This window comes from Hemiscyllium ocellatum, chromosome 23, assembly GCF_020745735.1.
Source record: "Hemiscyllium ocellatum isolate sHemOce1 chromosome 23, sHemOce1.pat.X.cur, whole genome shotgun sequence".
In the NCBI taxonomy this organism is placed as follows: Eukaryota; Metazoa; Chordata; class Chondrichthyes; order Orectolobiformes; family Hemiscylliidae; genus Hemiscyllium; species Hemiscyllium ocellatum.
The window spans coordinates 2,593,786-2,737,964 of NC_083423.1; positions in this window are offsets into that span (position 1 = coordinate 2,593,786).

Sequence of the window (144,179 nt, forward strand, 5' to 3'; positions counted from 1 at the left end):
GAGGGTTGTAGAATATTACCACAGCCAGTAATAGGGGAGGGTTGTAGAATATTACCACAGCCAGTAATAGGGGAGGGTTATAGAATATTACCAAAGCCAGTAATAGGGGAGGGTTGTAGAATATCACCTCAGCCAGTAATAGGGGAGGGTATAGGATATCACCACAGCCAGTAATAGGGGAGGGTTGTAGAATATTACCACAGCCAGTAATAGGGGAGGGTTATAGAATATTACCACAGCCAGTAATAGGGGAGGATGTAGAATATTACCAAAGCCAGTAATAGGGGAGGGTTGTAGAATATTACCACAGCCAGTAACAGGGGAGGGTTATAGAATATTACCACAGCCAGTAATAGGGTAGGATGTAGAATATTACCACAGCCAGTAATAGGGGAGGGTTGTAGAATATTACCACAGCCAGTAATAGGGGAGGATGTAGAATATTACCACAGCCAGTAATAGGGGAGGGTTATAGAATATTACCACAGCAAGTAATAGGGGAGGGTTGTAGAATATTACCTCAGCAAGTAATAGGGGAGGGTTATAGAATATTACAACAGCCAGTAATAGGGGAGGGTTGTAGAATATTACCTCAGCACGTAATAGGGGAGGGTTGTAGAATATTACCACAGCCAGTAATAGGGGAGGGTTGTAGAATATTACCTCAGCAAGTAATAGGGGAGGGTTGTAGAATATTACCTCAGCAAGTAATAGGGGAGGGTTATAGAATATTACAACAGCCAGTAATAGGGGAGGGTTGTAGAATATTACCTCAGCAAGTAATAGGGGAGGGTTGTAGAATATTACCACAGCCAGTAATAGGGGAGGGTTGTAGAATATTACCACAGCCAGTAATAGGGGAGGGTTATAGAATATTACCTCAGCAAGTAATAGGGGAGGGTTGTAGAATATTACCTCAGCAAGTAATAGGGGAGGGTTGTAGAATATTACCTCAGCAAGTAATAGGGGAGGGTTATAGAATATTACAACAGCCAGTAATAGGGGAGGGTTGTAGAATATTACCTCAGCAAGTAATAGGGGAGGGTTGTAGAATATTACCTCAGCAAGTAATAGGGGAGGGTTGTAGAATATTACCACAGCCAGTAATAGGGGAGGGTTGTAGAATATTACCTCAGCAAGTAATAGGGGAGGCTTATAGAATATTACAACAGCCAGTAATAGGGAAGGGTTGTAGAATATTACCACAGCCAGTAATAGGGGAGGATGTAGAATATTACCAAAGCCAGGAATAGGGGAGGGTTATAGAATATTACCTCAGCAAGTAATAGGGGAGGGTTGTAGAATATTACCTCAGCAAGTAATAGGGGAGGGTTGTAGAATATTACCTCAGCAAGTAATAGGGGAGGGTTATAGAATATTACAACAGCCAGTAATAGGGGAGGGTTGTAGAATATTACCTCAGCAAGTAATAGGGGAGGGTTGTAGAATATTACCACAGCCAGTAATAGGGGAGGGTTGTAGAATATTACCTCAGCAAGTAATAGGGGAGGCTTATAGAATATTACAACAGCCAGTAATAGGGGAGGGTTGTAGAATATTACCTCAGCAAGTAATAGGGGAGGGTTGTAGAATATTACCACAGCCAGTAATAGGGGAGGGTTGTAGAATATTACCTCAGCAAGTAATAGGGGAGGGTTGTAGAATATTACCTCAGCAAGTAATAGGGGAGGGTTATAGAATATTACAACAGCCAGTAATTGGGGAGGGTTGTAGAATATTACCTCAGCAAGTAATAGGGGAGGGTTGTAGAATATTACCACAGCCAGTAATAGGGGAGGGTTGTAGAATATTACCTCAGCCAGTAATAGGGGAGGGTTGTAGAATATTACCTCAGCCAGTAATAGGGGAGGGTGTAGAATATTACCTCAGCAAGTAATAGGGGAGGGTTATAGAATATTACCTCAGCCAGTAATAGGGGAGGGTTGTAGAATATTACCACAGCCAGTAATAGGGGAGGGTTATAGAATATTACCTCAGCAAGTAATAGGGGAGGGTGTAGAATATTACCACAGCCATTTGGATAGGAGGGTTTGTAGGATATTACCACAGCGAGTAATAGGGGAGGGTGTAGAATATTACCACAGCCAATAGTAGGCCAAGTTTATATAATACTACCACAGTAATACAGGAGGTTTGTAGAATATCACCAAAGCCAGTAATAGGGGATGTTTGTAGAATATTATGACAGCCAGTAATAGGGGAGTTCTGAGCGTTCGACAAGATTCTCCTGGGAGACTGCTTAGCGAGATTAGATCTCATGGAATACAGGGAGAACTAGCCATTTAGATACAGAATTAGCTCAAAGGTAGAAGACAGAGGGTGGTGGTGGAGGGTTGTTTTTCAGGCTGGAGGCCTGTGACCAGTGGAGTGCCACAAGGATCGGTGCTGGGCCCTCTACCTTTTGTCATTTACATAAATGATTTGGATGCAAGCATAAGAGGTACAGTTAGTAAGTTTGCAGATGACACCAAAATTGCAGGTGTAGTGGACAGTGAAGAGGGTTGCGTCAGATTACAATGGGATCTGTACCAGATGGGCCAATGGGCTGAGAAGTGGTAGATGGAGTTTAATTCAGATAAATGTGAGGTGCTGCATTTTGTGGAAGCAAATCTTAGCAGGACGTATACACTTAATGGTAAGGTCTTAGGGAGTGTTGCTGAACAAAGAGACCTTGGTGTGCAGGTTCATAGCTCCTTGAAAGTGGAGTCGCAGGTAGATAGGATAGTGAAGAAGGCGTTTGGTATGCTTTCTTTTATTGGTCAGAGTATTGAGTACATGAGTTGGGAGGTCATGTTGCGGCTGTACAGAACATTAGTTAGGCCACTGTTGGAATATTGCGTGCAATTCTGGTCCCCTTCCTATCGGAAAGATGTTGTGAAACTTGAAAGGGTGCAGAAAGGATTTACACGGATGTTGCCAGGGTTGGAGGATTTGAGCTATAAGGAGAGGCTGAACAGACTGGGGCTGTTTTCCCTGGAGCGCTGGAGACCGAGGGGTGACCTTATAGAGGTTTACAAAATTATGAGGGTAAATAGGCAATGTCTTTTCCCTGAGGTTGTGGAGTCCAGAACGAGAGGGCATCGGTTTAGGGTGAGAGGGGAAAGGTATAAAAGAGCCCTATGGGCAACTTTTTCAGAGGGTGGTATGTGTATGAAATGAGCTGCCGGAGGATGTGGTGGAGGCTGGTACAATTGCAACATTTAAGTGGCATTTGGATGGGTATATGAATAGGAAGGGTTTGGAAGGATATGGGTTGGGTGCAGGCAGGTGGGACTAGATTGGATTGGCATATCTGGTTGGCATGGACAGGTTGGACCGAAGGGTCTGTTTCCATGCTGTACATCTCTATGACTCTACATCTCTAATATTACCACAGACATCAATAGGGGGTGTTTGTAGAATACTACCACAGCCAGTAATAGGGAAGAGTGGAGAATATTACCACTGCCAGTAATGGGGAGGGTGTAGAATATTACCACTGCCAGTAACAGGGGAGGTTTGTAGAATATTACCAAAGCCAGTAACAGGGGAGGTTTGTAGAATATTAACACAGACCGCAATAGGGGAGGGTGTAGAATATTACCACAGCCAGTAATAGGGGAGGGTTTAGAATATTACCACAGCCAGTAATAGGGGAGGGTTTAGAATATTACCACAGCCAGTAATAGGGGAGGGTTTAGAATATTACCACAGCCAGTAATAGGGGAGGTTTATAGAATATTACCACAGTCAGTAATAAGGGAGGTTTGTAGAATATTACCTCAGCAAGTAATAGGGGAGGTTTGTAGAATATTACCAAAGCCAGTAATAGGGGAGGTTTGTAGAATATTACCATAGTCAGTAATAGGGGAGGTTTGTAGAATATTACCTCAGCAAGTAATAGGGGAGGTTTGTAGAATATTACCAAAGCCAGTAATAGGGGAGGTTTGTAGAATATTACCACAGACCGCAATAGGGGAGGGTGTAGAATGTTACCACAGCCAGTAACAGGGAAAGTTTGTAGAATACTACCTCAGTCAATAATAGGAGAGGTTTGCAGAATATTACCACAACCAGTAATAATGGAGGTTTGTAGAATATAACCACAGACAGCAATAAGCGAGGGTGTAGAATATTACCACAGCCAGTAATATTCTACACCCTTCCCAATACTGGCTGTGGTAATATAGAGGTTTGTAGAATATTACCACAGCCAGTCATAGGGGAGGTTTGTTGAAACAATGTAATGATGGAAAATAGTTGCACCACATCAAGACATCTTTTTACCATCTCCACCGAAGCTCACACAATCACCATTAACATACTCAAAAGGATCAAAGGGTATGGGAGATGAAATAACTCCGAGGCTGGTATCCCATCACCAAGTCCCTCTTATTTATACATGGAGAGTCTCTGACTATGGTCTGGCTTCCTAACAGCCAGTAGAAAGATGTGGTGATGGAAAAGCACAGCAGGTTAGACAGCATCTGAGGAGCAGGAGAGCTGATATTTCGTGCATAGGCCCTTCATGCAGCACCATACTTTTCAAATCCAACTTTCCAGGATCTGCAATCCTCACTTTCTCTTTCCTCAAAGTCAGCTCTCAAATGAACAGAACCTCGGACATTCCTGTTTGTATCTGACAACCAGGGCCCCCTGACTGGACCAGATTAACAACCCCAATCAGGGAGCTCATATTCTATGAGGTCCACCTGACCGGCCTCATTATAATCACCACAAGGAGAAAGCAGGAACAGAACACCGAGCTGGATGATCAGACATGGTCACCTTGAATGGTGAGGCAGGTTCAAAGGGCCAAAGGGCCTACTCCTGCTCCTCTGTCCTATTGTTCTAGGCTCCAAAGAGTTGGTTATACCCATGGTTCCCTGCAGCTGAGCCAGGCTCTGTGAAAAGATGACTAAATCTCTTTATTCAACTGCTAACAGCAACATCTGGATTTCCCTTGGGATAAACAGGAGAGGAGCAGCTTGGATAAAAACTGGGCTGAATGAGAGTTTGGGTGAGTAGTTGTTTAACTGTGTGTAGGAAGATGTACAGAGTGAGAACTCAGAGACTGCTGTTCGGGGCTTGCAGCTTTCCATAATAAATATTGATTTTCTCAACTTGGCAGCATCAGTTGCAATTTGAGTATTTGTGGATAACTGGAAGTGTTGTGAAATGTGCATAAACTCCAGGAGAACAAAGACAGATCGGTGGAATTGGCAAATGTGCAGCAATGAATGAATGATTTACATATTGTCACATGCGTTTTGCAGTGAATAGCATCGTCAAACACAATGAGAATCTCCAACAGTGATCACAAACCAGCACCATCCCAAACAATCCAAGAGCACAAAGTACAAAAGGTATGATCCAAAGTGAGTCCTGTGCTATATGCCAGCTCAGCAACAGCCTGCACCACCATCCCTGCACTACCACCTCACCACTGCCTGTACTGGCCCCACCATTGTTAAACTCACCCTACTGTAGGTGCCTTTCTTATGGTTGGGCCCACCCAGGACCCACACAGAATCCACACCCACCACCTCCACACACCACTACACCCCTTCCCACAACCAGGAGTCCCAGATCCACTGCCGCCTCAATGATGCCAGGAGCTCTGACATTGGGCATACCACGCTGCCGCTGCTGCAGCTCCCACCTTGCCACTGCCTGGGGTTCCTGGCTCTGGACCCACAGCAACCAGGAGTCCCTGGCTCTGCTGCCAGACCACACCACTGCCATCTCACCAAGGGAACCCAGAATAATAACCTGGAATTCAGAGTATAATTATGACCATACCACTACTGTCAAGAACCAAAACCATCAAGTGCATTGATGCTCTTTAAGAAAGGAAATCTGCCAACCAAACCTGGTCTGCCCAACATGTGACTCCACACTGAGCAATGCGGTTAACTCTTACAGCCATCTGGGCAATTGGAGATAGATGATAAATGCTGACCCAGCCAGTGATATCCACATCCCATGAACAAATTGTTAAAAGTCCCAGAAAATGTGTTTTTTTATTCATTCACAGAGTGAGGGTTTTACTTTATTACCCAGAGGGTCACATGTAGACCACACCAGGTAAGGATGGCAGTTTCCTTCCCTGAACAACATGGTATATACCCAACCAACGATCTGCAATGGATTCATAGAACATAACAGTGTAATACAGGCCCTTCGGCCCTCAATGTTGGGCCGACCTGTGAAACCAATCTGCAGCCATCTAACCGACACTATTCCATTATCATCCATATGTTTATCCAATGACCATTTAAATGCTCTTAAATTTGATGAGTCTATCACTGTTGCAGGCAGGGCATTCCACACCCTTACTACTTTCTGAGTAAAGAAACTACTTCTGACATCTGTCCTGTAATGTAACACCCTTCAATTTAAAGCTATGTCCCCTCATGCTAGCTGTCACCATCAGAGGAAAAAGGCCACCATATCTAATCCTCTGATCATCTTGTATGTCTCTATTAAGTCACCTCTCCACCTTCTTCTCTCTTGCGAAAACAGCCTCAAATCCCTCAGTCTTTCCTCATAAGACCTTCCCTCCATACCAGGCAACATCCTAGTAAATCTCCTCTGCACTTTTTCCAAAGCTTCCACATCCTTCCTGTAATGTGGTGACCAATACTGTATGCAATACCCCAGTTGCAGCAGCACCAGATTTTGTACAGCTGCAACATGACCTTGTGGCTCCGAAACTTAATCCCTCTCCCAATAAAAGCTAACACACCATATTCTTTCTTAACAACCCTATCAACCTGGGTCCAACTTTTAGGGATCTATGGACATCGACATATAGATCTCTCTGCTCATCTACATTACCACGAATCTTACCATTAGTCCAGTACACTGTATTCCTGTTGCTCCTTCCAAAATGAATCACCTCACACATTTCCACATTAAACTCTATTTGTCACCTCTCAGCCCAGCTCTGTAACTTATCTATGGCCCTCTGTAACCTGCAACTATCCTTTCGCACTGTTCAGACCTCCACCGACCTTAGTGTCATCCACAAATTTACTAACCCCTCCTTCTATGCTCTTATCCAAACCATTTACAAAAATTACAAACAGAAGTGGCTCCAAAAACAGATCCTTGTGGTACCCCACTAGCAACTGAACTCCAGGATGAACATTTCTCATCAACCACCATCCTCTGTCTTCTCTCAGCTAGCCAATTTCTGATCCAAACCGTTAAGTAACCCTCAATCCCATGCCTCCATATTTTCTGCAGTAGCCTACCTTGGGGAACTTTATCAAACTCTTTAAAGAAATCCATATACACCACATCAACCACTTTACCCTCATCAATCTGTTTGGTCACCATCTTAAAGAATTCAATAAGATTTGTGAGGCACAACTTACCCTTCACAAAACTGTGTTGACTGTCCCTAATCAGATTATTCCTCTCTAGATGATTATAAATCCTATCCCTTATAACCTTTTCCAACACATTACCCATAACCGAAGTAAGGCTCACTGGTCTGTAATTACCAGGGTTGTCTCTACGCCCCTCTTGATCAAGAGAACAGCATTTGCTATCCTCCAGTCTTCTGGCACAATTCCTATAAACAATGATGACATAAAGATCAAAGCTAAAGGTTTTCAATCACCTCCCTAGCTTCCCAGAGAATCCTAGGATAAATCCCATTCAGCCCAGGGGACCTTTCTATTTTCACACTTTCCACAATTGGTAACACTTCCTCCTTATGAACATTATTCCTGTCTCGCCTAGTAACCTGCATTCTCCTCAACAACATGGTCTTTTTCCAGTGTGAATACTGATGAAAAGTACTCATTTGGCACTCTTCTTATCTCCTCTGAATCCACATACAACTTCCCACCACTGTCTTTGACTGGCCCTAATTTTACTCTGAGGAGAAAGTGAGGACTGCAGATACTGGAGATCAGAGCTGAAAATGTGTTGCTGGAAAAGCACAGCAGGCCTGGCAACATCCAAGGATGAAGAAGGGCTTATGCCTGAAACGTCGATTCTCCTGTTCCTTGGATGCTGCTTTCCCAGCAACACATTTTCAGCCCTAATTTTACTCTAGCCATTCTTTTATTCCTGATATACCTATAGCAAGTTTTAGGGTTTTCCTTGATCCTATCTGCCAATGAATTCTCATGTCCCCTCCTAGCTCTTCTTAGCTCTCTCTTTAGGCCATTCCTGGCTAACTTGCAATTCTCAAGCGCCCGAACTGAGCCTTCACATCTTATCTTTTCATAAGCATTCTTCTTCCTCTTGACAAGAGATACAACTTCCTCAGCAAACCATGACTCTCTTGCACGACCACTCTCCTCCCAGTCTAACAAGGAGATACTTATTATTGCCATGCAGTAGCTGTTCCTTGAATAAGCTCCACATTTCAATTGCGCCCATCTCCTGCGGTTTCCTTCCCCATCCTATGCATCCTAAATCTTGCCTAATTGCGTCATAATTGCCTTTTTCCCATCTATAATTCTTGCCTTGCCAAGTATGCCCTTTCCATCACTAAAGTAAATGTAACCAAATAATGGTCACTCTCACTAAAGTGCTCACCTACCTCTAAATCTAATACCTGGCCGGGTTCATTACCCAGTACCAAATCTCATGTGCCTCGCCCCTTGTTGGCCTATCTACTTCTCGGCCTTTCTGAGGACCAGAGGAAGAGATTCTGCTCAAGAGCTGCAGGTTCGACGCTGCGGACGTGCGCTGGTGGGGGAGAATCCACGAGGATCGTGTTGCGAGTCGTCGGAGCTGCTGGAGACCATTGCTAGATCGTGATTAGATGTTGGAGGATCATTTGGTTGTGCTGTCCTGCTCTTGGTGGATCTTTATGCTGGCTTTGGCCTAACGCCAATTCAGGTACCAGCCAACCTCAGAGCTATGGCCTCAGCAGCCGCTCGCAGCCCTGGCCAGGGCATTCGCAACACAGTCAGGGTGACTGTGAAGAAGGTGGAAGAGCACACACCAATCGATCGGACAATGTCTATCAAGAAGGTTTTGCTGGAGTGCTGTGGGTTTGCAGCAGTAGGCGAGAGAGAGGCGGGGGGGTACAGTAAACTAGACACCACATCCCGAACCCTGATGGACACGGTAAAAGATGCCAAGCTGCACAACGTCTTCAGCACCCCTGCAGACAGAGCGCAGCGTAGATACACCTGGTCATGGGCAGACGGGTCTATCCGCTCAAGGATAGATTACCTGTTTGTGTCCTGAACGCTCTCGGTCAGATCCACTGACGTCAAGCCGGTGTTCTTCTCTGACCACTGCCTCCTGCTGGCCGACTGTCACCTACAGGACGAGCAGCGGGTGGGTAAGGGAACGTGGAAGCTGAACACAAAGCTGTTGACCCCGGGAAACATTGAGGAGCTCAAGAGGGACTACGCAGGTTGGAGAACCATGAAGCCCCTCTTTGAGTCTCCAGCAGACTGGTGGGAAACAGTTAAAGGGAACATCAAGAGGTTCTTCATCCTCAAAGGTGTTCAGGAGGCGAGAGAGAGGCGGGGAAAACTGTCCCAGCTCCAGGAAAGTATGCAGAACCTGCTCCTGCTGCAGACGATGGGGGTCGATGTCACGGAGGACCTCAAGGAGGTGAAGGGCCAGCAAGCCTCGTTCTTTTCCTCGGAGGCTTCCAAGATAATTTTCCAGTCCAGGGTCCGCTCGGTGGAGCAGGACGAGACGTGCTCACGTTTCTTCTTCCAGAAGGTGCACAAAGAGAGCTCTGTGCTCAGCAGCCTGAAGGAAGAAGACGGCTCGATAACGTCATCTCAGGCTGACGTCATGAGGATCAGTAAATCCTTCTATGCCAGTCTGTATGACGCGAAGCCGACCGACAGCGCGGCCTCCCAGTCGTTCCTGTCGTCTATCACGGAGGTCTTAGATGACAGAACACGCGAGAGGCTGGACCAGCCGCTATCTCTGGACGAGCTGACCAAGGCCCTCGAGTCCTTTGAAAAGAATAAAACTCCCGGAAGCGACAGCTTACCGGTCGAGCTCTATTCTGCTCTGTGGGACTTGATTGGCCAGGACCTGCTGGAGGTGTATGTCAGTATGCTTCAGGCGGGTACCATGAGCGAATCCATGAGGAAAGGCATCATCACCCTCATCGACAAGGGGAAGGGGGAGAGGGAGGAACTCAAAAATTGGAGACCGATCACACTGTTGAATGCGGATTACAAAATCCTGTCAAAGGTAATCGCCAACCGGGTCAGATCTGCTCTAGGGTCGGTGTTTCACCCGACCAAACCTGTGCTGTGCCGGGCAGGAAGATTGCTGAGAGTCTCGCACTCCTCAGGGATACGATCGCCTACGTGCAGGACAGAGGGTTGGACGCCTGCCTGATCAGCCTAGACCAGGAGAAAGCCTTTGACAGGATATCACACAGGTATATGAGAGATGTTCTCTCCAAAATGGGCTTTGGGGAGGGAATCTGCAATTGGATCAGACTGCTCTACACCAACATTGTCAGTGCAGTCTCAATCAATGGGTGGGAATCAGATAGCTTCCCAGTCAGATCTGGAGTCAGGCAGGGCTGCCCTCTCTCTCCTGCCTTGTTTGTGTGCTGCATAGAGCCATTTGCCGAGTCCATCAGGAAGGATGCGAGCCTGAGAGGGGTGACTATTCCGGGCAGCGGGGGCCTGCAGGTTAAGGCGTCCCTGTACATGGATGACGTTGCCGTTTTCTGCTCGGATCCGCTGTCCATGCGCAGAATCATGTGCATTTGTGACCAGTTCGAACGGGCCTCGGGGGCCAAGGGAAACCGAGCCAAGAGCGAGGCCATGCTCTTCGGGAACCGGGCCGACCAATCCTCGATCCCCTTCACTGTCAGGACCGACCACCTGAAGGTGCTGGGTATTTGGTTTGGGGGGGCTGGGGCGTGCGCCAAGTCTTGGGAGGAGCGTATCAGTAAAGTGAGGCAGAAACTGGGCAGATGGAGGCTACGGTCGCTCTCCATCACGGGAAAAAACCTGGTCATCAGGTGTGAGGCACTGTCATTGCTGTTGTACGTGGCACAGGTCTGGCCTATTCCCAGAACCTGCGCCGCTGCAGTCGCCCGGGCCATCTTCCAGTTCATATGGAGTTCAAAGATGGACCGGATCCGAAGGGACTCGCTATACAAAGATCTGAGCAACGGGGGAAAAATACACCCAATGCCACCCTCACCCTGATGGCCACCTTTGTGTGTGGCTGCATCAAGCTGTGCATGGATCCCCGGTACGCAAACACCAAGTGTCACTACGTACTAAGGTTCTACCTGTCCCCGGTGTTGCGAAGGATGGGCCTGGCCTCGCTGCCGCGGAACCCTCCGAGTAGTTGGATCGTTCCGTACCACCTGTCCTTCGTGGAGAAATTTTTGAAGAAAAACACCTTTGACCACAAGTCCATCAGGAAGTGGTCAGCACGTAGCATCCTTGAGACCCTTCGGGAAAAGGAGAGGGTGGATCCTGTCGAGTGGTTCCCTGAGCAGACTGTCAAAGCAATTTGGCAGAATGCCTCATCTCATCGCCAGAACTTTCCAACAAGCACCAAGACATGGCTTGGCTGGTGGTGAGAAGGGGTCTACCTGTTAGATCATTTATGCACGCCCGGACTCTCAGCCGCACCGCACGCTGCCCTCGAAGCGGCTGCGGGGGGGAAGAGACTGTCACACACCTCCTTCTGGAATGTGCCTATGCAGAGGAAGTCTGGAGAGGAATGCAGTGGTGTTTGTCGAGGTTCATCCCGAGCAGCGCCGTGACGCGGGACTCCGTGCTCTACGGCCTGTTCCCCGGGACGCACACCGAGACGAACATCAACTGCGCCTGGAGGATCATCAACTCGGTGAAGGATGCTCTCTGGGTGGTCCGAAACCTGTTGATCTTCCAGCTGAAGGAGTTGACCCCGACTGAGTGTTGCAGACTGGCACATTCCAAGGTCCAGGACTATGTGTTGAGGGACGCGCTGAAACTTGGGACAGCTGCCGCCAAGGCGCAGTGGGGATAGACCACCGTGTAACATCTGCCTGTCTAAAGAAGATCAGGGGGCCCTGCAGTCATTTGGGCTCTGCTGATGCCTCAGCTCAATATGTGAGTGAGAAATGCACAGATCTGTATGTGATAATGAAAATTCTGAGCTGTGTATGTAAATGTTGACATATGTATGGCATTACCAAATGTACAGTGTATCAAATATTTTATGAATATTTTATGAATAAAGTATATTTTTGAAATAAAAAAAAAGCGGATGTGTACTGCCTACGATCGCCTACGTGCAGGACAGAGGGTTTGCGGCAGTGGATGTGTACTGCCTGCAGGATTTCCCTGGGGCAGGCTACTTCGACGTGACCTTCAGGAGTGTGAAGCATTGTGAGCAGCTCCTGATGGTCTTCAAGGAGAAGGAAGGGGAACCTCTGTTCTCCATCTTGTCGGCGGTCCCGTTCTGTGTGCTTCCTGTGCAGAGGAGTCGGGTTGTTACAACCCAAATGTACAACCCTTACGTCCCAGCGGCAGATGTTCTCACCTTCTTGAAGAGGTATGTCCAGGTGGAAGGAGAAAGCACTGATGTGGTCGATCCTTTCGGGATCTGGACCAGCAAAAGACAGGTCAAGGTAACCCTGAGGGTCGATGGCAGTGGGAACATCCTCCACCCACCCTCCAGCTTCGCCATCGGAGGAAGCAGAGGTTACCTGACATACGCTGGGCAGCCGAAGGTGTGCCGAACCTGCGGGAGGTCAGGCCACATGGCGACGGATTGTAAGGTGACCGTATGCCAAAACTGCAAACAGGAAGGCCACCCGACCAAGGATTGTAAGGAGGCCAAGAACTGTAACCTGTGCGGAGAGGCGGGCCACATGTACAAGGCCTGCCCAAGACGAGGAGCCGCCACCTACGCACAGATGGCCGGAGGTGGCAACACGAGCCGGGGACCGCCAAAGACCAGCAAGGCACCACAAACCAGCACGGGAACGGTGTCTGGAGGCACCCAGAAGGAAGGGCAGGCTGTAGTGGAGCAGACGGCAGACAGCAGGGAGATGCAGCAGCCGATCCAAGCTCCTTCAAGGCAGATGGGGGAAATGGAAGAGGAGGAATCAAAGGAGGCAGAGGATTGGATTACTGTCAAAACAGGAAGAGGAAACCTCTCCAGGCCCCCAAAGCCACGCAGAGAAGGGGGAAGCGACACCTACACGACGAGGATACAGGCAGCTCTTCCGATGGTGAGGACGGGCGCAAGGAGGGTTGCCACCAGAGGAAGAGACAGAGCGCCGTGGGGAGAAAGGAGGGCAACACTGCCCAGGAAGGAAAGGACGATCTCTCTGAGGGGACGGGTAAAGGCCACCCCCTACCCGGTGAGAACCAAGAGGTACCCACCGGCCCACAGCTCCAGGTATCTGGGAGAAGTGGTCCTGTGACAGCCCCACTGTCAGATGGAGAACTGGACGGTGCGGACTCTGGGCCCAACCCGAAGACACCAGAGCGGGGAAGTGGCCCCAGCGTGGAGCCGGACAGCTACCTCAGCCCTGGGAGGGTCCAGCAGTTTGCCGTCACCACAGGGATGCACACAGCTACCCCAGAGAGACAAGACCAGCAGCAAATGGACACTGTTAACCTCGTAAACTGTTAATGTGGGGTTTAAAATTGTCATCATCAATGTGCATAGCATCAAATTGGCTACGTGATGTGTTTCTACGATGGCCTTCCTGGCCAGCGTTAAAGCCGACGTCCTGTTTCTGCAGGAGTGTGGGATACCGCACCTCAGCAGCTACAGGAGATGGTCGAGCTTGTGGGCCCATGGGCCGTCAGTTTGGTCGGGGGGCAACGATAGCCGTGACTCCGGCCTGGGTATCCTGTTGCGAGGAGACAACTTCACCATCTCCGAGGTTAAGGAGGTGGTGGCCGGGCGCCTACTCGTCGCCGACGTTATGTACAAGAATGCTCTCCTGAGACTGATAAAATGTTTATGCCCCAGTGGGTAAGAGTGAACGGTTGGCCGTCCTGCAGCAGCTTCCACTGTTGCTGGCCAGGTCCAGGCCGGTCATTCTGGCCGGAGACTTCAACTGTATCATTGATGCAGATGGACGATCCGGCGGGGGGGACAGTAAACTAGACACCACATCCCGAGCCCTGATGGACACGGTAAAAGATGCCAAGCTGCACAACGTCTTCAGCACCCCTGCAGACAGAGCGCAGCGTAGATACACCTGGTCACGGGCAGACGGGTCTATCCGCTCAAGGATAGATTACCTGTTTGTGTCCTGAACACTCTCGGTCAGATCCACCAACGTCAAGCCGGTGTTCTTCTCTGACCACTGCCTCCTGCTGGCCGACTGTCACCTACAGGACGAGCAGCGGGCAGGTAAGGGTACGTGGAAGCTGAAAACTAAGCTGTTGACCCCGGGAAACATTGAGGAGCTCAAGAGGGACTACGCAGGTTGGAGAACGGTGAAGCCCCTGTTTGAGTCCCCAGCAGACTGGTGGGAAACAGTAAAAAGGGAACATCAAGAGGTTCTTCATCCTCAAAGGTGTTCAGGAGGCGAGAGAGAGGCGGGGAAAACTGTCCCAGCTCCAGGAAAGTATGCAGAACCTGCTCCTGCTGCAGACGATGGGGGTCGATGTCACGGAGGACCTCAAGGAGGTGAAGGGCCAGCAAGCCTCGCTCTTTGCCTTGGAGGCCTCCAAGATAATCTTCCGGTCCAGGGTCCGCTCGGTGGAGCAGGACGAGACGTGCTCACGTTTCTTCTTCCAGAAGGTGCACAAAGAGAGCTCCGTGCTCAGCATCCTGAAGGAAGAAGACGGCTCGGTAACGTCATCTCAGGCTGATGTCATGAGGATCAGTAAATCCTTCTATGCCAGTCTGTATGACACGAAGCCAACCGACAGCACGGCCTCCCAGTTGTTCCTGTCCTCTATCACGGAGGTCTTAGATGACAGAACATGCAAGAGGCTGGACCAGCCGCTATCTCTGGATGAGCTGACCAAGGCCCTCGAATCCTTCGAAAAGAATAAAACTCCCAGAATCGATGGCTTACCGGTCGAGCTCTATTCCGCTCTGTGGGACTTGATTGGCCAGGACCTGCTGGAGGTGTATGTCAGTATGCTTCAGGCGGGTACCATGAGCGAATCCATGAGGAAAGGCATCATCACCCTCATCTATAAGCGGAAGGGGGAGAGGGAAATTGAAGACCAATCACACTGTTGAATGCGGATTACAAAATTCTGTCAAAGGTTATCGCCAACCGGGTCAGGTCTGCTCTGGGGTCGGCGATTCACCCTGACCAAACCTGTGTTGTACCTGGTAGGAAGATCACTGAGAGTCTTGCACTCCTCAGGGATACGATCGCCTACGTGCAGGACAGAGGGTTGGACGCCTGCCTGATCAGCCTAGACCAGGAGAAAGCCTTTGACAGGATATCACACAGGTATATGAGAGATGTTCTCTCCAAAATGGGCTTTGGGGAGGGAATCTGCAATTGGATCAGACTGCTCTACACCAACATTGTCAGTGCAGAATCAATCAATGGGTGGGAATCAGATAGCTTCCCAGTCAGATCTGGAGTCAGGCAGGGCTGCCCTCTCTCTCCTGCCTTGTTTGTGTGCTGCATAGAGCCATTTGCCGAGTCCATCAGGAAGGAGGTGAGCCTGAGAGGGGTGACTATTCCTGGCAGCGGGGGCCTGCAGGTTAAGGTCTCCCTTTACATGGATGACGTCGCCGTTTTCTGCTCAGATCCGCTGTCCGTGCGCAGACTCATGTGCATTTGTGACCAGTTCGAATGAGCCTCGGGGTCCAAGGTAAACCGAGGCAAGAGAGAGGCCATACTCTTCGGGAACTGGGCCGACCAAATTTCGATCCCCTTCACTGTCAGGACCGACCACCTGAAGGTGCTGGGTATTTGGTTTGGGGGGGCTGGGGCGTGCGCCAAGTCTTGGGAGGAGCGTATCAGCAAAGTGAGACAGAAACTGGGCAGATGGAAGCTACGGTCGCTCTCCTATGCAGAGGAAGTCTGGAGAGGAATGCAGTGGTGTTTGTCGAGGTTCGTCCCAAGCAGCACCGTGATGCGGGACTCCGTGCTCTACGGTCTGTTCCCAGGGACACACACTGAGACGAACATCAACTGTGCCTGGAGGATCATCAACTCGGTGAAGGACGCTCTCTGGGTGGTCCGAAACCTGTTGATCTTCCAGCTGAAGGAGTTGACCCCGACTGAGTGTTGCAGACTGGTACATTCCAAGGTCGAGGATGACGTGTTGAGGGACGCGCTGAAGTTTGGGGCAGCTGCTGCCAAAGCGCGGTGGGGAAAGACCACCGTGTAACATCTGCCTGCATAAAGAAGAACAGGGGGCCCACGCAGTCATTTGGGCTCTGCTGACGCCTCAGCTCAATATATGGGCATAGATTTGACAAAAATACAGACCTGTATATAAAAATGATAAATTCTGATCTCTGTATGTAAATGTTTACATATGTATGGCATGACCAACTGTACAGACCATCAAATTATTTTATGAATAAAATATATTTTTGAAATAAAAAATATCTACATACTGTGTCAGGAAATCCTCCCGCACACATTAGACAAAATAAAACTGACCCATCTAAATTACTCAAACCATAGCATTTCCAGTCAACATTTGAAAAGTTAAAGTCCCCCATAACAACTACCTGGTTACTCTCGCTGCTATCCAGAATCATCTTTGCTATCCTTTCCTCTACATCGCTGGAACTTTTCAGAGGCCTATAGAAAACTCCCAACAGGGTGACCTCTCCTTTCCTGTTTCTAACCTCAGCCCACACTGCTTCAGTAGATGAGTCCTCATCAAACGTCCTTTCTGCCACCGTAATGCTGACCTTGACTAACAGTGCCACACCTCCCCAATGCCCTTTTACCATCTTCACTGTTCTGACTGAAACATCTAAATCCCAGAACCTGCAACAACCATTCCTGTCCCTGCTCTATCCATGTCTTCAAAATGGCCACAACATCGAAGTCCCAGGTACAACCCATCCTGCAAGTTCACCCATCTTATTCTGGATGCTCCTGGCGTTGAAGTAGACACATTTCAAACCACCTTCCTGCCTGCCAGTGAACTCTTGCAACCTTGAAACCTTATTTATGACCTCACTGTCCTCAACCTCCTGTACACTCGAGCAACAATTCAGGTTCCCATCCCCCTGCTGAATTAGTTTAAACCCTCCCAAAGAGCATTAGCAAATTTACCCTCCTCCCCCAGGAAATTGGTACTCCTCCGGTTCAGGTGTAGATTATTCTGTTTGTAGAGGTTCCGCCAAAATAAGCCCCAATTATCCAGGTATCTGAATCCATCCCTCCTGCACCATCCCTGTAGCCACCTGCTCTCTCTCTCTGTTCCTCGCCTCGCTAGTACGTGGCACGAGTAAGTAACCAGAGATAACAACTCTGTTTGTTCTAGCATTAAGCTTCCACCCTAGCTCCCTAACTTTCTGCCTTAAATCTCCATCCTTTCACCTACCTATGTTGTTGGTGCCAATGTGGACCACGACTTGGGGCTGCTTCCTCTCCCCTTTAAGGATCCTGAAAATATGATCTGAGACATCACGGACTCTGGCACCTGGGAGGCAACACACCGATCGTGAGCCTCTCTTGTGCCCACAGAGCGGCCTATCTGTCCCCCTAACTATCTCTCCCCCCACTTCCCTACTGAGCAACAGAGACAAACTCTGTGCCAGAGACCTGTGCCCCATTGCTTACCACTGGTGTGTCGGCCCCCAACAGTATCCATTACAGTACACTTGTTGTTGGGGGAAATGGCCCACAGGAGCCCTGCACTGCCTGCTGGTTCCCTTTCCATCTCTGACAGTAACCCATCTGCCTTTTTCTTGTACCTGTGGTGTGACTACCTCCCTGTGACTCCTCTCAATAACCCCTCCACTTCCCGAATGATCCAAAGGTCACCCAGCTCCAGCTCTAGTTCCTTAACGTGGCTTGAGGAGCTGGAGTTGGGTGCACTTCCCACAGAGGAAGTCAGCAGGGACATGACGGGTGACCCTTACCTCCCACATTCTGCAGGAGGAACATTCAACTGCCCTCACCCCCATCTCCACTGTTCTGAATTCCCAAAGAGACAATTGGAAAAAAAATCTAGTAATCTCCTACTAAATTAGTGCACAGAACCGGATTTTAGTTAGAGGAGGAGGAGGATGGGTGGGAGACACTACTTAAGTAGTGTTACGGGTAAAGCAACCACCCAAATATATTACCTCACTTACTCAGCCATCATGTGTCCACTCCTGCTCAGCGTGCACTCTGCCTATTCACGAGGTAAGTTTTTAAAGGATTAATTTACCCTCCCAGCTCTACCCTGGTCCTCACTCTCACTGCACCCACCGCCGCTGCTGAAAGTGGAGGCTGCTGACCCTCAAGGTAAGACCATTAAGAGTCCAATGGTTATCAAAGTCCACCATCTGCTGGGACAGGATTTGAGCCCACATCCCCGGAATATTAAAGGGTCACAGGATTAACAACTCAGTTATAATAAAACTAGGCCATCACTCCCCCAACCCCCACCTTCAGATATCTGGATGAAAACAAAATCCCAAAATCTAGTTCTTTCAAACACTGTCAGGTATAGAAGCTTAGAAATCAGAGGCAGGAGGAGACCATTCTGCCCTTCAAGCCCGCCCCACCAGTCAATATGATCATAGCTGATCATTCAATCTCAGTATCCCATTCCCACCCTCTCCCCATGCCCCTTGACCCCTTCAAATTAAAGGCAAGTCCAGCTCCCTGTTGAATATATCTAATGAACTGGCCCCAACAGCTTCCTGTGGGAGAGAATTGCAGGTGAAGACATTCTTCCTCATCTACGTCCTGAAAGGCTTCCCCCTTACTCTTAGGCTGTGACATTGGGCACTTCCTCACTTTATTTCTGAATTTTCCCTTCTCTCCTTTTTAATCAGTAGATATTGCAATGGATTATTATCTGCCGTGAGATTTAAATCACAATGGAAGTGTTACTCTAAAAGTGGCCACACACTGGTTATCTTGGGACGCTGGTTTTTCCACCAGAATAATAGAATTACAAATAGTCACACAATGCAATTTAACTTCTGTGATGCTTATCGGCAAATAGTAAAACTTACCTTATCTAATTTAGCCTTGAATGCACTTCACAGGATTTTATTGGCTACAGAACCATTGCTTGGGCACAACGGCACAATTAATTTTTATGCCAAAATTTTTGCAATCTTAATAAGAAAATTAAGGATTGAAACTGATAAAACAAATGAAATTTTAGTTGTGGTTTGATAATCTTAATATGTTGCTATTAAGAGCTATTATTTGTAGACTGTTGGAATTATTTCAATTTTAAAGGGAATTTTGTGTTTTAACACAGGATGAATATATTAGATTATGCTATTGGAAACATCTTTTAACATTGGTGGTATTATTTCAAGTTTAGCTTCAATACTTCAATTTTCTTTCCTGGCTAGTTCCCAATTAATAAAACATAACTTTTATAATGTCTTTCAAGATTTATTTATTGTTGATGTTCAAAGAACATTACAGTGCTTCAGAAGAAAACCTTTGATTAGCACCACTGCCTCACAGCGCCAGAGACCCGGGTTCAATTCCCGCCTCAGGCGACAGACTGTGTGGAGTTTGCACATTCTCCCCGTGTCTGCGTGGGTTTCCTCCGGGTGCTCCGGTTTCCTCCCACAATCCAAAGATGTGCAGATCAGGTGAATTGGCCATGCTAAATTGCCCGTAGTGTTAGGTGTAGGGTTGCACTTCGGCGGGTCGGTGTGGACTTTTTGGGCTGAAGGGCCTGTTTCCACACTGTAAGTAATCTAAGGTTCTGATGGATAAATCTTAAGAACTTCCAACCCAGATCTTGGTTGGATTAATTAAATCATGCAATAATTGGCGGTCCCTGATAGAGAAGGATGACTCTCTCCCACTCTCAGGGTGGTAATTGGGTACACTGACCTCTACACCGCTGACGCCAACTCGAGGACACTGCCTCCATCACCAAACCATCATCTCCCAGACCATACAGAACCTCAGGAGATGTCCCACCCACAGCTTCCAACCTCATATTCCGGGAACCCCACACTGCCCGGTTCTACCTCCTTCCCAAGATCCACAAGCCTGACCACTCTGGCTGACCCATTGTCTCAGCCTGCTCCTGCCCCACCGAACTCATCTCTACCTACCTCGACACTGTCCTATCCCCCCTAGTCCAGGAACTCCCCACATACGTTCGAGACACCACCCATGCCCTCCACCTCCTACAAGACTTCCGTTTCCCCGGCCCCCTATACCTCATCTTCACCATGGACATCCAAACCCTCTACACCTCCATCCGCCATGACCAGGGCTCTGAGCCCTCCATTTCTTCCTCTCCCAACATCCCCAAAGTACTCTTCCACTGACACACTCATTCTTTTGGCTGAACTGGTCCTCACCCTTAACAATTTCTCCTTTGATTCCTTCCACTTCCTCCAGACCAAAGGGGTAGCCATGGGCACACGTATGGGCCCCAGCTATGCCTGTCTCTTTGTTGGCTACGTAGAACAGTCCATCTTCCGTAATTACACCGGCACCACTCCCCACCTCTTCCTCCGCTACATTGATGACTGCATTGGCGCCACCTCGTGCTCCTGCGAGGAGGTTGAGCAATTCATCAACTTCACCAACACATTCCACCCTGACCTTAAATTCACCTGGACCATCTCTGACACCTCCCTCCCCTTCCTGGGCCTCTCCATCTCCATTAATGACGACCGACTTGACACTGACATTTTTTACAAACCCACCAACTCCCACAGCTACCTGGATTACACCTCATCCCACCCTACCTCCTGCAAAAATGCCATCCCGTATTCCCAATTCCTGCACCTCCACCGTATCTGCTCCCAGAAGGACAAGTTCCACCACAGAACACACCAGGTGGCCTCCTTCTTTAGAGACCGCAATTTCCCTTCCCATGTGGTTAAAGATGCCCTCCAATGCATCTCATCCACATCCCGCCCCTCCGCCCTCAGGCCACACCCCTCCAACTGTAACAAGGACAGAACCCCCCTGGTACTCACCTTCCTCCCTACCAACCTTTGCATAAACCATATCATCTGCCGACATTTCCGCCATCTCCAAGCAGACCCCACCACCAGGGATATATTTCCCTTCCCACCCATTTCCGCTTTCCACAAAGACCGTTCCCTCTGTGACTACCTGGTCAGGTCCACGCCCCCCAACAACCCACCCTCCATTCCTGGCACCCTCCCTTGCCACTACAGGAATTGCAAAACCCACACCTCCTCCCTCACCTCCATCCAAGGCCCCAAAGGAGCCTTCCACATCCATCAAAGTTTTACCTGCACATCCACCAAATATCATTTATTGTATCCGTTGCTCCCGTTGCGGTCTCCTCTACATTCGGGAAACCGGCCTCCTCACAGAGTGCTTTAGGGAACATCTCCGGGACACCCGCACCAATCAACTCCACCGCTCCATGGCCCAACATTTCAACTCCCCCTCCCACTCTGCCGAGGCCATGGAGGTCCTGGGCCTCCTTCACCGCCGCTCCCTCACCACCAGACGCCTGGAAGAAGAACGCCTCATCTTCCGCCTCGGAACACTTCAACCCTAGGGCATCAATGTGGATTTCACCACTTTCCTCATTTCCCCTTCCCCCACCTCACCCCAGTTCCAACCTTCCAGCTCAGCACTGTCCCCATGACCTGTCCTACCTGCCTATCCACCTATCCACTCCATCCTCCTCTCTGACCTATCGCCTTCATCCCAACATCCATTCACCTATTGTACTCTATACTACTTTCTCCCCAACCCCACCCCCCTCTCATTTATCTGTCCACTCTGCAGGCACTCTGCCTCTATTCCTGATGAAGGGCTTTTATCCAAAATGTCGTTTTCCCTGCTCCTCGGACGCTGCCTGACCTCCTGTGCTTTTCCAGCACCACTCTAATCTAGAATCTGGTTTCCAACATCTGCAGCCTTTGTTTTTACCCACTCTCAGGGTGAGTCCACGATGGCTGCACAGACCAATGTGGCAAATTCAGGTTCCATTACACTTGGGGCAGAAGGTGGCTGTGGGAAGGGCTAGGGAGCAGTGGTGTTACAGCACACTCCTTTCTCTGTTTTTGTCTGCCTTCCATTTACTCCTGACAACAAGTCTTGAGATGCCCAACTCCTTCTTCACATTGTACGGTCTTGATTCAATGATTCCCAGGTCATAGAGATGTACAGCATTGAAACATACCCTTCGGTTCAACTTGTCCATGTCAACCAGAGATCCAAAATTAATCGAGTCTCATTTGCAAGCACCTAGCCCATAACCTTCTCAACCCTCCCTATTCATAAACCCATCCAGATGCCTTTTAAATGTTGTAATTGTGCCAGTGTCCACCACTTCCTCTGGCAGTTTCAATTAATTTTAATTCCACCATTAGCAGCAGTAGGGTTTGAACTGCTAATCCTTTCCATTGTGAGTCCACAGGTATGATCACTTCACCATCCTCCCGCATGTTGGTGGGAATGCTGCACTCCACCAGTGAGACCTTGAGGAGAGATTGTATTGTTGTTGCAGAAGACCTTTACCAAACTCCTACCTCAACATGGGAACTCGAGTAGGCCATTCTCTGAAATCATAACAGATGTGCCACGTAACTCCACATACCTATCTTTGCCCCATATCCCAAAATACCTTTGCTTAACAAAACATTATCTATCTTAGTAAAAATGATCCGGCATCAACTGACAATTATGGAAGAGTGTTCCAAACTTCTCCCACCATTTGTGTGTCGAAGTGCTTCCTAACATCTGTCCTTAACGGTCTGGCCCGAATTCTCAGACTATGCCCCTAGTTCTAGAATGTCTAAACTGTAGAATAACGTATCTTTATCTACCCTGTCTTTTCCTGTTAATGTCGTGTAGGTTTTGATCAGGTGTGTGATGTGATCTGATATACGGATCATAAGTAGAATAAAGTTGACTGACAGAAGCTGATGGCTTCAACAATTGAGATCAATCAAGGTATCAGGAAATTAAGTTCTCAGAAAATGACAAAGAAGTTGATCTTTTTGGAAAAGAGAGCAGCTCAAGATAATCCAGTAATAAATTTTAACTTCAGGAAGGGAATTAATGAAGCTGATCTAGGCAATTTCTTCACAGTAGTAAAGATTAAACACAATGTGTTCAGTTCAAACATTAGGACAGTGATCCCCAAAAGCAAAAATTGAACTTTTTAGAGGTTAAAGATGAAAGTGCTTTATTTTCAGAAACACATTAAAATCAACGATAGTCTTGTGGTTCTTCATGTATTCAAACCAATAACTGCTGTGTTGTATTCAATGAAAATTATCAGAGGATAATGTATCTGTTGCATTCTGTTTGCTGGCTACAGAACAATGGCTTTAGCATTCTGGGTATTCATTCCTGGTATTTGCAATTAGACAATGTCTTCTGATTACCTAAAGGAGTAAATTATTGTGGAGAAGCCTCTGGCATAAATATCAGAAATGTTAACATGATAAGAGTAAGCTCAATCTCATTGTATTCATTACAGAAAGTTTAGATACAAGAGGAATAGATGCAGCATTCTGCCTGGAGCTTTCTTAGTGCTACAGCATCCTATTTGTTACAAAATATTGTTTCCATAAAGGTTGAGGAGTCCATTTTCTTCCACCTCCTCCATAGCAACCCAACATTCATGTGCATTAAATCTCAGCTATCAGATAAAGCCAATTATTTTTAGATCTAATTTACATCAACCTGTCACTTCAAGATGATTGCATCTGATGTTCTTAACCCAATTCAAACCTTTAAACTATTATAATGAAGAGTCATTGGACTCAAAACATTAACTCAGCTTTCTCTCTCTATAGATGCTGCCAGACTTGCTGAATTTCTCCAGCAATTTGTTTTTGTCTCAGATCTCCAGCATCCACAGTTCTTTGTTTTATTTAAACCATTTTCTTTTTTCACAATCAGGGTAGAATACACCAGTTGTCAGAGTTTAACTCTTCTCCTCATTGGTCCTTACTAAGAAAAATAATTACAGAATAAACAGTCTAGCGCAATAATACATCCACCTTTGCTGAAACTAAATCACCCTTAAGTTTCACCAACTCTTGAAGGTCACGTCTTTCGAATCTCACTGGTAGTGACCATGGTGAAATGTCCATATTACAGAGGAGGAAGTGCTGGATGTCTTGAAATGCATAAAGGAGGATAAATCCCCAGGATCTGATAGGTGTACCCTCGAACTCTGGGGGAAGCTAAAGAAGTGATTGCTGGGCCACTTGCTGTGATATTTCTATCATCAATAGTTGCAGGTGAGGTGCCAGAAGATTGGAGGTTGGCTAACGTGGTGCCACTGTTTAAGAAAGGTAGCAAGGACAAGCCAGGGAACTATAGACAGATGAGCCTGACCTCGGTGGTGGTCAAGTTGTTGGAGGGAATCCTGAAGGACAGGATGTACATGTATTTGGAAAGGTAAGGACTAATCAAGAAGAGTCAACATGGCTTTGTGCGTGGGAAATCATGTCTTGCAAACATGATTGAGTTTTTTGAAAAAGTAACAAAGAGAATTGATGAGTGCAGAGTGGTAGATGTATTCTATATGGACTTCAGTAAGGTGTTCAACATGGGAGACTGGTTATCAAGGTTGGATCTGATGGAACACAGGGAGAACTAGCCATTTGGATATAGAACTGGCTCAAAGGCTGAAGACAGAGGGTGTTGGTGGAGGGTTGTTTTTCAGACTGGAGGCCTGTGACCAGTGGAGTGCCACAAGGATCGGTGCTGGGTCCACTACTTTTCACCATTTATATAAATGATTTGGATGTGAACATACAGTTAGTAAGTTTGCAGAAGACACCAAAATTAGAGGTGTAATGGACTGTGAAGAGGGTTACCTCGGATTACAATGGGATCTGATCAGATAGGCCAATGGGCAGATGGAGTTTAATTTAGATAAATGTGAGGTGTTGCATTTTGTGAAAGTAAATCTTAGCACAACTTATACACTTAATGATAAGTGTTGCTGAACAAAAAGATCTTGGAGTGCAGGTTCTTAACTCCTTGAAAGTAGAGTCACAGATAGATAGGATAGTGAAGAAGGTGTTTGGTATGCTTTCCTTTATTGGTCAGAGTATTGAGCACAGGAGTTGGGAGGTCATGTTGCAGCTGTACATGACATTGGTTAGACCACTGTTGGAATATTGTGTGCAATTCTGGTTTCCTTCCTATCAGAAGGATGTTATGAGACTTGAAAGGGTTCAGAAATGATTTATAAGAATGTTGCCAGGGTTGGAGGATTTGAGCTATAGGGAGAGGCTGAACAGGCTGGGGCTGTTTTCCCTGGAGCGTCGGAGACTGAGAGGTGACCTTATAGAGGTTTACAAAATTATGAGGGACATGGATAGGGTAAACAAGCAAAGACTTTCCCTGGGGTGGGGGAGTCCAGAACTAGAGGGCATAGGTTTAGGGTGAGAAGGGAAAGATATAAAAGGAACCTAAGGGGCAACTTTTTCACACAGTGGGTGGTGCGTGTGTGGAATGAGCTGCCAAAGGAAGTGGTGGAGGCTGGTACAATTGCAACATTTAAAAGGCATCTGGATGGGTATATGAATAGGAAGGGTTTTGAGGGCTATGGGCCGGGTGCTGGCAAATGGGACTAGATTAGTTTGGGATATCTGGTTGGCATGGACGGGTTGGTCCGAAGGGTCTGTTTCCGTGCTGTACATCTCGATGACTCTGTGAGTGGTTTTGTGGAGGGAAGAATGTGTGAATTCTTTCTGAAAACAAAAGCTCCAACTCAGTCTTACAAAATCAAAATAACACAAATGTTGGAAAAGTGAAATCAAAACAGAAGATGTGGAAATGCTCAGTAGGTCATGCAGTATCTGTGAAGAGAGAAACAGAGTGAAGATTTGACGATGAAGAGGTTTGTCTCTACAGTGATGCCTCTCATCCTGCTGAGCATTTCCAACATTTTCTGTTTTTATTGAAATCAAAACCAAGTGCTATTCCCTGTTGCGTTTATGACTAATATCATTTTTCAGAAATTCTTCTTATTGTGAATATTCCAACTTGGCTAAGGCTGCAAACTTGTTTCACCTTGACAATGTCTGAAGTTTGAACAGACCAAACCCTATCTATGCAGACCCTCAACCTCTGGCAACACAAGCACATTCTTTCTTATTGACATCTGGTTTCACTTATAGCTGTCACCGGTCACCTCTCCCAAAAACTCCCATACCTCTAAGATGTTGATTCCTTGCTAACTTCCCAAACTTCGATTGCCCCTGCTATCTTGACAAATTAGTCACTATTCAGTAAAACCTGACAGTGAGCATTGGTGAACAATTTGGTTGGAGGGCAACAATTCTCTCAGCACATCTTTTGAAACAGATTCTTTGACTTGGCTGCTGTGCTGGGTTGTTTACAAAACCTTTCTATTTATAGCCCTTTCTTTGCTATGATTGTGCAGGTAAGCTAATACATGCTCTTGGCCCATATCTTTGGTTTAATTACAGTATTCTGCTGTTCATAGCCACCACTAGACATACTCCCTCTGGGCCTGTTCCTCCTAAATAAACATTGGTAGTTGTCAGGGTGTTTGTGTTGGCTGCTATTTCCAACTCCTGTATCTCCATCAATGCGAGACTGAAGACTGCACATTGATGAGCACAGGAGCAAAGAGTGTACAGTACTCTCTCAGTTCCAGCTCAGCTTTTCAAGTTACTTTGCACTTGGAGAAAATCCACATCTTGAGCAAAATCTTCAGGGACTGCCTTGATCATCATGCCAAGAATACAGCTCTTTGGTCACGGTCCCAATTTCTTCTTCAATGTCCAGCCAATCACCACGAGATGAAGCCAACACAGAAGACTTCACCACAATCATCTCACATTAGCACGAATGAAATAAAACCGTGGACACATGATTAAAACTGATAACTACACTGGAAAAATAAAATATTATATTGCCTGTGCATGAGCGTGTGCATGAGAGAGAGAAAGAGAGAATCTAGCTTATACGATTAAATAGTCTGTATTAGAAGCAGCATCATACATGCAAATTTCTCTCCCATTTTTGTGAAATAAACTACTGAGACATGTTAACATCAGCGTGGTCTCATAGCATTAAGAAAATCTACTCAAACCTATTTCCATTTCAATAAATCAATAAATATTCAATGAATAACAGGCTGCATACTGGCTCTATAACAAGCTAATTTAATTATTTAATTAACCCCCTGTTTCACATAAGTGGCTATCTTATCCAGTAACTCACAGGAAACAGTGCATTCCCGCAGTGTACTATTAGATTAACTATTGACAAACATTCTGGCCAATGCACCAAAGTACGGAAGCTGAAAATAGCTGTCAGTTTCTCTGGGAGTTTTCTTGTCTTTAGTGAATAATGACTGGAACTGTAAAATGTTCCTTGTTTTCTGTATAATGCACTGAGTGACTGCAAGATTTTGAAATTACTAAGATATGAGATTTAAATGTAAAAAGTCATTGTTAGAATTATGATAAATAAAAATGTTGTAATGCATGTACTTGGATTGTGAAGTAGTTGCAATGCAAAACTTCTACTCCATGTCAGGAAAAGTACAACTTAGTGCCCCACACTTCAAAATGAAATTCTTGTAGTTAACTTACATTGATCTTGATCCTTATATATTGTGTCAAATAATCTATTTGCAAGACTTTCTGGGGTTTGAATTAAATCCACAAGAGAAAGTGAGGACTGTATATCCTTACTGCAGTTGTCACCAGTAAAAAGTGAGGTCTGCAGATGCTGGAGATCAGAGCTGAAAATGTATTGCTGGTTAAAGCACAGCAGGTCAGGCAGCATCCAAGGAACAGGAAATTCGACGTTTCGGGCCAGAGCCCTTCATCAGGAAACTGTTGTCACCATCCTGTAACTGGAGAAAGGGAGGACTGCAGATGCTGGAGATCAGAGCCAAGAGTGTGGTGCTGGAAAAGCACAGCAGGTCAGGCAGCATCTGAGGGGCAGGAAAATCAAAGTTTTGGGCATTAGCCCTTCATTACAAATTGATGAAGGGCTCATTCCTGAAATGTCAATTCTCCTGCTCCTCAGATGCTGCCTGACCTGCTGGGCTTTTCCAGCACCACACTCATGACTTTGAATTAAATCAATTCATTAGACTCTGCCTTGAGATAGTAAATTGTGAGTCCGATGCCACTCCAGGGTATAGAGTTTAATCAGACCCTTTGATGCTATACTGAGGAAGAGCTGTTGTATTTTAGCTGAAAGATTCAGTTTGAGGGTTTATACTGTGCAGATGGGAAAATTACATGCTCTAAACTTTCTTAATCTTGAGTTAATATTCCTCTCGCAACCAGTACCACAAAAAGACATTAGCTGTTCACTTTTTAAATAAAAATAAAATACTGTGGATGCTGGAGATATGGACTAAAAGCAGAAAGTAATAGTGAAAGTCAGCAGGTCTGGTAGCATCTGTTAAAAAAGAAACAATTAACAAGTCAGGTCTGATATGACATTTCATTAGACTGTCCAGTTCTAGTGAAAAATCAGTCTGAGCCTGAAATATAACGCTGCATCTCCCTTTACAGATGATGCCAGACCTGCTGAATTTTTCAGTATTCTCTGTTTCCATTATGCTCTTGATTTAGTTTCTGTTAGTGAGATCTCAATATGTGCAAAACATTATTCATGTTTGTCCAGAAACAATTGAACTTGCACTCCAGATGTGATGCCTATTTCAAGCTCTGAGAAATTTGAATTGTGTTTCTAACAATTAATAGCTTTCTGCCACCAGTTACAATAGTTAATTATCTCAAATCCCTCTGCTGAATGAGCAATGGCACATGCATACAATAGGAATCAATAACTGGAATAATTGTTAAAAATACACTAGCACATTTCAAACTACTCAGAGCTTGATATAGGAAACACATCTGGAGTGCAAGTAAAATAGTTTCTTACACACTTCCCAGTAGCTAGTATATTGTAAAATTAGAAATTGCTGGAAAAACTCAGCAGATCTGGCAATATTTGTGAACAAAAAGCGGAGTTGACATTTTGGGTCCAGTGAATCTTCTTCAGACTTGGATCCGATCAGAATAGAACCTGTTCTGACCTGCCTGACCTGCTGAACTTTTCCAGTTCCTGTATTTGTTTCTGATTTCCAGTATCCACACTCCTTGGGTTTTTAACTAGAACTGTTTACTACTTTCCAAATACAATCAGAGGGTATTGCAAATGCTCAACAAGTCAGGTACAAGGTTGTGACAAAAGAAACAGATTTCAGGTTCCCCTTTCATCAGAAATGTAAGATAGTAGAGGTCTAATAGACATTACAGAAATAGACCATGAAGTGACAAAGGAGAAATGATGGTGAGAAGACCCAATGGGATGGAGGTGAGATTAAATGATAAACAATGATAGATCAAGTTGAAAGGAAGGAACAGTAAAATACACAACAGACCCAAAAGATGAAGTGAGGGGCAGTGTAATTGGTTGCAGCAGAATGCAGTGATGGCAAGAAAGTACAGACCATCCAACAACTTCGAGTGGACTCCAATGACCGAGGGATGTGGTGGAAGAAAGTCAGTTAGAATCCAATTTTCAACTTTATAGTTGAAGAAACACAAAGAGCAGATTGCTTCAGTGATGAACCACAAAGCATGCTTAACTGAGAAGGTGAACAATGGTTAATGGTTTAAGGCCAATCAACTTCTTCAGAGATGTTACAGAACACTTTTGGAACAGGTGGGACTTACAGTCATAGAGTCATAGAGATGTACACCATGGAAACAGACATTTTGGTCCAACCCATCCACGCCGACCAGATATCCCAACCCTCCTTCCAGCACCCGGCCCATATCACGCCAAACCTTTCCTATTCATATACCCATCCAAATGTCTTAAATGTTGCAATTGCACCAGCCTCCACCACTTCCTCTGGAAGCTCATTCCATACACGTACCACCCTCTGCTTGAAAAAATTGCCCCTTAGGTCTCTTTTATATCTTTCCCCTCTCACCCTAAACTAATGCCCTCTAGTTCTGGACTTCCTGACCCCAGGGAAAAGACTTTGCCTATTTATCCTATCCATGCCCCTCATAATTTTGCAAACTTCTATAACTTCACCCTCAGCCTCTGACTCTCCAGGGAAAACAGCCCCGCCTCTCCCTATAGCTCAAATCCTCTAATCCTGGCAACATCCTTGTAAACATTTTCTTAACCCTTTCAAGTTTCACAACATCTTTCCATTAGGAACGAGACCAGAATTGCATGCAATATTCCAACAGTGGCCTAACCAATGTCCTGTACAGCCGTAACATGACCTCCCAACTCCTGTACTCAATACTGTGACCAATAAAGGAAAGCATACCAAATGCCTTCTTCGTTATCCTATCTACCTGCACTCCACTTTCAGGGAGCTATGAACCTGCACTCCAAGGTCTCTTTGTTCAACAACATGCCCGAGGACCTTACCATTAAGTGTATAAGTCCTGCTAAGATTTGCTTTCCCAAAATGCAGCACCTCGAATTTATCTGAATTAAACTCCATCTGCCACTTCTCAGCCCAATGGCCCATCTGGTCCAGATCCTGTTGTAATCTGAGGTAACCCTCTTCACTGTCCACTACACCTCCAATTTTGGTGTCATCTGCAAACTTACTAACTGTACCTCTTATGTTCGCATCCAAATCATTTATGTAAATGACAAAAAGTAGAGGACCCAGCACCGATCCTTATGGTACTCCACTGGTCACAGGCCAGTGGAACTGGGGCCTCTCAGCTCAAAGGTAGGGAAACAGCCACTGCACCACATGATCATTATTGGTGACAGTCCACCTCACTGGAATAGTGTGCTGCAACTCAAGCCCCACAACTTCCAGAGTTACAACAAACATGAAGATTTAGTGAAATAGCCATGAATCCAAATTTGCCTCTGACTGACTGCTAGACAGGATAGAGCAAACCAGAGTTACATTCGTAAGAATAAAAATAGCTCTATTTATTATAATAGTCTTGTTTATCTTAGGACTACTTATTATAATAGTATAAAGGTAAACAAGATCAGGAAAGGGACAGGATGTCTCATTTCTGTATCTTCAACTTTAACCCTTTTAAAACTTACACACACAAACATACACACAAAATAAACAGAGTGAACACAAATATTCTGAATCAAAGGGAAAAATTCAGAGGAAGACACAATCATTTCCATCTAGAAGGACAAGGGAAGCAGATACTCGGGGTAAAAAGTGAGGTCTGCAGATGCTGGAGATCAGAGCTGAAAATGTGTTGCTGGTCAAAGCACAGCAGGTCAGGTAGCATCCAAGGAACAGGAAATTCGACGTTTCGGGCCAGAGCCCTTCATCAGGAAATGAAGGCCTGATGAAGGGCTCTGGCCCAAAACGTCGAATTTCCTGTTCCTTGGATGCTGCCTGACCTGCTGTTCTTTGACCAGCAACACATTTTCAGCTCAAGCAGATACTTGGGAATACCACCCCTTGCAAGTTCCCATCCGAGCCGCTCACCATCCTGATTTGGAATTATATCCCCGTTTCTTCACTGTCACTGAGTCAAAATCCTTGAATTCCCTCCCTAAGGGCATTGTGGGTCAACCCACAGCACACGGACTGCAGCGGTTCAAGAAAGCAGCTCACCCCCAGCTTCTCAAGGGACAACTAGGGTCAAGCAATGAATATTGGCCCAGCATTAAAAATTAATTTTTAAAATCATCTATATGCAATTACTAGATTTGAAGCTTAATTTGCTTCTGAAAAACATTTATTTTCTATGGATGCTTTTTTCGAAATGCTGTCGAACTCTTACACAGTCAGCACCACACAATCTGACAAAACAGAAGAAATACCAACACACACAAGCCAGCAGTAGGTGTAATAAATTTATTTTGTCAACCTCTGTGAGTACCTGGTTAAGTTAGTTAGCTGCAGAGCAGGTCTATGATGCAAAGTAACATCAACTACATGAGTTCAATTCCAGCCCTGGCTGAAGTTACCATGAAGAATTCTCCTTCTCATCTTCTTCTCCCTGCCTGAGGTGTTGTGACCCTCAGGTTAACCCACCAACAGCCATGTCTCTCTCCAATGAGACAGCAGCCCTATGGTCTGGTAAGGCTGTGGCAATTTTCTGAGCACCATTCCGTCATGGGCATTATTCATTGAATTGATGCTGTCCAAACAGGGACTTGTGTTCAGGTGTCAAAGAAACTGTAATTCCATGATGATTATGTTGGTTTGTACCAATCAAAAGCAACTAGAGTCATAGAGTTTACAGCACAAAAACAAACTGTTTGGTCCAACTCATCCTTCTTCACTATCCTATCCACCTGCGACTCCACTTTCAAGAAACTATGAACCTGCACTCCAAGGTCTCTTTGTTTAGAAACACTCCCCAGGACCTTACCATTAAGTAATAATGCTATAAGTCCTGCTGCTCTGATTTGCTTTTCCAAAATGCAGCACCTCACATTTATCTAAATTAAACTCCATCTGCCACTCCTCTGCCCATTGGCCCATCTGATCAAGATCCTATTGTACTCTGAGATAACCTTCTTAGCTGTTCATTCCACCTACAATTTTGGTGTCATCTGCAAACTTAGTAATCATACCTCCTATATTCACAATTTTACAATTGTACAAATTAAAAACATCTTAATAATCATGTCTGACCAGCATACAGACCGCTCGTCAGATTTCGAGTGTGTAGTGCTGGAAAAGCACAGCAGGTCAGGCAGCATCTGAGGAGCAGGAGAATCGATGTTTTGGGCAAGAACCCTTGACTTATCAAACTGGTTCTGGAGCTTGTGACATCCTGGCTGGCAGAATCCATTTCTGCCCTTCAGGAATGTTTTGAGTGCACTAACTGACACATGTTCAGGGAAGCAGCAACTGATGGCGATTCCATCAATTTCGAGGAGTACACAGCATCGGTGATTGCTAGATTAGCAAGTATATTGATGACATCATTGTGTTCAAAACCATCACTTCTCACCCCAACCAGAAGCTATGGATGACTGCAAAGGTGGGTGTGCTGCTGAGGAGCCATGACTCCCCCTTCAGAGCAGATGACAATGCAGTCCTAACAACAGCAAGGGCCAACCTGACCTGGGGCCATCAAAGAGGTAAAGTGTGCACATGCACAGAGAGAATACACAGCCACTTTCAGGATAGCGGCGATATGCGGAGCATGTGGAAGGACATCCAGGCCATCACCAACCTCCAGAACTATGCTGATGATGCCTCCCTCCTGGTTGAGTTGAGCAACTTTTATGCACAATTTCAGGCATAAATTACCTGGCAACGAGAAAGTCCAGCCCCCACCCAGAGATTGTGAAGAGCACCAAGTTTCTTGGTGTCCACCTTGCAGAGAATCTCACCTGGTCTTTCTACACTAGCTCAGTAGCCAAGAAAGCTCAGCAGTGTCTCTACTTTCTGCGCAGACTGAGGAAAGCCCACCTCCCACCTCCCAACCCCATCCTCACCACATTCTACAGAGGGTTCAGTGAGAGGACCCTGAGCTGCTGCATCACTGTCTGGTTCAGGAAGTGCACTGTTGTGGATTGGAAGGCCTTCCAACAGATGATGAGGACAGCTGAGAGGATTATCGGGGTCTCTCTTCCCTCCATTACAGACACTTACACCACACGCTGCATCTGAAAGACTAAGAGCAATGTGGAAGACCCCACACACCCCTCACTCAAACTCTTCTCCCTCCTGCCATCTGGCAGAAGATACCGGAGCATTCAGTCTCTCATGGCCAAACTATGCAACAGTTTCTTCCCCCAAACCATAAGGCTCCATAACACTGTACGATCGGACTCTTCCCCATCTAAAATTCTTTGCATGACTTTGAATTGCTGCTAGAACAATTTCTATTATTTATCATTCTTCTATTACACAGCATGTTTTGTACTTCTTATGCACTTTGTGCTTCCCTGTGTGTGATGGTGGACTTTGTGCTGTCTGTGTATCACCTTGGTCCTGGAGGAACGCTGTCTCATTTTCACTCTATCAGTTGTATATGGCAGAAATGACAAATAAAAGATTCTGTTCTCCCTACTGAAGGAAATATAAAAAATTTGTTTCAAATTTTGATGCAATCCATTAACTTTCTTTAGAAAGTTACAATTCTATATTTTGCCCTGCCTAAATGAACTCACTGCTCCCCAGAAAGCTCCGAATGTCCGGCATTCCTGACACCTGCATCATGATCAAGTGGCCAGTATGCACCCTGTCTCTTACCCAGGACATTACAGACAAGAGGAAGTTGTTGCCAGTTTTGTGAGCAGGGTGCCTTTCTCACATTCCAATCTGCACCATCAGCACCCTTTTTCCCCCAGCACAGAACCCCCACAACTATAGCATAAATGCTACCCCCCCACCTCATTTCAGCTCTGATGAAGAGTCATCTAGACTCCAAACGTTAGCTTGCTCTCTTTCTCTCTGTCTCTTTCTCTCTCTCTCCCTCTCTCACTCCCCCCATGGATGCTGACCCTCCTGCTGTGATTTCCAGCACCTTTTGTTTTCAATGTAGGAGGTTCTGTCTGATGGGGTGGTACAGAGGGGGACATCCTCTATCCCAGGAGGTCCTGTCTGATGGGGTGGTACAAAGAGGGACATCCTCTATCCCAGGAGGTCCTGTCTGAGGGGGTGGTACAGAGGGGGATATCCTGTATCTCAGGAGGTTCTGTCTGATGGGGTGGTATAGAGGGTAATATCCTCTATCCCAGGAGGTCCTGTCTGATGGGGTGGTACAAAGGGGGACATCCTCTATCCCTGGAGGTCCTGTCTGATGGGTGGTACAAAGGCAGACATCCTCTACCCCAGGGGGTCCTGTCTGAGGGGGTGGCATAGAGGGGGACATCCTCTATCGCAGGACCAGCTGATAAGGCCATGTTATCTGACCATACCCAGTTTGGTTTGAGGTTACACCTCAGGTTAGTGCAGTTGCAGTGTCTGGAGGAATGCCCCAACACTGTAGGGAAAAGGTTAATGACCTTCTCCTCTCTGCCAGGGTAAGTGCCACCACCTTATCCCTGGTATCTCATTCTCTCTCTCTCTGACACTGTGCCCCTAGGCTCATACTGTCCTTCTCACTGCTGTCAGCAACATCTTCGCCATTCACTGTCCCCCTGTTCACATCCTCAGTAATGGGCATCTCACTGCTGACATCTGGAATCTCATCCTGACCCCTGGAACTCTGCTTGAAAATATAATAAATTGCTACCGATGTCAATTCAAATCTCTCTGGTTTCCCATCATGGCCAATATCATTGAGGTCCCCATAAGAATCTGCCCATGGTCATTGATATTGTGAATAAACTAGAATCCCATGTTGTCTGCTGTCCATTTGAATTTGATAAATAACAAATAGAAGGAAAATATCAATGTTGAAATAAACACTGCCCACTCTGTCTCCTCAGTACATTAGGCTGCAGCTATTGTTGTTACTGTTTAGATTATATGAGATATATGCAGAAAATATTTTAAAAAATATTCTTCCTGTCTGCTGGGTAGATTGTAAGTTTGATTAATCAGCTTTAAAATCAGTATTAGTTGGTGATCTCCAGACTCAGTAAGTGCACCTCTGTGGATTAATCAGCACAGCAGCCTGTAAATGCTGCAGAAATATGTGGGGTTTTGGACATTGTAATAAGTAAAACGTGTCCTAATGTACTATTAAGATCAATAGAGATATTTTCCAATCTGATTTGGGTCATGGGAATATTGTTTTCATGAAGTTTTTTTTTGTTCTTCCACATCATTGACTTGAGTGAAACGAACCCAATTGCTAAAACAAACCTATTGTTCTTAGTTTTTTTGAATCAAGTTTTTTTTAAATTGAGTAGGCACAAACTCTTAAACAAAGTTGGCACAAAGTTCTTGAAGAGAAGCTGTTTTATCATTCATAGAGTGAGATGTTAAAAAATGTTCAAAACATCTGAAAATGCGAATTGATAATATCTCTCCAATTAACGGTAATTGTACCGTGTGGTTCAAATGTGGCCAAGGGCAGATTCTGACCTCTTATCCCTTACATTAAAAATTATCCATTCAAATGTCTCTACAGCAGCTTGGAATTTCCTCATTCAGATTGAAAAATCATTTTACATTTCTCTTTGTGTGCTCACACAAGAAATGAACTAATGTACAATTTTAATCAGCAGAATTAAAGGCATCTAATTATGTCTTTTACAAAAATATCGAAGTCAGAGAAGGTTAGGTACAAATTTTGCTTTAAATTTCCCCAAAGGCCTTTTACACTTATCAGATGAAATGATTTGAGAAAATTACTCAAAAATATGCGAACATGGGTCAAATAAAAGTAACTGGTTGCGCTCTGAGCATGTGGGTGTCCTATTTGATTTAGTTGAAAGGGTGTTTTGCTGAAGACAGTCAGATTCATTTTCAGGAGGTATTTAACCTGTGGTACTAAATTGTCAGTACTTAGAGAAAATAGTAAGGACATTGTCAAAACCTACTGGTACAGTGCTTCATTTTAAATTTGTGCTTTCAGAGTTATAGGTCAAGGAATGGGATCACTCCATTAAGCAGTGAACTCAGAAACATGGCCCAGAGACATCTTTGGAGTGGAACTGTAACAGCAGTTAATGATTACGCTATCAGAAACAGATTATACCCGTTTAATTCTGTTCCTTGATTTGTGCTTTAAGATAGCTTAATTTACGTAAAAGGTAGCAGGCGGGTGAAAAATGCTACTGTAGCAATACATTTCACTTATAGTTAATAATGTATGATATGGACTGAAGGGGAGAAACAAGACATGAAAATCCCCCTAAAAGAAGAACAATATAGCTGCAAAATCATTTCAAGAATGAACCCGAATAGTAATGTTATCAAACACCGAACTTGACTTGATGGCGTAACTGCAAATGTACCCATGGAAAATTGATCTGAGATGAGGGGTTGGGACTATACCAAAGACATGTGACGAACCTCCATCACTCTTGTGTATCCAGCAGCATTTCGGGTTCAACTCTTAATCATTCATTCTGCATTTGAACTTCTAGAAATAATTTAGGCTGGTCCCATCATATGAGAACAGGTCATGCAGATAAAGGCAACGGCAGTACTTGTATGTTGAGATTTATTTGATCTTACTGATACTTACTGGTGAGATGCAGTTGCTGAAATTCCTTCATTCGTGAATCAATAAAGGGTCTACAATTTTTTTAATATCTCATAACATTTTTGGATGTCCCAATGGACCTGATACCCAATGAAATAATCATGTTCCCATAAAGACAAAGAGGGAGTTCAAGAGCAACAAACTCTGGGAGTCACAGGATCTGATCCATCTTCTCGGCTTTAGCTCAATAAGGATGACCCAGGAAAATCCGCCAACAATTTGTTGGAGTCAGGACACACAATGATTCTGTTCCACTCCCATCTCATTGAAAAGAAGAGAATACAGCCCATACTTTCAGCAAAGATAGAATCTATTTCAAACCTTTAAAATATAATTATTTGCAAATGCAAGCAACTGCTGAGTTAATGAGATGGTTTAATTTAATTAAGTCTGTTACAACTGTGATGGGAGGAGTCCCCTGAAGTCCCACTATTTCACTGGTTACATCATCACTAAATTTGATGATTTTATACGAACTGGACAGTTTTTTTTGTGTGTTTATATCCAACACAGTCCAAAAATGTGCAGGTGAGGTAGATTGGCCATGCTAAATTGCCCATAGTGTCTGCAGATGTGTAGGTTAGATGGATTAGGCATGGGAAATGTGGGGGTGTTAGAGATAGAGTAGGGGCTGAGTCTGGGTTGGATGTTCTTCAGAGTCAGTGTGGACTTGTTGGGCCGAATGGCCTGTTTCCACATTGTAGGCGTTCTATGATTCTATGAAAAGCATCACCAATCAAACTCAAAATAATTAATTCATCAAAGTAATTTATTCTTTAATCAAATAGCAAGCATTTGTTAGCCTTTAAGCTATATTACTGGAATTAGAATTACATTTCTTTAATTTCAGTCACAGACACACTCACACAGCATTGATGAAGACAGCTCTCTGTGCATTCAAGTGATATGGGGTCCACCAGAAGCCCAGGAGAAGCAGCAAGATCCCATGGAGGATAAGGAGCACCCAGCTCAGGCAGTGGTTGTAGCTGCAGGGTCCCCTGTCCCCATGGGGGGGGAGGGGGGTGGCAATGTATGGGGGCCCCAGGATTTCACCATTAATCCCCTTCCCCGGGAAACATTGAGGAAACTGTTCCAGCTGCTGGAGCGGGTCTTGAGGACTGTGGGAGTGGGAGGCCATCTTTACCCTGGGGGTCTGAAGGTGAGAGCCACTCTGATCTTGGTTCTGACTGGCTCTCTCCAGTTGGGTGGGTTCTCTCAGTCACCCTCCCACAGACATGCACCAGGACAGTGGCCGATGCCGTCTGAGTAAGATCACAGCAAATCACATTGTTCTCCCAGCACAAGGTCATGGCTGCAGCCAAGCCGGTCAGATTCAGAAACACTATCACTGTTGGCAATGGACTGTTCCACCATAAAACACTCCAAAAAATAGAAAGAAATTCATGGCAGAAATTTTAAAAACTTGGAAGGCACATTTTGAACCCCAAGTGAAAGTTATTGTGAATATGTTCAATATCAGGGACAAGGTGAAAAAGAATCAATTATCAATTTGCAATCTCATTAACTCAGTTTGTAGTTAGTTTTCTTCATTCGTTGACTGGCTAAACAGTTCAGACCTCTGTTCTCTGCTGCTGAGGAACCCAGGCTGTTCAAGTGAAGCAACAATACAGATACATAAAAACACAGGAAATAGGAGGAGGAGGAAGCCATTCAGCTCTTTGAACCTGCTCTGCTATTTATTATAATCATGGCTGATCATCCAACTCAATAGCCCGTTCCTGCTTTCTCCCCAATATCCTTGATTCCTTTAGCTCAAAGTACAAAATTCAACTCTTTCCAGAAATCATACAATGTTTAGGCATTGACTGCTTTACTTAGTAACAAATTCCACAGGGTCACCACTCTCTGGGTGAGGACGTTATTCCTCCTCTCAATCCTAAATGCTTTATCTCATATCCTTAGAATGTGACCCCTGGTTCTGGCCTCCCCACCATTGGAAAAATCCTTCCTGCATCCATCCTGTCTCGTCCTGTCAGAATCTTATAGGTTTTTATGAGATCCCCTCTCATTCTTGTCTACTCCAGTGAATATAGTCCCAACCGATTCAAGCTATCCTTACACTTTAGTCCTGCCATCCCAGGAACTGATCTGGTAAACCTTTGCAGCACTCCCCCTCTGGCAAGAACACCCTTCTTCAGATAAGGTGACCAAATCTACACACAATATTCCAGGTGTAGTCTCACCAAGCTCTGTATAATTGCAGTGGACATCCCTGCTCCTGTACTCGGATCCTCTCGCTATGAAAGCCGAGCATATGGTTTACCTTCTTTACTGCCTGCTGCACCTGCATATTTATCCTCAGTGACTGGAGAACAAGGATACCCAGGTCTCATTGCACATTCCCTTCTCTCAGTTTATTGCTGTTGAGATAATAACCTGCCTTCCTATTTTTGCTGCTAAAGTTGATAACCTTATTTTTATCCACATTATATTACAACTGCCATGCATTTACCCCCTCAGTCAGATTGTTCTAATTAGACTACAACATCTCTGTATCTTCCTCACACCCAGTTGTGTGTCATCTGCCGGTATTATGTTTAGCTTCCTTGTCCCAATCCTGAATAATGTGAATAGCTGGGGTCCTAGCCCTGATCCCTTCAGTGCCCCATTCGTTCACCACCTGCCACTTGGACAAAGACCTGTTCATTCCTATCCTATAATTCCTGTCTGTCAACCAGTTTTCTACCTATCTGAATGCACAATACTAAATTTCTCACCGAAGACTTTGGAGAAAACCTTTTGGAAGTCGAAATAAACCATATCCTCATCAACTTGACCACTTACATCAAAAAATTCCAACAAATTTATCAACCATATTTTCATTTCAGAAATCCATGCCCACTCTCCAATCCTCAAACTGTTTTCCAAATATTCCACTATTAATTCTTTTATCGTGGACTTTAGCAACAAGTCTCAACAGAAGGGCACACAGAAAGGTAAAGGTTGAAGGACTAGTTGCAAATGTTGTGGAGGACATCATATAAGAACATATGCTCATTGAGGGGAAAACAAAGTTTTAACAGCAAAACACTAAACTATTTCACCAGCCAATAAAGATGGTAGGGATTATTACTGGTGGGGTGGGGGGTGGGGTTGGTGGGATAGAATCATAGAGATGTACAGCATGGAAATAGAACCTTCAATCCAATCAGTCCATGCTGACCAGATATCCCAACCCAATCTAGTCCCACCTGCCAGCAGCCGGCCCTTATCCCTCCAAACCCTTCCTATTCATATACCCATCCAATTGTACCAGCCTCCACCACATCCTCTGGCAACTTATTCCATACATGTACCATCCTCTGCGTGAAAAAGTTGCCCGTATGTCTCTTTTATATCTTTCCCCTTTCACCCTAAACCTATGCCTCTAGTTCTGGACTTCCTTACCCCAGGGAAAACACCTTGTCTATTTATCCTATCCATGCCCCTCATGATTTTGTAAACCTCTATAAGGTCACCCCTCAGCCTTTGATGCTCCAGGGAAAACAGGCCCAGCATTTTCAACCTCTCCCTATAGCTCAAATCCTCCAACCCTGGCAACATCCTTGTAAATCTTTTCTGAACCCTTTCAAGTTTCACATCTTTCCGATAGGAAGGAGACCAGAATTACACAATATTCCAACAGTGGCCTAACCAATGTCCTGTACAGCCGTAACATGACCTCCCAACTCCTGTACTCAATACTCTGACCAATAAAGGAAAGCATACCAAATGCCTCCTTCACTATCCTATCTACCTGCAACTTCACTTTCAAGGAGCTATGAACCTACATTCCAAGGTCTCTTTGTTCAGCAACACTCCCTAGGACCTTACCATTAAATGTAAAAGTCCTGCTAAGATTTGCTTTCCCAAAATGCAGCACCTCGCATTTATCTGAATTAAACTCCATCTGCCACTTCTCAGCCCATTGGCCCATCTGGTCCAGATCCTGTTGTAATCTGATTGTTTAATTTACACTGTGGAGTAAGCTGGCATACATAGAGTTGTACAGGATGGAAACAAACCTCTCAGACCAACTTTCATGCACCAATCAGCCATCCTAATCTGATCTAGTCCCATTTGCTAGCATTTGGTCCATATCCCTCCAAACTCTTCGTATTCATTTATCTATCCAGATACTTTTTAAATGTTGTAATTTTACCAGCCTCCACCACTGCCTCTGTGTGAAAAAGTTGCCCTTCAGTTCCTTTTAAAAACTTTCCCTTCTCACCTTAAATCTATGCTCTCTAGTTCTGAACTCCCCCATCCTGGGGAAAATACCCTATCCATGCCCTTCATGACTTTATAAACCTCTGTAAGGTCACCCCTCAGCCTCCAACTCTCCAGGGTAAAAATAACAAGTCTATTCAGCCACTCCCTATAACTCAAGCCCTCCAACCCCAGCAACATCCTTGTCAGTCTTTTCTGCTCCCTCCAATGTGTAACAACATGCTCTCTATAGAAGAGCAACCAGCAACCAGAATTGTGTGCAATAGTCTAAAAGTGGCCTTACCAATGTCATGAAGAACTACATTATAACGTCCCAAGTGAGATACTCAAGTGTTCTGACCAATGACAGCAAGCATGCCAAATCTAATGGAAAAAAATGGATTGTAACAATGACAGCAGAACGAGAGCATCAATGGAACAGCAAAGAGAGAATAATGGGATAGATTGGAGAGAGTGCATGGCCTCCTCCTGTTCCCATTTTTTAGGTTCTTACACTTTTATTAATTGGCCTGGTTAGAGCTGTAATTACACACCTCTGGAATAGGTGGGACTTGAACCCAGGTCTGCCTGGTCTAAGGACTCTAGCCCTGTGCCACAGGAAATCAATATTTCTTAGATATTTGTATTGCTAGTCTACGTGGCTTAAAGCTGATGTCAATGTCTTTTAGCTGCTTTTTCAGCTCTCTAATTGTCTCTGTTTTTTGAAATGTGTTAATGAGCACACAGAGTAATGGGTACACATCAAGTGAGCTGTGTGACCAGAAGGAGTTCAACAGACACTTAAAGGACCACACTTATTCATTTGGTATTTATGGAAGAAATGTTTTTCTTCCCTTGTGAAAGTCAGAAGTCCTAACATGTCTGTATCATGATTTGAATATTTTCTATTTTAATTCATATTTTAACAAAAGTATTTTAACTCTACTTCAGCAATTCTTATTCATAATGTTAGTTCATCAATCATTTAGTTTTTGTTATCAATTGATGTCTGATTAAGAGAGAGAAATCATTCTTGTGCTTATCCTTTCAATGTTTAAACAGTTATCCGCTCCCACTGACCAGATTTCTAATTGAGTCATGTAACCATGACTGATCCAAATTAGAATTTAAATAAGTAACAAATAATGTTGAGAGTAATGTCTAAATAGAAATTAATTAAAATGAATTGGTTAAGTGGCGAACATATTTTGTTCAATTTTTCTGCAAGTACAGCTTTCATTAAAGGGGCCTTTGGGTATATTGGTGGTGTCTACCTCTGAGCCAGGAAGCCCAGGTTCAAACCCAACCTGCTCCAGGGGTGTGTCATAACATCTCCAAACTGGTTGATAGGAAAACATCTACAACTTCCATCTAAATTCGTTATCCCAGACGTTGTTAAAAATATTGCACAGTTTAATATTTGAGGAAGCTCAATGGGGCAGTTTGTCGTACTGTGTTTTTATCGAGAAAGTCTTTGGTTTGAAACGGGACAGAAATATTGCTTCCAAGCACTCTTTTGATGCAATGGTAGTATCCTGACCTCTGAGACAGGAAGCTTGGTTCAAGTTTCACTCCAAAGGTGTCACCTAACAGGAACAGCACTGTGGCTCAGTGGTTAGCACTGTTGCCTCACAGCACCAAGGGACTTGTGTTTAATCCTAGCCTTGGGTGATTTGTGGAGTTTGTATGTTCTCCCAGGGTCTGTGTGGGTCTCCTCCCACAGTCCAAAGATGTGCAGATTGAATGGATTGGCCATGCTAAATTGCCCATAGTGTCCTGGGATATACAGGCTAGGTGGCTTAGCATGGGAAATGTGGGATGATAAGGATGGGATGGAATACTTTTCAGAGGGTTGATGTGGACTTGATAGACTGAATGACCTGCTTCCACACTGTTGGGATTCCATGGTCTCTGAACAATCTGTTTAGAAATTATCTAGAAAATTTAAGAAAGTTTAATTAATACATTTGCCTAATTAAATAAGGCATGAAATAATCTATTTAAATAGGTCATTACATATGGTTATTACATAGAAGTGGAGAAAATAAGTTTGTCCCTAAAGTGGCAAAGGGAATTCACTGAAACTCCGCACAACAGTCCAGACTTTAAAAAGACATTGAAGGGCATCATAGTCTACATCCAGACTAACACTACATCTGGGGAAAAAAAGCAAACTGTTTCCAGGTATTCTTTTGCCTCATTTACTCAAACACCAGCTGGCAGAAATTCCCAATCTGACTTTAAGAACTGGCCTCTGTGTTGATGTAACGTGGTGTCCTGCTCATTGTGGTTTTTCTGAGAGCTCCTCCCACTAAGCACAGCCTGAGCTGTGTCGCTCATAACTTTGTCATGTGACAATGGCTGCCCATCATGTGAGTATCTCTGATACTCTTCTGAAGCCAACTGAATAATTCAAACAAAGAACAGTACAGCACAAGACTAGGCCCTTCAGCCCACCAAGACTGCATTGACACACATTGCCTTTCTAAACGAAAAACCTTTTGCCTCTATGCTGTCCGTATCCCTCTATTCCATGCACATTCACGTATCTGTTAAGCTATCTCTTAAATGTTGCTATTGTACCTGTCTCCAACACCTCTTCTGGCATGCATTCCAGCCATTTACCACCCTCTGTGTAAAAGAACTTGCTTCTCACATCTCCTTTAAACTTTATCCATTTTAACTTAGACTGTGGGTGGGCGGCACGGTGGCACAGTGGTTAGCACTGCTGCCTCACAGCACCTGAGACCCGGGTTCAATTCCCGACTCAGGTGACTGACTGTGTGGAGTTTGCACGTTCTCCCCGTGTCTGCGTGGGTTTCCTCCGGGTGCTCTGGTTTCCTCCCACAGTCCAAAGATGTGCGGGTCAGGTGAATTGGCCATGCTAAATTGCCCGTAGTATTAGGTAAGGGGTAAATGTAGGGGTATGGGTGGGTTTCGCTTCGGCGGGTCGGTGTGGACTTGTTGGGCCGAAGGGCCTGTTTCCACACTGTAAGTCTAATCTAATCTATGTTCCCCAGCTATTGACATTTCTACCCTAGGAAAAAAGGCTTTGATTATCTAATCTATCCACGCCTCTCATAACTTTGTAAACTTCTATCAGGTCAGCCCTCATTCTCTGAAGTTCAAGTGAAAACAAACCAAATTTGTCCAATCCCTTCTCATAACTAATACTTCCTAAACCAGGCAACATCCCAGTAAACCGTTTCTGTCCCTCTCCATAACCTCCACATCCTTCTGGTAGTGTAGCATTCAGGTCTTACCCTTGTTCTGCTGCCATGTTTGCAATTTACAAGCAACCCTCTTGGTACCAGAGAAATGCATTTGTACAAATTGTGCTCACTTTCTCACCCTCGTCCTGTGATGTCTACTTCTGCTGTAATTTGTTTTCATGTTGCTTTGTGTTAGCTGTAAAACATGATGTCAGAAGGAGAAGACTGAGGTTGAGTGAATTTTCAGAGCTGTAAAGAGTCAGCTAATACAAAATAAAAATAAGGAAGGATTAAATTTGCAGTCTACGGCATAAAAGTGCCAGGTGAGTCAGAGTGGCTGTGAATTTTCCATTCACTGCAGCTGTGGAATGGAAGCCATTATGGCACATAGTTGAAAATTGTTTGAACCCCGGTGACAAGTCTGTAAAATGGCTGCAGAATTTAACAAGAAGCCAGAACAAATACGACGAACAATTCTGTTATCAATAGATTGCTACAAGCTGTATTTACACTCTAAATCTCACGGAGGAGCAGATAACTCACACAAGAGAGATTTTAAATGTTTTGAACTTTTAACATCAAAATCCAAAGAACAACAGATGCTGCAAACCAGAAATAAAATAGAAACAGACCTAGAGAAACTCAGCAGGTCTGGCAGCATCTGTGGAGAGAGAAACAGAGTTAGTGTTTCAGGTCCAGTCATCTTTCTGCAGAAGCCACACACAGTCAGAAATTGCAAAACCAATAGCTTGGATGTGCTGGTCCACACAATGTCTACACATTACCTCTGACAACTTCACGGACATTCCCTGACCTTCTCTGCGTCTGCAGCCAGCTTCTTGTCGTCAAGACATCTTGATCATCCTCCCCCTGAGACTCCGCATAGACCAGCTCTCCAACATTCCCCTGAGCATCAGGGACATCAGCTGTTACATTGTCCCTCAACTGCTGAAAAATGTCTCTAAAGTGCTTGTCAAAACGTGCCAGATCTGAAGAAGGGTCACCGGACCTGAAACATTAACTGATTCCTCTTCATAGATTCTGCCAGACCTGCTGAGCTTTCCCAATAATTTCTGTTTTTGTTGCCAGAAGCTTCCCCTGACTTTACACACAGTCCCTCTGAGACTGACCCATGTGAGTATCACTGTGATAGAGGAGGTTATGAGAGAGGCAGTCACGAATACATCCTTCTTCAGGTCTTGAGGCTCATTATCCTCTGATAAAAGTTCCTGATTTATGGGATGGCATGGTGGCTCAGTGGTTAGCACTGCTGCCTCACAGAACCAGGGTCCCAGGTTCAATTCCAACCTTAGGCAACTATCTGTGTGGAGGTTGCACATTCTCCCCATATCTGCCTGGATTTCCTCCCACAGTCCAGAGATGTGCATGGATTGGCCATGCTAATTTGCCCATAGTATTAGGGGAATGGGTCTGGGTGGGTAGCTCTTCAGAGGGTTAGTGTGGACTTGTTGGGCCAAATGGCCTGTTTCTATACTGTAGGGAATCTAATCTATTATTTGCAAGCTTGGAATCAAATGTGAGCAGAATGATGAATGGGGTTAGATTTCTATTTCAATATTGTATGCATTAAAAAGGGAAGTATTTTGTTCCATTTTTGAGTTCTGTGATTGGTGTGGAGTGTCTAGGAATGTTTTTACATGCATTCAAATTTGTTTTTTTTCAAAAAAAACACCCTTGATAAGAATACTTCAGCACTTTAGAAAAACAAGGGTAGAAGAAATTTTATTATTCTATCGCCTAGCAACAAGTTAATCTATGGCATTGGAATATAGAAACCGAAACACATTAGTTTGGAAGGAAAGAACTATCCAGAAGGTTAGTGAGTGCGCCAGTTTCTATCAGAGAGAACCGATCAAGAGCAGCAAAGGGGCTAATTAGTGTAGCCATCTCACAGCAGTTTACTGAAAAGATGTCAGAAAGGGAAAGCTCCAGAAACAAAAGGCTGTCAAAGAGAAGCTTAAGGAACATTTGTTAAGAGATAACATGGAAGCGCAGTATATAGAAGCAGGAGTAAGCTGTTCAGCCTTTTGAGCCAGCTTCATCATCAATATGAAAATGGCTGATTATCCAACTCAGTCCTCTGTTCCTGCTTTCTCTGCACACTCGTTCATCCCTTCAGCCCTAAGAATTATGTCTACATATTGCTCAATATATCATTTCAATTGCATGACTCTGGAATCATTTGCAATAAATTTTGTGTCTTATGATCCTGCTCCACAGCTACCTGATGAATGAGCAGCGCTTTGAAAGCTAGTGCTTCCAAATAAACTGATTAGACAATAACCTTGTGTTGTGTGATTTTTACTACATCTTTCTTGAAAGTCTTCAATGTTTAGACTTCACCCACTTTCTGTGGCAGAGAATTCCATTGGCTCACAACTCTCTGGATGAATGAATTCCTTCCTTCTCAATGATAAAACACCTACTCCTTAGCTTTAAATGGTGACTCCTGGTTCTAGACTTCCCATTTAATCAAGAACATGTCTCCTGCATTTACCCCGTGTAATCCTGTTAGATTTTTATGGATCCACCTGTCATTTTTCTCACCTTCTGTGAACATTGTTCTAACCAATCCAGTCTCTCCGCAGGTGTCAGTCCTGCCAAGCCAGAAGTCAGTCGGTAAACCATTTTAGCATTCCTTCAACAATCAGAAAATCCTTCCTCAGGTAAGGAGACCAAAACTGTGCATCATGCTCCAGAACTGATATTGTCCTTGCCTTGGAAAGTTGTAGCCCTGTTAACCCTGTTCCTGAACGTGAATAAGTGAACTATGTTAGCCACTGTTTTAAGGTACTTATGAATAGACCTTAATTAAAGAAGATACTGTGGAGAGAATGAAAATATTTGTTGGAAAGAGTGTAGCCATGTGGAATGGAATGACTCTTCACTGAGATTTGAGAACCTGAATGTTCTAGCTGAGAGTCAAAGGGTTGAACCTTTATTTCGGATATTTGTGATAAGACCATTTCAAATAGTTCTCACAGAAAGCAGATTGTGTTTTTTTTCTTTTATATATCATCAGGCTTTTTTTGAAAGTTGGAGAAAGTGAGGACTGCAGATGCTGGAGACCAGAGCTGAAAAATGCGTTGCTGGAAAAGCGCAGCAGGTCAGGCTGTAGAGTTGTGACTGTGGTAGCAAGTTTGCTTCAAGATGTGGCTGAAGAGTTGTCTATTTCTGGTGTTGCCTGTTGTGTCAGTTCAGGTTGGGAGCAGGAAGAAACATGCCAAAATGCAGCACATTTTGTGAACAGAGTGCAGTTTTCCATACGTCTCATGTGTGCCCATATGCTTTGGAGGAATTTGCTTTCTTACACCTGGCTCCTTCAGCTTGCTGCTAGTGATCCTGTTCGTCAGTGTACCCTTCTCCTTAGCAATGGTCAGAATTATGGGAATCCAGCGAATGGTGCAGGAAAAGCACAGCAGGTCAGGCAGTATCTGTGCAGCAGGAGAATCAACATATTGGGCAAAACTGTTTTTACCCAAAACGTCAGTTCTTCTGCTCCTCAGATGCTGCCTGACCTGCTGTGCTTTTCCTGCACCACACACTCTCGACTCTAATCTCCAGCATCTGCAGATCTCACTTTCACCTAGAATCATGGAATTGGCTCTCTCCACCAACTTCGGTCCCTTCCTTCTCTCTCAGTTCTCCTGACTGACAAAGTGAAAATGTCAGTCCAACCAGCGTGCCAAATGACACTTTGTCAGCTTCCCAATGTATACACTGATCAATCCAGGTCCATTCTCTATCTTGAACAAATCTATCCCACAGTTTGGCATCAAGTGCCCTATGGTTCTAAGGTTGACCACATATTCACTCAGCTGACCTTTCTCTTTACTCACTCTAATCCATTGATTGATGGTCTCAGGAAATCCTCATCTGCAGTAGCACCATGTAGCCTGGGGGAGGCTGACAGAAGAATGTCATTGACCCACTTTGTTACAGGAACCAGGATCTTGGATGGATCCCACAATTATTCACTTCCTCCACAATCTCCGTTCAGGTTGCTTCTGTCATGCAAGAGAGGCTTGTGTTGTTTTTATAGAATCCCTATGGTGCAGATAGAGGCATTTCAGTCCATTATGTCTGCACTGATCTTCCAAAGAGCATCCCATCTAAACTCACACTATCGCTGCATTACCATGGTCAATCCACCTGATGCACATCTTTGGATTGTGGGAGGAAACCGGAGCACCTGGAGTAAACCCACGCGGACACGGGGAGAATGTGCAAACTCCACACAGGCAGTCGCCTGAGGGTGGAATCAAACCCAGGCCCTTGGCACCGTGAAGCAGCAGTGCTAACTACTGAGCCACTGTGCAGGCCTCTTTCATTGAAGAGAATTCCAGCAAGCGAGCGGGGGAAACATGCAACAAGACAATGCTAAATCTTGGGACTTCTCAATGCCTCACCTTAGACCTTTAACAGAGAGAATAGCCATGGGACTAACTCAGCATGTGACTGAACCATGGGAGTGAGGATGAGGGATAGGAAATGATAGACACTTTGGAAGAGCTGCCTGATGGAGCTGGAAGATTCAGAGCTGTAAAGGAGGATGTAAACTTGGTTTTTAGATAATCTCCTTCCAGGTGTTCAACTTCTGTTTCCTCGCTGATCTACTCTCTGACCAGAGCCGGATCCTGGGCACTGTCTGATAATGCCACTCTCTTCTTTCAAATCCATGTTGCAATGACCTGACAGTGGTTTAGCTACAGTTAACTGTTCCACCATGTGATCGCAGCTACCCTGTCATATAACCATTCCAGTAAAAAGTGAGGTCTGCAGATGCTGGAGATCAGAGCTGAAAATGTGTTGCTGGTTAAAGCGCAGCAGGTCAGGCAGCATCCAAGGAACAGGAAATTCGACATTTCGGGCCAGAGCCCTTCATCAGGAATGAGGAGAGGGTGCCAGGCAGGTTAAGATAAAAGGTAGGGAGGAGGGACTTGGGGGAGGGGCGATGGAGATGTGATAGGTGGAAGGAGGTCAAGGTGAGGTGATAGGCCGGAGTGGAGTGGGGGTAGAGAGGTCTGGAAGAAGATTGCAGGTTAGGAGGGCGGTGCTGAGTTCGAGGAATTCGACTGAGACAAGGTGGGGGGAGGGGAAATGAGGAAACTGGAGAAATCTGAGTTCATCCCTTGTGGCTGGAGGGTTCCCAGGCGGAAGATGAGGCGCTCTTCCTCCAGCCGTCATGTTGTTATGTTCTGACGTTGGAGGAGTCCAAGGACCTGCATGTCTTCGGTGGAGTGGGAGGGAGAGTTAAAGTGTTGAGCCACGGGGTGGTTGGGTTGGTTGGTCCGGGCGTCCCAGAGGTGTTCCCTGAAGCATTCTGCAAGCAGGCGGCCTGTCTCTCCAATATAGAGGAGGCCTCATCGGGTGCAGCGGATGCAATAGATGATGTGTGTGGAGGTGCAGGTGAATTTGTGCTGGATATGGAAGGATCCCTTGGGGCCTTGGAGAGAATGTGGCGGATATGGAAGGATCCCTTGGGGCCTTGGCCAATACCGTACAGCCCAGATGGCCTCCTTCTTCAAGGACCGCAGATTCCCCCCAGACATGATCGACGATGCCCTCCACCGCATCTCCTCCACTTCCCGCTCCTCCGCCCTTGAGCCCCGCCCCTCCAACCGCCACCAAGACAGAACCCCACTGGTTCTCACCTACCACCCCACCAACCTCCGTATACAGCGTAACCCCATATTCCCAATTCCTTCGTCTCCGCCGCATCTGCTCCCAGGAGGACCAGTTCCAATACCGTACAGCCCAGATGGCCTCCTTCTTCAAGGACCACAGATTCCCCCCAGACGTGATCGACGATGCCCTCCACCGCATCTCCTCCACTTCCCGCTCCTCCACCCTTGAGCCCCGCCCCTCCAACCGCCACCAAGACAGAACGCCACTGGTTCTCACCTACCACCCCACCAACCTCCATATACAGCGTATCATCCGCCGTCATTTCCGCCAACTCCAAACGGACTCCACAACCAGGGATACATTTCCCTCCCCTCCCCTATCAGCATTCTGCAAAGACCACTCCCTTCGTGACTCCCTCGTCAGGTCCACACCCCCCACCAAGCCAACCTCCACTCCTGGCACCTTCCCCTGCAACCGCAGGAAATGCAAAACTTGCGCCCACACCTCCTCCCTTACTTCTCTCCAAGGCCCCAAGGGATCCTTCCATATCCGCCACAAGTTCACCTGCACCTCCACACACATCATCTATTGCATCCACTGCACCCGATGTGGCCTCCTCTATATTGGGGAGACAGGCCGCCTGCTTGCAGAACGCTTCAGGGAACACCTCTGGGACGCCCGGACCAACCAACCCAACCACCCCGTGGCTCAACACTTTAACTCTCCCTCCCACTCCACCGAAGACATGCAGGTCCTTGGACTCCTCCATCGCCAGAACATAACAACACGACGGTTGGAGGAAGAGCGCCTCATCTTCCGCCTGGGAACCCTCCAACCACAAGGGATGAACTCAGATTTCTCCAGTTTCCTCATTTCCTCTCCCCCCACCTTGTCTCAGTCGATTCCCTTGAACTCAGCACCGCCCTCCTAACCTGCAATCCTCTTCCTGACCTCTCCGCTCCCACCCCACTCTGGCCTATCACCTTCATCTTGACCTCCTTCCACCTATCACATCTCCATCGCCCCTCCCCCAAGTCCCTCCTCCCTACCTTTTATCTTAACCTGCCTGGCACCCTCTCCTCATTCCTGATGAAGGGCTCTGGCCCGAAATGTCGAATTTCCTGTTCCTTGGATGCTGCCTAACCTGCTGTGCTTTAACCAGCAACACATTTTCAGATATAACCATTCCAGTCTGGACACAGCAGCTCTCCACATGCATCACATCCACATATTGTGTTGATTAAACACAATGAATCTGAGCATCACTATTCTTTTAAAAATTTGTTTTGACAAAATATTTTCTCCATCCAACATTAAACTTAACAAATCACAAATGCGAAAGGTCTTAATCATTCCTATCAAAAAGTGAAACCATTGGCTTCTCCTTGGAGATGATTGAGAGCATTGAAGTCAAAGGTGAACTTTGCAACTCAAGATCAGCTTGAATTGAATGGAATTGAATTTGTTTTATTGTCACATGTACATTCCTGGTTTTGTTAATGGGGCACAGAGTGCAGGACCAAGGAGGTGATGCTGAACCTGTAGAAGGCACTAGTTAAACTTAGCTGGAGTAATGTATTCATTTGTGGGAGCTAAGGGTGTGAATGCGTTGCAGACAGTGCAGAGTGATTTACTTTAATGGTTCCAGTGATGAGGAAACATTCAGGAAGATGTCATCTGAGCATCGCTATTCTTTTAAAAATATTTTTTGACAAAATATTTTCTCCATCCAGCATTAAACTTCACACAAACACCTGTCCTGCCACTTTCAATGATCTGTGCACGTACACACCCAGTTCCCTCTGCTCCTGCACTCCTTTAACGTTGAAGGAATCACTTCGAAGGTGTCCGAATATGAGTGGCATGGTGGCTCACCGCGCCAGGGACCTTGGGTTCAATTTCAGCCTCGGGCGACTGTCTGTGTGGAGTTTGTTCATTCTCCCCGTGCTGTGTGGGTTTCCTCCGGGTGCTCCGGTTTCCTCCCACAGTCCAAAGATATGCAGGTTAGGTAAATGGGCCATGCTAAATTGCCCATAGTTTCAGGGATGTGTAAGTTAGGTGTATTAGTCAGGAGTAAATACAGGGTAGGGGGAATGAGTATGGGTGGGTTACTCTTTGGAGAGTTGGTGTGGCCTTGTAGGGCTGAAGGGCCTGTTTCCACACTGTGGGGATTCTATGATCTTAACTGATCCATACAGGACTTGATAACAAATCTTAAAATGATTACCACCTTTGTCAGAAAGAAATGAGAAGACATTTGTAAGAGACAAAAAAATGATAACATACGACTATTTGAAACAGTGAATCTACATTGTTCCTCAAGCAGCATTAGCAAGAGGCACCACAGAACTGCTAGCCTTTGAGACAGACAATTGTTTTCCACACAAAATACAAATCGTGTGTGTCCCAGTTGGAACAATGAATCTGAGATCATTTGTCTCACACGAGAGAGCAGGCTGCAGCCAACAATCCTAGGACTGAAGCTCAGGAGTGAGCAAATGGCGCGACTGTGGTAATAGGAACAATGATAAGGTCATTTATTGTGGCTGCTGGAGTGTGATGGATAGCTGCTTTGTTGCCTCGCACACACAGAACGTAGCTCCTTTCTGAGTTATGAGTTTAGGGATAGGGCCAAAAAAGTTTGGAAATTGACCAGCAAACACCGTCCTTAAATAATGTGCTCCATCTTTATCATCTATTATACTGAAAGCTATCTAATATCTGCTGCAGCTATTAGGAAACTTTAGTTGGAATGCTCCACATATTGTTTATGCTGTTTGATATGGAACTGTATGTAAGTACATAACCTGAGGACAAATTAGCTGCAGTTCTGTCTCTGTTTTTCTTGAATCACACTTTCCAGCCCCTTTTTAGTTATATTTGGCAGAGCTTTACAAGAGTCATTTGTGGATAACAGCGATACATTACATCTTTCTGAATGTTTCCATTTATTATCTGTATTTCCTTTGCAAAAACTAAATCAAGATATGGTTAAAACAAAGTTCTTCACCAGGTCAGTTGTCAGTTGAAATGTCGTTAGTTACAAAACTAGCTCAGGTGGTAATGGCTGTCTGGTTTGTTCGAAAATAAATCTGTGGTGATAGTTATAGGGAACAAGGAAATGGCAGTGGAGTTAATCAGATACTTTGCAGTAATCCTTACGGTGAAAAATACTTTGAACATACCATTAATACTAAAGAATAGGGGGAGGTGTTAAATGCCATCACCATCGCTAAAGAAGTACTATCAGACAAATTAATGAAACTAAAGGCAGATAAGTCCTCTGGTCCTGATGGCTTGCATCCTAGAATCCTAAAAGAAGGAGCTACAGAGATAGTGATGCATTGGCAGTAGCTTGGATTCTGGAGATGTATTCGAGATTGAATTGAATTGAATTTATTGTCATGTGTACCAAGGTACAGTGAAAAGCAACGTCTTGTGAGGTATTGACCATCCTACTCAAAAAGGAAGGCAGGCACAAAGCAGGTAATTATAGGCCATAAACTTACTATCTACTGCTGGAAAAATAGTGGAATCCATTATTAATGATCATATTAAGCATCACATTTGAAAAATCATAAACAAACCAAGCAGAGTCTGCATGATTTCATGAAAACCAAAACATGTCTGACAAAATTCTTAGAGATTGGATAGAGGGGAATCAGTATGTGTGTTAGATTTGACTAGAAAAGGGTGTTTGTGGGGATAAGGGGTTTTTTTCAGGTTAGCGACCTATAGCCATTGTGGTTCCACAGGGTCAGTACTGGGAACACGACTGTTCACAATGACTTGCAGGAAGGAAGTGAATGTGCTGTCACCAAATTTGCACATGACACTAAAACAGGTGAGAAGGCGGGTTGTGAGATGGACTCAAGAAGCTCAGTAATGCCCGTCAGGGAAGGAAATCTGCCATTCTCACCTGCTCTGGCCTACATGTGACTCCCGAGCCACAATCAAAAAGTGTGGTGCTGGAAAAGCACAGTGGGTCAGGCAGCATCTGGGGAACAGGGCGTGAGCCAGAAACATCGAATCACCTGTTCCTCGGATGCTGTGCTTTTCCAGCACCACACTTTTTAACTCTAACTCTCCAGCATCTACAGTCCTCACTTTCTCCAATTCCAGAGCAACAACAATATGGTTAAGATTAGATTAGATTAGATTACTTACAGTGTGGAAACAGGCACTTCGGCCCAACAAGTCCACACCGACCCGCCAAAGCGCAACCCACCCATACCCCTACATTTACCCCTTTTACCTAACACCACGGGTAATTTAGCATGGCCAATTCACCTGACACGCACATCTTTGGACTGTGGGAGGAAACTGGAGCACCTGGAGGAAACCCATGCAGACACGGGGAGAATGTGCAAACTCCACACAGTCAGTCGCTTGAATTGGGAAATGAACCCGGGTCTCTGGCGCTGTGAGGCAGCAGTGCCACTGTGCCGCCCACTAACTCTGAACTGCCCTCTGAAATGGGCCTAGCAAGCCATTCAGCTGTATCAATCACTACAAAGTCTCAGCTAAGAAATGAAACCACCTCTCTGGATTAATTGTTTAATGGACAGATCACCAGGCATTGACCTAGGCACCAGAAAAGACAACAGCAGAAACAGCACTGGCGCTCCTGCAAAGTCCTCCTTACTAACAGATGGGGGTGACCATCTGGGTTTTGGCTTCCAGAAGTGCATCATTATAAAAGACCACAGGATCATTCAAAATAGGAACAGGACCAGGCCATTCAGCCCTTTGAGCCTGCTCTGCCATTCAATAAGATCATGGCTGATCCAACATTTCTCACATCCACTTTTCTGCCTTCCCCGTAATCCTTGATTCCTGAATGATCAAGAATCTATCTCAGCTTTAGATGTACATAAGGACTCTACCCCCAGCTATCTGGGACAGGGAATTCCAAAGACTCACAACTCTCCAAGCACAGAAATTCCTCCTCATCTCAGTTTTAATATTGACACCTCATTGTTCTGAGACTCTGCCCTCTAGACTCCGAGGTTGAAAAAAACACAGACAGTGGCCTCTTCCCATCGTGACTCTGCTGTGGTTGGTCCAAGTGTCAGTGTGTCCGTCATCCTGTAGTCCTGGCCTTTGGAATGTGTCAGCCTTCAACATGGAGCTGAAGAAAATACTCCATAGCTAACCTTTAACATTACACAGAAATGTTCATAGCAGCATAAAAGTTACAGTACAGAAGGAGGTCATTCAATGCATTGTTTCTCAACTGGGTTCTGAACAATCTTTTCCACCTTTGCTCAAACACTTTTGTTGTTTATAGACCCACAATTTTCTAATCGAGCCATAAGTATGTTATCAGCCTGCAATTGCATTCGCTGTAAAATAATAACTTGAGGAATTCCATTTGTCATTGGAGTGTCTTCACACTATAGCGCTCATGAATTATCAGGTTAGCACTTCCAATTAGTGAGGGCCATGGATGTGTACCATGCTTTCACAAGTATTGAATATTTAAAATAAAGAAAAACATGACAGGATTGTACTGAGAGTGTTGAGTATTAACATGTGCTGTTGCCAGTTAGAATGCTTTCTCTTGTATGTAGTCTTTGACATGTAAAATTAGGGTCACATTGTACTGTCAATCCTAGATGGAGGTTATTAGAGATAATCTTGCTAAAATACATATTTGCAATGACGTGATTAGGGGATTGTAGCATTAATGTTTTTCACTCAGCCTTAGATGAGCACAAACATTAGTATTCGTTCGGATTTGTGTAAGACTTGATTAAAACCAGCCTTATGAACCAAATTGTTATAACAGGCACCTTAACAGCTTCCCATTCTAACATGAAACAGCTACCATTTTAAGAGAGATGCCAATGATTAATTCTTTGGTTTGACATCTCCTTCAAGTGGAATGTTTTTCATTAGCAGACTCACTGATGAAGTATTCATCTTTTTTCACACCTCATGTTCAGTGCAGAAGTGAAACCTGCCATTTTGCAGACATTCCCCATTGCTGGCTATTCCACAGAGTTCAGAGCTCGTTTACTTTATCATAAGGGATTCACACACCACTGATGTAGTGAAGTTACACAGAGAATATTCGCAAGATTCAACTTGATTTCCTGCCCTTATTTATTTATAAAAATCCTCATTTTTGATTGGATTTCATACTTTCAATAAAAGTTTTAAAAGGCATTAATTAATATTTACATATTTCTTTCTTACGGTATATTTCCAGAATTTTCATTAATTAATGTTCCATTTTAAGTTTATGTTAATGTACAACACTTATCTCCATGACCATAATAACAGAATGTGCCTTTGCAGATTCCTGGGCTTGAGAAGTGGAACAGACCAAGCAATTGGCAAAGCCTCAACATACCAGTGTAATGGGGATCGAGGGCAGAGTGATGGGGCGGTGGTGCTTGTTGGCATCAGGAGTTTTGGTGACTTTGCCAAGGTGTTGTGATTGAGGGGTGCTGGTTGCAGTTACAATAACAGGGAGTAGGGAACATGAGAGCAAGAGTAAAGCCTTTCTGCTGCCATGCCAGCGCTGGTAACTTTGTTAAAAAAAGTGTTTGCTTCTCCTAAATAAAACCGAAAGAACCGCAGATGCTGTAAATCAGAAACAAAAACAGAAGTTGATGGAAAAGCTCAGTAAGTTCTGAGGAAGAGTCACCGGACCCGAAACTTTAACTCTGATTTCTCTTCACAGATGCTGTCAGACCTGCTGAGCTTTTCCAGCAACATTTGTTCATGTATTTGCTTCCACTCTTAATATGGAACAAAAACTGAGAGGAGAGTGTCTTTCCCCAAGAGTCCAGACACAGTGACTTTCCTCTGTCAGGTTATCAGCTTGTAAACCACTCCAGATTTCTGCTGCATCCGTAGCTGATCAATCAATTTTGCATTGTCAAGATGAGATGCTAAATCGAGATCCCTTTTCACTCCTGCAGTATATTTATAAACTCTCCACCAGTGTTTGTATCCTTCTTGTGCATTAGTCAAAAATGTATCCCTTCCATCACTGGTCATTTGTGAGATGTTGGTGTGTATAAGTCATCCATGATATTAATTTACATAATAGGACCAGGACTCCAAAACCAACTATTGTTTGGGAAGTTTCTTCAGGTGTCCTGGGAATGTGAAAGTTTATATAAAATCAAGATCTTTTTATCTCTCTGAATTATAATACATCGAGAATTATAGGACGGCGGGGGTCAAAAAGTGTGGCGCCTTTCTTGATGAAAGGCTTATGCCTGAAACGTTGACTCTCCTGATCTTTGGATGCTGCCTGACCTGCTGCGCTTTTCCAGTGCCACACTTTTTGACTCTGATCTCCAGCATCTGTGGTCCTCACTTTCTCCAATTACAGGATGGTGACAACTACAGCAAGGATAAAGTTAAAAATCACACAACACCAGATAATAGTCCAACAGGTTTAATTGGAAGCACACTAGCTTTCCACAACCACCTGATGAAGGAGCAGCGCTCTGAAAGCTAGTGTTTCCAATTAAACCTATTGGACTATAACCTGGTGTTGTGTGATTTTTAACTTTGTACACCCCAGTCCAACACCAGCATCTGCAAATCATGACAGCAAGGATAGACAGTGCTTTCACAGATTCATTTCTGGCGACTATTCAAGTGTATTGATCAATTTAACAGAAATTAGGTTGAGGATTATCAGCTACAAACCCATTGAATGACGGAGCAGACTCAATGGGCTGAATGGCCTACTTTTGCTCCTATATCTTATGATTTTTATGGCTTTTATCAATTTGGCAAAGTTTGAAAATAATTAACAAAATTCTTTGGTGAATTTACTTTTCTAACTTAATTGGTAATGTAGAGGACAGTGAACAGCATATTCAGTCGGGAATTTCAGACTTATAAACTGAGGCCAATGACTGAACAGTTCACAGATATCACCAAATCCCTCAAGGCTGCTGCTCCGAACTCACTTCAGCATTTATCATTTCCAATGGTATAATGAAAGTTATTAAATTAGACAGGAACAATGTGTTGAAGTGTCTGTTTGTGAGGTTGACCTTTATATTAATGCCAAAGTAATGTACCAAGAATACACTGCATCTGACATTAAAATTTAAATTATTATTGTTTCCTTATGATTGATGAAATTGCATGAAAAGGTTATTATCCACGCAAGATGAAAACAATGTTATATATCTTCAGTATTTTCAAATGTATAATTTTGGGAGCATTTTGACAAGTCACACAAGCACTTGCTGTCTAATACTGGAATTAAGTTCAAGTTCTGAGGAGAAAAGAATAAACCTTAAGCACATGTCAAGTATCATGTTAAAAAATCCCAAATTATTTCTACCTTTCTGTAACTAATGCAATTTTAAGTAATTAATAATTACCAAACTAGTATGAGCCAGTACATAGAGTTTGCAGCAATGAATCTTTACTACATCAAGCTCAGAGGACTTCCAGTCCTGAAGTAACTATCCCACTGGAAGCAAGGAAAGCAGAATTTCTGTAGACTGATGTGGATGGCTTAAATATTGTGTATAATTTCCTTAAAATTAAAAAAGAATCAATATAATATTAAAAGTGAAAAGTATGTACAAGTGCGTACATTTTATACAAAGCAAGATAATCTCAAGAAACTGTACAAAACAACCTTTTCTTTACCACTTGTGGATTGTTGACGTTTTACTTCGGTAGCTGAATTGCTGTTTTCATCATGTTTTTATGATGATTAAACAACACCAATTTATATGTTAATGAGGTTTACCAACTTTCTTTCAACAGGTTCAAAGTTATTAGATTAGATTAGACTTACAGTGTGGAAACAGGCCCTTCGGCCCAACAAGTCCACACCGACCCGCCGAAGCGAAACCCACCCATACCCCTACATTACCCCTTACCTAACACTACAGGCAATTTAGCACGGCCAATTCACCTGACCCGCACATCTTTGGACTGTGGGAGGAAACCGGAGCACCCGGAGGAAACCCACGCAGACACGGGGAGAACGTGCAAACTCCACACAGTCAGTCGCCTGAGTCGGGAATTGAACCCGGGTCTTCAGGCGCTGTGAGGCAGCAGTGCTAACCACTGTGCCACCGTGCCGCCCACTTATGTTGACTATTTCTCAAACCAGTCATGGTAAAAGCAGCAATTTTCCCTCAAACTCCAATCATCAAATGTTTGGGTGAATAGAGTCTTTGTCATACATGTTTCTCTTTTGCGTTCCTGTCTCCTGTTCCACAAGTCACTTGTTAAAAGCTTGAGGTGGTAAAAATGAAATAAGTGGCGTAAATTTAAAGTTAGCAGAGTTCAAGTCTTACCCACGGACATCCGATAAAGGTTAACTCTTACTGACACCTGCTAGAGCCTTCAATATGCTCATAATTTCAGACCAGTCTCCCTGGGACTGAGGGCACAGTTCACAGCTGCTACAAATCCAGCAAATGTCAGCAATCAGAGGCAGATGGAGATCCACCTGTGACATGAGCAATAGCCCATGGAGACCACATTTTATAGTTGCCTTCTCTTCCTCCTCTCAGTTTAACACCAGTGTTTATGCTGAATCAGCTCCAATGTTGGACACAATGACTTTAGCCTTTTTATTCTGCTTGGTATAATAAGTCATGTATTATGCTTTCAAATGACTTTCTATGGTGTAAAATTTGTGCTGATTTGAACACGTTCAAAATGATCGAGTGTATATGCGCACCCTAATTATAACATTTAAATGTCGTTAGGACTAATGGAGTAACTCAGGATTAAACATTTATTAGTTAATTAACAGATGCAAATTTCTAGAGCAAAAGAATTCCCTCCTCATTTTCTGAGGTTCATGCGACCAGTGCTCAGACACTGATTGGTAATGTGAAGCATAATGGGTATGTAATGAGGGCCAATGGAACTTGGCAGTACAGGGGTCTTGGCTTCTCCTGTAGTTGTTTAGTATGGACTACTCTTGCTGTGAGAGCTCATAGCTGGTCAGTCAACAGGTGGGTTTTATCACAGGGAACTTGCTGATTACTTTCTCTGTTTCTGACACTTGTCGGATCCCATTCAGAATGTTTCCTTCATATGGGGTGTGGAAATGGACAGTGGGCAAGAGGTGGATGGAGCAGGTTAACAATGAGATCAAGATTGTTTACTGACTGACTGAATATGGACTGAATCTAATCTCAGAGAAACGTACGTTTGCAAATTAATGAATCAGTATTGTGTTAAGGATAAAAACACACAACACCAGCTAATAGTTCAACAGGTTTATTTGAAAGTACGAACTTTTGGAGCACTGTTCTATGTGAAGCTGTTGAACTGTAACCTGATGTTGTAAGCTTTTTAACTTTGTCCACCCCAGTCCAACACAGGCACCTCTAAATCAGTGTTGTGTTGGCATGGTATCTCTCTGAATAAAAACAAGCTATTTTCTCACAATTCAGTTTCCCTCAGAACAGACAACCCTACATCAGCTTGTTAATGTGACAATGACAATCTGTTTCCAGCCTCTGTCAATTTCACCTCAGCCCTAGCAATAGGAACTCCAGCGAAAAGGCTGGTGAGAGTGATTTTTTTTAATGTCAGTCTCGCTGTGTATACCTCCACTTTAGTATCAAAGAATGCTTGCTTTAAACCTTGCTTTAAATTGTTATCCAATGTGGCAGAGGAGCAATTCTCAATGAACATAAATCGGTCTTACCTGCTGAGAGAAATGCTCACTTAAGCTTTTTCATGCGTCCCAGTATCTAGCTGTACCTGATGGGTTTTCCTTTGACTGTGCTCTATCGTGAGAGTCTCTGTCAGCCAAGCATCTTAAATTGTTCTTTGATTGGAATCCTTCAGCAGGTTGTCCAAACAGAGCGGCAAATCCTAGTCCACCACTTGTGGCAATATACTTCAGATCCTATTATTAATGCATTCCCCTCCAGAAAACCCTGGTCTTTTCACATTTGCTTTAAATGCTACAGCAAAAAAGCTATAAATACATATATTGTAACCTTGACACACATTGTGTTGAATTTTTAAACATGTTATGGGTCTATCTGTCACCTGGAAGTGCTGATTTACCTCCCTAGTGAGCTTCCATGAGTAATGTGATGCCTTCACAGAAACATCTCTCATAAAGAAAGAAATTTCCTCCCTGGCACATGTTCTTTCCATTTTGTGCTACTGTACACTTAGAAAAATGGCTACTTGCTAAAAAAATATTATGTCTAAGGAATATTTGACAGGTTTGAAGACAAATAGGTTTCTTCGTGAATGCCTGCTGACCTCTACTAAGGGTTCAATTTCTCTATTTTACCTCAAATCTTTATGTGTGACACTTAACCGAAGCAGTCATTTGTTTATTTGTCAATCTCTCAGTGCAAACGCTTTCATTTATTGTCTATTGAGGGCTGTTTATGTGTTTCAGTTCTAACAAGGGCAAGACTTAATTTTGTTAAAATTTACTCATGAGATGTGGACATCTCTGGTCGAGGCCAGCATTTATTGCCCATCCCTAATTGCCTGGAGGACAGTTAAGGGTCAACCCTATTGCTGTGGGTGTGGAGTCACATGTAGGCCAGACCAGGTAAGGATGGCAGATTTCCTTCCCAAAAGGATATTAGTGTTTTTCCAACAATTGACAATGGTCATCATTAGACTCTTAATTCCAGATTCTTTATTGAATTCAAATTTAACTATCTACCATGACAGGATTTGAATGCAAGTCCCCAGAACATTATCTGAGTTTCTGGATTAATAGTCTAGTGATAATATCACTATGCCATTGCCTCCCTGAATGAAAAGTATTGTTAATTCTTTTTACAAAGATCAACCTTTTGCTAATTCCAAGATCGAAACAATACATATTTGCTAGCACTTTATTGCACTATGATCAGCAGTAGAAACTTGATGAGGAGGAAGGGGGAAAATGGGGCATGACATGTATCGGGACCACAGCAATGATCGAAAGAAGATGGCTACTCTGAGATAAGTGGCCCTATATTCATCCAAAAGTTGTTTCAGTTTCTTTTAACTAATACATTTGAAATCTGTCATTTTTCTAAAGATTGTTTCTCAGGATATATATGTCAGGGTAATGGGAGAAGCCACCAAATCTTACAGAGAATAATTGGTTAAGTTCAGAATGTCAGAGTCACATGATTAAATAATGAAGGCTGGAAGAGGGTGGTAGCTCAGATCTCATGTGATGGGGAACTGTGTAGATCTGCTGTAAGTAAAGAGTTCTTGCAGATAACAGACTACTTTTGGGAAACTCAGCATATGTTGAGTTGCATAAGGTAATGGTTCTGAAGAAGCTAATGTCGAGGATGATTAGTTCCATCCAACCTAATGATCTCACACAATCTTTGGATGCAGAAGTAGCCAATCAGTGACAAAGTCCTGATGGAGACCAATGTGACATTCCCACCTCATGATTATGTTTAACTAGTTCATGTTAGAGACAGAGAATTCTTGAGTATTATGAGGCCCATCATACATCTATCTAAACTAATCCAATTTTCCAGCATTTGACCCATAGCTTTTATGTTATGATGTGGCCAGTGCTCATCTAAAAAATTCAAAAATGTCTCGAGGATTTCCACCTCCAACATCCTTTTCTGCAGTGATTTCCACTTCCCACACTCTGGGCAAAAATTGTTTTTCTTCCAAATCCACTTTAAACCTCCTGCTCCTCTGATAATTGTATCTCTTAATATAGATTCTGGGTAGAATGCAGCATTGGAAGCAGTGAACTGCTTCAACCATAAATCATGAGTGGTTGATAACTGGAAGATATCGATGCAATCACTTACTCTCTGTCTGAGATAACTCATAACTTCCTATATATTAACTCATTTAACACAGGAGTCAGATATCTGCAAATTTATTAGCAACTAACTCTGTACTCCAATATGACATCTCAGGGTTATCTACCAGTGTGGATAATATGTTTAGTTTGATTACCATTCCATTACATACATGTTTGACTGGCTGGTTAACTGACTGGCTAACAGGCAAGCTGTTTGACAACAAACTAACCAATCACTGTACAGAGTAAGACGGAAACCTTGTCATACTAGGGCATCACATACATGTCTTCTAATTCTCTTACTGTCTAGTGCCTTTCTGAATTCTGTGCAACAGTACAATAGGTCAGACCTGCAGGCTGTGCTGATACCTGAAAATACAACATGGACCAGATCACAAACACACAACAAATAATTCAGACGCAGAAAATTTGGTTTGTGGATGACTGAAGTATATGAACAGTTGATAGTTTGACGGTGCTACATTAAATGGGTGTGAAGAGGATTACTACTCCAGGGCACAGTCCACAGGAAACAGCAGGGCCACAAGTGGTGGGGTAAGATGCCAACATTACCAGAGAACAGATGCAAAACAAAAGGAAGCTGGCAGCATGGTAATAGCCAACAGAACCTGTGTATGTAATCACTCCTCATCTGCATTTAACACGCGGCATTGCCAATTCACCATAGAACTTCATCGAAAGCCCCATCACAGGCCTGCCCTGTACTTTAGAGAGTGTGTCCAATGTGTCTCTGAAATACAAATACAAACGAAGAAGGGCATTAGGTCTGCTCTTGAGTTCCTGAGTATATTTGAGTTAAAGTGGCAGTGAGGTGATCTGATGGTCAGACTGTGGAAAGGACACTGGAATAACACACAAGGCAGATGCACTGGCAGCTTGGCAGGATGATGTGGAGCTGCCAGTGCTGAACTGGGCTGGGCACAGACAGAGGTCATACAGCACCAGGTTCAGAGCAGGGCTCCCAGAGCTTGTGATTTAAAATAAACCTGTTGGACTATAACCTGGTGTTGCTTGTCTTCTGACATTATAAAATATGTTTGAAAGACACATCATTTATTATCATCAATTGATCAGATTTTAACAATTTCTATTCCAGCTCTTTCTTCTGTTGATTTTCAATAATGGTCTCTTTCCTGAAATAGGTTACTGTTAAACATGATCCCAACTCTGTTTTCTTCCCTTTTCCTCTTCTCTCACAAGGTGAGGCAGATCAGACAGATGTTGGTATCTGTTTCCATCACTAACTTTTTCCTGAAACTGCCAGGGAGCCTGTTGCTAAAGGCTGGAGCTTTGAGGAGTAGCACTCTTTGAGAGCTATGACTGTCCAGGAGAGTCTGTACTCCTAGTGCCATACACAGCTGTATTGGTCACGTTCACAGGTCAGTAATCAGACCATTTGCCCACACCGTGAATGCACCTTCAATGGCCAGGATATCTCAGAGCGGGAATTAAACACTGAGCATCTGCTTTTGAGAGGTTTCAATGGGTGTTTCATCAAATCCTATGTTGCTAAAGGAGGAAGTTGATCTTCAGCAGAGGAGGGCAATGGGAGGTCAAGGTCAAGGTTGAAGGTTCAGGGCCAAAGACATCCATTACTTACCCCAGGCAGAGTGTCTCCTGTGAGTCATTGACTGACTTTAATCACAAGCTGTGAATGCAACTGCATCACAAAAACAATTTTAATCAGACATCACTAGAGGCAGCAAGAACTGCACAAACTCAAGCACTTTCTTGCTGTTTAGCATAGCTATTCATTATCATTAAGTAGTCCCTACATCGAGGGTAACATTTATAAGAGTCACATGTCTCTAGGGTGTGTATTCCTCTGACTGCATTTGATTCTCGACCCTCAGATGTCCCATGATGCTGTAGGATCCAGACAGTGGATTTATTTCCCAGTTCTTTCCTGCTTCCCCATCACTCCCCCACCTCCCACCCCCCCTCCCCCATCACTGAGGGGTTTGTACTCAAAATGTGATGTAGCTCAATGGACAGGTTGTGCCCATCCTGACTGGTTGGTAGCAGGTTCCTCCCAGTCATTAGCGACAATACTACTAGGAGTTGGCAATCCAGGAGAGATCCAGAATGTCCTTGAAATGTTTGTCCTGTCTGGAAGCTGACCATTTGAGATTTGGGAAAACAGGATCTGGTGTGGGCGATGTTTCCTGGCTGTTCATGCTACATCCAAATCTTTGAAAAAAGGCAAAATGCTGCAGATGCACATTTGGTGCATTACAGTAACATGGAAGTATTTCAAAGTAATTAAAATTTGTAGCACCATGACATGGATGTTAAAATTACTCAACATTGAAATCTTGATATGCACCAAATATGTTTGACTGCCTTGTATGTTGTGGTATGAAATTAATGAAAAAAATAGTAAAATTTTATCTCCGACTTGAGGACCGAGTTGATTCAATGTACATCAACAATCAGGCCAGCAAGAAAATTCCCACACTGCATCCACAATCAATAAGCCTCAAGTACTAAAAGATAGGATAGACAGATGCCCAGTGTGGAGAAACACAGGAAACAGTGAGGGTCAATCGACACACAACAGGCATTTCATTAAATCTTATGTTGCTGAAGGAGGACATTGACCCGCAGCAGAGGAGGGCAATGGGAGGTCAAGGTCAAGTTTCAGGGCCAATGGGATCCATTACTAACCCCAGACAGTGTCTCCTATCACTCAGAGATTGTCTTTGCTCACAGGAAAAAGCAAGTTGTGAATGTGTCATCAAGGAAACTTTAATTGTGTCTTACGACCTGAACATTGAGCTGAGCATCATCAGAGTCCGTTGGTCACTGCAGGAAAAAAGGCCCTTTGCTGTCCATTCTCTCACTATGGAGTCCTTGCAGGAAATCACAGGTAAATTGAAAGGGTCCATTGAATTTCTATTCATCATTAGTTGCTGACATCCTGCCAATGAATATATTAAAGTTAGTGCCAACTTACAGCAGTGAGAGAGAGTCTTTGAAAAAATGCAGCAACCACATGATCTTTGAAATACCTGGCCAATATTTCACGGTGTTTACGTACAGCAAATGTTACAGTTCACTAAACATCCTAAGTAATGGTGTGTGAAACACGAGGATTCCAAGGTGTTTCAAAGAGTGCACTGCAAGACAATGGAGAAGGATTTGCTACAAACTGTACCCACTGAACATTGTCAAAGCACAATGTCACACAACATCAGGTTACAATCCAACAGGTTGATGCAAAATCACAAGCTTTTGGAGCGCTGCTCCTTCCCACGTTGGACTATAATCTGGTGTGGTGTTACTTTTTAACCTTGTCGACCCCAGTCCAGTACCACTATCTCCACATCATGACTACTGAACATTGATAGAGATACAGGAACAGTAACAGGATCAATATGATAAGAGCTGAGATGAATGATTATGATGAGGAACAGCCAACGTACTCAACAAACACCACAAGAAGCCAAATGACTTTGTCCGGCTTTGATTGAATAATTTGCTTTCAATTTTGTGCAGCAAGTTAGTTTTTAAATCAATCGTCTTTTCTTTGGGTAGGGAGGTGGAGCTGAGAGTGAATCCTGTTGACATTAAGGTTATATTCAGCCAGGTGTGACATTAAGGAGCTCATGTAAAACCAGAGTCAGTGAACATCAGGAGTCAGACCTGACACAGAGGAAGATGGTTGTGGTTGTTGGAGATCAGTCATCTCAGCTCCAGGATATCTCTGCAGGAGTTCCTCAGGGGAGTGTCCTGGGCCCAACCATCTTCAGCTGCTTCATCAATGACCTTCCCTCCATCATAAGGTCAGAAGTGGGGATGTTCATCAATGATTGCACTGTGTTCAGCACCATTCACGGCTCCTTAGATGCTGAGTGACCAAATGTTGAAAGACCTGGAAATATTATATTTTGGGCTGACAAATGGCAATTAACATTTATGCCATATAAGTCCTAGGCAATGACCATTTTCAATAATAGAGAATCCTATCATTGCCCCATTACGTTGGTTATCATTACAATCACTGAATCTGAACATAGATACTGTGGTCCTTTGGAAGGAGCAACAGGAATAAAGAGTACTGGACTAATGGTAAAATTCTTGGTTGTGTAGATGAGCAGAGAGATTTTGGTGTCCATGTACATAGATCCCTGAAAGTTGCCACCCAGGTTGATCAGGTTGTTAAGAAGGCATATGATGTGTTAGCTTTTATTGGTGGAGGGATTGTGTTTTGGAGCCTTGAGGTCATGTTGTAGCTGTACAAAACTCTGGTACAGCCATACCTGGAGTATTGTGTACAGTTCTGGTCACTGCATTATAGGAAGGATGTGGAAGCTTTGAAAAGGGTTCAGAGGAGATTTAACAGGATGTTGCCTGGTATGGAAGGAAGGTCTTATGAGGAAAGGCTAAGGGACTTGAGGCTATTTTCGTTAGACAGAGGAAGGTTGAGAGGCAACTTAATTGAGACGTGTAAGATAATCAAAGGGTTAGATAGGGTGGACAGTGAGAGCTGTTTTCCTTGGATGGTGACGGGCGAGCACGAGGGGCATAGCTTTAAATTGAGGGGTGATTGATATTGGACGGAAGTCAGAGGTAGTTTCTTTACTCAGAGTAGTAAGGGTATGGAACGCATTGTCTGCAACAGTAGTAGACTCACCAACTTTAAGGGCATTTAAATGGTCATTGGATAAACATACGGATGAAAACAGAATAGCGTAGTATAGATAAGCTTCAGGTTGGTTCACAGGTCAGCGTGACATCGAGGGCCAAAGGGCCTGTACTGTGCTGAAATGTTCTATGCGCTACGTTCTATGTTCTAAGAGTGGGTCAGAGGCTAGGAATACAGCAGTCAGTAACTCCCCTCCTGACTCCCCAAAGCCTGTCTACCATCTACAAAGCACAAGTCAGGAGTGTGATGGAATAGTCCCTACTTGCCTGGATGAGTGCAGCTCCAACAAAGCACAAGAAGCTTGATACCATACAGGACAAAGCAATCAGCTTGATTAGCACCATATCCACATCATCCACTCCCTCCACCGATACGCTCAACAGTAGCAACATGTATTATGTACAAGAGACACTGCAGTTCTTCACAAAGATTGTTAGGTGGCAGCTCACCGCCATCTTCTCAAAGGCAACCAGGGATGAGCAGTAAATGTTGGTTTTGCCAGCAATGCCCACTTCCAATGAATGATTAAAAAAAAGTCCTCAAAGATGATCTCATCTAAAGACCAGGAACCAGCTATTCGTTTCAATTTGAAGTCTTAGTTGGCCTTTGAAGAACACAATGTTCAGCAATTGATTGTAGGGAAGGGCCTCTCTGCTTATACATTTGCCATCTCCTGCCCTCCAAATAGTCACTGCTCTATTCAAGGGCTGGTCTTTAAAAGTAATCATGAAAGTTCTGAATTGCTCATTTATTATTTGATATAGTCCTTGTTCAGGGATATTCAAGCTGCAAATGTGTTATCAGGGAACATGGGGTTGATATCACAACATCAGCAATGGGTATGGTGCCTGTGAAATGCAATTCCCAGTCTTGCTGTCTCCCTCATTAGTATGCAGTATTCAACGGTAGAAATCCTTTGCTGCATAACACTGGCCAGTTCTTCTTCAAGCCCTGACTGTGCTGCAACTCTTTGTCCTGCTGAAGGATCACCATTTCAGAGATCGCTTCATAAACTCCCAAATACAAAACCATGCCTCCTCCTTCACTCATTAGCTTTGACCTCACTCAAACCTCCTGATGTCGTCTTCAACTCAACCGTGAAGGAGAGTACTTCAGACTACAATGAGATCTTGATCGGATGGGCCAATAGGCCAAGGACTGGCAGATGGAGTTTAATTTAAATAAATGTGAGGAGCTGTATTTTGAAAAGGCTAAGCAGAGCAAGATTTATACAGTCAATGGTAAGACCCAGGGGAGTGTTGCCAAACTAACAGACCTCTGGGTGCAGGTGCATAGTTCATTGAAAGTCAAGTTGCAGTTAGACTGAGTGGTGAAGAAGGCATTAGGATGTTGAGTTGAGTCTGTAGAGGACATTAGTGAGGCCACTTTTAGATTCCTGCATAGAATTCTGGTTGGCCTTCTATAGGAAGGGTGTTGTTAAACTTGAGAGGGTGCAGAAAAGATTTACAAGGATGTAGGAGGGACTGGAGGGTTTGAGTTGAGGGAGAGACTGGATAGGCTGGGTTTTTTTTCCCTGGAACATAAGAGGCTGAGATGACCTTATACAGCTTTATAAAATCATGGTGGGCATGGACAAAGTGAATTGCCAAGGTCTTTTTCCTAGGGTAAGGGAGTCCAAAACTAGAGGGCATAGGTTTAAGGTTGTACCAAAGAGTCTGTTTCTGTGCTGTATGACTCTATGACTCTGACTCTATAACTCACAAAATCCACCCGAACCCTGACCTTTGGTGGCTGAAATGGTGATAATGATGTCCGTTCAATGCTGATGCATGCTGCAGGAGTTGTTGTTCCTGAATTTTGTTCTAACAACAGGAATAATCAGGTGCATAATCGAATTAATCTGAACAGTCAACTCAGGACATTATATCCATTCAGACATTTTGTGGGACAGCCTGTGGTTTGACAGTCTTTGATTTACACTCAGCCCAACGCAGAGACAACTATACAATTAGAATTCCACAACCCCAGGGAAATATTATTCTCCATTTCACAAACATTGCCAGCTTTGTTTCAATTGAAGGCCTCCAAAGTACCATTTTGAAAGAGGAAGAAGTGTTCGGATGTGTTGAACACTCTGTACCATCGACATTCTGTCAACCCCAGGAAATGCCAGCTATGTGAAGAGAACGGGACTGTGTTTGCAGTTAATGTGCATACATTAAAAACATTAAGTGTTGGAAATACTCAGAATGTAGCATCTGAAGAGAGAAGGAAATAGAACGAATAAAAGCCAGAGTTGGAGGATTGGAGCTAGAAGGAGAGGCTGAACAGGTTGGGGCTGTTTTCCCTGGAGCGTCAGAGGCTGAGGGGTGACCTTATAGAGGTTTACAAAATTATGAGGGGCAAGGATAGGGTAAATAAGCAAAGTCTTTTCCCTGGGGTCGGGGAGTCCAGAACTAGAGGGCATAGGTTTAGGATGAGAAGGGAAAGATATAAAAGAGACCTAAGGGGCAACTTTTTCACACAGAGGGTGGTACATGTATGGAATGAGCTGTCGGAGGAAGTGGTGGAGGCTGGTACAATTGCAACATTTAAGAGGCACCTGGATGGGTAGATGAATAGGAAGAGTTTGGAGGGATATGGGCCGGGTGCTGGCAGGTGGGACTAGATTGGGTTGGGATATCTGGTCAGCATGGAAGGGTTGGACCGAAGCGTCTGTTTATATGCTGTACATCTCTATGACTCTAAGTCATGTTAAAATTGTACATTGGTTCGACTGCATTTCGAATACTGTGTACAGTTCTGGTCGCCACATTACCAAAAGGATGTGGACGCTTTGGAGAGGGTGTAGAGAAGGTTTACGAGGATGTTGCCTGGTATGGAAGGTGCTAGCTATGAAGAGAGGTTGAGTAGGTTAGGTTTATTTTCATTAGAGAAAAGGAGATTGAGGGGGAACCTTATTGAGGTTTACAAAATCATGAAGGGTATAGACAGGGTGGATAGAGACAAGCTTTTTCCCAGGGTGAAGGATTCAATAACGAGAGGTCCTGCTTTCAAGATGAGAGGTGGAAAGTTTAAGGGGGTTACATGTGGCAAGTACTTCACACAGAGGGTGGTGGGTGTCTGGAACGCGTTGCCAGCAGAGGAGGTAGAGGCAGGCACAGTAGATTCATTTAAGATGCATCTGGACAGATGCATGAGTAGGAGGGGAGCAGAGGGTTACAAATGCTTAGGAATTGACCAACAGGTTTAGACAGTGGATTTGGATCAGCTCAGGCTTGGAGGGCCGAAGGGCCTGTTCCTGGGCTGTAATTTTTCTTTGTTCTTTGAATGGTTCAGGCCCTTTCCTCAGTTTTATTGAGTGCAAAATAACTTGATGCGAATATTTGAGAGTAAGTTGAAAGTGTTATAACTGTTAGCTGGGTGATGGGATAATTAGAGTCAGTGTTTAATTATTCTCAGTTGTACCATTGAAGGATTATATTACCATAAATTGATGGTGCTAATTTCCAAACACTTCCATTAGTTCCCTTAATGTTACATTCTCAAAATGTTGCCACATCAATTTTGATGATATAAACCATGACATAGGTGGACTCTTTCCTTCAGATCTCAAACCTTCTTCATGCTGCCATTCCACTCTGTCTGATGCAGTGATCCCCTCACATTATCCTCCTAAGTGATGTTCTCCCAGCACCTCCTTCACCATCTATACACTAGTGGCTTGCTCTCTGGGTCTCTGTGCTCCAGCCTCTTATAGAACTAACCATCATCTATGTTGGAGTTACATTTCTTCCTGAGTGCATCACTTTACCCATTAACTAATGATGTAACCTATTGAGAAATGGTCTTCATTGCAACTGACCACCCAATTTCATGTTGCTCTCATTACATCTGAGCTTCCAATGACTACCTGAAGTATAATTGTCTATTTCTGATGGTGTGCCAACCAGGAGAATTTGGTTGAGTTATCCTTCACACAGCAGAGCTATGGAATTAGTTTGGCTGAGTTAGCTTGGGATTTGCATATTCTCTGTCTTATGGCCCCTAAGGATCATGGCACAGACATGACGGGACAAATGGCATCTTTGTGTCTCATAAATATTCAGCACTGTTTTCTGCTTTCTAACTTGTGACAATGCTATGGCTTTAAGAAGTTATTTTGTCCAGGTTTCCTGTTGGAGAGAGATTGACTGGGAAGTGATGAGCAGTCTGTGGTAACGTAAACAACTTGGGTGGTTTGGGTTTTGCTTTGAAAGTTGGAACATTAGAAGCAGCCTGGATGGGTGTGGCCAGTTCTCACAGACCAGGATTGCTAGCGTCTAGTTTTTTAGCTTTAGCAGTTGCTGTTGGAGTCTGCAGTAAGGGTCTCCTGGCTACTAATCTTTCTGAGTTTTCATGTGTTTTTTTTTCTCTCTCTCAGCTGTCGAGTTGCACGTGAGAAAATCTGATTTCTAAATTTGCCTTTTTTGCTAAGGGATGTGTTTATGGGATGTTACTATATCAAAATAGTTAATCAGTTATATTAAACTTTTTGTATTATTTTGTATTAAGTTTTCCAATAGAGTTAAGTTATTCAAAGTTATTTTTGTTGTATTTTAGATAGTGTTTGGACGAGTTGTTTGATAAATTGAATTGCATGTGGAGCACAGCACTTTACCTTTGTCTTCAAAATCAGAGAAAGTTCAGGTCAAGGTTACTTTCCGTAAACATTTGGAAGGGGTCTGGGCTGGTCCACAACAATCTTCATCCAGTATTATGAGGTATTCTAGCTGTACTTCACAATTTGAACTGATGAACTTCATTTCACAGTGTAGCAGTAAACACTGAGTGCCAGGATTGTTGGGATAAAATCAATGTTTTTAACATGCTGCGTGTGGTTTCTTGTTGCAGTTATTTTGTGCTGCTATTTTTTTCATGTAACTCATCAGTTTATGAGTGAAAATGAGCAACTTGATTTGAGTATTCAAGCACTTCTCATTAATCATATCTGTCTACTTAGTTCCTGTTTATTGCCAAAATGTTACAATTTCAAGTACACTGTTTAGTTCAAGGTTTGTGCGAAGATTTGTAGCTCGGGTACTCGTTGTTGTGGTTCTGTTCGCCGAGCTGGAAGTTTTTGTTGCAAACATTTCATCCCCTGGCTAGGCAACATCATCAGTGCTCTGGAGCCTCCTGCGAAGCGCTTCTTTGATGTTTCTTCCGGTATTTATAGTGGTCTGTCCTTGCCGCTTGTCCTTGCACACAAACCAACAGCCACGCTCAGACAACAACTCACTAGAACAAAGGAGCCAATACCCAACATGAGCAAAACTAATGTAGTTTACAAAATACCATGCAAGGACTTGGCAAAACACTATATAGGACAAACAGGAAGACAGCTAACAATCCGCATACATGAACATCAACTAGCCACGAAACGACACAACCAGCTATCCCTAGTAGCCACACACTCAGACAACAAGCAACATGAATTCGACTGGGACAACACTACTATCATAGGGCAAGCCAGACAGAGAACAGCCAGGGAATTCCTAGAGGCATGGCATTCATCCACAAACTCCATCAACAAACACATTGACCTGGACCCAATATACCAACCACTACAGCGGACAGCTGAAACTGACACCCGGAAGCGGCAAGGACAGACCACTATAAATACCGGAAGAAACATCAAAGAAGCGCTTCGCAGGAGGCTCCAGAGCACTGATGATGTCTCCTAGCCAGGGGACGAAACGTTTGCAACAAAAACTTCCAGCTCGGCAAACAGAACCACAACACTGTTTAGTTCACAATTACTCTTGCTGGAGCAGGAGCCAGAGTTGTACTTTGTCCTAGTGTTTCAAGAGCATTCTGATGTGTTCACTCCGTCTGTTACCAGATGGAATTTTAAGCACAAGGGCTTAAGGATGCTGCAACAACTAAACACTGCATGGAAAATGAAACCAAGAGACTTCAAGTCGGATCATTTCCATCATCTTTATTAACTCACTTCCTCCTCTTGGGAGGAGAAAAGGTGTTAATCTCACATTTTCACACATAGAAGACAAGCAGCTGCAGCACCCAGGGAGATCTGAATTCCAACCTGCTGAAATTTAAATGCTTGGCAGAATTGACAATGGAGAGCTTAATGTTTAGCTCAACATTCTGAATGAAAATTTGGAGCAGAATCAAACTTTTAATTAGTTATTTAGCCGGAAATGGTGATAATTTTTTTGTGTGTGTGAAAAATTGAATTGTCAGCTGCAGAGTTTATACAACTGAATAAATTATGTTTCATACCAAATCGCCACAGCACACTGCTCATCAAGCCGAGTCATTCGGCATAAAAGTTCACAAAGTGCTGCACAGACTGGTACCCCTCCAAGGTTGTGTACATATAAAACACTATATTTAAATAAGGCCCAAGATTATATCACAGTTCCTGGCAGCAGTATATCACAGCATTTATGCAGTGTCGGAGAACAAGCATTGAAAGCAACAGCTATAGTACAAGCTTGTAAGTCTCAAGGATATTTATATCAGGAGTCTGCCTCTCAAATGTTTACATTAATCCTTGCTGCCATTAACAGCTGAAGCATTAAGCATGAGTTTTCGGATGGAGTTAGTTCATGCGATACTGTCGGGTTTCAGATTAGTCACATTGGCAAAGGTATTTGTTCTGAAGAAGACTCAAATTGGACTCAAAACATTAATACTGTTTCTCTCTTCACAGCTGCTGACAGACCTGCTGAGTTTCTCTAGTCCTTTTTGTGCTTGTCTCTGATTTCCAGCATCCACAGTATTTTTTTTTATTTCTGTGCTTCATAACGAAAAGAAATGTATTACTTTACAAAGTGTGTAGGAGTGTGGGAAGTTCAGGGCTGAGGTAAGAAAGGAAATTAGAAAAGCAAATCAAAGATAGGTAGATGTTGGTTCACAAAATTAAGGAAAATCCAAAGATGTTTTGTCAGTACATGAACAGCTAGAGGTTAATTAAGGAAGTAATTGGATCTATCAGTGACGTGCAAAGCGACTTGCTTATGAATGTAGAAGATGTGACTTGGGTTCGTAATTAATACTTTGTCTTCATTGTTTTCTCTGAGTGAAGGAGTGTGAAATATTGGATACAATGAACATAAAGCAGGAGGACAAGGCCTAAAGACCTCCTTGAAGGTGGATAAATCTTTAGGGCAAGGCGAATAAATTGAATCTAATAAAGGAGAACTGGGAGAAAATAGTAGATTCGCTGAGGATCATTTTCTATTCCTCACTCAATCGGTGTGAAGTAGCAGAGGACAGGAGGCTTGTTAATATTATCCCTTTGTTTAAAAAGGATGAATAGTAAGAGACCATTTGATCTGACACCAGTGATGGTAGATTAGTAGAATCAATTCTGAGAGATAAGATAAACTATTCTTTGGAAAGACATGGATTAATTAGGTCTAATCAGCATGTCAGTCTCTAATTTTCAACGATTCCACTGAATTCTTACAAGCGACATAATAGATGCTAACTCAACCTGGAGTCTCACAAAATCAGGAATAACTTTCACAGGATCACAGTTTCATTATCATTATCCCCACTGTGTTGTGAACTTTGAGCTAATACATTTGAAATGGACACAAACAATTCAATGGCTGTTGCAAATCATGTGACCTTTGGCACTTGGCTGCAGAATCCTATGTCTCTTAATTAAATCTGGACAGTCTCAGGCACCCAGAGAATTCACACATACCTTTCTTTAAGGATGGTCCAGCATAAAAGGGTTACAATCTGAAGATTTATTGGATAACAGCAATAAGTCCTACCACATGTGATTAAGCATAACTAATTGGACAATGTTCCCTTTTCTGCTCTCTCAAAGCTGATGTAGGACTCCCTGACTCTAGGGCACAGACTGTGTGTAACTTCAGGAGAATAAATGGAGCCAACATTAATTTTTTAATAACATGATACAACATCTCTCTTCATGTTATTCTCTCCCATTGTACAATCATGTATACAACAGTATTACACGATGTTATCACTAGCTGATTTTCCCGCAGTCTCTGACTGCCCTACGATATGCAATCAGGACATTATACAGTTCTCTCAGGATGTATTCTGTTTGGAAATGGAGGGATGAGGACTGTTGAGCCTGGTTCTCATCTGTGGATCGTTTCTCTGTTGGAGGATTTTTTTTTGTCTGTTAGATTTCCTTTGCAGAAGCTGATGGTCTTTCTTGATGTTTTCAGCCCATACCACATCTCTCGGACCTTCAATCTCCTGATCTTCCATCCTGGAAGACAGCTGCTCAGTGGCTTTTCATTTGCTCGTGGACTGGGTCAGCATTTATTATCCTCGTTGCCCCTTGAGAATGTGGTGGTGAGCTGCCCTCTTGAACCACTGCAGTCCATGTGCTGTGGGTTGACCCACAATGCCCCTAGGGAGGGACTGCCAGGATTTTGACCCAGCAACACTGAATGAACAGTGATATATTTCCATGTCAGGATGAGGAGTGGCTTGATGAGGAATGTGCCGGTAGTTGTGTTCCCATGTACCTGCTATCTTTATCCTTCCAATTCAAAGTGTTTGTGGGTTTGGAAAACACTGTCCAATGATCTTTGCTGATTTTCTGCATTACATCTTACAGAGAGTACACATTGCTGCTGCTACTGAGCATTGCTAATGGAGGGAATGGATGCTTGTGGATGTGGTGCCAATCAAGTGGGCTGCTTTGACCTGGCTTCTTGCCAGGTCAAGCTTCTTTTGTTAGAGCTGCAGTCATCCAGGCAAGTGGGGAGTATTCCAACACACTCCTGACTTGTGCCTTGTAGATGGCGGGACAGGCTTTTAGGAGTCAGGAGGTGTGTTCGGTGCTGGGGTATTCCTAACCTCTAACTTGCTTTCATAGCCATGATAGTTAAATGGAAAAGTCAGTCCAATGGTAACTCTCAGGGTATTAATGTCAGGAAATCTAGTGATGTACCATCATTGAATGCCAAGCGCCATTGGTTAGATTGTGTCTTAATGGAGGTGGTCATTTCCTAGCATTTGTGTGGTCTGAATGTTACATATCACCTGTCAGTCCAAGCATGTATTTTTTTCCAGATATTGTTGCATATGAAATGGACTGCTCCAATTTCTTGAATCTTCTTGACCTTGTTATGAACATATGGATTTTGGTCTAGCTCCCATAGAGTTATATGCAGCTTACCTCCTCAGAGCTGTTGATCAGTCTGGACTGATTGTGGTCATTTAATGGTGAAGGAGATTTTCTCACAATCCCAAACACCACTGAACAATTGATGCTCACTCAGCGCTATCTCAATCATTAGCCATTATCTTACACAACATACCTTGTTACCTTTCAAGTTAACGATCTCCAATGATATTTGGACCAGTCTCCCACTTTGTACATCCCATGAACTGAAGTCATGCAAAACTCTGCTGCGTGGGTCTGAACTCACACTGAGACCATAGACCATAAGACATAGAAGCAGAAATTAGACCATGCAGCCCATCGAGTCCGCTCCATCATTCAATCATGACTGATATGTTTCTCGACTGCAAATGTGTTGCTGGTCAAAGCACAGCAGGCCAGGCAGCATCTCAGGAATAGAGAATTCGACGTTTCGAGCATAAGCCCTTCATCAGGAATAAGAGAGAGAGAGCCAAGCAGGCTAAGATAAAAGGTAGGGAGCAGGGACTAGGGGGAGGGGCGATGGAGGTGGGATAGGTGGAAGGAGGTCAAGGTGAGGGTGATAGGCTGGGGTGGGGTGGGGGCGGAGAGGTAACGAGTCTGTTTGAGAACGTGGCTGAAGAGTTTCTGTGCAGAGGAGATGACCTGGGGGGTGCAGTGAGAGAGGGACTCACTGAAATCCTTGTAGAGGGAGGAAGAGAGCTTCTTCAAGGAAGGCATCATTGTAAGAGGATTCGCAGTAGGTTAAAATCTTGGAGTAAAAAATGAGGTCTGCAGATGCTGGAGATCACAGCTGCAAATTCTGCAGATGCTGATATGTTTCTCGACCCCATCCTCCCACTTTCTCCCCGTAACCATTGATCCCATTGATACTCAAGAGCCTGTCTGTCTCAGTTTTAAATATACTCCATGGCCTGGCCTCTACAGCCTTCTGTGGCAATGAATTCCATAGATTCCCCACTCTCTGATTAAATATGTTTCTCCTCCTTATCTCTGTTCTAAAAGGCTTTCCCTTTACTCTTCTATTTACTGGCTTCCATTCGGCCCATTATCTCTGCCATTCACAACCTGTATTGGTCCCAAAACCTCGATATTAACATTCTCATCTCAATATTCTCAGTAGACCCTCTCCAGCCCATCTCAATAATTTCCTTCTCAATATTAAAATTCTTACCTCAAAACTCTCCAGCAGCAAGAGGTGTGGGAGCATTGAGCAGAAGGCTGTCGGAGAGGTCACAAGGTACATATTTGGACAGTTGCTTTACTCAAAGTTAAAAATCACACGACACCAAATTATAGTCCACCAGGTTTATTTGGAAGCACTAGCTTTCGGAGTGTTGCTCCTTCACCAGGTGGTGGTGGAGAACACAATTATAAGGCACAGAATTTACAGCAAAAATTTACAGTGTGACGTAACTGAAATTATACTCGAAACATTACTCAAGTATTGTCTCCCACCCATCCTCCTCCTCTAAACAAAAAAACGTTCCGTGCATCGATTGGTAAGGTCACAAGTGTTTGCTTTCATGGTTCAATTTTCTCAGCTGTCAATTTGGGAATTTAGAATAAAGGGGATGGAGGTTAGGGCAGTTGAATGTTCCTCCTGCAGAATGTGGGAGGTAAGGGTCACCGCTGGTGACCTGCTGACTGTATCGGGGGGAAGTGCACCCAACTCCAGCTCCTCAAGAGCCACATTAGGGAACTGGAGCTGAACTTCAGATCACTCTGGAGGCAGAGGGGGTTATTGAGTAGAGTTACAGGGAGGTAGTTACACTGCAACCACATGAAGGAGGTAGATGGGATGGGATACCGTCGGGGTGGGAAAGGGAACTGGCAGGTCGTGCAGGGATCTCCTGTGGCTGTTCCCCTCAACAACAAGTGTACCATTTTGTATATTGTTGGTGGGAGGGACTTACCAGGGATAAGCCATGGGGTACAGATCTCTGGCGCAGAGTCTGTCCCTGGTGTTCAGAAGAGGAGAGGGAAGAGGAGCAGAGCTTTAGTCATTGGGGACTCCATAGTTAGGGGGACAGTTAGAAGGTTTTGTGGGAATGAGAAACTCATAATTTGTTTTTTGACTCCCAGATGCCAGGGTTCGTGATGCTTCTGATCGTGTTTTAAGGATCCTTGAGGGGGAGGGGGAGCAGCCTCAAATCGTAATCCACGTCGGCACCAATGACATAGGTAAGAGGAAAGGTGGGGATCTAAGGCAGAAATTCAGGGAGCTAGGATGGAAGCTTAGAGCGGGAACAAACAGAGTTGTTATCTCTGGTTTGTTGCCCGTGCCATGTGCTAGTGAAGTGAGGAACAGGGAGAGTGTGGAGCTGAACATGTGGCTGCAGGGATGGTGCAGGAGGGAGGGTTTTGGATTCTCAGATAATTGGGGCTCTTTCTGGGTAAGGTGGGACCTCTACAAACAGGATGGTCTTCACCTGAACCAGAGGGGTAACAATACCCTGGGCTTGGGGTTTGGGCAGGGGCGGGGGGTTAACTTGTTCATGCTCTTTGGGGGGGATTTAAAATAATGCAGGAGGGGGATGGGAACCTTAATTGTAGTTCCAGTGTACAGGAAGTTGAGGGTAGTGAAGTCAGGGATAGGTTTACAAGGTCACAAGAGGTCTTCAGAAACCAGGATGCTGGTTTGAAATGTGCATACTTCAACGCCAGGAGCACTTTGGTGCTAGTGACCATAATTCAATTATGTTTACAATAGCAATGGGCAGGGATAGGTTTATACCGCAGGGAAAGATGTATAACTAGGGGAAAGGCAATTATGATGTGATTAGGCAAGATTTAGGATGCATAGGATGGGGAAGGAAACTGCAGGGAATGGACGCAGTTGAAATCAAGGAACAGCTATTACAGGTCCTTGATCAGTATGTACCCATCAGGCAGGGAGGTAGTTGTCAAGAAAGGGAGCCATGGTTTACTAAAGAATTGAAACTCTTGTCAAGAGGAAGAAGAAGGCTTATGTGAGGATGAGGCATGAAGGCTCAGTTACGGGGCTTGAGAGCTATAAGTTCGCCAGAAAAGATCTAAAGAGAGGACTAAGAAGAGCCAGGAGGGGACATGAGAAGTTGTTGGTGGATAGGATCAAGGAAAACCGTAAGGCCTTCTATAGGCATATCAGGAGGAAAAGAATGACCAGAGTAAGATTAGGCCAATCAAAGATAGTGGTGGAAAGTTGAGTGCAGAATCTAAGGACATAGGGGAAGCACTTAATGAATACTTTTCGTCAGTATTCACATTGGAAAAGGGCAATGTTAGGGGGAATACGGAGATACAGGCTACAAGATTAGATGGGATTGAGGTTGACAAAGAGAAGGTTTTAGCAACTCTGGTAATTCTGAAAATGGATAAGACCCCTGGGTCGGATGAGATTTATCCTCAGATTCTCTGGGAAGCCAGGGAGAAGATTGCAGAGCTTTTGGCTTTGATCTTTATGTCGTCATCGTCAACATGAGTAGTGCCAGAAGACTGGAGGATAGCAAATATTGTCCCCTTGTTTATGAAGGGGAGTCGGGACAACTCTGAGAGTAGTCGGGGTGGGGAACAGCCTGCCTGCAACAGTAGTTGACTGCGCTGTAACATTCTATGTTTTATGTTCTATCTACTGTTTATAGCCCCTCTCTAGCCCATCTTGATAATCTTCTCCTCAATATTAAAATTCTCACCTCAATAATCTCCATTGCCCCCCTCCATCAACCCCTCCTTCAACCCCTCTCCATCGCCCCTCTCCATCGTCCCTCTCCATCGTCCCTCTCCATCACCCCTCCCCATCGCCCCTCCCCATCGCCCCTCCCCATTGCCCCTCCCCATCGCCCCTCCCCATCGCCCTCCATCTCCCCTCCCCATCTCCCCTCCCCATCGCCCGTCCCCAGCCCATCTCGATAAGTTCCTCCTGGTGGATGATCTTGCTCTCTTGTAACAGAAGCCTCTTGGAAGTCGCCATATTTAATTGATTATTGGCTGCTCTGACAGTTGCAAAAGGCCCATTGGTGAGAATTCCTCACTTAAACCTTACCTTTTAAGATGGTCTTTTTAATTTACCTCTTTCAGTAAGTTTTGATCATTCCCTTGTGGATCCCAGATGTGGTTTGTTGCTATATTTTGTTGATTATGTTTCCTGTGATTCATTCCACGTAGGCACTAGAATCAGTAGCTGTGATTGTTACACTGCATTCAGTTTCATTATGGAATTTCATTATGTCCATTGGTTCTAATTTTCACTTACTGAAAACATACTGGCACTGCAATTACTGGAATTCCTGAAACAGCAACATTACTGATTTATAATTTTTTCTCTTAATTCTTTTGTGACATGTGGGTGCCATTGGAAAGCCCAGCATGTTTTGGCTGTCGATAATGAACTTAGGCAACTGACTGGCTCCCAGGGCCATTCATGGGCAGTTTGGAAACAACCATGGAGTCACATGTTGACCAGACCAGGTGATAACACCAGATTTCCTTCCCTGGGTGTTTACATGGTCACCATCACGGAGAATGAGATTTTGAGATTTGAACTTAAATTCCTCCAGGGATCCTGATGGGATTTAATCTCATGTGTCCAAGGCTTCACTCTGGATTATTAACCCATTGACACAATTACTTCATGAGCATTTCCCTCCCAAATCTGACAAAAACACAAATAATCCTGAGTTGATAATGTCAATGTGAGAAAAGGTGGTGTCACATCAGTAGCAAGCTCTAAAACACTGACTGTGTTTTAACAGTATCATGAATCTTTATCCCACTTCAGAAATTGGTATTCTCAAAAGATGAGAACAAAGCTGATATTTTCACTCATTAAGAACGTGTTCAGGTCTTTTTAATAATGAATTCATTCAGCATTTTGCAGCTGCACATTCCCAGCAGGAAGTGATTACTCAACCTCCAGGTCAAAGCTGCCATTAATCGGATTAATGATGGGGAAGATTTTCATTTGTCAATAAAGTGAGACAAGTAAATAGAAAGAGGAGCCTCTTGCCCAGAGTATGCTGTGGGGGATCAAGAGGGCAGCACGGCTGAGAGAATGGAGAGTGTTTGAATTGAAATACAATCAGGTCCAAATGTCTATCCATGTAGATACGGTCAGATACACACACTGGCAGGAGGATGTTAACTTCACTTTATTACGAACCTCATGTTAAGTATGCAGCCACATTACAAACATGAAAAATGGTGTAGGAAGTGACTTATAAAAACCAATACCATATTCCTATCTCCCACCAATCACCTTTTATTTCACAGCCTACAAGAATCTATCCACCTCTGCCTGAAAATACTCAGTGTCCCTGCTCCCTCTGCACCTGAGACAGAGAGCTCTGAAGTCTCATAACTCTCAGAAAAATGTCACCTCAATGATATTAAGAAAGTGGATGTGTTGGAAATCCTGGGAAGCATCAAGATGGTTAAGGGCCGGACCATATATGGCCAAGGTTACTACGGGATGTGAGGAATGAGATTGCTGCACCTCTGGTGATGATCTTTGCACCTCATTCTCCCTGGGAATTATACCGGATGATTGGAGGGAGGCAAATGTTGTTCCTCTGTTCAAGAAAGGGAATAGGGAAATCCCTGGGAATTACAGACCAATCAGTCTTATGTCTGTGGTAAGAAAGGATTCTGAGAGATCAGACTTATGATTATTTAAAAAAACATAGTTTGATTAGAGATAGTCAGCATGGCTTTGTGAGGGACGGGTCATGCCTCACAGGCTTATTGAGTTCTTTGAGGATTAGATTAGATTCCCTACAAGTCCACATTGTCCCTCCAACAAGTAACCCACCCAGACCCATTCCCTTACCCTATATTTACCCCTGACTAACACCATGTGCAATTTAACACAGCCAATTAACTTAACCTGCACATCTTTGGACTGTGAGAGGAAACCGGAGCACCCAGACACGGGGAGAATGTGCAAACTCCACACAGTCAGTTGTCCCGAGGCTGGAATTGAACCTGGGTTCCTAGTGCTGTGAGTCAGCAGTGCTGACTGCTGAGCCACTCTGAATAAGCCTTTCAGAAGGCTCATTCAGAAAGTTAGGAGGAATGGGACACAGGGAACTTTGGCTGTCTGGATACAGAATTGGCCGGTCGAAAGAAGACAGCGAGTGGTAGTGGATGGAAAGTATTCCGCCTGGAGGTCAGTGACCATGGTGTCCCACAGGGATCTGCTCTTGGGACCTCTGCTGTTTGTTGTTTTTATAAATGACTTGGATGAGGAAGTGAAAGGGTGGGTTAGTAAGTTTGCCGATGACACAAAGGTCAGTGGTGTTGTAGATAGTGTTGAGGGCTGTTGCAGGTTACGACAAGACATTGACAGGATGCAGAGCTGGGTTGAGAAGTGGCAATTGGAATTCAACCTGGATAAATATGAAGTGATTCATCTTGGAAGGTCGAATTTGAATGCTGAATACAGGGTTAAAGACAGGATTCTTGGCAGAGTGGAGGAACAGTGGGATCTTGCATAGAGCCCTCAAAGTTGCCACCCAGGTTGATAAGGTTGTTAAGAAGGTGTATGGTGTTTTTGCTTTCATTAGCAGGGAGTTTAAGAGCCGCAAGGTTTTGCTGCAGCTTTCTACAAGCCTGGTGAGACCACACTTGGAATAGTGTGTCCAGTTCTGGTTCCCTCATTATAGGAAGGATGTAGCTGCATTAGAGAGGGTGCAGAGGAGATTTACCAGGATGCTGCCTGGATTGGAAGGGCTTGTCTTATGAAGAGAGGTTGAGGGAGCTAATGCTTTTTGCACTGGAGAGAAGAAAGAAGAGAGGTGACTTGATAGAAGTGGACAAGGTAATGAGAGGCATCGATAGAGTAGGTACCAGAGACCTTTCCACAGGGCAGAAATGGCTGTCATAAGGAAGGTATAGGGGAGATGTCAGAGGTAGGTTCTTTATGCAGAGTGGTGGCTGTGTGGAATGCATTGCCAGCGGTGGAAGTAGAGTCAGAGACATGAGGGACTTTTAAGCGACTCTCGAATCAGCACATGGACAGCAGTAAATTGAGGGGTGCGGGGCTTAGGTTGATCTTAGATTAAGATAAATGCTCAGCACAACATCATGGGCCGAAGGGTCTGGACTGTGCTGTACTGTTCTATGTTAAATGTTTTATGTTCAATGTTCTATTTTGAGTGGGGTGAGTGTTGCAGAGCTGTTAGAGCACATCTACAGGCAGAGAGACACAGCTATGTACAGAGCTGTGAGCTGCCACTAAACAAACGGAAGACCAGTGAAATAAGGCACAGTGAAAAGACTGGCTCAGAGAAAGTAGCTGCATCATTTCCCCTCACCCCTCTGCTTCAGATGATGGCGGATATGAAGTGAAATTGGAATTATTCTCTATGGAAATGACAGAAAGCTGAAGTAGTAACTGATTTGTTAAACAAGCAATGACATTTACAAATCACTACACTTTTACCACCATTAAGAAAAATGCTTCAGAACGTATTCTATCATAAACCTCGCTGAAGAGAAAAAAAGACAGCAATTTTAAAAGCTTTGCAGGCAGTGATTGGAAATCTCAAGTGAACATTACTGTAAATGGAATGTACTTAACATCAAGGACCAAAGTGATCAATATGTAATTTCATTAACACACCTTGCAGAATCCTGTACATTTGCACACTTAAAGAATGATTGTATTAAACTCAGGATTGAGATTCTGCACTGAGAGCATATCTACTGAGGGAAGATACATTTACAATTGACAAAGGAGAGTGATTGCCATGTGCAGATGTGTAAACCTTATAACTCAAGAGCAGGAGCACGTTCATGATGGAACAAACCAGGTCTTGCATTAAACTGGTGAATCCACTGGGCACAAAGGGCAGAACAGACACAGGTAAAAGGAAAGATGCAAAAACAGGAAGATGTTATGGAAAGGAGCAGTAAGTATGTACAACCTGGGGAAAACCATGTGTTCCCTTTAAGAAGCAGAGTCATTATACACAGAGGTGTATGGTGAAAAGGAAGCATAAAACACAGGTACAATGGCCATTAGAGCGATAACAGCTGAAGATTCTCACAAATCCCTTGACACTGTGCTGTTTGAGTCAGGTCACAGGATAAGACATGGAGCTGATGACTGTTGGAGTGAGTACAGCAGAGGGAGAGGGTAAACTGTCAGATTGACACCAGTGTGTTGGAACATCATGTCCTTCACTGAACTATGTGAAGTGCCTCAACATTGCAGTCCAAACATGAACCCCTCCAAAGGTCACGCTAAGGTTTGGTGATGTCCCTATACTCATGCAATAACATGAGCAAGGATCTAGTGTTCCAACAGTCCAACAGCAGAAATCAAACGACAACAAGAAGTGACATGGGAATGATGTTCTCTGGGAAAAAACATTAACCAGAGTGACTGACCCAGCAGGGTTTGGGGATGATGTGTGTACTGCACACACTGAGTCTGACTGGAATAACAAACTGTCAATACAGTATTGTCAATATTTAATAAATCATGTAACTCAAATTGTACATTTTCTTCATGTTCTTGTTTAATAAAAATGGGGCATGTGTGGGTTGAAATGCAAAGTTATCATGTCCATCCACGTGTGTCATAGTCAGGTGACATCTATCAGGAGGTGAACTGCAGGCAAGCTTCTTAAATTCACTTCAGTAAAGGTCTCAGGTTGAACATGGCTGTGTATTATACACTCGAGAGTGAGTGAGATTGGGGGGAATGCAGGGAGTTACATAATGCCCAGATATAGATTTAACACGAGAGAGCTAGCTGCCTGAGCATCGCAGACAAGTCAGCACAGGACTCACCAGGAGGTTCCTCACTGTCATGGAATACCTGTGCCACCAGACCTACAGGAGACAACACACTGAGCAACACTCATCCCCAGTGGCCTCCTGGCAATTTTCAAAGCAATTACTATCTGGGCAAAATCTCTCTCCAGCCTAGCATCTTCTAGTGTTCACTTCAAACTACTGATTTCAACGCTAAAACTTCTTATCATAATGAACTCCTAACTCACAAGTGATTAGATTACTTACAGTGTGGAAACAGGCCCTTCGGCCCAACAAGTCCACACCGACCCACCGAAGCGCAACCCACCCATACCCCTTACCTAACACTACGGGCAATTTAGCATGGCCAATTCACCTAACCTGCACATGTTTGGACTGTGGGAGGAAACCGGAGCACCCGGAGGAAACCCACGCAGACACGGGGAGAACGTGCAAACTCCACACAGTCAGTCGCCTGAGTCGGGAATTGAACCCGGGTCTCTGGCGCTGTGAGGCAGCAGTACTAACCACTGTGCCACAGTGCTGCCCACTCATAGAACATCACTCATTAATTTTTCAGACTTTAAACTTGCTTGAAAATCTCCTGTTGTAGTGAAGATGTCACACAGCATTCTACATATTCACCACTAGATGGTGATATTCTCCTAAATGTTAACCAACAATCCTGTTATGTTCAAAATATACATTGCGACCTTTCTCCACAAAGTTATTATGGGTTTGTGACGCCAAACATCATTCTTCAAAGTCTTTGGTGGGAAAGTAAAAGCCAGCCTTTATCTATAAAACCGTGTAAACCCAAGAGTGCTACACTGTCAGAAATCATAGAATCCCCACTGTGTGGAAACAGGACTTTCAAAGGGCATAAAGAGCAGAAGGGAATGTGAAGGTGAGGCCTCCATTAAATCAGTCATGATCTGTGTGAAGAGTGAAGCAGGTTTGAGGGGCCGAATGCCCTACTTCTGCTCTCCATTCTCCTCTTCTTCTGTCTTTCTCCACACCTGCAAACTTTGCCCATCTTGTTAATATTCCCACAGTACTTGCTTCCTTCCTTGCCATTATGGCAAGGGAACCTCAATTAACCGGCATTATCTGAATTTCGGATTATCTGGACAAGATCACAAGGTCCTGATGCTTGCTTAAACTGCGTTATCTGGCATTCGATTATCCAAACATTCGATTATCCAAACATTCGATTATCCAAACATTCGATTATCCAAACATTTGATTATCCGAACAAAATACTTCCTGCCCATGTCGTTCCGATAATCGAGGTTCCTCTACATTCCAGATGGTATTCTTGAGGTTGCTAATAGTCAGGGTACCTTTATAGGAGATGATAAGAAGGGTGTCATCAGCTTTCGTGTTCCTGTGCTGTGAAGTTTGGTAAATGACGGATGCTGGGTTTTCTGTCCCTCATTCCACTCTAAGGTGTGCTCAGAATGGAGCTAGACAACTTAACTAGCAACACGTAAAAGTTTCCAACGTAGACCAATGGCAGGTGGGTGAGAGTGGACCAGCTTCCTGGCCAACACTGTGATGCAAAGCAAGTAATTTCACAGTAACAACGTTTCAACAACATTGGGATAGGTACATGAATAGGAATGGTTTGGGGGGATGTGGGCCAGGAGCAGGCAGGTGCGATTAGTTTAGGTTGGGATTATGGTCAGTGGGATGGTTGGACCAAAGGTCTGTTTCCTGCTGTATGACTCTATGATTCTAAGTCACCATTCACAGCTTCTGACTGTAGTGTGTATAAAAGTCTATGTTGCCACATTAATGTAGGCTCCTGGTTTGCCTCAGTTACCCAAAATTAAAAGATTCTAAAAGTCTGTGCACCAACTTATCCATGCTGTAAAGACTTTTAGGGTAAAAAATGAGGTCTGCAGATGCTGGAGAAGAAGGGCTTATGCCCGAAACGTCGAAGTGGATGCTGCCTAACCTGCTGTGCTTTAACCAGCAACACATTTTCAGCTGTAAAGACTTTTAGGATTTTTTCGTGGTCTGGGTCAGATTGGTCAGGGGGGTGAATTTATGATCTCTCTCTCTCTCTTTGGCCTAACTGTGATGGACAGGCGTGGATCATCCATCAAGCTGAGAAATGATTCTGTCCCACTGGCAGAAGCAGGTCAAAGAGTCACTGACGTGGCTTAAATGATTTTGTTTCTGATTAAATTAAATGCCGGCATTTGCAAATTTTAAGGAACTAATTTGTTGGCTAAAGGACACCAAGAGGCACCTCAGCAAAGGGGACAGTTTGTTTAATCAAACCATCCCATCAAATTCTGCACTCAGTGACTGACGTTGCAGATTTGTTCAGTTATAATGGACAGTGAACATAATTTGGTACCTCCAGGTACTGTACATTTCAAGATATATTACCTGGAGCTGATTGCCAGTGATATTAAAATATAAATGCTTCATTTGCTTGCACGGCTTTTCTCTGTTACATTAACAAAGTTGACAATGTATTTAACAGTTACTACCTTAGTGAAAATGATGGAGGGGAAGGGGCTATGAATACTTTAAACATTGTCACACTGATATCACCGCAGCCATTTGCAAGGAGCTGTGCATTTTTATATCTCTCAGAATTTACCTCAACAGATAAAATATCTATTTATGAAAAATTCCTGTGCAGTTAGTATGAACCAAACCAATTTTCTTGTTTTAGGGTAGCACTAGTGAGACAAATAATCAAGATTGTGCACTTTTGTTTTAGTGATTATGAGGTACTATATTTGTAATGGTCTCCTTGGTGCAAAATAAATAAAATATTAAGATTCAGCAATAATTGTATAAGTAAGCAATAAATGCCAGAACCTGGAATGAATGGAGGTTTGAATGTCTCCCGGGTGCTGAATAAACAAGCCTGTCACAGGCATTTAATCAGCAACAAATGTCTTTTACTGAACGCACGTTTGGGGCAAATTCAGACAAATCATGGGCCCCACCAGGAGAAAGACAAGCCAAAGCCTTTTTACATATAATCAGTGACCTGGCAAACTGAGCAAAAGCTGGCAAACAAATTGATGCATAGCGCTCTGAGTTTGCAGTAAGTGTTTAACTATTGGTTAATTCACTTTGCTCAAAATAAGTGACAGAGTGTGAGGGTGCATTTTCTGCTTATTCATTCCATCAAGGGCTATTGGAGTCCTTTGTCCATTTTCGGACCCCAATCACAGTGAGGTTCCTGAATGAACTGGATGAGTGGTCAGTGCCTCGGTTTCAGGGACACGCTAAAACTGGCAGTGTGTGTATCAAACAAGAATAAAACTGTGTGCAGAATGGTAACTCTGTGGTTGGTACTGCTGCCTCACAGCACCAGGGACCGGGCAGCAGGTACATGAGAACCTTCAATGCCACCTTTAGGTTCGTCTCCAAGCCACTCACCATCCTGCCTTGGAAATATATCCCCGTTCCTTCACTGTCACTGGTTCAAAACCCGGGAATTTCCTCTCTCACGGAGACAATAAAAAAAAGGTGGGCATTTCTTTTCAAATGAAGAATGTATTTACAATAAATTGTCACCAGGGCCACTAATGTACCTTTTTTGCTGATGTTTCAAGGAACCTGTGCTCCGTGCAGCACAATGTGTCTCAACACCCCAATGGAAACTGCACATTGTGTCCATTAACTCGCTGACATTGAACTTATGACCACAAGGGGGTGCACTTTAGCTGTAGCTGAATAACTTAAATTATACATCAATTCTTTTTGCTGTGTGTGGCACCGAGATGAAAGGACATTTATCAAATATATTGCAGAGTAAATTTTCTCACATTCCAGAAAAAGGCTTTTGTTGCTGAAACCTGCAGTCTAAACAAGAATGGGTATTGTGCTTTGGAGCAACAATAAAATGTTTATTCTGAGGATGGGAGAGGAGGGAAGCGATGTTTTGTTCAGAACAGATGAAATACTATTCTCAGTTCTATGTGCAGCTGGTTTGATGGTACAGCAGAAATGCTGATTTTGAGTAATCAAGCATATGAACAAGAGAAAAAGGGTCTTTAGGTCCATCAAATCCATTCTGTTATTCAGTAAGATCCTGGGCAAACTTCAGAATCAACTCATTTTTTTTTCTGCAAATTTTCCCTGTCTCTTGATTCTTAAGTCTATCAATCTCAGTCCTGGAGTTACCCTGTAAAGGTTAAGGGCTGATTTGATCAAAGTCTTCAAGATGTTAACAGGATTAGACGGGGTGGGTATACAGAAATGGTTTTTGCTGGCTGTGGAGCAAGGGGGGTTGTGTGAGAATCAGGGCAGGGCAGTAGAGGAGAGGTGTTTGTTCCATCGGGCCTGCTCTGTCACTCAATAGGATCACGGCTGACTGAACACTCCTCACATCCACTATCTTACCCTTTACCCAAAACACTTGATTCCCTGACTGATCAACAATCTCTCCCTCTCAACCTTAAACATACACAAGGACTTTTCCCCCACAGTTCTCTGGGGCAAGGGGTTTCAAAGACTCCCAGCCCTATTTGGATTGGTCTGTGGGAGTAGTCAGGTGTTTGGATAGTTGGGGGATATTTTGGGGCCAGGGATGTGGACAAGAGGCGAAGGTTAGTTGAGTGGTCGGGGTGTGGAGTTTTAGTTGTGGAGTTTGATCAGGTTTTAAGCCGTCTAACATTGATAACTATCAAGGGAATTTTCATGCATCTGTTCTGAGCCTTTGACTCTGGCTTGGCTTTGGAGGCTTCTGTGCTGTAGCAGAATGTCTGACCGGAAATTTAAACTTCCTGGGAAATTCCCAGCCCAATCCACACATTGGGATCAAGGTGGGAGAGGTTTGGAACTCTCTAATACAAATGGCAGTGGAGGCTGGGTCAGTTGTTAATTTTAAATCTAAGAGATTTTGATGTCATCGAATAGTGGAACAGGCTTGAGGGGCTGAATGGCTTCCTCCTATGTTTGTAAGATCCCACAGAAAACAATGGAAATGACACAATAATCTGTTCTAGATATCAGACTGAGAAGAGAAATACTAGACAGAGCATCAGGAAATGCCCTGTGTTTCTTCAGATGATACCATAAGATCCTTTACAACTACCAAGGACACAGATGAAGCCCTGGTCTGAAACCTCACTGGCCTTCTGGCAGTGCAGCCTGTCTCAGTACTGCACCAGACTGACAGCTTGAATTAGGTGGTCATTTAGAGATAACCTGAACTCAGGGCCATCTGTGTTAGAGACAAGGGTACCTTCACTGAGTGAAGATTGAAACCATCATAATGTGCGTTTCTGAATCCTAAAACTGAACTCTGATTTATTCATGGGATTGTTTTCTGAATTAATTGAACACTTTTGCAATTCTTTTGCAATAAAGGGGTTGTGTGTGGAGTATCTCACTCCAGTCTATAAAAGGGTATTACTGGATACAATGAAAGATGCTTATTGATTGCGAGAAAGTAAAAAGTCTCCACTTTCAAGATGATTAAACATATTGTCTACTCATTCCTGCAGGTTACAACTTACTTTGAGGAAATGTGTGTGAAATGAAACCCGTTTGTGCTCTAGCTCCCTAAAATAATGAGGTCCGAATTATTGATGTGGATAAGGGGATGTACAGAGGGGTGGACAACGAATAGGAAAAGGGTCAGGAATCCTTATTAGCAGAATACAAACTTTCTACAACAGTGGAAAATGTTGCAGAATTTTATTCCAAAGAACTAAACTGTGTCTAACAGCAGCTACAGATGAGCAGAGAATGTTACATAACAATGTGTGGAACGATTGAAGTTAATCCAGCTCCTGAACCTCCCACGGTTAACAGACAATGTACAACTTGTCGTATCACCAACTTTTCTCCAATATTTCATTTCTCAACAGAGTTGAATGAACACAGGTCAAACTTCTGAGAAGCAATGTGGGTGAAATTGTGTTGGGTTCTATCTGACTTGAAATGAAATGAAATATGAATCTGTCCCTCATCCATAAAGGTTGTCGGGTGAGGATTCCTCATATCAGTCAAACACTGCAGTCTCTGGCACAACACTTTAATTTAACAGATTGTAGATAATGGTTCGCCCCAGGCTACCATTCTGATTGCTGTTACCATGTAGTGAGCTGAACGTTTGCAATTCTATACAGTTAGCTCATTTCAATAATTATCCAAATGCAAACTTGAGGACTCTTAGGATAACATAATGGGAAATTCACAAAACTAGGTCATGAGCCACAATATAGAGAGGGCCTGACTGTTTCACCATTTGTCAAGATTGGAGTGGTGCTGGAAAAGCACAGCAGGTCAGGCAGCATCTCAGGAGCAGGAAAATCAACGTTTCAGGCAAAAGCCCTTCATCAGGACTCTTTTGCCTGAAACATCGATTTTCCTGCTCCTCAGATGCTGCCTGACCTGCCGAGCTTTTCCAGCATCACTAGACTCTGATCTCCAGCATCTGCAGTACCCACTTTCACCTGCTTCACCATTTGAACATTTCTGCGGTGTGCGATTAGCCGTGTGTGCTGGGTATCTTTATAACACATTAGGTTTCTGGTTCACTGTGGCATGAGGTATATTGTCTTGGGAAACCTAAATATGTACAAAAAGCCATACGTGTTGTGGTGGTGCCTGTATCAAATCTGCGAGTATACAATCCAGCTTAATATTATTGAGTAAGGAACTCTGCTAACAGCAGGAAGAAGAACAAGGAAGAGTATTGCCCAGCTCTCTCTAATCCATTTTCACCAAGGTTCCAACTTTCATTATCTCCAATGTTGCTGTCATTATAAACCAGTCCTTACAAATAACAAAACTGACCCTTAGAGATGTTTTTTGCTGACTGGTGTGAAGCTACACGAAACATGACAATATGTAGAGAAGCAGGGAGTGGCACCATATCACCCAGATGTCTGAATCCATTCCCTGGTTACAGAGACGTCATTGAAAACATTATAGCCGATGCTGGAAATCCAAACTACAATAATGGAGAAATTCAACCGCCCAGGAAGCATCTGTGGAGAGAGAAACAAAGTTAGCATTTTAAAAACTCTTCTATCAAACAGACTAGAATTGCTTCGTGTGTTAGTTTAATGACACATGTCAAACATGTCAAACTATCACGTGAGACATTAAAAGCATTTCAAGTGAGTCGCAAAATTAAATCTGCAACAATGTAAATGGACAAGTTGAGACAGGAAAAGGTCTGGAAGGTTATAATAATGTCTTTCTGATGCTACATTATATTTCATTAATTAAGTATTTTATCTCAAATTAAACCAGAATCTGCTGGAGAACTTCAGCAGACCTGGCAGCATGTGGAGAGAGAGAAACAAGATTTAAAGTTTTAAGTCTGGAGTTACTTAATAAAAATCAGATCAAAATATTAACTCTGTTTCTCACCCCACAGATACTGCCAGGCCTGTTCAGTTTCTCCAGCATTTTCTGTTTTAGTTTCTGATCTCCAGCATCTGCAAGTCTTTGTTTTATTTTTATATTTTGTCCAATGCATTACAGTGACAATGGATAAACACTCCTTCTTCAGCTGTGTATAGAAGTTGCCATTATCCACTGGGATAGCACTGCTTGTATTCTTCTGCCTATCTTCTGTTGCTGACTTTGGTTTCCATGCAGCCAAAAATATGCCTTAAGATCTCCAACTCACACCGTGTTGAAACCCTCCTCTTCTTGTCGAGATCTCTGCCCAGAGGCACCTCCGCTGTGAGTAGGGCAAGGAAACAGCTCCCAAAACCAATGTAGAGAGGATCAAATCCTGTGATATTCACATCAATCTGTTCTGCTCTGGCTACCCAGGCTACCAATCTACCCAAAGAGTCCAGGTTGCTTGGCAATATGCATTTGAAGATGCATGTTATAGCCCTGAGCAATGAAGAGTGATTGTCAAAGCTGCACTTTCTTTCCATTACACCTCTGAGCAGAAATCCGCCCCACTCTTACTGCCTCCCATTGGTGTGTGTTACAGGGATCCTCAGCCTGTTTGATCACATTATAGACACACTCTCCTTGGCCAACAAGTTCTGGAGTGGGACTTGATTTTGATTTTCTAGCTCAGAGACAGGGCCGCTACCCATTGAAGCACAGAATAGTCATATTTGCCTCCACTTATGTAAAATGTACAGGATGAGTATTCTAATTATGAAAGGTAGAGAAAAAAACTCAAAAGGACTGTGGATGCTGTAAATCCAAAACACAAACAGAAATTGCTGAAAACGCTCAGCAGGTCTGGCAGCATCTGTGGAGAGAAATTAAAACTAACATTTCAGGTTGAGTGACCAATCCTCAGAATATTTTGCTTCTGATGAAAGGTAGGAAGATGGAATCTCCTGTACCATTTCAAACAGGATTGCTGAATTAGTGTCAAGGCCATCATGTTTTAATAAATATCCTTTGGGCCAGAGTGAAATTTTCCTGCTACAAATTAGAATTTTGCTTCAGGCTGTAGTTTTCACTTGCCAATGTAGTTTTGTGCAAGCAAAACAAATTAAAATGAATGCAAGACCAAAGTCCAGAGTGATAGAACAAACTGAATTTTGAGATGGCGAGAAACTGAGCTGGGAATTTCACAGAAAGGTTTTCATTATTTGAATTATTAACTCAGAGATTGGAAGAATCTACTTGACTGACTACTGTTGTTAAATTTAAATCATATATTTTTCTCAAAACAACCCTTGTTACTTTTAAATATCCTGAAATTGGAGATTTTCCTTCCAATAAATTAACATCATGCATTGGTAGATTGGGTTTGAACCATTATTTCTTTTTAAATTTAGAACTATCAGTAAAAAGGATAACTTCCAAAATGTTGAAACACTGAGATTGAGGGAGAAAAGATAGTGAACAGGAGGTTACGGTATAAACTGAGTTGGCAGAATAAGAGAGAACTTACACATCCAGAGTTGCTTCTTGAAGACTCTAAAGGCAGTTCACGGTGAGGAATACAAAATATGTTCAGTGATTCTATTATGAAAAACTATGTTGAGGAGGCGCCAGTGTTCGGATAGGGATGGACAAAGTCTGAAGTTACACCACACCAACTTGTAGTCCGACAGATCTATTTGAAATCACAAGCTTTGGAGTGGGGACCCTTCATGTGGACGCACAGGTTACAAAGGCCCAACAATGTCTCTTCTTCCTCAGGCAGCTGAGGAAATTTGACATGACAGCGAATATCCTTGCCAACTTTTATAGGTGCGCCATCGAGAGCATTCTGTCTGGATGTATCACTACCTGGTATGGCAACTGTACCATTCAAGATCGGAGACGGTTACAGAGAGTGGGGAACTCAGCCCGGTCAATCGCAAAGGCCGACCTCCCATCTGTAGAATCCATCTACCAGGAAAGGCCGCCAGCATTCTCAAAGATCCATCCCACCCTGGCAATGTTTTTCTACAACCTCGACCATCGGGGAGAAGGTACAGAAACCTGAACACACCCACCAGCCGGTTTCAAAACAGTTTCTACCCTCCTGTTGTTAGAATACTGAATGGACTCACAAACTCTTAACATTCCCCTGTACCTGTGTTTCTGTTTTTGCTGTTGTTTACCTATTATTTACTTATCTCTGCTACTTAACTCTGTGATCTGTCTGTATTGCTCACAAGACAAAGCTTTTCACTGTACCTCGGTACACATGACAATCAATTCAATTCAATTCAAATTCAAATTCAGATTCAAAGTGCTTCACCTGACGAAAGAGCAGTGCTCCAAAAGCTTGTGATTTCAAATAAACTATAGCCTGCTGTCATGTGACTTCTGACTATAATGAAAGAATGATTAGTACCTGCTGAAGTTATCACTGACAGTTTGAATTACTGTATTGCTTCTTCAGACATGATCGAGTAGGTGGAAATGATTATGAAATTGGAAGAGAAATCACAAGAGCCTGTGGTTTATGCATCAAACAGTAATGCGGAAGAATGGGTACTCTTCAAGGGAAATTTCAGGAGCTAAAATAATTTGGAAAGGAATTTCCAGAAATTTCCAGCACTATAAACTGAATCCATGAGAGCTTTTTCAGTTAATGTGTTACTCAGTGCATGGTGTGTCCATATTGCCAGCAATTGTGTTTATCTACACTGAAAAGGCACATTTGACTGAGCCTGTAGATAAATAAAAGATTTGGGAAAGCTTCAACCCAGAAGGTAACAGTATGGAATGTTTACAAAGAAATCATCTGAGTGCAGCAAAGAAGACATTAAATGCCATTTATTTACATGAAGCGCAGCGTCACTAGGATTAACATAGATCAGTTAAAATTGATTGTAAAAGGGGAGTTCACTCATTCTAAAAGGATTTATAAAATCTGACTGAATAAAATTTGAAGTCAGAGAGCAGAGGTTTCTGGGAAAGGAGGGACTTGTTATTTTTATTTCCGTCCTGTTATATAAGTCAATGTTTTCCCACCCACCCACCTCCTCTAACCTTAAAGACCAGGGACACATCAGGTAAGCATCTCTTTTTCACTTTGTGACTAGGGGACTAGCAGGGATGGCAGTGCAGGGAGAGCAATGTTCCTCCTGCATGATGTCAGAGGTCAGGGACGCCATTAGTGTCCCAATCAGGTACATCTGCAGGAAGTGCACCCAACTCTCGCTCCTCCAAGACGGTGTTAGGGAACTGGAGCGGGAGCTGAATGAACTTCGGATCATTTGGGAGGCAGAGGCTGTGATAGATAGGAGTTACAGGGAAGTAGTTACTCCTAGGCATGAAGAAAGCTGGGTGACTGTTCGAAATGGGGAGAAAGCAGTCAGTGGAGGGATCCCTGCGGTTGTTCCCTTGAAAAACGTGTATACCGTTGTGGATACTGTTGAGGGGGACGACTTACCAGGGGCAAGCAGTGGGGCCCAGGTCTCTGGCACAGAGCCTGTCCCTGTTGCACGGAAGGGAAGGAGGGAAAGGAGGAGAGTGTTAGTCATTGAGGACTCAATAGTTAGAGGCTCAGATAGAAGGTTTGTTGGGAGCGAACGAGACTCATGGTTGGTGTGTTGCCTCCGAGGTGCCAGGGTCCGTGATGTCTCGGATCGTGTCTTTGGGGTCCTGAAGGAAAAGGGTGACCAGCCTCAAGTCGTTGTCCATGTAGGTACCAACGACATAGGTAGAAAGAGGGATAGGGATGTAAGGCAGGATTTCAGGGAGCTAGGGTGGAAGCTGAGAGCTAGAACAAACAGAGTTGTTATCTCGGGTTTGTTGCCCGTGCCACGTGATAGCGAGGCAAGGAATAGGGAGAGATACCAGATGAACACGTGGCTGCAGGGATGGTGCAGGAGGGAGGGTTTCAGGTTCTTGGATAATTGGGACTCTCTCTAACGAGGGTGGGACTTGTACAAACAGGATGGTCTTCACTTGAACCAGAGGGGTACTAATATCCTGGGTGGGGAATTTGCTGGTGCTATTCGGGTGGGTTTAAACTAGCTCAGCAGGGGGATGGGAACTGCAGTGCACAGGAGGATGAGAGTAGGAAGGACAGGGACAAGATTTCAGGGTCACAGGAATGCGCTGGCAGACAGCAAAGTGGTTTGAAGTGTGTCTACTTCAACGCCAGAAATATCCGAAATAAAGTAGGTGAGCTTGCAGCATGGATAGGTACCTGGGACTTCGATGTTGTGGCCATTTTGGAGACATAGATAGAGTAGGGTGAGGAATGGATGTTGCAGGTTCCAGGGTTTAGATCTTTTATTAAGAACAGGCAAGGTGGTAAAAGAGGGGGAGGTGTGGCCTTGTTAGTCAAGGACAGTATAACGGTGGCTGAGAGAACTTTTGATGAGGACTTGTCTATTGAGGTAGTGTGGGCTGAGGTTAAAAGCAGGAGAGGAGAGGTCACACTGGTTGGAGTTTTTATCAGCCTCCTCAGAGTTCCAGGGAGGTGGAAGAGAGAATTAGCAAAATTATTCTGAGTAGGAGTGAAAGGAACAGGGTGATCATTATGGGGGACTTTAACTTCCCCAACATTGACTGGAAATGCTATAACTCTAGTATGTCGGATGAATCAGTTTTTGTCCAATGTGTACAGGAGGATTTCCTGACACAGTTTGTCAAAGGGCCGACAAGAGGGGAGGCCACGCTGGATCTGGTGCTTGGTAATGAACCAGGCCAGGTGTTTGATTTAGTTGTAGGTGAGCACTTTGGGGAGAGTGACCATAATTCAGTTACGTTTAGTTTAGCGATGGAAAGGGATAGATACATGCCACAGGTCAAGAGTTATTGATGGGGCAAGGGCAATTATAATGCGATTAAGCAAGAATTAGGATGCATAGAATGGGGTAGCAAAATGCAAGAGATGCAGACAATGGAAATGTGGAGCTGGTTTAAGGAACAGATATTGCACGTCCTTGATAGGTATGTTCCTGTCAGGCAGGGAGGAAGTGATAAGGTAAGGGAACCGCGGTTTCCTACAGAAATTGCATCTCTTGTTAAGCAGAAGAAGGAGGCTTATGTGTTGATGAGGCAAGATGGTTCAGATGAGGCAATGGAGAGTTACAGATCAGCGAGAAAGGACTTAGAGAGTTAAGAAGAGCAAAGAGAGGACACGAGTAGTCTTTAGCAAATAGAATAAAGCAGAACCCGAAAACTTTCTATAGGTATGGGAGGAATAAAAGGATGATTAGGGTAGGAATAGGGCCAGTCAAAGACAGAAGTGGGAAGTTGAATGTGGACCCTGTGGAGATCGGAGAGGTGCTAAATGAACATTTCTCATCAGTTTTCACTCAGGAAAAGGAGAATATTGTTGAGGAGAAGAATGAGGTACGAGATATTAGACTAGAAAGGATCGAGGTTAGTTACAAACAGGTGTTATCAATTCAAAGTTTGAGAGAAGATTTGTAGCTCGGGTGCTCGTTGTTGTAGTTCTGTTCGCCGAGCTGGGAATTTGTGTTCAGACATTTCGTCCCCTGTCTAGGTGACATCCTCAGTGCTTGGGAGCCTCCTGTGAAGCGCTTCTGTGATCTTTCCTCTGGCATTTATAGTGATTTGTATTTGCCGCTTCCGGTTGTCAGTTTCCAGCTGTCTGCTGCAGTAGCCGGTATATTGGGTCCAGGTCAATGTGTTTATTGATTGAGTCTGTGGATGAGTGCCATGCCTCTAGGAATTCCCTGGCTGTTCTCTGTTTGGCTTGTCCTATAATAGTAGTGTTATACTATTATAGAACACTACCCAGGTAATAGACCAGTGAGCCTTACTTCTGTTGTAGGAAAGGTTTCGGAAAATATTATAAGAGATAATATTTATAATCATCTAGCAAGCAAAAATTTAATTTTGGATAGTCAACATGATTCTGTCAAGGGCAGGTTGTGTCTCACAAACCTCATTGAGTTTTTTGAGAAGGTAACCAAGCATGTAGATGAGGGTAGGGCATTTGATGTGATATACAAGGACTTCAGTAAAGCTTTTGATAAGGTTCCACATGGTAGGCTGATGGAGAAAATGCAGAGGCATGTGATTGAGGGTGATTTAGCAGTTTGGATTAAAAACTGGCTTTCTGGAAGAAGGCAGCGAGTGGTTGTTGATGCAAAATATTCAGCCAGGAGTCTGGTTACTAGTGGTGTGACACAAGGATCTGTTTTGGGATCACTGCTGTTTGTCATTTTTATAAATGACTTAGACCCAGGCATAGGTGATGGATTAGTAAATTTGCAGACGACACTAAAGTCGGTGGAGTAGTAGACAGTTTTGGAAGAATATTACAAGTTGCAGGGGGACTTGGATAAACTGCAGAATTGGTCTGTGAGGTGGCAAATGGAGTTCAATGCTGCTAAATGTGAGGTGATGCACTTTGGAAGGAACTACAGGAAGGCAGAATATTGGGTCAATGGAAAGATTCTTGGTAGTGTGGATATGCAGAGGGATCTTGGAGTCCACGTACATTGATCCCTAAAAGTTGCCATCCAGGTGGATAGTGCTGTTAAGAAGGCATACAGTGTGTTAGGTTTCATTGGTAGAGGGATTGAGTCCCGGAGCCGTGATGTCATGTTGCAACTATACAAAACACTGGTGCAGCCACACTTGGAATACTGTGTACAGTTCTGGACCCCATATTTCGGGAAGGATGTGGAAGCATTGGAAAAGGTGCAGAGGAGATTTACCAGGATGTTGCCTGGTCTGGAGAGAAGGTCTTATGAGGAAAGGCTGAGAGACTTGGGTCTGTTCTCATTGGAGAGAAGAAGGCTAAGAGGGGATTTGATAGAGACATACAAGATGATCAGAGGATTAGATAGGTAGACAGGGAGAGTCTTTTTCCCAGGATGATGATGTCAGCTTGTATGAGGGGGCATAGCTACAAATTGATAGATTTAAGACAGATGTTAGAGGTAGGCTCATTAAGCAGAGAGTGGTAAGGGCTCTACCTGCCAATATAGTCAACTCAGTCACATTAGCGAGATTTAAACAATCCTTAGATAAGCACATAATGATGATGGGATAGTGTAGGGGGATGAGTGAGAATAGTTCACAGGTCGACGCAACATCGAGGGCCGAAGGGCCTTTTCTGTGCTGTATTGTTCTATATTCTATAAGAATGATTGTTGAGAAACGAGTCTGTAGCTATAGCTCCTCAGAAGGACAAAGGAGGAAAGATCAGAGATCAGATAAAACTATTTATCAAACTGAGGATGGGGATTAAATGTTGTTGGGAGAAGGAAAAGAACGTGAACAGAATCTCTTCAAGTTGGCAGAGTGATCGCAAAAGGAAAACTGAGGTAGTAAGGTTATGATACAAGCCCAAAACAAAAGTAGGAGAGATTAACATAATTGGGGAGATATTAAAATGATGAATGTGCAAAGATTGTGTTGTAACCTTGGAGGATTTTAATCTTCCTAAAATAAACTGGAAGACAGGGTAAGGTTAATCCATATTTACGAAGGAATTTATTTCACAAATATTTCTTAAACAGCTGAAAAGGAATACACAAAACCTAAAGTAACTTGCTTCTAAGTCGTGGAGAATGTGAAAAATTAACTTTTAACAGATCTCATTTCCGTTCTTAACTTTAAGGTTGAAATAAGGATAGCACAGATAATAAAACCCATTAATTGTTAGATACCAGGAAAATAGGCTTTGAAGACACAATAAACAAAGGTATTAAAAAATCAATAACATGGGATGAACTATCTAAGAAAAGTGAGGAAGTGGTGGATATGGGTACAGTTACAATGTTTAAAAGACATTTGTATAGATACATGAATAGGAAGGGTTTGGAGGAGTATGGGCCAGGAGCAGGCAGGTGGGACTAGTTTAGTTTGGAGTGATGTTTGGCATGGACTGGTTAGATCGAGGGATCTGTTTCCATGCAGTATGACTCTAAATGAATGGAAGGAATACATAAAGTTTTAAAAAAGATTTGCATAAATCTGTCTCATTTCCTTAAACTCTTTGATTGCAGCTTCTCTCACAAATGAATACATTTTCTGAAGTTTGTAAGTTCTTAATATGAAGATTCTCATTCCTTTCTTATTTGTTCTTGCATACATTTATGGGCTTCTACTTTAACAAAAGTATTCTTTCGTTTTGGAACTTTACTATCACTGTTTTAAGATTTAAACAACAGTAAAATACAGTGGATGTTGGAAGTGGTCAGCAGAACTGGTCACACATTTGGAGAGAGGAACAGGGTCAGGTCAGGACACTGAAAATAACTTCCCTTCAGTTTACAGTATCACTGTCTGAATAAACCTATCAGCTGGGTGAAAGTGGGTACTGCAGATGCTGGAGATTAGAGCCAACGTTAGAGCAGTGCTGGAAAAGCACAGCAGGTCAGGCAGTATCCGAGGAGAAGGAAAGTCGATGGAGGTCTTGATGAAGGGCTTTTGCCCGAAAATTCGATTTTCCTGCTCCCCGGATGCTGCTTGACGTGCTGTGCTTTTTTAAACCCATCAGTTGGCCAAGGTTTTCAGGACACTTAGAGATTTTCAAATATTAACATGAAAGAAGTATCAGACAAAAGCACAAAAACAAATGAGAGAATGCCTTTAATTAGTTTGGAATGAAATATGCATTTCAATAATAAGAGAAATCTGTTATTTGGAAATTATGAATAAGTCATTGTTGACATTTTATTCAATACAATGTATTAATATTTGGGTTAGTACCAAATGGATTTACAGCATGGTCAATTCACTGGGGCAGACCTTCTGACAGAAAACACATCAAGGAAACGAATGGCGAATCCAGCACATTTATCAAAATTGTAAAGGCAGCGTGGAAGAACTTGTGATTAGATCTGTCTGTATATGTAAATAAAGCTGCCTGACATAATTTAGAATACAAAGTGCTGGAAACAGAGGGTCAATTTGTCATTATCTGAAAAGGTCAGTTAAGATTCGAGTGGATTGTATTTCTCACAGAACTGGAAATGGAAAGCAGCCTTTAATATCTGTTCAGAACATCGCAAGAGTGAGAGATGAAGGGACAGGAGAGGATTTGAGAACAATAGCTAAATGTCACAATCGATTATACAAGGTAGCATTCACTATGCGTTCTAAGATACACGAAATCTGGCAGTAACCACAATAAAGGCCATTCTCTAAGACCTCTGAGCCAGAGCAAACCCTGGGTCTGGAAACTGGGTAAAAATAGCAAATGTGAATAATAGACAGTACTGGAAGAAAATAATTTGATTATCATCTTCTGTAATGTCAACTTTGAAATGTTATGTAACGCATTTTTATCTTAGAACACAGGAACAGGACCTTTAGCCCAGCAATGCTACACCAATCATGATGCCATTCTAAACGAATAACCCATTGGTTTGCACGTGGTCCTTAGCCCCCGATTCTGTTATGCACCAGATCGGACTCTGTCAAAATATTTTAAGGCAGGAGCCTCTAACTATTTCTTATTTGAAAGGCAAATGGAAAGTGGCTCTTCTGGATGCGATGTGATTGGCCAAACTACTTAACATTAAGCAAAACACAATTTATTTGAACTCTATGGTTAAAATACAACCTGCATTAAAAATAAACCCAAAGCCACCCAAGCTCTTCAAATGTCTTCAGTACCCAGCTCAGTGCCTTTCATTCAGTCTCTCTCTTAAAACCAGTTCAATATAACCTCTTAAAGCTATAGCATCGTCACAATTCTCTGTCTGTTCATGTGTCTATATAAATACCTCTTAAACACTGTAATCTGATCTGCTTCTATAACCTCCCCTGGCAGCATGTTTCAGGGAGCCCCTACTCACTCGCACATCTCCTTTAAACTTTCCCCTCTCACCCTAAACCTATGCCTCCTAGTATTTGACATTTCCACCCTGGGAAAAAGACTTTAACTATCCACCCTATCCATCCCTTTCATAATTTTAGATACTTCTGTCAGGTAGCCCCTCAGCCTTTGGCACTGAAACAAAAACTATCCAATTTTTATCAAACATCTCCTTATAGTTAATCCCCTCCAATCCAGGCAACATCCTCGCAACCAAATAAAAACCAAAAGAACTGTGGATGCTGTAAATCAGAAACAAAAACAGAAATTGCTGGAAAAGCTCAGCAGGTCTGTCAGCATCTGTGGAGAGAAATCAGAGTTAATATTTCAGGATCAGTGACTCTTCTTCAGAAACAAGGAAATGTGAAAGGAATTATGAAGAAATATTAACTCTGATTTCTCTCTTCAGATACGCCAGACCTGCTAAGCTTTCCCAGCAATTTCTGCTTGTGTTTTACAATATTACATCAGCTATACAGTACAATGTGTTTCTCTCTTCGACCTGGTTTCAGATAATGACCCTTGTGCTGTTTGTTTCCTCGCTTTGCTGTTTGTACTTCAGACGTTCAGCATTTTCTTTTATCTTGTATTACTGTACTGTGCTTTCGATCTCTATGCTTGTCTTCTGTAGGCGCTAGTAATGGAATGGTTATACCACTACACTAGGAATCCAGCGACCTAGACTAGGGACTTGGGAATATGAATACAAATTCCATCGCTACAGCTGATAAATTAAAACATAGTTCAGAAATTAATCAGCAATAAAAAGATTGCAATGTCAGTTGTGGTATGAGTGGAATTGAATGGGGTGGTTGGAGAACCAATCAGACGCCGGACTGGCTGTGACAACTCTTACCTGGGACCACAGACCTGGGAGTGGGTGGAGTCTGGCCCATAGAAAGTTGCCAGCCAATCAGGCGCTGATCAGTGCTGATCAGAAGTGAATCAGAGACCATTGAGAAGTCAGTTAATGCTAGTTAAAGCCAATCAGAGACCACATAGTGGTAGTTGACCCAATCAGAAGGCAGTCAATGGTCAATCAGAAGCCAATCAGTCACCAATCAGTCAAAGTTAAAAATCATACAACACCACGTTATACAGTAGTCCAACTGGTTAATTTGAAGTTATTGGAGCTTTGCTCCTTTATCAGGTAGCTAGAGAGGCAGGATCATAGGACACAGAATTAGCATTGACACCTCCACATCGTGGTCAGTCTGACACAGCAGGTTAGAGCCAATCAGAAGCCAGTCAGGGGTCAATCGAAAGAAGAAAGTGAGTACTGCAGATGCTGGATGTCAGAGTCGAGGAGCGAGGTGCTGGAAAAGCACAGTCCGTCAGGCAGCATCCGAGGAACAGGAAAATTGACATTTGAAACGTGATCTCTTCATCAGGAGTGAAGGGGTAGCCCAAGGGGACTGAGAGATAAATGGGTGGTGGGGCTGGGAGGAAGGCAGCTAGGAATGCAATAGGTAGATGGAGCTGGGGGGTGGGGAGGAGAGGGTGGGTGAAGGTGATAGGTCAGAGAGAAGGGTGGGCCAGATAGGTGGGAAGGAAGAAGGACAGGTCAAGAGGGCCATAAAGTGTGGTGCTACATTGGGGAGACAGGACACCGACTTGTGGAACGTTCCAGGGAACATCTTTGGGACACACGCACTAGACCCCACTCAAAGGCCTCCATTGGCTGTGGGACGTTAAGACAAAATGCCTACTGCCCTGTGGTCAAAGACTTGAACTCCCCCTCCCACTCCACGAAGGACATGCAAGTCCTGGGTCTCCTTCACCGCCAAACTCTAGCCCCCCGATGCCTGGAGGAAGATTGCCTCATCTTCCACTTTGGGACCCTCCAACCACTCAGGATCAGTGTTGATTTCACCAGTTTCCTCATTTCCTCTCCCCTACTTTATCCCAGATCCAACCTTCCAACTCGGTACCACCCTCTTGAACTGTCCTACCTGTCCATCTTCCTTCCCACTTATCTGCTCCATCCTCCTTTTCGACCTATCACCATCACCTCGCCCCCCCCCCAACCTCCAAGGATGAGGTCTTAAGGGGCATTAAAACCTCACTCAAATAGCATTCCCAACTATCATCCCCCCCCATTCCTGATGAAGAGCTTATGCTCATAATATCAATTCTCCTGCTCCTTGGAAGCTGCCCGACCTGCTATGCTTTTCCAGCACCACACTTTTTGACTCTGATCTCCAGCATCTGCAGCCCTCACTTTCTCCCAGTTCAAGAGGCCAGTCAGGGATTAGTCAGAACCAATCAGAGGTCAGTCAGTTATCAATCAGCAGCCAAGATCCATTCAGTCAATTGGCTCTGACCTGTTTTAATCAGAAGCCGGTCAGGGATCAATCAGAGGTGAGTCAGTGCTTGTTAGACCAAATCAGAGGCCAGTAGCCTTTCATGGCTCAGCAGTGCCAGTGGGAGTACAATGGTTGCTGTTGGTTATGCACCTGCAAATGCCCAGGATTGGTAAGAGACCCTCAATTTTAAGAGGTTAAAAAACAATGACTGCAGATGCTGGAAACCAGATTCTGGATCAGTGGTGCTGGAAGAGCATAGCAGTTCAGGCAGCATCCAAGGAGCAGCGAAATCGACGTTTCGGGCAAAAGCCCTTCATCAGGAATAAAGGCAGGGAGCCTGAAGCGTGGAGAGATAAGCTAGAGAAGGGTGGGGGTGGGGAGAAAGTAGCATAGAGTACAATAGGTGAGTGGGGGAGGGGATGAAATTGATAGGACAGGGAGGAGAGCACTTTAGGGAACATCTCCAGGACACCCGCACCAATCAACCACACTGCCCCATGGCCCAACATTTCAACTCCCCCTCCCACTCTGCTGAGGACATGGAGGTCCTGGGCCTCCTTCACCGCCGCTCCCTCACCAACAGACGCCTGGAGGAAGAACACCTCACCTTCCGCCTCGGAACACTTCAACCCCAGGGCATCAATGTGGACTTTAATAGTTTCCTCATTTCCCTTTCCCCCACCTCACCCTAGTTCCAAACTTCCAGCTCAGCACTGTCCCCATGACTTGTCCGGACTTGTCCTACTTGCCTGTCTCCTTTTCCACCTATCCACTCCACCCTCTCCTCCCTGACCTATCACCTTCATCCCCTCCCCCCACTCACCTATTGTACTCTATGCTACTTTCTCCCCACCCCCACCCTCCTCTAGCTTATCTCTCCACGCTTCAGTCTCTCTGCCTTTATTCCTGATGAAGGGTTTTTGCCCGAAACATCGATTTCGCTGCTCGTTGGATGCTGCCTGAACTGCTGTGCTCTTCCAGCACCACTGATCCAGAATCTGGTTTCCAGCATCTGCAGTCATTGTTTTTACCTCAGCAATGTGGTTAGCTCTGAGCTGCCTTCTGTAATAGCCCAGTAAACCACACAGTTTGTCCCCAAAACGCTGGTTCAGCATCACCTTCACAATAGCAAATTGTAAATAGGCGTATCTTTGACTGCAGCTCTCACATGAAGACAGACAGGAACATTAACATTATTTGTTTTGTGATTAAGGATCCATGTAATTGTTTACAGTTAGTAAAAACTGATTTTTTAAAAAAGTCTGGTGATGTGTATTTGATGTTTAATTCATGAGCTGGCACACTGCTGGAATTTTACAAGTGATGCCAACCTTTTGAACTTGGTTTTCTAAGTGTGAAAGCAAAAAACAAGAACATGTTTTCAGATTCATCGTTCCTCTCCTAAGTGAGGAAAGGTCACATTAACTGGTTCAGTGTCAGGCATCACACTCTGGCTATAAACCACCTGAATACTGAAGATAACGAGCACTTTGATTTGGAAGGCGAGATTCAAAGCACAGTTAGAGCCCAGTGATGTGCTGAAAAAAATTTGCAGATTCCCATTCAAATATTAGCTGATGATAACATTTGGAAAGGTGATGTTTTATTCATAATGTGTCACAATAAAAATCATAACTTAAGGTTGTGGAGGAACAGTGAAATTATTAACATTTGAAATTTATATCTGGAAACAGTTTATATATGGAAATAGGAGAAAGTGAGGACTGCAGATGCTGGATTTCAGAGCTGAAAACATGTTGCTGGAAAAGCGCAGCAGGTCAGGGAGCATCCAAAGAGCAGGAGCATCGACGTTTCAGGCATAAGCCCTTCTTCAGGAAATAGTTGGAAAGATATGGAAATAGTTTATATATAGAAATAGTTTGGCCACTATGAAATGGAGGATTGTATTGTTTGTAAAATTGCAAATTTTCACAAAGGAAATATCCGAGTACATATTCTGTCACTGCAGTTAAAATAAACGATGCTTTTTTGTGTCTCTTCTTAGAACAAAGCTGTCTTGTTTGCTGAACAGAAAAAAAACCTATCCAAAGCCTAATGAGGTTTAACATAATGCAAATCTTCATTTCAATGTGTTCGGTTGCATTAACATTTCCCTCACAGGCAGTAAATGGCAGGCACTGCTTCCTTTCTGAACCATCAGGAGTTTTAACTAATGTGTCCATATGGTCCTAATTACTGTGTTCGACTCCACCTCTATCATTACCAAAACTATCCCAGCTGAACCTCATTTAACAAAACCCTCTCTGCAACATTTTAATGTTTGCCTCATTTGCAGGAGCCACTCAGTGAGTATAAACTTTAATTCTCCGAGCTCTATTGCACAAAAAAGCGATCACTGTGTTTTGAAACTCCTTGCGTTATTGAAACACACGGGGTAGAAGTTAGCTGTAAGTAATATTTGAAAACATAATCCATAAATGTTTAGTTTCTTGATGGGCTTCAGCTCTGCTGACTATAAACACAGTTCCCCTTTTCATTTGCTGTCACCATTTTCAATTAGTTTTCAAATGTTCTGAATCAACATCTGAAATTAAATGAATTTAATAATTTATAACCTCATTATAATATTAACATTTGAAAACATACTTTCCCAAGGTCCTGTACTTCCCGCGGGAGCCTGTTCCCCACAACCTGAGCCGCCTTCGGAATTTTAATTTTGTTCCTTTTAAGGACGTAAAAAGGTGGGCCCTGTATCGACTGCTGCTGTAACCGTCCACCTCTTCTCCCTCATCCACCATCCAGACACGCCTTGGCATGCCCATTTGCCACCGGGCGGTGGGGATACCTAGTGGAGGGCTCTCTCTGCGGGAGTCCTCCCCCTTTCTCTCGGGGATCTGGGGTGGAGGGTGCTGCATGTAGCAGTCCCCTGCAACCGCAGATTGCGGTGGTTCACGGACTCCCAGCCCAACTGCTTGTTCTGTGGTGCTGTGAAGTCCGTGGACCATGTGTATATTGGGTGTGGGCGTTTGCACTCCCTTTTTGATTTTCTCAAACCTCCTCCTCTGCTTTTGGTTGCTCTTCAGTCCCACATTCCTGATCTTCGGGCACCCGGGATGGAGAAGGGGGAAGGGCAGGTCTGACGACCTCCTCGTGCGTCTGTTCCTGGGCCTGGCCAAACTGGCCATAAACAGGTCCAGGCAGCGGGCCGTGGAGGGGGTCATTAGGGCCGACTGTCTGCCCCTCTTCTGCGGTTACGTTAGGGCCCGGGTTTCCTTGGAGAAGGGGCACGTGGTCTCCACCAACACCCTGGAGTTGTTCAGGGAGAGGTGGGCGCCGCAGGGAGTGGAGTGCATCATTTCCCCCTCCAACTCTATTTTGATTTAGTCCCTGCCCTCCCCTTCACTGTTTGATCACACAGCATTGCCCTTTGATGTGAAGGGCACTGCTTGTCACTGGCCACTCGGGTGTTTCCTTTCTTCCTGGTGGTGGAAATTGAATAAAGATTCATACACCTTTTGTCTCTCACTGTGTCTCACACCTGCACACACACACACCATGGGTGCTGGGGAAAAAATAAGCACTGTCACAGTTAAAAAAAAGGACAGGAGTGTCAGACATTCTGCTCACTCTCTGAGCTGGCTCTGAGGAGTTGGATCAGTGTCAGGGACACTCCATGTGTAAATAAAAGGGCGACTTGGTGACGGGGTACTGGCCCCTGTGGAGTTATTATCACTCTTGCTTTCTTTATTTCTCCTTAAAATGTACTTTTATCCAAGCTTTGGGCTATCTTCTCTCACATTGCTTTTAAAAAAAAACATACTTTCGTAAATTGTTGATGTTTTGTTTCCATTGAGTGCATATCCAAGCTTATTGATGTTCACAAGGGCATTATAAACATCCTGTGTCATGATGTTATGACATCTCCATTATGAAGAAAAGGATATTGATTGTTCCATGGACTATAGCCACTCTGATGGTGGACCCTTCTGCCCTATCCTTTTGGTTTGTTTTCTGGAAAAGGAGCAGATGCATCGTAGCCTGAAGATGCTGCTCAATTCCCTGCATCACCCCTTGACCCAATCCATTTGGTTTATAGTTGGGAATCGCTCTCGAAAGTCAGATCTGAAAACACATCATGAGTAACAGTTGATTATTTCCCATATAGACACAAATCCACGGTCATCAAACTGGAAAGCTCGATTCCCTGCTGAATTGTTCTGAGATTACGTACATCAACAGGATAGTTCACTCAAGTCCTATTGCTCTTGAACTACTCTATTTACAGAGAGGCTAGGTACATAGATTGTATGAAAGAAAGTTGACCTGAACGTTTTGGGAATTTCAATCAGATGAAATACTCTGTCTCCTAACTTTAATCGCCTTTATGGTGTTTCTTGTTCAGTTGTTGTGGCTAATGATCCGTTATTGCAATGCCCTGAAATCTACATGCATAGCTGAAATACATAAACCAGGAACACATCTGAAAACACCTCAAGAGAACACAGTTGGCTTGCATTAAATGCAACATACTTAATTTTCATTTTTTCAAGGATCATATTGGAAAAGACAATCAAAAGGCAGTGTCTTACAGGAGTCTGAATGACATGGGCTATGATGAGACTGTGTCAGAGTCAGGTGATAACACGGCAACATCCATCTCAATGTCAAAATCACCTTGTGATGTTGTTAGGCTTTTCACAAATAGCGTGACAAGATTCTCATTGGGCAGAGGGGAGTTGGTGTTTGAAGAGGATTAACACGCATAAAACATCTTGTTTAGAGCACAATTTTCCTCTTAATATTCAATCTCGCATCTTAGCCAGACTCACTAAACAAGTTTGGCTGGTTCAGCTTGCCTTGTGCTGCAAATCAGCTCCACCTCAGACACTGGACAATAACATCTCAGGGCAACAACTACACACACAGCCCTCATCGAGACCTATCTGCCAAGCAATCACAACCTTCACATCACCTCACTACTGCACTGGACGGCCACATAGCGAGCACAGGTCTGCATTACTGGCTGGAAGAAACTAAGGACAGCAGATGCTGGAGATCAGAGTGGAGAGTGTGGCACTGGAAAAGCACAGCCGGTCAGGCAACATCTGAGGAGCAGGAGTCAACACTTTGGGTATAAGGCCTTCATCAGGAATGTGAGAGATGGTGGGAAGGTGTCTGAGAGATAAATAGGAGAGGGGTGTTTGGGATTGGGGGGGGGGAAGGTAGCTGGGAAGGCAATAGGTAGATGCATTAGAGGTGCATTAAAGATGCATTCACAGCTTTCATTAAGGCAGTCACAGCAGTAGGGAGACTGTGTGCACAAGGACCAGCCTCCAGCTCCCATCCTGGGGCTGCTCACATTGTGCTCTTTGCCCTCTCTCACTGAGTGCCTCCTTGCAGTATCCAGGCCCTGCCCTTGTCTCGCTCTGTCTGTTTGCAAATTGATGCTTCCACCATGTGGAGGTGCTCTTCATGGCTGCAGTGGGACAGGGGCATCTCGGTGAACACTACACCAAGATGTCAACCTAACACCCACAGCATGTGGCAGCTGTCCCCACGGCAAACATCCACCTTCAATCGGATGGCTATGTTGGAAATGGTGGGGGTTATTCTTCAGTCCAGTGAAGGGGGAGGGGCTGTTAGTCAAGAAGTCTTGATATTGATAGACATGGACACAGTCTGGACACAATCCGGGTGGTCAGGAGATCTGTCTGCCTACAGTCCAGGAGCAGTCAGTCCTTTAGGCCAGCGGCATCACCTGAGGGAGTGGCCTTTCGAGTGGAAGAACAAGGTAAAGGGTGACATGGAGGCTCTGGGGGAAATGGGAGCGTGGTTACTCTGGTGTCCTGGCAGAACCCAGTACTGACTGTGCCACACCACCAGCTGCAATCCCTGCCCTCACTCACTCCTCTTCAGATGTGAGAAGCAGGTGGAAATGGCTCAGATACCATGCAGAGTGGGCAGAGTCAGTGCCAGTTTGATTGGCAAAACTGCAGGACTGAGATTTGGTGGTGGCTGGGATAGTGAAGGGGCAAACATGTGAAGCAGCTGTTAGCAAAGCACGGCAACATTTAGTCTGTGATTCTTTCAACAGCCACTGACAGTGCAGCAGGACAGAGGATTCAGAGTCAGGTTCTGATCATGGCTGATTTGCACCACGCCATTGGTGCTTGCAAATTAAACACAGGTATCTCAATATTGTGGAAGTGAGCAGCAATGACATTACAATATTGTGGGAGTGAACAGCAGTAATATTACAATATTGCGGAAGTGATCAACAATGACTTTGCAATATTATGGGGATGAGCAGCAATGGCATTACAACATTGTGGAAGTGAACAGCAATGACATTACAATGTTGTGGAAGTGTGCAACAATGACATTACAATGTTGTGGAAGTGAACAGCAGTGACATTACAATGTTGTGGAAGTGTGCAACAATGACGTTACAATGTTGTGGAAGTGAACAGCAGTGACATTACAATATTGTGGAAAATGACAGCAGTGATATTACAACATTGTGGAAGTGAGCAGCTGTGATATTACAACAGTGTGGAAGTGAACAGCAATGACAATACAATATTGTGGAAGAGAACAGCAATGATATTACAATATTGTGGAAGTGAGCAGCAACGACATTACAATATTGTGGAAAAGAACAGCAGTCTCATTGCAATATTTTGGAAATGAGCAGCAATGATATTACAGTGTTGTGAAAGTGAACAACAGTGATATTACAACATTGTGGAAGTGAACAGCAATGACATTTTAATATTGTGGGAGTGAGCAGCATCGACAATACAATATTGTGGAAGTAAACAGCAATGACATTACAGTATTGAGGAAGTGAACAGCAATGGCATTACAATATTGTGGAAGTGAGAAGCAATGACATTACAATGTTGTGGAAGTGAGCAGCAAAGACATTACAATATAGCAGAAATGATCAGCAATGACATTACAATATTGTGGAAAATGACAGCAGTGATATTACAACATTTTGGAAGTGAGCAGCCGTGATATTACAACATTGTGGAAGTGAACAGCAATGGCATTACAATATTGCGGAATTGTTCAGCAACAACATTATATAATTGCGGAAGTGAACAACAATGACTTTATAAAATTGTGGAAGTGAACAGCAATGACATTACAATATTGTGGGAGTGAGCAGCAATGACATTGCAATATTGTGGAAGTGAACAGCAATGACATTACAACATTGTGGAAGTGAACAGAAATCCCATTACAATATTGTGGAAGTGAGCAGCAATTTCATTACAATATTGTGGAAGTGAACAGAAATGACATTACAATATTGTGGAAGTGAACAGCAATGACATTATAACATTGTGAAAGTGATCAGCAATGATATTGCAATATTGTGGGGTGAACAGCAATGACATTACAATACTGCAGAAGTGAGAAGCAATGACATTGCAATATTGTGGAAGTGCGCAGCAATGGCATTGCAATATTGTGGAAATGAACCGCAACGACATTACAATGTTGTGGAAGTGAGCAGCAATGACATTCCAACATTGTGGAAGTAACAGCAATGACCTTATAATATTGTGGAAGAGAACAGCAATGACATTATAATATTGTGGAAGTGAACAGCAATGACATTATAATATTGTGGAAGTGAACAGCAATGACATTATAATATTGTGGAAGTGCGCAGCAGTGACGTTACAATATTGTGGGGCTGAACCGCAATAACATTACAATGTTGTGGAAGTGAACAGCAATGGCATTACAGCATTTTGGAAGTGAACAGCAAAGACATTTCATTATTGTGGAAGTGAGCAGCAAAGACATTACAATATTGTGGGGCTGAACCGCAATGAGATTACAATATTGTGGAAGTGAATAGCAATCCCATTACAATATTGTGGAAGTGAATAGCAATCCCATTACAATATTGTGGAAGTGATCAGCAATGGCATTGCAATATTGTGGGAGTGAGCAGCAATGATATTACAATATTGTGGGAGTGAGCAGCAATGATATTACAATATTATGGGAGTGAGCAGCAATGACGTTACAATATTGTGGGAGTGAGTAGCAATGATATTACAATATTGTGGGAGTGAGCAGCATTGACATTACAATATTGTGGGAGTGAGCAGCAATGACATACAATACTCTGGAAGTGAGCAGCAATGGCATTATAACATTGTGGAAGTGAACAGCAATGCCATTACATTATTGTGGAAGTGAACAGCAAAGACATTACAATATTGTGGAAGTGAGAAGCAATGACATTGCAATATTGTGGGAGTGAGCAGCAACGACATTACAATATTGTAGACGTGAACAGCATTGAAATTACAGCATTGTGGAAGTGAACAGCAATGACATTACAACATTGTGGAAGTGAACAGCATTGACATTACAATAGTGTGGAGGTGAGCATTCATGCCATGACAAAATGCCAATGCCGACTGAAGATAGACCATTATCTTGCAAAAGTTATTTGTCCATCTACGACAAGATAACTCTTCAAGCTTCTACAAACTGAAAAACTGAGGCTGCTGTAAATCTGAAACAAAAACAAAAACTACAGGGGAAACCCAACAGCTCTGGCAGCATCTGTGGACATAAAAATAGACCAAGCTTTTCAAGTCATGAAGGGTCGGTGTTCTGAAGGAAGGTCATTGAATGTAAACATTAACTTTGCTTTCTCTCCACGGATGTTACCTGACCTGCTGAATTGCTTAGCCAAAGTCTGTTTTTGTTTTATTTAGCTTCATGTTGCATAACTCTCCAAAGAACTTGACACAACTCAGCCTTCATCAAAACAACGTGCCTGAAGCTTTTAATATGACCAAGGTGCTGTGTGATAAAGTTGAGTTACACAGTGTAAGGATTCTGATAGTCTGTGTATAAATTGTGTGCAAGGTTCATTAAAATCCATATAAACACTTCAATTAGAAGCTGAACCTAATAGAAAATTGTTTATTATATGTGGACAAGACGTATGAAAACATAGTTATGTTTTTTTACCTCAGAGATATATTGAGATGACACAACCATTTCTTGTCTGAACAGAAACTTTGTGTTCAGTGTTTTGAAAATGTGTGCTCTCATGTTTGTTTTCATTTTATTTTCTGTTTCCCAGTCACCTCCAGACTTAACATTACAGAGAACAGCTAACTGACACGCATCATCAAACACCAACAACATTGAATACTATGGTTTTACCCCAATCAGACTAAAAGAACTCATTATACGTTAAGCTGTCATAAACAGCAAATATCTGTACATTGGGTTATTGCTTAGTGATCTGGTGTCTTTTTTTTCTCTTAGGTATAGAAAGAATCTTTGAGAGCAGTCAATTTAACCTCTTTATCAGACAACTTACTGGAATCAATTCCAAGAGGATATAAACTGTCACTTGAAAAGGTACAGAGTTATTGGAGAAAGTCAGTATGGAGTTGTTAAAGAGAATCATGTCTGACACGTAATGAAATGTTTGAGGAGAAAGGAAGGAGTGTTGATGAGGGCAGTGCGGTTGATATGGTTCATTGGATTTAGCAAGGACCATTATGAAATTGGTAAAAAAGATTGCTGAAAAAAATATAAATAGTCATCAGATCGCAGGGAGTGTACTGAGCTGGATACAAAAGAAATTGACTCATTGATGAGAAAATAAAGGGTAATTGTTAGTTATTTGGTTTGTAAATGCAAGGCTGTATCCAGTATGTTGAACTTTGTGAAGATGATAGAATGAGCTGCAGGGAGATGTTGAACAGGCTGGGGCTGTTTTCCCTGGATCGTCAGAGGCTGAGGGGTGACCTTATAGAAGTTTAGAAAATCATGAGGGGCATGGATAGGATAAATAGACAAGGTCTTTTCCCCAAGGTAGGGCAATCCAAAACTGGAGGGCAGAGGTTTAAGGTGAGAAAGGAAAGATTTAAAAGGGACCTAAGAGGCAATGCTTTCATGCAGAGGGTGATACGTGTATGAAATAGCACCAGAGGAAGTGCTATTGTCTGGTACAATTACAACATCTGGATGGGTATATGGAAGGCTTTAGAGCGATTTGGGCCAAATGCTGGCAAATGGGACTAGATTTATCAAGAATATCTGGTCAGCATGGACAAGTTGGACCGAAGGGTCTGTTTCTGTACTGTAAATCTCTATGACTGTATGACTCTACAAACAGGATATTGTGCTAATTGATGGGAGAATAAGGAAGGCTATACTTACTGGGAATAATTACTTTGTTAATTACCTTCGGGTTAATGAATAGTCTAAGTTATGGTTTTGGAAAGTAAGGGTTGCCTCCACAATTTGGGCACATTTCTGAGGCCATGTGTCAGACAGCTCTGGTGAAACATACACTGTTTAATAACTCCACATTGCTTTGTCCCAAAATATTTCACAGAGGCACTTACTGTACTATCATGTTTCAATGGGCTGTTCTAATATTTGCCATTCCAGAGACAATGATCCATCTGTTTATGGACCACTGTTACATCTGGCAAGTGAAACACAGAGAGAGAAAGTTAATGGTGAACTCTAAAATCTCTTAGCGAGGAGCGAAAAAGTGAAACAAATGGTAAATTTCCACCATTATCTTGTCCTCAACATCGGTTGTTGTGGTTTGTGCCTGTGTTTTGTTGAGATGGCACTTCCCACATATATACAAATAGTTCACATTTTTGGAAAGATTGTGACTGAAGAATGCAAACTGTTAGTAAAAAAGAAAACAAGAGGAAATATACAGGTCCAACTATTTGAGCTTGGCTCCCCAAATAGATGCAAAGGATAATTATTCTGACCACACAAATAGTAATTTGAATATTTTTGCATCATAGTTTCTTGTTGGCAATAAATGTAGCCATCCACTGATAAACAGTATAATTTTGTCTGATGGAATACTTTAATAGCTATAACTGGATCAGCTGTATCTCTCTTTGTGAGTGAGGTTTACTGAGGTTTACTCTGAGGAGATTTGGTGAGTTTCTGCAGGGCACCTTATAGATAGTACACACTTGCTGCTACTGAGCGTCAGTGGGGGAGGGAGTGGATGTTTGTGGATGTGGTGCCAATCAAGCGGGCTGCTTTGTCCTGGATGGTGTCAGGCTTCTTGAGCGTTAGTGGAGCCTCACCCATCGAGGCAAGTGGGGAGCATTCCATTACACTCCTGACTTGTGCCTTGTAGATGGTGTGAGAGGTTTTGGGGAGTCAGGAAGTGAACTGCTTATTGCAGGACTCCTAGCCTCTGACATGCTCTTGCAGTCAGTGTATTTGTATGGCAAATCCCATTCAGCTTCTCATCAATGATAGCATCCAAGATGCTGATAGTAGCGAATTCAGCACTGGAAACGTCATTGAATGTCAAGGGTCAATGGTATATTCTGTCCCACTGGAGATGGTCATTGTCTGGTACTTACATGGTGTGAATGTTTTTTGCTGCTTATCAGCCCAAGCCTTGATATGATCCAGATCATGTTGGCCACGTGTCATGACAGATGTCCTATGATCCTGCCCCATTAGCTACCTGACAAACGAACAGTGCTCTGAAAGCTTGTGCATCCAAATAAACCTATTGGACTATAGGTTGTTGTGTGATTTTTAACTTTGCCTACCCAGTCCAACACCAGCACCTCCACATTATGTCACATTTGAACATGAAGGACTTCAGTATCTGAGGAGTCGCAAATGATGCTGAACATCATGCAAACATCAGCAAACATCCTCAAATCTGACATTGATGAAGTAACTGAAGATGGTTGGGCCCAGGACACTACCCTGAGGAACTCCTGTAGAGATGTTCTGCAGCTGAGATGACTGACTCCCAACAACCACAAACATCGTCCTCTGTGTCAGACATGATTCCAACCAGTGGAGAGTTTTCACCTTGATACCCATTGATTCCAGTTTTGCCAGGGCTCCTTGATGCCACACTCAATCAAATATAGCCTTGATGTCAAGGGCTGTCACTCTCCCTTCCCCTCTGGAATTCAACTCTTTTGTCCATCTTTGAACTAAGGCTGTAACAAGGTCAGGAGCTGAATGGCCCTGGAGGAACCCAACTGGGTGTCACTGAGCAGGTTATTGCTGAGCAAGTGCTGTTTGTTCGCACTGTTAATGACACCTTCCATCACTTTAAATGTGGAATAAAGAATCCTCACAGTGTGGAAGCAGTTCATTTCACCCATTGAGTCCAATCTGACCCTCCAAAGAGCATCCCATCCAGGCCCCTTTATTGATGATTGAAGGAGACAGATAGGGTGGTATTTGGCTGAGTTGGACTTGTCCAGCTCTTTGCGTATGGAACATACCTGAGCAATTCTTCACATTGTCAGGTAGATGCCAGTGTTGTCACTGGTCTTATGAGCTTGGCTAGGGGAGCATAGGTTCTGGAGCACAATGAAGTTATGGCCTATAGACTTTGTAGTATCCAGTACCTCCAACTGTTTCTTGGTATCATGTGAAATGAATCAAATTCGATGAAGACATCTGGGATCTGTGATGCTGGGAACCACTGGAAGAAGCTGAAATGGATCATTCCTTCAGCATTTCGTCAAGTAATGAGTTTCATCCTCATTTTCACAAAATATTTGACCTTGAAGCATTTCAGCTTAAAAGATATTTTGCCAATTCATTTTTCTCAATTATAAAACATGATACTTTGTCTAAAATTGACACTCTTTCCTTGCCATAAAGCATTGTTCTTTAATAATAGCCTGGAGGTCATATTAATTGGTTACTGTTCACACAGTACTCTTACAGTAACAGGCCGTTACAGTTAATATTGTTTTAGACTCAATAGCATGCAAATTAATACTACATTTTAAAGTTGTGAAATCTTCATATAAATATGTACAATGTACTAATTTAAAATTAAATTTCATGGGAATCTTTCCGATAATTCATCGATGACTTATGCCAAGTATTTTATACAAATGAATTACTTTATTTTTATAAGTGGGAACTACTCAGGTCACATCAACTGGATCAGGGCTTAAATTGAAAGAAAACATTTGTTGTGCGTGACAAAGAGACGTTCTCTAACGATTCTGCATTCACACTGCACAGATCAACACTTCAACTCCAAACGACTAGCTGCCAGCATCGAAACAGCTTTGAATAAAGACCAGCCTCAAAACAGGACTGAACAAAATGCACAGAGTTCTGATCCTCTGACTTAGAAACTGTTTGTTCTTTGAGAAATTCAGGACTGCATCAGAGTTCTGAAATACTTGTTTTGTCTCAAGTGTGTGAACAAGATTCTGAAAGACAGCAAGGTTATTTAGTGATCAAAATTTCCCAACTTCATTAGATATCTACTTGGAAACCAGTGGCTTTGAAGGTTTATGTTCGAGTTGTGTTGACGATTATATGGGTCAATACAAATGCAGGAGCAATCAGAAACAGGCGAACCAACAATGTCACTATCTGGCCAGTGTTAGCTGATGCCACCTTTAGCTGGAGAAACAGCAGGGACACTACATTTGGGATTATCACTCCTGGGTGAGGGAAGGAGAAATATCAACTGGAAATGACACAGTGAGTTCAGTTGGCAAGTTTGTTTGGGTCAATGGATGATTCTGAAAGGGTTAAAGATTGAGACTGCATTCGGTTCCAATCAATCTAGAGTCATAGAGTATAGAGATTCACAGCATGGAAACAGACCTCTCAGTCCAACTCATCCATGCTGACCAGATATCCTAAGTTAATTTAGTCCCATTTGCCAGCATTTGGCCCACATCCCTCTATACCCTTCCCATTCATGTATCCATCCAGATGCCTTTTCAATGTTTAATTGTACCAGCCTCCACCACTTCCTCTGGCAGTTATGATTAGATTATAGGGAATTGAGTGAGGAAAAGGCAAAATATTTTAGATCACCAACCATTACCACTCTCAGTTACCACATCGATATTACCGATGTAGCTTGTGCCTGATTGCTGTTAAGTAATACAGTATATCTTGTTTAAGATGACAACATTTTCCTGTTATGACTCTCAACCACTTTAAACCAAGTACAAAAATATCTGCTATAATGCTGTAGTTCCGTTCTTGTGTAATCCTGTGTTATAAGAAAATCATGTAATAAAGGGACAGCACAGTAGCACTGTTGCCTCACAGCGCCAGGGACCCGGGTTCGATTCCAGTCTTGGGCAACTGTCTGTGTGGAGTCGTACATTCTCTCTGTGTCTGTGTGAATTTCCTCCAGGTGCTCTGGTTACCTCCCACAATCCAAAGATGTGCAGGTTAGGGTGAATAGGCCATACCAAATGGCCCATTGTGGTCAAGGATGTGTAGGTTAGGTGTGTTAGTCAGGGGTAAATTCAGGATAATAGGGTAGGGGAAAGGATCTGGGTGGAATACTTTTTGGACGATTGGTGTGGACTTGTTGGCCTGAAGGGCTTGTTTCACACTGTAGGAATTATATAAAATAAATTTACCGTTTAAACTAATGGGACTGCAATCGTGTTATAACTAATACTGCCTTTAAAGGTTCACACTTTAGAAAGAGTGTCCCCAATTCATCAAACATGTTACAGCGAATTTGCTTTAACAAAATGTGTGTTATAGCAGAATGACTTGTGGGACATTAGAAGCAAAAGCAGAAATAGCTACAGGAACTCAACAGGTCTGGCAGCATCCATGGAAAGAGAAAACAGAGTTGGTGTTTCAGATCCAATGACCCTTCTTCAGGCCATAGAACCAGCCAAGGGAAGATAGTGCTGGTACCAAACCAACCCAACCATAAGCTGGTTACAATTCCAGCAGCACAAACCAACCCAACCACAAGCTGGTTACAATTCCAGCAGCACAAACCAACCCAACCATAAGCTGGTTACAATTCCAGCAGCACAAACCAACCCAACCACAAGTTGGCCCAGGAGATATACTAACACTCTTGCCTCCAATTCATTGGTGCAGGAGAAGGTCCATTGGGTCTTCCATGACATGTCAGTGGTTGAAGACTGACATGGCTATTTAAAGACACTTGGAGGCCCCAGATCACACTAGCATGAATACCCACCTTCCTTGAAAGCAGGGGAGTGGCTTGTTTCCCAATTGGGTAACCGCTGCCCTGTCTAATGGACTGGGGATGGGAAAGGCCATGATTTGACCCTAACATTGGGTCTGTCAGAGCCATGAATGAGGGTCAAGAGAGAATCCCAGTGAAGCCAATCCTCTCCTGTGACCCTCACTGCACAAGAAGCAAACAAAAAGACCGAATTTTTCACCATCAGATCCCTTGAAAGGTAAACCTTGACCAATGGCCTTTAGCACCCAGAGGTTGCTGTCCTCTGAATGACCAACAGCTTCTGGCAAGCTGAGATGTCATTGGTGAGGCTTGTGATAGGCTTAAAACCTCATTGGTCATCTTATCGGTTGGTTGGCATGTGACCTGCTGAGCTTTCTTAGCGCTAGGGTCAGTGAGTTCATCAACACCAAATCCATGTATCCCCACCCATTATGTTAACACATGTCACTGTGTGGGTTAGATATCCCAACTCTTCATATTTTTCAGAGTTTTCTAAATATGTCGATGTTAAAAACATTAGTGCGTTCCAATGTGGTAATTTTACTGTTCTGTTGAATTTGAGTAATCCCACTTGGATCTAACCCTGGCACTAGGATCCTCATCCCACTTTCCTGAATTTCACTGAGTTAGTTAATGGGCAGATAGATACAATTTCTATACACAGGGGCTCTAATCTTAAACTGCCCTTACCTGTGAGAATGAGGTAAAAGTGATGTTAAAATGATTGATACTAAACAAAAAAAAAACAAAAGAACTGCATATGCTGGAAATTAGAAACAAAAACAGAAATTATGGAGGAACTCAGCAGGTCTGGCAGCATCAGTGGAGAGAGAAACAGTTAGTGATTCAGTCCAGTTACCCTTCCTCAGACAATTCTGTTTTTGTTAAAATGTTAGTTAACTCATTAATCTGCTCTCTCTGTGGTTGGTCACATTTTAACCAAGTTCTTTTGAGCAAGAAAGCAGGAAAATTGGGGAATAAAGGCTGTCCTTTCCAAGTATTCCATGTATAAAATAGGAAGGGGAATCCCATTTTAACTATGTAGGGGAGTCATCATCAACGCCTGATCCACATTATTAACAATGAGCTTTGGACGGGAAGCTGTTAGAGAGAGTGTGAGCATTCCCATCTGTCTCCCTCACCTCCATTTCACCCCATCCACCGAATGAGATCATAGACTGATTCCCCTCACTTCACCTTGATCCTCCCACCTTTCAATTCCATTTCCCTTTCCGATCATGTTCAGCCCATTCCCTCCCAATCACCATTCTGGGATCTCCACCAGGAAACTGCAGGAACACAATCTTAGACTCCTGTCTCATGTCCCATGCTCTCAGTCAGGCTGGCTGTCAGACAGGGCACTGTGGCTGATTATTCCAACGAGACTCTATCGTCATGGTCAGCACAGCTTCCGTCAACACCCCGCCTTGCCAGGAATTCCGCAGACAGTCCCACACCAGCCTTGCATGCTCCTGCTTCATTCATGTGGTCCCCTTCCCCCTCTCTCCATCTCTGAGCTGTGACTCCCCCACTATGACTTCCCTCACTCCTTCCTGTCTGCCTAGTCTACTCCCTCAGCTCCAATTCTCCTACATCTCTCACTGCCCTCTCTCTGTCTTCTCTCATTCACTGTGATTCCTAAGCCCCAGGCCATGTGTCTGCTCCTGCACCCACCTTGACACCCAATCCTTCCCTACACTGCCCACCCTCTCTCCCTAACCCTTCTGGTTTCTCTCAGCCCTTTTCTCTACACCCCACACCCTCCCAAAATATTAATATTGAGTCCTCTTATTCCAAATTTGTAAAAGTCAGTAAATGAATTGTGAAAATTGGGAAACTTGGTTGGCATCTGTGAGTTGGGCTGAAGGGTCTGTTTCTGTGCTGTATGACTCTATAATACTGAACTGAAAATGTCGCAAAACTGCCGATCAACATAATGTAACCAAACACTATTACTAATGCAACAACGTAAAAAGACCAGCGATGTAAAGAAAATTGTGAATAATGTTGTTTTAATAAGCTAATAGTACCTGCAACGTACTAAAAAATAATTATTTCAAATCTAAATAAAAATCCTGAAATCAGCAAAATTGAGCCTAAGACTGAGAACATTAATGGTTCACTCAGCAAAACTGCTCCCTTTCATCTTGCCCTTTTCGAGAACTCTGTTTGGATGATATAAAATGCTGTGAGGGGGAATTTAATAAAGGCCAGACTGTGTGAGCAGTCTCTGAGGGTGGCCCTGGTTCTTCCTGGTTTCCTTTTTGTTTATCTTTTCCGGGGATTTGTTATAAGTGCTAGAACTGCCTGAGGTGATGGCCTAGTGGTATTATCACTAGACTATTATTCCAGTAAACTCAGGAAATGTTCCAGGTACCAGTGTTCAAATCCCATCCTGATAGGTGGGGGAAGTTGAATTCAATAAAAACAATCTGGAATGTTGAGTTGAACAGTAACTATGACCCTGTTGTTGACAAAAAAAACTCATCTGGTTCCGTGCTGGAAAGAAATTGGCCACATTTACCTGGTCTGGCCTACATGTGGCATGCAGCTTACTCCCAACTGCCCTCTGGGCAATTAGGGATGGGCAATAAAAATGCTGGCCTAGCCAGTGACACCCTCACCTATGAATGAATAGAAAGTAAGTCACTTTGAAGCTTTCCTGTAGGTTTTGCTGCACTAAATTGTAGCACTTTGTTTGACATGAGCATAGAAATGGATAAGCAGCAAGACCCCTCAGTCCCTCTAAGCCTGCTCAAGCTGATCTGATTTTTCCGTATTCACAGTGACTCCCAATTACCCTTCACCTCTGTCATCAGAAATGAACTGCTATGTGGAAAATTAACAAAGAAATTTCAAGCCACTCAAAACCTAATCCACAATTATTACATCTCCTTGATTTACATCCACCCTCCCCTTGCTGGTGTGCACATTAATAGGCAGATTTCTGAGGGAGAGTATAAATCATCTGTTATAAAGGTAGAGATTGATCAGGAACTGTCAGCAGGGATTGTTTGATGGAAGGTTGTGTCCAGAGAACTTGTGTCCAGAGTTCTTTTGAGGAAGTAATAAGGAGGGTTGAGGAGATTCACACATTTGAAGGATATATTTGATCTATCCATGTGATACATTCGTCTTTGTGAAGGTTTTGATGAGGCCCCACATGACAGCCTGATCATAAAGATACAAACTCATCAGATCCAGGAAAAGTGACAAACAGGATCCAAATTTAACAGAAAATTAATTGTCAGTGAGTGTTTTTGAGATTGGGGTTTCTCACGTTCCCTGATTTTCCTGAAATAGATAAACGATTTAGATTACATGGTGGGGAATATTATTAAAAGGCTTGTAGATAATAAGAACATTTTGTGTTTGACAGTGAGGAAGAAAGCTGTGACATTAATGGGTTGGTCAGGTGTCCAGCAAAATGGCCAATGGAGTTCAGTTTGGAGGGGTACAGACACCTTACAACCTCGGGTCAACTATAGACAAAACAGCCGAATTCCAGAGGTGAGGTGAGAGGGACAGCCGATGGCTTCAAGCAAGATGGACTCAATGGGTATCAAGGGACAGACTCTTCATTGGTTGGTGTCACTCCTGGTACAAAGGAATACCGTTGCGGTTGTTAGAATCATCAAGTGTGGTGCTGGAAAAGCACAACCGGTCAGGTAGCATCTGAAGAGCAGGAGAGTCAACATTTCAGGCATAAGCCCTTCCGTTGACTCTGCTGCTCCTTGGCTGCTGCCTGACCTGCTATGCTTTCCCAACACCACACGTTTTGACTCTGATCTCCAGCATTTGCAGTCCTCATGTTCTCCTTGTGGTTGGTGGAGGTCAGTCACCTCAGCTCCAAGACATTTCCGCAGGAGTTCCTCAGGATAGTGTCCTAGGCCTAACCATCTTCAGCTGCTTCATCGCTGACCTTCCCTCCATTATCCAAACCAGGTGATTTTCTTTTACCAAACTCAATGCACTTCTTGTTCACCGTCACTGAGACTGGTTTTATAATCCATATTTATTCACTAATTCAAAGTCCAACCAGCTCTTCGGGTTGGATTTGAACTCGTATCATCACAGGATAAGCCTGGGCCACTGGATCATCTGTCAGTGATATTAGTGGCACTGGTGAGGAAATGTTAAACATATATCAGGGGTTTTGTTAGCCACAGAATGATAACCGGCATTACATAGGTACAATGGGTCCATCTTTCTTTAGATAAAGGGCCCAAAACTGTTCATGGTATTTCATTTGTTTCATCAGTGACCTCCTCTCTATTATAGGGTCAGAAATGGGGATGTTCACACAATGTTCAGCTCCATTCATGACCCATCAAATACTGAAGCAGTCTGTGTCCAAATGCAACAAGGTTGGGACAATATCCAGGCTTGGGCTGACAAGTGGCAAGTAACATTCACGTCACATAAATGCCAGGCTGTGACTATCTACAATTAGAGACAATCTAATCATGGCCCTTGACATTCAGTGGCATTACTTCAGTTCCTATCAGTTGACTGATTGCGAATTCATTGGAGTCCAGATTGATTTCAACAGTGTGTCCTGCAGAGAAATGTGGAATCAGTGATAGCAATGTCTGCATGTCCATTTTTAACTGTTCATGGGGCTCCAGGATTTCCTGTGACCTATAGGGGTAATGGCAATGAATACTGACAACTTCGCAGGCATTACCACTGGGAAATCGGGGCCATTTCCTGGTTGTAACTTTCCTTTCTCAGTTCACATTGATCTTAACATGGAATTAATTTCTTTTGTCTGATAGATTGCTTCACATTATCTTATAAACAAGCAACTTTGGGAAATATGGAAAAACTGTCAACGCAACAACCACTGAAGCGTATTCTTTAGTAGCTTAGAACACAGAACATTACAGCGAGTACAGGTCCTTCGGCCCTCAATGTTGCGCCAACCTGTGAAATTAAGCTGATGCCCATCTAACCTACACTGTTCTATTATTATCCATATGCATGTCCAATGCCCATTCAAATGATCTTAACATCAGTGAGTCCACCATTGTTGCAGGCAGGCCGTTCCACTACCTTCTGAGTGAAGAAACTACCCTTAATAACTGCCCTAAACCTCTCAATTTAAAGCTATGTCCCCTTGTGTTAGCTTTCACCATCTGAGGAAAAAGAATCTCACTGTCCACCTTAGCTAACCATCTGATTATCTTATACGTCTCGATTGAGTCACGTCTCAACCTTCTTTTCTGTAATGAAAAAAACCTCAGTTCCTTCAGACTTTCCTCATAAGACCTTCCTTCCATACCAGGCAACAACCTAATAAATCTCCTCTGAATCTTTTCCAAAGCTTCCACATCCTTCCTATAATGCAGCAACTAGAACTACTTGCATTACTCCAGGTGCTGCCTTACCAACGTCTTGTACAGCTGAAGCATGACCTTGTGGCTGTGAAACTCAATCCCCCTACCAATAAACACCAACACACCATATATCTTCTCAACAACCCTATCAACCTGGGTGGCAACCTTCAGGGGTTTATGTATCTGTTCATCGACACTGCCAAGAATCTTCCCATTAGCCCAGTACTCTGCATTCTTGTTAGTTCTTCCGAAGTGAATCACCTCACACATTTCCACATTAAGCTTCATTTGCCACCTCTTAGCCCAGCTCTGCATCTTATCCATGCCCCTCTACAACCCAGAACATCCTTTGGCATGATCCACAATTCTGCATAGCTTAGTGTCATCCGCAAATTTACTAACCCATCCTTCTATGCACACCTCCGGACCATTTATAAAAATGACAAACAGCAGTGGCCCCAAAACAGATCTTCACTGCACACTACTTGAACTGAGCTTCAGGTTGAACATTTCCCACCAACCACCACCCTCTGGCTTCTTTCAGCTAGCCAATTTCTGATACAAACCACTAAATCTCCTTTAATCCTGAAATTCCATATTTTGTGCAATAGCCTACTGTGTGGAACCTTATCAAACACCATACTGAATCCATATCCACCACATCAACCGTTTTACCCTCATCCACCTGTTTGGTCACCTTCTCGAAGATCTCAATAAGGTTAGTGAGGCACAACCTACCCTTCACAAAACAGTGTTGACTGTCCCTAATCAAATTATTGCTTTCCAGATGATTATAAATCCTATCTCTTCTAACCTTTTCCAACACCTTACCCACAACCGAAGTAAGACTCACTGTCTTTTAATTACCAGTGCTGTCCCAACTCCCCTTCCTAAACAAGGGAACAACATTTGCTATTCTCCAGTCTTCCGGGACTACTCCTGTCGATAATAATGATAAAGATCAAAGCCAAAGTCTCTGCAAATTCCTTCCTGGCTTCCTAGCGATTCCGAGGTTAAATCCCATCTGGCTCATGGGTCTTATCTATTTTCAGATCTTCCAAAATTGCTAAAACCTTCTCTTTGTCAACCTCAATCCCATGTAATCTTGTAGCCTGTATCTCCGTATTCTCACTAACATTGCCCTTTTCCAATGTTAATACTGATGTAAAGTATTTATTAAGTGCTTCTCCTATGTCCTTAGATTCCTCACTCAACTTTCCACTACCATCTTTGATTGGCCCTAATCTTACTCGAGTCATTCTTTTATTCCTGATATATCGATAGAAGGCCTTGATCCCATCTGCCAACAACTTCTCATGTTCCCTCCTGGCTCTTCTCAGCCCTCTCTTTAGGTCTTTTCTGGCTACTTTATAGCTCTAAGCCCCCTGAATGAGCCTTCATGCCTCATCCTCACAAAAGCCTTCTTCTTCCTCTTGACAAGAATTTTAATAATGTGTTCACTTTACCAATATGTTGAATATGTATTTGCTTTAATGAAGTAGAAAATCTTGCGTAAGACCATAAGACATAGAAGTGAACGTAAGGCCATTTGGCCCATCGAATTCACTCCACCATTTAATCATGGCTGATGGGTCTTTGTCTCTCTGCCTAACGGAAACAACTTCCCAGCATCCACCTTTCTAAGCCATGCATTATCTTGTAAGTTTCTATTAGATCTCCCCTCAACTTTCTAAACTCCAATGAATATAATCCCAGGATCCTCAGCCATTCATTGTATGTTAGGCCTACCATTCCAGGGATCATCCGTGTGAATCTCCGCTGGACACGTTCCGGTGCCAGTATGTCCTTCCTGAGGTGTGGGGACCAAAACAGTATTCTAAATGGGGCCTAACTAGAGCTTTATAAAGTCTCAGAAGCACATTACTGCCTTTATATTCCAACCCTCTTGAGATAAGAGACAACATTACATTTGCTTTCTTAACCACGGACTCGACCTGCAAGTCAACCTTTAGAGAATCCTGCACTAGCACTCCCAGATCCCTTTGTACTTTGGCTTTATGAATTTTCTCACTGTTTAGTAAACAGTCCATGCCTGTATTCTTTTTTCCAAAGTGCAAGACCTTGCACTTGCTCCTCACATTTGCATCATCCCATTCAAAATACTAATTCTGTCTTAGTATCGGCAAGGAAACACATTTGATTTTCTAACAATAAATCTTAAAAACCTGAATAGGAAATGGTTTAATGGAGATAGATAACCATTCTGAATAAAGGTCACTGAACCTGAAATGTTCATGCTAGCCACGAAATGACATGACCAGCTATCCTTAGTAGCCACACACTCAGATGACAACCAACATAAGTTCAACTGGGACAACACTATTATTATAAGACAAGCCAAACAGAGAACAGCCAGGGAATTCCTAGAGGCATGGCACTCATCCACAGATTCAATCAATAAGCACATTGACCTGGACCCAATATAGCAGCCACTGCAGCGGACAGCTGGAACTGACAACTGGAAGCGGCAGATTCAAACCACTACAAATGCTGGAGGAAACATCATAGAAGCGCTTCGCAGGAGGGTCCCAAGCACTGAGGATGTCACCTAGACAGGGGACGAAACATCTGCAACACAAATTCGCAGCTCGGCAAACAGAACCACAACAATAACTCTGATTTCTCTACATAGATGCTACCATATCTGCTGAGTTTTCCCAGCAACTTTTGTTTTTGTTTCTGATTTACAGCACCTACAGTTCTTTTAATTTTAATAAATACAGGAACACTCCCTGCATTTTCCGCTACTGTCTGTTTATGGATACATGGACAAAGATGCTGTATCATTCAATGATACTTGGACTTGACACCTGAACAATACACAGCCCAAACAGAAAGATTGGGGTGAAGTGAAACTTCGTAGATTTCAACAACTTGATCATGATAATCACATTCCTTTTTGTTCAATTTGTCTTCTATAACAGAGTCACAGAATTATACAGCATGGAAACAGACCCTTCAATCAGGCTTATGCTCGAAACGTTGAATTCTCTATTCCTGAGATGCTGCCTGGCCTGCTGTGCTTTGACCAGCAACACATTTGCAGCTGTGATCTCCAGCATCTGCAGACCTCATTTTTCACTCTCAAAACAGAGCATAGTAACTCAGTGGTTAGCACTGCTGCCTCACAGCACCCAAACCTGGCTTTGATTCCAGCCTCGAGGGACTGTGTGGAGTTTGTACATTCTCTCCATGTCTGCTTGGGTTTCCTCCAGGTGCTCTGGTTTCTTCTCTAGTCCAAAAATGTGCACATTAAGTGAATTGGCCATCTACATTCCCATAGTGTTTAGGGATGTGTAGATTAGGTGAATTGGCCATGCTAAATTGCCCATAGTGTTTAGGGATGTGTAGGTTAGGTGCATTAGTCAGCAGGAAATGTAGAGTAATAGGGTATGGAAATGGGTCTGGGTAGGATACCTTTTGGAGGGTCAGTGTGGATTTGTTGGGCCAAATATCCTGTTTCCACACTGTAGGGATTCTATGAAACTAGTCCTGTATCCCTCCAAATTTTTCCTTTTTATGTATTTATCCAAATGCATTTTAAATGTTATAACTATACCTGCATCCACCACTTCCTGTCACAGATCGTTTCACATTCCAACCACTCTCTGTGTAAAAATGTTGCCCTCATGTCTCTTTTAAATCTTCCTCCTCTCACCTTAAAAATATGCCCCCTAGTTTTGAACTCCTTCACCTTAGACAAAAAGACCCTTGTCATTCACCTTAACTATGCTGAAAATGTGTTGCTGGTTAAAGCACAGCAGGTTAGGCAGCATCCAAGGAATAGGAAATTCGGCGTTTCGGGCATAAGCCCTTCATCAGGAATGATGAAGGGCTTATGCCCGAAACATCGAATTTCCTATTCCTTGGATGCTGCCTAACCTGCTGTGCTTTAACCAGCAACACATTTTCAGCTGTGATCTCTAGCATCTGCAGACCTCATTTTTTACCCGAAGATTCACCTTAACTATGCCCATCATAATTTTATAAACCTCAAAAAGTTCACCCCAAACCCTGTGTGCTCCAGTGAAAAATGTCCCAGTCTATCCAGCCTTTCTTTATAACTCAAACCTTTTGTTCCCAGCAACATTATGTTAAATCTTTTCTGAACCCTCTCCAGCTTAATAATATCCTTCCTATTATAAGACAATCAGAACTGGGCACAATACTCCAGAAAAGGCCTCACAAACGTCCTGTACAACTTCAACGTGATGTCCCCCCAACTCCTCAAACATCTGAGCAATAAAGGCAACTGTACTAAACACCTTCTTAACCAACTGCCTACCTATGACACAAACTTCAATGAATTATGTACCTGGACTCCTAGGTCTGTCTGTTCCCCAACATTATCCAAGGCCCTACCATTAATTGTAAAAGTCCTGTCCTGATTTGTTTTGCCAAAATTGCAACACCTCACATTTATCCAAATTAAAGTCTGCCACTCCTCAGCACATTGATCTAATTGATCAAGATGTCTTTGTAAAAATTAGATAACCTTCTTCATAGTCCACTATATCACTGATTTTGGTGTCATCCATACATATCCATACTAACCGTGCCTCCTAAATTTCCATCCAAATCATTTGTATAAAGGCCCAGCAACAGAGAGCCCAACACCGATCCCTGTGGAACACCTCTGGTCACAGGCCTCCAGTCCAAAAAAACAACCCTCCACCATCACCCTCTGCCTCCTACCATCAAGCCAATTTTGTATCCAATTGGCAACCACTCCCTAAATCCTATGTGATCTAACTTCACCAATGGGTTTACCATGCAGAACCTTGTCAAAAGCTTTACTAAAGTCCATGTGAACAATGTCTACTGCTCTGCCCTCATCAACCTTTTGGTTACTTCCTCAAAAAACTCAAGTTTGTGTGACACGATTTCCCTGTGACAAAGCCATGCTGCCTCTCCCTAATCAGTCCTTGCCTCTCCAAATGCATGTAAATCCTATCTTTCTGAATCACCTTCAATAACGTATCCATCACCAATGTCAGACTCACTGATCTATAGTTCCGAGGCTTCTCCTTACAGTCTTTCTTAAATAAAGATAATGTTAGCCACCCTCCAGTCCTCCGGCACCTCACCCACAGTTATAGATGTTACAAATACCTCTGCTAGGGGTCCTGCAATTTCTGACCTAACTTTCCATGAAGTGCTAGGATACACTTGATCAGGTCCTGGAGATTTATCCATCATGATGTTTTCCACTATCTTGGAAACCTGCAGCAAAATGATCATTGAGAATTTGGAAAAGGTCCACAGATAGCAACAAAAATTATTCTCATGATAATTCTCAAGAAGAGACAGCATGTGATTTTATTCATGAAAGGAGTAAGAGAACCAAGTTGATATTAGGGATCAGATAGTCCATTTGTGCAGTTAATGCAATGTCACTGAGTACAACAAATGTCTTCTCATTGTTTCAACGTTCCACTGATCACAGAATTATAATGGTGCAGGAGGAGGCTATTCAGCCCATTGTGCTTGTGCTGGTTATATTCCCTCGTGCCAATCTCCAGCCCTTTCCCCATATCCCTAACTATAATTTCATTCCAAGTAATCATCCAATGTCCCTCTTCAAAGTCTTAATTTGAACCTACTCCTCTACATTTCCAGGAAATGAATTCCACAGCCTAAATATGCACTGTGCTTTCCTTTATTGGCCAGGGAGAAAGTGAGGACTGCAGATGCTGGAGATCAGAGCTGAAAATGTGTTGCTAGAAAAGCACAGCAGGTCAGGCAGCATTCAAGGAGCAGGAGAATCGACGTTTCGGGCATGAGCCCTTCTTCAGGAATTTATTGGCCAGGGTATTGAGTACAGGAGTTGGGAGGTCATGTTGCAGCTGTACAGGGCATTGGTTAGGCCACTTTTGGAATATTGCATGCAATTTTGGTCTCCTTCCTAACGGAACGATGTTGTGAAACTTGAAAGGGTTCAGAAAAGAGTCACAAGGATGTTGCCAGGGTGGGAGGATTTGAGCTATAGGGAGTGGTTGAAAAGGCTGGAGCTGTTTTCCCTGGAGCGTTGGACACTGAGGGGTGACCTTATAGAGGTTTATAAAATCATGAGGGGCGTGGATAGGATAAATAGACAAAGTCTTTTTCTGGGGTTAGGGAGTCCAGAACTAGAGGGCATAGGTTTAGGTTGAGAGGGGAAAGATATAAAAGGGATGTAAGGAGCAACTTTTTCTTGTAGAGGGTGGTGCGTGTGTGGAATTGGCTGCCAGAGGAAGTGGTGGAGGCTGGTACAATTGCAACATTTAACAGGCATCTGGATGGGTATATGAATAGGAAGGGTTTGGAGGGATATGGGCCGGGTGCTGGCAGATGGGACTAGATTGGGTTGGGATATCTGGGTTGGCACGAATGAGTTGGACCGAAGGATCTGTTTCCATGCTGTACATCTCTCTGACTCTAAATCTTTTTTCTCAAATCATTTGCACATCACTTTAAGTCTGTGCCCTCTCACTCTTGATTTGTAGGAGCCGGTGTTGGACTGGGGTGGACAAAGTCAAAAATCACACAACATCAGGTTGAATCTGTTGGACTATAACTTGGTGTTGTGTGATTTTTAACTTTGTCCCTCTCACTCTTGCATCTTTTATGAGTGGAAACAGCTCCACCCTCTCTATTCTGTCCAGCCCACTCATGATTTTGAAAACAACAGCCACATCTCCTCACAGGCATATTCTTCTCTTCAGGAGAACTATCCAAAAGTCTCCAATCTATCCTCATCCCAGGAACCATTTCAGAAAATTACTTCTGCATTATGTCTAACTCATTTTCATCTTCCCGATAAAATGACACCGCCAAATGTACACAATACTTCAGATGAGATCTTGCAAGTGTATGAAACATTAATTATGCAGGCAGATGTATGGCAATAGAATCTTAGAGAAAGACATCACTAATTAGATCAATCTCCAGACTTGCATATTCACGGTCAAATTAACCACAGAGACTGCATTCCAAACAGTGAACTGTTAGCACAGAGCTCAGTGATGATCTGAGGACAGGGCAAGTGTAATATAAATGTAAGTTATTTTAATAATTTTTCTTCAAGCCTATCTGAAACATGATTACATCGGTGGAAGGGAGCTTTTTCCATTCTTGTATAATAAAGGCAAAATGCTGCAGATGCTGGAAATAAAATCAGAAAATGTTGGAAATACTGAGCAGGTCCGGCAGGGTCTATGGAGAGAGACAGAGCGAGAGAGACAGGGTTGAAGTTTTGAGTCAATCGTGTTTTCTTTTCAGAACTAACACCTTTTCCCTTAAATTTTTAGCTTTTTAAAATAAAATGTACAACACTGTTATCAAAATATGGAAATTAATAATTTAATTAATGATAATAGGAAACAGTTGTCTAAAGTATCATATTCAGATTGTCATGTAATATTTCTTTAAACGAAAATTAATGCCTTTAATACAGCAACATGGATGGGATCTGTCTTAATTTATGGAGAAGGAAAATATTTATGTCTCCTTGTATATACATGCATGTCCCTGATGTTGTATAGCTTAACAGGAGACGGCATTAAGGTCCACACAATCTAAATATGTCATTTTGGCATTTGTGGGGGAAAGGCAGAATAGATTATGATATTGTAGAGATGACCATTTTTACAAATACATTAAGGATGAGAGGGTAACCAGGGAGAGATTAGAATCTGTCAAAGATCAGCAAGGCAGCCTTTGTGTGGAGCTGCAGGAAATGGGGAAAATACCAAACAAGTATTTTGCATCAGTATTTACTGTGAAAAAGGACGTGGAAAAATACCATGTTGGAAATAAATGGTGACAGCTTGAAAGAGGAGGAAGTGCTGGATGTCTTGAAACACATAAAAGTGGATAAATCCCCAGGACCTGATCAGCTGTACACTAGAACTCTGTGGGAAGCTAGAGAAGTGATTGCTGGGCCCCTTGCTGAGATATTTGAATCATCGATAGTCACAGGTGAGGTGTTGGAAGACTGGAGGTTGGCAAACGTGGTTCCACTGTTTAAGAAGGGCGGAAAGGCCAAGCCAGGGAACTATAGACCAGTGAGCCTGACATCGGTGGTGGGCAAGTTGTTGGAGGGAATCCTGAGGGACAGGATGAACATGTATTTGGAAAGGCAGGGACTGATTAGGGATAGTCAACAAGGCTATGTATGTGGGAAATCATGTCTCACAAACTTGATTTGAGTTTTTTTGAAAAAGTAACATTGATGAGGACAGAGCAGTGGATGTGATCTACAGAGGAATCTCGATTATCTGAATATCAATTATCTGAATATTGGATTATCCAAAGAAGATTTCAAGGTCCCGCATCAGAGGTAAGTGTACTGTATTTCATTTACCTGTACTGAAGAAGATTTGAAAACGCTGGCAAAAACAAAGAAACACAAGCAGCTCAAGCATCAGCGACTGGATATTTTTAGTTAAGGGTGTTACACAGCCCTTTGTGAAAGTAAATATTTTACAGTATTCCCGACACGTTACCATGATGTTCATTTAAAAAAAACACCGAGAATGTAAACACATGCATGAGGTGGGCCTTCCATCTTTCTATCACGAGACTGAGTTCCCAGAAACTGATAGTGTTAATGGTCATAGGAGCGGTTCGGGACCTTGTGTAACGCTGGGATTTCATGGGAAGGGTTTAGTTCTTCTCATGTTAACCTGGAACTTGCCGACGGCAAAGATTAGTTTGTTTAAATGGCAGACTCATTAAAATTATAGATTTAAGCAAATTCTCCGGTAGAGCACAACGTTAGATCAATATGACTTCCTCTGTTCAAGCCAAAATCAATTATCCGAATAATCAATTATCTGGACGAAATAGTGCCCGTCTATCTTGTTCAGATTATTGAGGTTTCTCTGTACTGTATATGGACTTCAGTAAGCTGGTTTGACAAGGTTCCCCATGGGAGACTAGTTAGCAAGGTTAGATCTCATGGAATATAGGGAGAACTAGCCATTTGGATACAGAACTGGTTCAAAGGTAGAAGACAGAGGGTGGTGATGGAGGGTTGTTTTTCAGACTGGAGGCCTGTGACCAGTGGAGTGCCACAAGGATCGCTGCTGGGTCCACTACCTTTTGTCATTTATATAAGTGATTTGAACATGAACATAGGAGGTATATCTAGTAAGTTTGCAGATGACACCAAAATTGGAGGTGTAGTGGACGATGAAGAAGGTTTTAAGCGAAGAAGGTTCCCTCAGAGTACAATGAGATCTTGATCAGATGGGCCAATGGGCTGAGGAGTGGCAGATGGAGTTTAATTTAGATAAATATGAGGTGCTGCATTTTGGGAAAGCAAATCTTAGTAAGACTTATGCACTTAATGGTAAGGTCCTAGGGAGTGTTGCTGAACAAAGAGACCTTGGAATGCAGGTTCACAGCTTCCAGAAAGTTGAGTCACAGGTAGTTAGGATAGTGAAAGAGGCATTTGGTATGCTTTCCTTTATTGGTCAGAGCATTGAGTACAGGAGTTGGGAGATCACGTTGTGGCTGTACAGGATGATGGTTAAGCCACTTTTGGATTATTGTGTGCAATTCTGGTCTCCTTCCTATCGGAAGGATGTTGTGAAAGTTGAAAGGGTTAAGAAAATATTTACAAGAATGTTGCCAGGGTTGGAGGATTTTTGCTATAGGGAGAGGCTGAACAGGCTGAGGCTGTTTTCCCTGAAGCGTCGGAGGCTGAGGGGTGACCTTATAGAGATTTATAAAATTAGAAGGGGCATGGATAGGGTAAATAGACAAAGTCTTTTCCCTGGGGTGGGGTAGACCAGAACTAAAGGGCATAGTTTTATGCTGAGAGGGGAAAGATATAAAAAGGACTTAAAGGGCAACGTGTGCATGCAGAGGGTGATGCGTGTATGCAATGAGTTGCCAGAGGAAGTGGTGGAGGCTGGTACAATTACAACTATTGAAAGGTGTCTGGATAGGTATGGGAATAGAAGAGTTTAGAGGGATATGGGCCAAGTGCTGGCAAATGGGACTAGATTAGGTTAGGATATCTGGTCGGCATGGACAGGTTGGGTTAAAGGGTCTGTTTCCGTGCTGTACATCTCTATGACTCTATGTGAAGGTGTCGGTGTTGGACAGGGATGGACAAAGTCAGAAGTCACACGACACCAGTTTATAAATCACCTGATGAAGGAGCAGTGCTCTGAAAGCTTGTGATTTCAAATAAACCTGTTGAACTACGACCTGGTGTCACATGACTTCTGATGCTGTCCGGTAAAGATCTATACTCGGTGTTCCTCATGGACTGAGTAACAGTGCCTATCTTACTCATACAACGTTGTACCTGCTTGCTATCATGCAATAAACCACATCTGACTTCTTCTCATTAAGCCTGAGTAGTGGTTTTCCCTGTAACCCCAGTTTAACCTGACAGCAAACTACTCTAAGCACAAGCTGCTAGCAGATGACATCGTAACCTATTCAACACTTAACTCAGTCAAAAAGAGGACAAGTGAACATTCAGTTTAGAAGGTCAATTATTCCTGAGAAGAATGTTCTCTTATATTGACACCAAATTGCACAATATTTTTTAAATGCACATTTTCCAACATTAAGAATACCAAAGTTTATAGAATTTCAGGCTCAAGTTGAGATTCTACAATGCTTTCCATCAGGAGTTGTGCCAAAAGTTAGCCATACTAAAACACTAATGAAGGATTCAGATCAAATTCACCCACATAGGGAGATTTTACTAAATTCATGTGTTTGTAGTCCCTTGAGGAGACTCAAAATATTGAGCTCTTTTGGATGAAAAGGCCTTAACATGTCTCTTAAAAGATTTTGAATAACATTTTAACTTATTAAGACTGTTAGTAAATGTAACTAGCAAATGGCTGTACATGATTTTTGTAAATCATTTTCAGTTGTTTTAAAATTAGTTACTCACACATAATAGACCGGAACTCTATTTGAAAATGCTTATATTTTGAAATAACTTTGTTTTTGTGTGTATTAATCAGACTGCACCAACTTACCACACTTAAATATATAAATTGCTAAAATATAGCTCAGGGCAGAATCTGCATGGAAAGCTAAAATGTAAATTTTCTTCCACCTCTTTCCCTTCACAAAAAGCACTGAGTGGACCATGCACCATGTGTTATAGATATCCTAAGGCAAAGTTTTAGAAGGTACATGATTTAACGTGTGCAATAGCTGTAACACATGGTGAAATTTTCATTCATGCATATAATATATCACATTCATAATGCATCAATCATTTATAATTTTGCATTTTATGATTCCTTTTCCTCACCTATTCCTTAAACATAAAAGATGATTCACCTGCAATGCGTTGCATGTATTTTTAGCTCGAGTACAATTTGGTGTCACACAGTTTGCTACTAAACTGTTCTATATAATGTACCTGTGCCAATCATGACTGAGGAGCTCGGTGACATTTTCAGTACTTTATTGTGCAAGTAGTCATTAATGCCAACGACGTTATGTTGTGTTTACAAGTGTCCTAATGAGCACACGAGGTACAGTGGTCGTGTTGCTATCTCTGAGTCAGGAATCATGGGTTCAAGTGCCACCTGCTTCCAGAGTTGTGTAGAAAATATCTAAGTGTCTTAATTTTCAAATTGTAGTTTATTATGGCACTTTCATGGAAATAATTGAGCTCTAACTATGTTTATAATGTCTTTGATTGCTGTTGTCAGATCAGGATGATGCATCAATTAGGGTTCTGACAAAAGTCATCCACCGGCAAAGTTATGTCTACCTTACTCTCCCAGCATTGTGTCTGAGTCTGTTGAATCTCTTTACTTGTCATATCAAATGAGTTTAGTGAACAGCTGGGATATCACATGATCACTTAATGCGGAGGCACAGTAGCTCAGTGGTAGGCACTGCTGCCTCATATCACCAGGGACATGGGTTCGATTCCAGCCTCAGGCAACTGTCTGTGTGGAGTTTGCACGTTCTCCCTATGTTTGCATAGGTTTCCACTGGGTGCTCCGGTTTCCTTCCACAGTTCAAAGATATACAGGTTAGGTGGATAGACCATGCTAAATTGCCCCTAGTGTCCAGGGATATGCAGACTGGGTGGATTAGCCATTGGCAATGTGGGGTTATGGGAATGGGGTGCATCTGGGTAGGACCCTCTTTGGAAAGTCAGTGCAGACTCAATGGGTCCATTGCTAAATATATACTGCAAGAACTGCGGATGTTATAAATCAGAGACAGAAATAGAAATTGCTGGAAAAGCTCAGCAGGTTTGGTATCATCCATAGAGAGAAATCAGAATTAGTGTTTTGGATCAGGTGAGGAAGGGTCACTGGACCCAAAACATTAACTCAGATTTCTCTCCACAGATATTGCCAGACTCACTGAGCTTTTCCAGCAATTTCAATTATTGTCATAGGGCCCATTGGCCTCTTTCCCAACTGTAGGAATTCTATGACTTGGTCGAAATCCCCCTCAAAGCTATTTCAGAACATAGAACATGGAACATTAGACTGCAGTACAGGCCCTTTGGCCTTTGATGTTGCACCGACCTGTGGAACCAATCTGAAGCCCATCTAATCTACACTATTCCATTCTCATCCATATGCCTGTCCAATGACCATTTAAATGCTCTTAACATTGGCGAGTTGACTACTGTTGCACACAGGGCATTCTACGCCCCTACTATCTCAGAGTAATGAAACTACCTCTGACCTCTGTCCTATATCTATCACCCCTCAATTTAAAGTTGTGTGCCCTTGTGCTACCCATAACCATCTGAGGAAAAAGGCTCTCCCTGTCCACCCTATCTAACCTCATTCCTGATGAAGGGCTCTGGCCCGAAACGTCGAATTTCCTGTTCCTTGGATGCTGCCTAACCTGCTGTGCTTTAACCAGCAACAAATTTTCAACTGTGATCTCCAGCATCTGCAGACCTCACTTTTTACACCCTATCTAACCCTCTGATTACCTTATATGTCTTAGTTAAGTCATCTCGCAACCTTCTTCCCTATAATAAAATCAGCCTCAAGTCCCTCAGCCTTTCCTCATAAGACCTTCCATCCATCTCAGGCAACATCCTAGTAAATCTCCTCTGAACCCTTTTCAAAGCCTCCACATCCTTCTATAATGCGGTGACCAGAACTGTACACAATACTCCAAGTGTGATTGCACCAGAGTCTTGTACAGCTGTAGCATGACCTCACGTTTCCGAAACTCAATCCTCTACCAATGAAAGCTAACACACTGTATGCCTTCTTAACCTTATCAATTCGGGTGGCAACTTTCAAGGATCTGTGCACATGAACACCGAGATCTCTCTGCTCATCTACATTGCCAAAAATCTTACCATTAGCCCAGTACTCTGCATTCCTGTTACTCTTTCCAAAGTGAATCACCTCACACTTTTCTGCATTAAACTCCATTAGCCACTCCCCAGCCCAGCTCTGCAGCTTATCTATGTCCCTCTGTAACCTACAACATTCTTCAGCACTATCCACAACTCCACCAACTTTAGAGTCATCTGCAAATTTACTAACCCATCCTTCTATGCCCTCCTTCAGGTCATTTATGAAAATAACAAGCAATAGTGACCCAGAACAGATCCTTGCAGTACACCACTAGCAACTGAACTCCAGGATGAATATTGCCCATCAACCACCACCCTCTGTCTTCTTCCAGCTAATCAATTTCTGATCCAAACCACTCAACTACCCTCAATCCCATGCCTCAGTATTTTGTGCAATAGCCTACCATGGAGAACCTTACCAAATGCCTTACTGAAATCCATATACACCACATCAACCGCTTTACCCTCATCCACCTGTTTGGTCACCTTTTAGCACGATGAACGTAACAGCAGGAAAAATGTAGCACTGTAGATTAAGCATTCTGCTCAATCGAGTTGTCTGTTCAGTCATGAGCTAATAGAACTGCAGAGCAGGTTCAAAAAGGGGAATGACATCATTCTGTTCCTATCATTGGTTAGCTGTTTGGAGATGTTATGACACATCTCTGGAGCAGGTGGAATCCAACCCAGGCCTTCTGGCTCAGAAATATTGGACATTACCACAGTCCCTGAAGGGCCCTTACATTCTCTTACCAAGTCAGAATGAACTTGACACCAGCAGCTCTCCGAAAGTTTGTGTTGGATTATAACCTGGTGTCATGTGACTTCTGACTTGGTCTGAGCCAGTCCAACACCGGCTCCTCCACATCATCCTATCACCAAAGGAACAAGTTTTAGTTGCTTTTGCTCTCCAGGGTGCAGAAGCAAATGGCAAACCATAGGTTTTCCAACAATATCCAGGCATGTGTTTACAGGTAGATGGTAATCACATATTGAAAGGTGAAAACTGAAACCTGTACAAAAGCAATTCCATAAAATTGATTGGATGAGAGAATTAGTCAGAATTTTCATTGACTGTAGGCTCCAAATGCATCAAAGGCTACAAAACTACTGAGAAGAAAAAGCACCTTGGTCTTACCACAGTGTTTTAATTTTTCTGATGTATTAACCCTGAAATGCTCCATAAAAGCAATTTTTTTTTGGTAGATTTGCAGAAATGATCACATTTCTTCAGGTGAGGTCAGACCTGTGGAATGCAAAGAGGATATAAGTGGTTTCATCTCTGCAGTTTCCCAGCACTGTTGAATGATGTGACTCAGTTATATGAACATGATGAATGGGGTCACATCTCACTCTGTTCTCTGTATTGTTTCAGTAGCAATACATCCATATAATGCATGTTTACATCAGAACAAGAGTCAATGTCCCTACTTAATCTTCTGTACTGCAAAGGATACAAACCTTATTTGTATAACCTCTCCTCATTATTCATCCTTTCATTCTGATCAATCTGTGCTGCTCTTCCTCCCTAATCAATACGGCTGCCTGACTTGTGATCGCCCAGAACTGAATGTTGTCATTCTAAATAGGATCTAAGTCAGTATTTTATGTAACTAAGCTTTTGCTCTTTTGAAATCCAACCCCTTGAGCTGAGGCTAACATTACACTAGAATCAAACAATCCCTACAGTGCAAAAAGCAGCCATTGAGCCCACTAAGTCTGCCCTGAGCGTACAAAGAGGATCTCACCCAGAACCCCATCTTCAGCAAGGCCAATCCACCCAAACCTGCACATCTTTCGACTGTGGGAAGAAACCAGAGCATGCCAACAGAATAAGCCTCACATTGGCCTGATTCTGCCGTATGAGGTCTGGGTGGTGTAGAATTTGGAAGAAGCATCCAGGAAAGTTTTCTAGAGCAGTATGTCAATAGCCTGATCAGGGAAAGGGCCATATTGGACCTGGTACTGGGGAATGAGCCAGGCCAGGTGGTAGACGTTACAGTGGGTGATTTCTTTGGGAACAGTGACCACAATTCTACAGGTTTTAGAACACTTAAGAAGAGAGTGGTCCTAAGGGAAGAGTACTAAACTGGGCCAAGGCCAATTATATCAAAATTAGGCAGGAGCTGGGAAACGTGGATTGGACACAACTAGTTGAAGGCAAGTCCACATTTGAGATGTGGAAGGCTTTCAAAAATCAGTTAAAGGTAGTGTAGGATAGGCACGTCCCGTTGAAAGCAAAGGATAGGAGGGGCAAGATTCGTGAACTGTGGATGACAGGAGAAATTGTATGACTAGCCTAGAGGAGAAGGGAAGCGTACATAAGGTGTAGGCAGCTAAGAACAGAATGGGCCCAGGAATACTATCGGAAGAGTAGGACAAGTCTTAAACGAGGAATCAAGCGGGCTGAAAGGGGTCATGAAATAGCTTTAAACAGCAGAATTAAGGAGAATCCCAAAGCATTTTATTCTTATATAAGAAGCAGGCGGGTAACTTTGGTCGACTAAAGGATTATGAAGGAAGGCTGTGTGTCGAACTTGAGAGAATGGGTGAGATTCTGAATGATTACTTTGCATCAGTGTTCACTGAGGAGAAGGACATGGTGAATGTTGAGATTAGAGATAGAGGTTTGAATAGTCTGGATGATGTAGACATAAGTAGGGAAGATGTGTTGGGTAGGCTAGAGGTTGTTAAAGTGGACAAATCCCCAGGACCGGATGGGATCTAGCCCAGGTTTCTGAGAGAGGTGAAAGAGGAAATAGCTGGGGCCCTGACAGATATCTTTGTGGCATCCTTAAACACAGGTGAGGTGCCGGAGGACTAAAGGGTTGCTCATGTTGTCCCCCTGTATAAGAAGGTAGGAGGGATATTCCGGGTAACTACAGACCAGTGAGCCTGATGTCAGTGGTGGGAAAGTTGCTGGAGAGGGTACTGAGGGATAGGATCTATTTATATTTAGAAAAGAATGGGCTTATCAGTGATTCACAACATGGTTTTGTGGGGGGGAGATCGTGCCTTACCAACTTAATAGAGTTCTTCGAGGAAGTGACCAAGTTGATGGATGAAGGAAGGGTTGTTAATGTCATATACTTTAGTAAGGCATTTGATAAGGTTCCCCATTGTAGAATAATGGAGAAAGTGAAGTCACATGGTGTGCAGGGTGTTCCAGCTAGGTGGGGAAAGAACTGGTTGAGCAACAGGAGACAGAGAGTAGTAGTTGAAGGGAGTTCTCGAAATGGTGAAAGGTGACCAGTCGTGTTCCACAGGGGTCAGTGCTGGGGCCACTGTTTGTAATATACATAAATGATCTGGAAGAGGGCACTGTTGGTATGATCAGCAAGTTTGCAGATGACACGAAGATTGGTGGAGTAGCAGAAAGCATAAGGAACTGTCAGAGAATACAGGAGGATATAGATAGACTGGAGAGTTGGGTGGAGAAGTGGCAGATGGAGTTCAATCCAGACAAATGTGAGGTGATGCATTTCGGGAAGTCTAATTCTAGACAGAATTATACAGTAAATGGAAAATCCTTGGGAAAAGTTGATGAGCAGAGAGATCTGGGAGTTCAGGTCTATTGTACCCTGAAGGTTGCTGCACAGGTGGTTAGAGTGGTCAAGAAGGCATATGGTATGCTTGCCTTCATCGGACGAGGTATTGAGTATAAGAGCTGGCAGGTCATGTTAACATTGTACACGATGTTGGTTCAGCTGCATTTAGAATACGGTGTACAGTTCTGATCGCCACATTACCAAAAGGATGGGGACACTTTGGAGAGGGTGCAGAGAAGGTTTACGAGGATGTTGCCTGGTATGGAGGGTGCTAGCTATGAAGAGAGGTTGAGTAGGTTAGGTTTGTTTTCATTAGAAAAAATGGAGATTTAGGGGGGGACCTGATTGAGGTTTACAAAATCATGAAGGGTATAGACAGGGTGGATAGAGATAAGCTTTGTCCCAGGGTGAAGGATTCAGTAATGAGAGGTTACATTTTCAAGGTGAGAGGTGAATAGTTTAAGGGGGATACACGCGGTAAGTACTTCACACAGAGGGTGGTGGCTGTCTGAATGTGTTGCCAGCAGAGGTGGCAGAGGCAGGCCCGGTAGATTCATTTAAGATGCATCTGGACAGATGCAGGAGTAGGTGAGGAGCAGAGGGATACAGATGCTTAGGAATTGGGCGACAGGTTTAGACAGTGGATTTGGATTGGCTCAGGCTTGGAGGGCCGAAGGGCTGTACATTTTCTTTGTTCTTTCTTTGTGTGTCGTAGTCTTGAGGAACAACACCTTGTTTTCCACTTGACAGCCTTGAGGTCTCAACATTGAATACAGTAACTCCATTATGTCTGTTCTCCAGTTATCTTACTTTCTCTCCCTCCACCAGAGGCGTATTCTGCTGCTCTGTAAATACCTGACTCCATGGAAGCCTAAAGCTCCTGTGACAATGATTTCAACAGTTTCTGTTCTGAAGAAGAGTCATATCAGGCTTGAAGTATTTACTATATTTTTCTCTTCCTCGACCCACTGACTTTCTCCAGCATTCTTGGTGCTTGATGCAAAAAGTCTTCTCTTGAACATGAGAATGGAAGCTCCTGATGAGAATGAAATGGTTCCTGATGAAGGGCTTTTGCCTGAAACGTCGATTTTCCTGCTCCTTGGATGCTGCCTGAACTGCTGCACTTTTCCAGCACCACTCTGATCAAAACATAACAATGGAAGTTCAATGTGGACAGGGGAAGTAATGTTGAATGCAAGTTCTGGCCAATCATAACTCAAATTCAAAGTCAAATGACATCAGGTTACAGTCCAACAGATTTTAAAATCACAAACTTTCAGAGCACTGCTCTTTTGTCCATCCCAGTCCAATACCAGCACCTCTATATCATGACAATCATATCTCAAGTTCCCATTCAAGTAACTGCAAACTAGTACTGAAACTGTGTATCTGCAGCAGAGAGAACCAGATCCATACAGGTATCTGAGATTCATAACACTTTTTCAGGCCAGTAAGGTCACCTGCACCTTACGGTGAAGTAGGTTGCAAATTAAATCTAATACTAAAATTATGCCAGAAAATCAGGCAAGTATTTTGTATTATGTGTTGGAATCATACCCATGTGTCATATTACAACTTATCATCTAACATTTAGAGGAGACCGTGGTGTGGTGGTGATAATATTGGACAGGTAATCCAGAGGCATGGGTTGTTTCAGGAAATTCAAAGAACTGCAGAAATGCTGGAAATTGCTGGAAAAACTGAAGAACTGAAAAGCATTAACGTTGCTCTTTCTCCACAAATGCTGCCAGGTTTGCTGAGTTTTTCCAGTAATTTCTGTTTTTGCTAATGTTCCAGCAGCACCACAGCAGCTGGTGGAAGTTGAATTCAGAGAGTCAGATGTCAACAGCACAGAGAAAGGCCCTTTGGCCCATCGAGCCTATACTGGTCAAAAATAAACACCTAACTACTCTCATCCCATTTCCCAGCCCATGGCCCATAGCTTTGCATGCCTTGGCATTACAAGTGTGTATC